This window comes from Trachypithecus francoisi, unplaced genomic scaffold (assembly GCF_009764315.1).
Source record: "Trachypithecus francoisi isolate TF-2019V2 unplaced genomic scaffold, Tfra_2.0 Lachesis_group9, whole genome shotgun sequence".
In the NCBI taxonomy this organism is placed as follows: domain Eukaryota; kingdom Metazoa; phylum Chordata; class Mammalia; order Primates; family Cercopithecidae; genus Trachypithecus; species Trachypithecus francoisi.
Window position 1 is genome coordinate 50918091 of NW_022681474.1, and position 121896 is coordinate 51039986.

Below are 121896 nucleotides of genomic sequence, written 5' to 3' on the forward strand. Positions count from 1 at the left end.
CAACACTTCAGGAGACTGAATGGAAGGATTACTTGAGGCCAGGAGTTCAAGACCAGCTTAGGCAACTTAATGAGACACTGTCTCTACAAAAAGAAAAAAGAAAAAAAAAAAAAATTATCAGGGCATGGTGGCTCATGTCTGTATCACCAGCTACTCAGGAAGCTGAGGTGACAGAATCACTTGAGCCTAGGGATTCAAGGCTGTAGTGAGCTATGATCACACTACTGCACTCCAGCTTGGATGACAGAGTGAGACTCTATCTCTAAGTAAATAAATAAATTAAGTACTCTGTGTGATTTTGGGGGCTTCTTGAATCTGTGGACTGATAATCTTTCATTACCATTTCTGCATCATGTCCTTGAATCATCAGTTCTGGAAGTCTCATTCACTATTCAAGTATTGCTTTTGCTCTATTTCTTCTTTCTTCTGGAATTCCAATTAAATGTGTATTGGTCTTTCTTACTGTGTCGTCTATGTCTCTAATCTTCTCTTCCATTCGTCATCCATTTATCTCTTTGTGCTCCATTCTGGATGAATTCTTCTAACTTGTCTTATGTATTTACTCTGTTTTTAGACTCATCCATTGAGTTTTTAATTTGTGTTATTATGTTTTTTAGTCCTGAATCTTCAATGTCTGTTTTTATAGTTTCCAACATTTTGCTGGAATTTTTGAGTTCAGTTTTTATCCTTATGATGATAGTAAGATAGTTTTTTTCCCCTCATCTCTGTCTAGTAATTCCACTATCTGGAGTATCTGTGAGCCTCTTTCTGTTTTCTATTGTTCGTGCTTACTTTTGTTCTTATTTTATTTCTTGTTATGCCTGGTCATCTTTGATTATGTGTTAGCAACTGTACTTGAAAAATTTTTTGGAGTAATTTTAATACTAGGATGTTGTCATCTTCCTTTAGAAATGATTTTCATTTACTTTTACAAATGTGTGGGGACATTAGCAATCCAGGACCACTGTAATCCATTTTAGTGCTGGAAATTTTTCTGAATCACCCAGATTTCTTGAAACTGAGCTACAGTAAAGGGGAAGGCTTTTTGTTTACTTTTACTTTCAGGGGTTTAGTCAATCAAAATTCCACTCCTAAAGTATGGGGTGGTTTTCCAGAGTTATCCCTCCTTTGGAAAGGCTGAGCCTCCTCAGTGTTTTAACCACCTTTTCTGATTGACAAAAGTGGCCCAAATGCTGAGCTCTTCTCTCTGGATTTCTACCAAGGGATATTGACCCTTGACAATAATTGTCAAGACAATTTCTTGCTACTTGTTAGCTTTTTGATGTTTTAGAAAGAAGCTTTTTGTTTGTTTCTGGTTTGTTTTGAGAGAGAGTCTTACTCTGTTGCCTGGGCTGGAGTGCAGTGTCACAATCTAGGCTCACTGCAGCTTCCATCTCCTGGGTTCAAGCAATTCTCATGCCTCAGCCTCCCGAGTAGCTGAGACTACAGGCATTTGCCACCATGCCTGGCTAATTTTTGTATTTTTAGTAGAGACAGGGTTTTGCCATGTTGGTTAGGCTGGTCTAGAACTCCCGGCCTCAAGTGATCCACCTGCCTCGGCCTCCCAAAGTGCTGGGATTATAGGCATGAGCCTCCACACCTGGCCAGAAGCTTTTTATATTCCATATGGATTGTTTCAGTTGTGTTTGGTGGGAGGGTAGTTCCAAATTATCTAGTTAACTATTTCTGCATGTGAAAGTTTTCTACTTGCTTTAACATTGAAGAGTACCTTGGTATCCCTTTAGGGGACTGATGAATGCAGGAAGACAAATACCACAGATGATCTGCAATCATATGTAATATTACAAAGCAGACTGATTTTGAGTATTCTTCTTGTAATTCAATACTGTGACCCTTAAAACTGTACATAATAATTTGCTCCAGAATTTCTGATCCCAGAAAGCTGCCTATGGAAATAATTAATTACAGATGTTTGAAATTATTCATTTATAAGGGAATTTTTAACACAATTGATAATTATAGAAGACTAGTTAAAATAAAATAGGCTTCTCTCATAGGATAAGATATTGCACAGCCATTAATACTGTAAGATAATAGTAATGGCATAGAGAAGTCATACCATAATGAGAATTGAAACCAGTCAATCATAATATGAACCCTTTTAATATATTTACATATACTGGAAATATCACTGAAAATATATTGACTAAAATGCTAAAAGTGGTTGTCTCAGGGTGGTGAGATAACTAGTGCTTTTATCTATTGCTTTTTGCTTTTTAATATTTTTATAATTTTGAAAATTATATATTTATAATTTTGAAAATTATATATTTATAATTTTCAAAAATGAACATTTATCACTTTTGTAATGGAAAGTGAATTACAAAATAAAATGCTACAAGTGAAACCAGATGTTTTCATTATGTTGTGCTGGAAAATTTATCAATGTAAATAGCCCATAATTTAGATTGGAGAAGTCTTTTTGAATATCTAATACATGTCAGCCTCTTTCATACATATATTTTCACTAATGCTTATAAGTGCTCAATTTTCAGTCACAATGTAGTAACTAGTAACTGAAACAATCTGGACTCTGTTCAAAAAGAAGTCAAGTGGACAGATTGATTGGTACAAGGTGAATGGTACGATTTTCATAGTCAGCAAATTCCTTCAACAAAGGCCAAATAATGGGCAAGGTGAGCTCTTCCAGACATTATAATTTACCCTAATAGGATAGATGTCGAGTTATAAAAATGGCATAAATACTGTAAAAATGAGAAATATGAGAATGGAAAAATAACAACAATATTCATACACTGTACTGCAGCAATAGTTAACATCTTGGAATATGCAGGTGATTGGATTATTGATTCCAACCATCTGCTTCCTTCCCTGTAAAAGGATTATACATGTGATCTGCAGTGGCTTTCCAAAGTCAGAGTATAGTTCTTTGACCTGCTTTGGCCAGTGGGATGTGAACAGCAGTAATATCCACCACAGATGAGCCAAACCTTTAAGAGCCATTAGGTGTTTCAGCTCTGTCCCCTGTTTGTTTCCCTTTGCCACAAGAATGACATGTGCTAAAAAGAGGCTGCTCTTTCAGGCTAGTCCTGGAATGAGATGATACATGCAGTAGAGCCACCACCACTGATTTGCAGACACCAACATGCAATGTGAAACAGAAATAAATGTATATTATAGTAAGCCATGAGATTAGGTGGTGGGGGGTGCTGTTTGTTATCACAGCAAAGCTGACTAATACATTGTTTCCTCAAAAATACAATAGCAGCTCTCTTAACCAAGCTCCCATTAACTGACTCTCCAGATTGACACATGTTCTCCTTTCCTTCCTTTTTTTTTCTAACTTTTCTTTTGAGACAAGAGTCTCACTCTGTTGCCCAGGCTGGAGTGCAGTGGTGTGATCATAACTCACTGCAGCCTCGACCTCCTGGGCTAAAGAAATCCTCCCACTTCAGCCTTCCAAGTAGCTGGGACTACAGGCATGTGTCACCACGCCCAGCTAATTTTTGTTTTTGAGATGGAATCTTGCTCTGTCACCCTGGCTGGAGTGTAGTAGTATGATCTCAGTTTACTGCAACCTCCTCCTCCTGGGTTCAAGCTATTCTCCTGCCTAAGCCTCCTGAGTAGCTGGGATTATAGGTGCAAGCCACCGTACCTGGCTAATTTTTGTATTTTTTAGTAGAGACGGGGTTTCACCATGTTGGCCAGGCTGGTCTCTATCCCCTGCCCTCAGATGATCCACCCACCTCGACCTCCCAAAGTGCAGGAATTACAGGTGTGAGCCACCACGCCTGGCCAGCTAATTTTTACATTTTTTGAAGAGATGGGGTCTCACTATGTGCCCAGGCTGGTCTTGAACTCCTGGGCTCATGTGATCCACCTGCCTCAGCCTTTCAAAGTGCTGGGATTACAGGCATGAGTCACTGTACCCAGCTCTCTTTTTTGTCTTTAGAGCATATTGACAATGTCCACGGCACACTGCATACTCAAAGCTGGTAGGCCACTCTCCAGGATAGGTGCTCACTGCTGCCTGATTAACTGACCAAGTGCAAGTCCTAATCCAGATCAAGACAGGTGAGAAGGTTGCACAATAAACCAGTTTGAGGTTCTGGAGTGGTTGGCTGTGACGCAGTATCACATAATTGTCAAGTGAGGGAGCTTGGGAATAAAGCTATGCAAGACCAGATCTCAATTATACCTTTAGTGGGTGTGTGCCTTTGGTCAAATTACTGAGAGACAGGACTAGCTGGATTTTCTAGGCCGGCTAAGAATCCCTAAGCTGGCCGGGCACGGTGGCTCAAGCCTGTAATCCCAGCACTTTGGGAGGCCGAGACGGGCGGATCACGAGGTCAGGAGATCGAGACCATCCTGGCTAACACGGTGAAACCCCGTCTCTACTAAAAATACAAAAAACTAGCTGGGCGAGGTGGCGGGCGCCTGTAATCCCAGCTACTCGGGAGGCTGAGGCAGGAGAATGGCATAAACCCGGGAGGCGGAGCTAGCAGTGAGCTGAGATCCGGCCACTGCACTCCAGCCTGGGCGACAGAGCGAGACTCCGTCTCAAAAAAAAAAATAAAAATAAAAATAAAAAAAAATAAGAATCCCTAAGCCTAGCTGGGAAGGTGACCACATCCACCTTTAAACAGGGGACTTGCAACTTAGCTCACACCCGACCAATCAGGTGGTAAAGAGAGCTCACTGAAAAGCTAATCAGGCAAAAACAGGAGGTAAAGAAATAGCCAATCATCTACCATCTGAGAGCACAGCAGGAGGGACAATGATCGGGATATAAACCAATCATTCCAGCCAGCAACCGCTACCCTCTTGGGGTCCCCTCCCTTTGTGTGGGAGCTCTGTTTTCACTCGATTAAATCTTGTAACTACACTCTCTTCCGGTCCGTGTTTGTTAGGGCTGGAGCTGAGCTTTCCCTTGCCATCTACCACTGCTGTTGGCCGCTGTGGCAGACCCCTGCTGACTTCCATCTCTCCGAATCCAGCAGGGTGTCCGCTGTGCTCCTGATCCAGCGAGATGCCCATTGCCACTCCTGATCAGGCTAAAGGCTTGCCATTGTTCCTGCATGGCTAAGTGCTTGAGTTCATCCTGATCAACCTGAACACTAGTCACTGGGTTCCACGGTTCTCTTCCGTGACCCACGGCTTTTAATAGAGCTATAACACTCACAGCATGGCCCAAGATTCCCTTCCTTGGAATCCATGACGCCAAGAACCCCAGGGCAGAGAACACGAGGCTTGCCACCATCTTGGAAGCAGCCCCCCACCATCTTGGAAGCTCTGAGAGCAAGGATCCCCCGGTAACATTACTAACACAGACACCAATGTTGAGAGTAATTAGTTTTCAAAGAATCTTTCAGCAAAGAGGAAATTGTTATCTAGTTTTTATAATGCTTCTCATACTACAATTACCGAAGTTTAAAAACCAAACTTTTGCAAATATTTTATTTTGTTTTATTTTTCACTATGGAAGACGTCATACTTAAAATTAGAGAAAATGACATAATCCTCCCCCAGGTACTCACAACCTAGCTTGACTAATCATCAGCTGTGGCCAATCTTGTTTCGTCTTCACTTGCCCCCCTATCCCAAAATACACACAGTCTTCCTCCCTGTATTGTCTTCAGTTCTTGCACTGGACTATTTAAAGAAAATTCTAGACATCGTAATTTTTTATTTTTGATTTTTTTGATACAGAGTCTCTCTCTGTTGCCCAGGCTGGAGTGCGGTGGCACGATCTCGGCTCACTGCAACCTCCACTTCCCAGGTTCAAGAGATTCTCCTGCCTCAGCCTCCCAAGTAGCTAGGACTATAGGCATGTGCCACCACGCCTGGCTAATTTTTTTGTATTCTTGTGGAGACAGGGTTTCACCATGTTGGTCAGGCTGGTCTTGAACTCCTGACCTCAGGTGATCCGCCCACCTTGGCCTCCCAAAGTGCTGGGATGACAAGTGTGAGCCACTGCGCCCAGCCTGTTGATACAACTCAAAACTTTTCTCAAAGTTTCCCTCTTTTATTTTTTTTTCTTTTAACATAAGCAACCCTTGTAAATCCTTTGTCCATGAGATAATCCGTTGTGACCATGTTGCAAATGTCAGGGTCCTTAGCTTTTCTCACCCTTTAGTAAACAGTGCTTTGGGTGTTCCCTTGGTGTTAGGCCAGCCTCACACCTCTGCTGAGTGGTCAAGCAGGCAACCATTTCCACCTGCGATAAGTGCACCATCTGAAAACTCATTTCCTTGAGACCTTTATGAGAGTAAATAGGGAATTGAACTCTTCAAGGCTTTTTGGTCTTGTTGGTCTCAAGAAAGGAGGTTTTCCAGAAACCTGTGGGATGACTCAACATGAGGCTCCAGGGATGACAAAGACCCTGAGGTCCCTGATCCATGTAGAAGTTTTAGAAATAAAATTGCTTCAGAAAATGTAGAATGGGAAATGCAGCATGTATAAATGGAAATATTACTTTCTGTGATATGTGGTTTAAAGTGTGACTAACTAAATCAATTAGGTATACATAGACATAACTACTTTTTCTTCTCTTTTTTTTTTTTGTGACAGAGTCTCACTCTGTCTCTCAGCCTGGATTGCAGTGGTGTGATCTTGGCTCACTGCAACCTTTGCCTCCCGGGTTCAAGCGATTGTCCTGCCTCAGCCCCCTGAGTATCTGGAACTACAGGTGTGCACTGCCATGCCCAGCTAAATTTTGCATTTTTGTAGAGATGGGGTTGGCTCGTCTTTACTTCATGTTGGCCAGGCTGTTCTCGAACTTCTGACCTCAGGTGATCCACCCACCTGGGCCTCCCAAAGTGCCGGGATTACAGGCTGAGCCACTGCGCCCAGCCAACATAACTATTTTTTCTACAACTCAGAAGTTTTGTGTACTTGTGATGAACTGAAGTTGGAAAAACTGAGCTTTGCATAAGGAGCAGTCTTGCCTGGGTTACGTAAGGTGCTGTTCCAGTTATAGGACAGACTCGTGCCCTGAGAGGGCCCCGCCTCCCCTTGTCCTGCTACATTTTGTCTTTGACTTTGTGAAGTCACTCCTTCTGCCACTGCCCTTGATCAGGTCTCTCACATGCATCACATAAAGAACACTGTGAAGATCCCCTGGATTTGGTCCCTGGTTATTGGCCATCCCCTGGTACCATCCAGTCTACCTGCTTTTATCTAAGTCTCTGCTGGCTTCTCCCTGACTCACTTCCCCTAGCTGCACACACCCTTCATGCTACATGAGAGCAATTGCTGACATGAAAATTCAAAAAGATGAGACAAACACTTCAATAACCTCAAGCCTCAAGAGTCAGAGAGTTAACTTCCTTTTCATTTCCTCCCATAGCCAGGAGCGGTGTTCCAGTGGCTTCTGCTTGGCTTTTCATTGCAATAGACTTATCCTCTAAGTCAGGGAGCAATTCCATGGCAGTGAGGCCATCTGCTCTATCTACACATCCAAAAACTGGGGAAGTGACCCTGAATGATTGCTGCTGCCTCATGCCATGGGGCTGTTGTTGACTCTGGTCAGTTTCATTTATCACCTGATACTGTGAGAACCCTGATTGGTGAACCAACCTGGTGGTCTGTGTATCAACGAATTGGTTTTATCACAGAGCCATGGTCAACTGTAATTGAAAATTTTGGGGATTACTCTTCACTTGGCACAGTTACCTGCCAAAATCATCACAGATTCCTTTGTGGAAGACTAACAGAAAGGTGCACACTATGTACTTGTTCGCCAGGGACCTCAAGTCTGGAAATGGAATGGATGAGGGGCTGCAACTCTCGTGAAACTGGGCCTCAAGTCACCAGACCTAGGTACATTCGATTATATGGTTCATATGCAATTGGAGTAATGCTGTTGACCAAATATTTCCCATGTTCCACCTTTGGGGCATGTGGTTAGTTGCACTTCCTGGTTCTGTTGTGGTTGAGTGGAACCATATGGCTAGTCCTGACCAATAAGTTGTAAGCAGATGATGTGTGTCACTTCAGGGCCAGAGCATCTAATTACCAATTTATCATCCTCTGGAGCTCTCTGTCTTTCCATTTTTGAGTTGGGCAATGTTCAAGATTATGACTGCTCCATCGGCCTAGATCCTAGCATGAAAAGATGGAAAGTGAAGAGGCCCCAGCAACAAATAAACATCCAGCATGAATGAAAAATAAATCTTTGTTATTCTATGTCATTATGATTTTGACATAGCTTAGCATATCTTGATTGATACAAAAATTGATGCCTAGAGATGAAGGGTCTTTACAAAAACCAGGTTTTTGTGGCATTGGCTTAGGGATCAAGTGATGGGGCAAGGAAACTAATTTTGGAACCTGTTTTCCATTGGTACATTTGACAAAACGATCACCCACAATAACTTGAAAGGTAGATAATAAACCTTGTATGCTTGTAGCTCCAGGAGAAGAGACTAGAAAACAAAATATTAATGTTGGCTGCATATGACATGCTAAATTAAGGAAGAGATGTACCAAGAAAATAATGAATTAATTTGTAGGGCAGGAATGGAAGGGAATAGAGAGTATAGAAACTCAGGAATTTGCAGGATTGAGAGTGGCAAATGTGGTTGTTTTTTGTTTGTTTGTTTGTTTGTTTGTTTTTGCGACAGAGTCTTGCTCTGTCACCCAGGCTGGAGTGCGGTGACGCGATCTTGGCTCACTGCAAACTCCACCTCCCGGGTTCACGCCATTCTCCTGCCTCAGCCTCCTGAGTAGCTGGGACTACAGGTGCCTGCCACCACGCCTGGCTAATTTTTTTGTATTTTTAGTAGAGACGGGGTTTCACCATGTTAGCCAATGTCTTTTATTTCCAATTAAAAAATATAGACTTTAGAGGAACTTTAAACAACAAGAAAGACTATTAGAACTCATAATTCAGGCAAGGATCCAACCAAGATTATTTCTGTCACATCCATCATTAAAATCTCTGAATAGATTTAGTTGTCACCCAGTAAATCCTCTCAACTGGATGTAATGGTTCAGGAGGAAAAGAACAAAAGTACTGCTCTCTGTATTAGTTTGCCAGGGTTGTCATAACAAAGTACCAGAAACTGGGTGATTTAAACAACAGAAATTTGTTTTCTCACAGTTCTGGAGACTAGAAGTGCAAGATCAAGGCATTGGCAGGGTTGGTTTTATTATGAGCCTCTCTCCCTTTCTTCTAGATGACCATCTTCTTCTTTTGTCTTCGTATTGTCTCTCCTTTATGTGTGTCTATGTCCTATTTTTTTTTTTTTTTTTGAGATGGAGTCTCACTCTGTCACCCAGGCTGGAGTGCAATGGCTCCATGTTGGCTCAATGGAAACTCCGCCTCCTGGATTCAAGCAATTTTCCTGCTTCAGCCTCCCAAGTAGCTGGAATTACAGGCACATGCCACCACACCCAGCCAATTTTTGTATTTTTAGTAGAGACGGGGTGTCACCATATTGGCCAGGCTTGCCTTGAACTCCTGATTTCACCATGCCTCGGCCTCCTGAAGTGCTGGGATTACAGGCATGAGCCACCACTCCCGGCCTTATCCTAATATTTTTTTATAAGGACACTGGTCATACTGGACTAGGGTCCACCCCATTTACCTGATTTAAACTTAATTATCTCTTTAAAGACCCCATCTCCAAATACAGTCACATTCAGAGTATTGGGAGTTAGGACTTCAACATATGAAATTCAGGAAGACATAATCCAGCCAATAACACTCGCTCACTGTATTAGTTCATTCTCACACTGCTATAAAGAACTACCTGGCCGGGCGCGGTGGCTCAAGCCTGTAATCCCAGCACTTTGGGAGGCCGAGACGGGCGGATCACGAGGTCAGAAGATCAAGACCATCCTGGCTAACATGGTGAAACCCCGTCTCTACTAAAAATACAAAAAAAAACTAGCCGGGCGACGTGGCGGGCGCCTGTAGTCCCAGCTACTCGGGAGGCTGAGGCAGGAGAATGGCGTGAACCGGGAGGCGGAGCTTGCAGTGAGCTGAGATCCGGCCACTGCACTCCAGCCTGGGCGGCAGAGCGAGACTCCGTCTCAAAAAAAAAAAAAAAAAAAAAAAAAAAAAAAAAAAAAAAAAAAAAAGAACTACCTGAGGCTGGGAAATTTATAAAGTAAAGAGGTTTAATTGACTCACAGTTCTGCAGGCTTAATAGGAAGCATGACTGGGAGGCCTCAGGAAACTTACAATCATGGCAGAAGATGAAAAGGAAGTAAGCACCTTCTTCCCATGGCATAGCAGGGCAGAGAGAGAGAGTGAAGGGGGAAGTGCCATATACTTTTAAACCATCAGATCTCATGAGAACTCATTCACTATCATGAGAACAGCAAGGGAGAAATCTGCTTGCATTATCCAACCAGGCCTCTCCTCCAATTTGACATGAGATTTGGGCAGGGACATAAATCCAAACCGTATTACTCACTAAGCATGACGGGCTCCTTGTTCCTGGTACTAAATAGATAGACAGGTGGAGCTGTGTCAAGAGAAGAATGGTGGGCCAGGCTTGGTGGCTCATGCTTGTAATCTCAACACTTTGGGAGGCTAAGGCAGACAGATTGCTTGAGCTCAGGAGTTCGAGACCAGCCTGGGCAACATGGTGAAATCCTGTCTCTACCAAAAATAATAATAATAATAATAATAATAATACAAAAATTAGCCAGGGATGGTGGCATGTGCCTATATTCTCAGCTACTTAGCCTGAGGTGGGAGGATTTCTTGAACCCAGGAAGCAGAGGTTGCAGTGAACTAAGTTGTGCCACTGCACTCCAGTCTAGGTGACAGAGACCCTGTCAAAAAAAAAAAAGGAAAAGAAAAGAAAAGAACCATGTACTGGGCGCAGTGGCTCATGCCTGTAATCCCAGCACTTTGGGAGGCTGAGGTGGGAGGATCACTTGAGGTCAGAAGTTCAAGACCAGCCTGGCCAACATGGTGAAATCCTGTCTGTACTACAAATACAAAAAATTAGTTGGATATGGTGGCACACACCTGTAATCACAGCTACTTGGGAGGCTGAGGCATGAGAATCACTTGAACCCAGGAGGCAGAGGTTGCAGTGAGCCAAGATTGCACTCCAGCCTGGTGACAGAGTGAGGTGAGGCTCAAAAAAAAAAAAAAGAACTGTGGATATGCTGTTGCAAATGAAGCTGATTAGAATTAGATAGTGCCAAATAAATAAAGAGCCTGGACATGACATTAAATGTTCCCTGAAAACCTCCAGCATTCTTTTTTTTTTTTTTTTTTTTTAGATAGGCTGGTATGCAGTGGCGTAATCTTGGCTCACTGCAACCTCCACCTCCCAGGATCAAGTGATTCTCCTGCCTCAGCCTCCTGAGTAGCTACGATTACAGGTGCATGCCACCACACCTGGCTAATTTTTGTATTTTTAGTAGAGATGGAGTTTTGTCATGTTGGCCAGGCTGGTCTTGAACTCCTGACCTCAGGTGATCCACCCACCTCGGCCTCTGAAAGTGCTGGGATTACAAGCATAAACAACTGTGCCTGGTCAAAAAAAAAACCCTCCAGACTTCTATAGACAAGAAAGAAGCTCAGAACACTGCTCAGCTTCCGAAGAGTGCATAGTCTCCAATGCCCACTTCAGAAAATGTCAAGCAGGATAATAGAAAGGGACGGACCCTTTCCCAGAAGCTAGTCAAGAGGTATAGAGAATAATGAATTGGGAACCCCTACTAAAGATCAGAATAAGTATCTAATTCAAGGAATATTTTCTACACACAGGGTAGCAGGACCTCACAGTATCTTGCCATGAACCAATGTTCATTCTGTATCTTCATTCATTCCTTCTTGATGGAATGTCTTTGTGGTAACCTGTCTCTGTTCCACCATTGTGTATTGGATTTGTAAGGAGCAGATAATTTGTCTTTTTAGTTCATAGAGTCTTTCATGTTGAAATGAAAAGTCACTAGACAGTAATTTTCAGTCATATGAAAATATAAAGGTCTCTAGTAAATGCATGGGCAAATATAAAAATCAGTATTATTGTAATTTTGGTTTGTAAGCCATTTTTTATCTTCCATGGGATTTAAAAGACAAATACATAAAAATTACAAATCTGTATTAATGAGTACACAATGTATGAAGATGTAATTTTGACATTAATACCATAAAGTAGGGGAGAGAAGAGCTTTATAGGAGTGTTTTATGGCACTGAAGTTAAGTTTGCATCAATTTAAATTAGATTGCTATAACTTTAGGATGTTATATGTAATCCCCAAGGTAATAAAAAATTATTCTATCAAAAAATATTGATAGAACTAATGCAGGAACAGAAAGCCAAACACTACATGTCTTCACTTATAAGTGGGAGCTGAACAATGAGAGCACATGGACACAGGGACCCCTGGGGCCTGTTGGGGGGTGGTGCATTGGGTGAGAGAGAGCATGAGGAAAAATAGCTAATGCATTCTGGGCTTAATACTTAGGTGATGGGCTGATAGGCATAGCAAACCACCATGGCACATGTTTACCTATGTAACAAACCTGCACATCCTGCACATGTACCCCAGAACTTAAAATAAAATAAAATAAATATTGATAGAATAAATACAAAAGGAAATGAGAAAGGAATCAAAATGTGGCACTGAAAAAATGTAACTAAACACAGCAGATGAGAGTAAAGGAGCAAGTAAGAGCCAACAAAGCTATAAGACATACAAAAACAAATAACAAAGCAGCAAAAGTAAATCTTTCCTCATCAGTAATTACTTTAAATGTAAATGGGTTAAAATCCCCAGTCGAAAGGAATAGATTGGTGGAATGGATTAAAAAGAAAACATGATTCAACTATATGCTGTCAACAAGAGACTCATTTTAGAGAGAAGGACACAAACAGATAGAAAATGACAGGATAGAAAATGATATTCCATGCAAATAGTAACTAAAAGATTGACTGGGGTGGCTATAATAAAATCAGACAAAATAGACTTCAAATTAAAAATGGTTACAAGAGACAAAGAAAGACATTATACATTGATAAAATGGTTAAAACAGCAAGAAGATATGACAATTACAAACATATGGACTAAACATCACATCTCCAAAATATATGAAGCAAACACTGACAGAATTGAAGGGAGAAACAGACAGTTCTACAATAATAATCAGACACTTGGCCAGGCGCAATGGCTCATGCCTGTAATCCCAGCACTTTGGGAGGCTAAGGCAGGCAGATCACCTGAGATTGGGAGTTTGAGATCAGCCTGACCAACATGGAGAAACCCCATCTATACTAAAAATACAAAAATAGCTGGGCGTGGTGGCACACGCCTATAATCCCAGCTATTCGGGAGGCTGAGGCAGGAGAATCACTTGAACCCAGGAGGCAGAGTTTGCAGTGAGCTGAGATCACACCATTGCTCTCCAGCTTGGGCAACAAGAGTGAAACTCCATCTCAAAAAAATTAAAATAAAAAATAAAAATAATTGGATGCTTAAATATTCCACTTTCAATGATGAATATCACAACCAGATCAAAGATCAATAAGGAAATAGAAGACTTGAGCAATACTGCAATGGACTGAATGTTTATGTTCTCCCAACATTCATATCTTGAAATCCAACACCAAACATAATGGTATTAGGAGGTGGGGATTTTGGAAGGTTAGGTTATGACAGCAGATTCCTCATGAATGAGAACAGTGCCCTTACAAAAGAGACCCCAGAGAGATCCCTCAGCCCTCCAACCACATGAGGTAACAGTGAAAAGATGGCTGTCTACAAGGAAGCAGTCCCTCACCAGATGTCAAATTTAGTGATGCCTTCATCTCGGACTTCCCAGGCTCCAGAACTGTGAGAAATAAGTTTGCATTGTTTATAAGCCACCCTGTTTATTATATTTTGTTATAACAGTCTAAATAGACTAAAACAAACAATATAAACCAACTGAACCTAACAGACATGTATAAGATAATATAACATTTTTCTCAAGAGCACATGGAGCATTCTCTAAGAGAGACCACATTATAGGTCACAAAACTAGTCAATAAATTTTAATAGATTGAAATCACACAAACTATATTTTTTATCACGATAGAATTAAACTAGAAATCAATAACAGAAGAAAAGCTGGAACAATCACAAATACATGGAAATTAAACAACATAATCTTACATAACCAATAGGTCAAAAAAGAAAACACAAAGGAAAATACAAAATATCTTGAGACAAATGAAAACAAAAATGCAGCATGCCAGGCTGGGTGTGGTGGCTCATGTCTATAATCCCAGCACTTTGGGAGGTTGAGGCAGGCAGATCACTTGAGTTCATGAGAGTTTGAAACCAGCCTGGGCAATATAGTGAAAATCCATCTCTACCAAAAACACAACAAATTAGCCAGGTGTGGTGGTGCATGCCTGCGGTCCTAGCCACTTGGCATGAATTGGTGGGAGGATGACTTGAGCCTGGGAGACAGAGGTTGTAGTAAACCAAGATCATGCCACTGCACTCCAGCCTGGGTGACAGGTAAGAATTTGTTTCAAAAAGAAAAAAAAAAGCAGCATGCCAAAACTTACAGGAGTTATAGGAGCACTCCTAAGAGGGGAAATTTTGTTTTGCTTTTGTTTTGTTTTGTTTCATCTTGTTTTGTTTTGTTTGAGACGGAGTCTAGCTCTGTCGCCCAGGCTGGAGTGCAGTGGTACGATCTCGGCTCACTGCAAGCTCCACCACCCACGTTCAAGTGATTCTCCTGCCTCAGCCTCCTGAGTAGCTGGGACTACAGGTGCCCGCCACCACACCCGGCTAATTTGTTGTATTTTAGTAGAGACGGGATTTCACCGTGTTCCCCAGGCTGGTCGCGAACTCCTGAGCTCAGGCAATCTGCCCGCCTCGGTCTCCCAAAGTGCTGAGATTACAGGTGTGAGGCACCGTGCCCAGCCTAAGAGGGAAATTTATAGCTATAAATGATTACTTTAAAAAGGAGAAAGATCTCAAATCAACAACCTAACTTTACACCTTAAGGGACTAGAAAAAGCACAAATTAAACCCAAAGCTGTCAGAAGGAAGGAAATAATAGTCAAACAGACAAATAATACAAGAAATAGAAAACCTATAGAAAAACAGTGAAGACAAAAGGCAAATATTGTATCATTTCACTTATATGAGGTACCTAGAATAGGCAGTCATAGATTCAGAAAGTAGAATGTGGTTACCAGTGGCTGTTGTGAAGGGAGAATAGGGAGTTATTGTTTAATGGGTGCAGAGTTTCAATTTTTAAAAATTCTAGAGGTGGTTAGTGGTGATAGTTGCACAACAGTGTTAATACACTTAATGCCACTGAGTTGTACACTTAAAACTGGTTAAAATGATACATTTTATGCCATGTATATTTTATCACAGTTTAAAAGATCATTCATCAGGATCAAACAATAGTCTTCAGCTTTGCTTCATGCTTTCAGATAAGAATTTAGGGAACTGATTTTGTCATTATGTTCTAAGTTATACATGTGGAAGAAGTGACCCTATGCTGGCTTGTTTATATTCCTCATACCCCTCATAATAGTCTATGGCAGATGATATGTGTTCTCCTAGAATCTTGGCCTCAACTGGACACTTAATTTTATTTGACTAGAAGCAAGACCTTAACTCTTTTTTATTTACTTTTAGCTTTTTCGCTGCTCTGAAGGTACATCAGGGAACTTAACTCTTTCATAACTAGATACAAAAGGCTACTAGAGTCCCACTCTGGAATATGAATGAGAATTTCACTGTCCTATTTTCATGGCTGCGTGTTTGCCAAACACCTTCTCTTCCCTTGGGTTTTAGCCCTCAGCCTATTCTTTTGTACCACTTTCTATGTCATTTGAGATTCTAGGATACAAAATAAACAAACAAACAAACAAAAAACCCCAGCCAATTCTGGATAACTGAAGCAAAGTATATTTATGAATTGGAGGAATAGTCTATTTTGAATATGCTTTCAAAATAGATGGGCTTGTAAATAGAAGTGACCAAAAGAGCTATAAAGAAGAAGGAAAGAGGAAATGTAGCAAATGTCCTCTGCTCATCAGCTACCCTGGCTGTGCTGAAAGGCTTCCTTTTTTTTTGAAACAGTCTCACTCTGTCCCCCAGGCTACAGTGCAGTGGCGCAATCTTGGCTCACTGCAACTTCCGCCTCCCGGGTTTAACCAGTTGAAGTGATTCTTGTACCTCAGTCTCCAGAGCTGCTGAGATTACAGGCACGTACCACCACACTCGGCTAACTTTTGTATTTTCAGTAGGGACAGGGTTTCACTATGTTGGCCAGGCTGGTCTTGAACTCCTTACCTCAGGTGATCCATTCACCTCAGCTTCCCCAAGAGCTGGGATTACAGGCATGAGCCACTGCGTCTGGCCATGTGCTGAAAGGCTTCTGACTTATCCTAGTGTTCTTGCAATATTAGCTCAATTTTCAAAGATTCAGAAAAAAAAAAAATCTGATTGATCAAGCTGAGGTCACGTGTCCAGCATCCTGGTTCTACCATAATCTATGTGCTACTTCTGTAATTGTTGACAGAAAATTGACAAAAAATTATATATATTTATCAGGTGTAACATGATATTTGGAATAAGTATACATCCTTTCCATAGGAGATTTTAAAAAAGAAATATGTATACATTGTGGAATGGCTAAATTGAGCTTATTAACATTTGTATTACCTCATACACTCATAAACAGAAAAGAAAAAAAAACAGATATATTTCCAACAGGCATCCAATAGCCTTTATGCCACTGTGCATTGTAACTCTCTGAGAGATGGAAATGGTATCTGGCATTTCCCACACTTCTGAAGCAGAGTCTCACAGAGAATAGTTTGGAAAAACCAAAGTGAAGAGGTAATTGAACTTTTCCTTCTACACCTAGATTATCTCCCTACATGGAGTAACCATTCTGTCCAGCATGCACTTGTGGAACTACCAGGAACTACCCATTTCTATGGGCAAAGGATGCTACTCAGGGACCTCTAGTTTTTGCAACTCTCCCACCTGGCATTGTGTAAAGGTGACTCCCATACCCTTGCTGAGGCCAGCATTCATCCTGGACCACCTGTCCTATCCCACCTCATACCAAATTATTCACTGATTCTGATACTGTGGCCTCCAACCTTGCCACGGATCTTCTTTACTTAGCCTCATCTCACCCCTTATAACTGAAGCTGAAATTGTACTTCTCACTTCCACTGAGGTACATTGAATAACTAGTCCCAACTCTTCACCCCTCTCTGCTTTCATATTCTTGAAAGAGCCTCATTGTTGGGAGTCAGAAATCTCCAACTCTGAGGATTTATTTATTTACTCTTTTATTTCTGTCCTATTTTTCTCAGTTAATGTGTTTTGAACCTTAAATTTTAAAAAAATTTTTTTCATGGAACAGCTAAATCCAATTTTTAAATTTTAATTAAAAAAATTCTTTTTCATAGAACATGAAGCTTTCTTATTATGTACATACACATTTAGGATTCTCATGTTTTCTTGATTAATTAACCCTTTTGTCCTTATGAAATGTCCCTCTTTATCTATGGTAATATATTTATCTTAAGATCTCTTTGATAATATTAATAGTACAGGCATGCCAGTTTTCTTTTTTATGTTTAGTGGTTTTAGGGTAGAGCTTATCCATTTTGTTTTCAACTTGTATCTTCTGTAAATAACAGATAGTAATGTTTTGCTCTATTATACAGTTTCACAATTTATTCCTTTTATTTAATTTGTTTTTCACTTAATGTAATTTTTATGTGGCTGGGTTTAAGAATACAATCTTGCTATTTGTTTATTTGTGCTACTTGTTCTTTGTATCATCTCTCTTGGTTTCTTTTGGGTCAATAGGGCATTATTTTTTTAGTACCGCATTTCATCTCCTTTATTGGTATTTTATCTACAGTTCTTTCTACTATATTTGTAGCAGTTTCTCTAAAGATTACAATATGTAAACTTAATTTATCAAGTCTACTTTTTCTTTTCTTTCTTTCCTTTTTTGAGACAGAGCCTCACTCTTTTGCCCAGGCTGGAGTGCAATAGTATGTGCAATCACCGCTCACTGCAACCTCCGCCTCCTGGGTTCAAGTGATTCTCGTGCCTCAGCCTCACGAGTAGCTGGGACTATAGTTGTACACCACCATACCCAGCTAATTTTTGTATTTTTAGTGGAGATGGGGTTTCTCCATGTTGGCCAGGTTTGTCTTGAACTCCTGACCTCAAGTGATCTGTCCAACTTGACCTTCCAAAATGCTGGGATTACAGGTGAGAGCCACTGTGACTGGCATGTCAAGTCTACTTTGATTTAGTATTATACCATTTCAATTTTAATGTTAGAATCTTATGACAGGATACTCCCACTTACCCTCTCTCATTCTTTTCCTTCAAATAATGAATAATTTCATGTTGAAATTATTCAAATAATTTTCTCCCCCTACCTCCTTGTCTAATCCTTTCCTTCTGGGGCTCCAATTATAGGTATATTAGATGGCTTTACAGTGTCCCACAAGTCATTGAGATTCCTTTCAATTTTCTTTTTTTCCTTTTTTGTTTTTTTTGAGGCAGAGTCCAGGCTGGAGTGCAGTGGCATGACCTCAGCTCACTGCAACCTCCATCTCCCGGGCTCAAGCAATTCTCCTGCCTCAGCCTCCTGAGTAGCTGGGATTATAGGCGTGTGCCACCATGGCCGGCTAATTATTGTATTTTCAGTAGAGGGGTTTCAGTATGTTGTCCAGGGTGGTCTCGAACTCCTGACCTCAGGTGATCCACCCACCTCAGCCTCCCAAAGCGCTGGGATTACAGGTGTGAGCCACCAACCCGGCGTCTGTTCAATTCTTTGTTCTTGATTCTTTATTGATCTCTATTCTTTGTTCTTCAGTTTAGATAATTTTTATTGACGGCCTTCAAGTTCATTCTTTCTTCTGCAGGTCCAATCTACTTTTAAGCTCTTTCAATACATTTTTGATTTCAGGTATTGTATATGTTTATTTTAGGATTTGGTTCCTTTTTTAGTTTCCATATCTCTCCTTAGTTTCCATATCTCTCCTGTAATTCCTGTCTTTTTCTTTTTTATATTTATCTTTTCCCATACATTCTTTAATATATTTATAATACTTCACAATTCTTGTGGGCCAGTTTCAACACTTGTGTCATTTGTTGGTCTGCTTCTAGTGACAATCTCCCTCTATATTGTAGGTCACATTTTTCTGCTTTTTATCATCGCTAGCAAGTTTTTATTGCCTTCTAAATATTGTGGTTGACACATTTTAGAGACTTTGAATTCTGCTATCTTCCACTTAAGAATTTTTTTTTTGTTCTTGGAGGAAGTTTAATCACAAGCACATCATTTTGATCCTATGGAAACTTGATTTTAGACTTTTCAGAGCAGATCTATTTCAATTTTGCCTTTAGTCCTCAGGCATAGTCCTCAGTCCTGGGAAGTAGCCGTTACTCTGAGGTGTGTCCTTTCTGGGGTTTTAATGGAAAGCCAGAGTGTTTACTAAGCTTTTCCTTTTTAAAAAGTAATTAAGTGTTTTGGCCAGGCACAGTGGCTCATGCCTGTAGTCCCAGCCCTTTCGGAAGCTGAGGTGGGTGGATTACTTGGAGCCAGGAGTTCGAGACCAGCCTGGGCAACATGATGAAACCTCATCTCTACAAAAAATATATAAAAATTAGCTGGGTATGGCCGGGTGTGGTAGCTCATGCCTGTAATCCCAGCACTTTGGGAGGCCAAGGCGGGTGGATCATGAGATCAGAAGTTCAAGACCAGCCTGGCCAATATAGTGAAACCCTGTCACTACTAAAAACACAAAAATTAACTGGGTGTGGTGGGGCACACCTGTAGTTCCAGCTGCTTGGGAGACTGAGGCATGAGAATTGCTTGAACCCAGGAGGTGAAGGTTGCAGTGAGCTGAGATCACGCCACTATACTCCAGCCTGGGCAACAGAGCAAGACACTGCCTTAAAATAAATAAATAAATATTAAAAATTGACAAAAATTATATGTATTTGTCACATATAACATGATATTTGGAATATGTACAGATCCTTTCCATAGGAGATTAAAGAAAAGAAATATGTATACATTGTAAAATGGCTAAATTGAGCTAATAAACATTTATATTACCTCATATACTTATCATCTTTGTGGTGAGAACACCTAGAATCTATTTCTTAGTGATTTTCAAGAATATAATACTGTACTTTGTGACTAACTATAGTCTCCATGTTGTAAACACATCTCTTGAACTGCTTCCACCTAACTGAAACTTTGCATCCTTTGACAACCATGTTCCTTACCCCCACGCCCACCTCCCAAGATCATCTAACATGAATTGATCATTCAATAAATGTTGTTAAACACTTAAAGAGCTGATTCTGATCTGTTTTTATAAGAGATATCACTTTCGTCAAAATTTCAGATATTAACTTAGAGCAAAGATTTAATAGTTTTTAAAAATCAGCCATAACAAAATAACAAAAACAATAATATAAACAAAACCAAACCTACCAATCAAGAAATTATAGAGTATATTTTCATAATTTTATAGACTGCCCAAGCATTTCAGCAAAACAAAGCCACACTGAAAAATATTGACAAGTTTGTGTGCATAAAACTGTCGATCTTGTTTATGGGAAAAAATGCAATAAGCAAAGTTAAAATTTAAATGACAAGCCAGGAAAAAATATTTTTGATTGTGTATGACAAACATGAAGTTAATATTACTTGATGGGATCTGAGCTCTGCACTGTTTCTCTAGCACAGGGCAGCTGTTGAAATCTCTGGTCAGTGCTTGCTTTCCTCTGGATTCCTTGGAATCTTGCCCTGTACAAGTGCAGCTTAGGAGTCAGCCAAGAACTTGAGAGGGGTTATATACAGATTTGGGGGTTCTGCCTCTGTTGGTCTCTTCTTTCTGGAATTCCTCCTCCCTCCTCAATTTCAGCTGCTCTGGAAGCCCTGATTCTGGCCTGATTCTTCATCCCAGCCTGTTGGCCTCTTTCTGCTGGAGTTGTAGCCACACCTCACCCCACTCCCACCTACATAATTCCAGACCCCCAGCACCACAGAGTCTGGGGAGTAACCTCAGTTACTGATGAAAATCAGTTCTTTAAATGTTTAACAACATTTATTGAATAATCAATCCTTTATTCACAGTTTAAAAGTGTAGCTCTGTCATATTTAGGTGACTAAATGTGCTGATTTGTTTCTGGTGTCCGTTCTGTTCCCTTAATCTGTTTATTTATCCTTCTGCTAGTCTCACAACGTTTTATTACAGTAAATTTCTTGAAGGAAAATTTGTATTATTTTAATTATTTTTGTGTACAGAAAACTCAACATGTACATTTAACTCAGTTTAGTGGCAAGTTCTTTAGCCTTTGCCTTTGTGAGCTTGGCGATACGAACCGCAGACTTGGGACCTAGGACATTGGCGCCCCAGTAACAGCAGATCTCATCATATCTGTCATTGTAATTGGTCCTGATACCTTCCACCAGCTTAGCCAAAGCGCCTTTGCCTTCCGAGTTCACCTGTGTGAAGGCGACAGTGGCTCAGGTCTTCCTGTGGACTAGATGACCCAGTCTTGCCTTCTCCTTGATAATGCAGTAAGGGACCCCCATTTTACGACACAGGGCAGGCAAGAAGACAACCAGCTCAATGGGATCCATGTCGTGTGCAATCACCATTGGCTGAGCTTTCTTGTTCTCCACCAAGGTGATGACGGTGTTAACTCCTGCTTGAAGGACAGATGGTCTCTTAATGGGGACTTCCCCTTTGCCAGCAGTTTTCTTCTGGGCTGAGGCCAATAGCCTCTGCTTCTTCTCTTCCTTTGTCTCTGGTCTGTACTTGTGAGTAGCTGTTTGTTGGTCCAGGGCCTGGGTGAACTGGTTAATCGCAGAAGGCACTTTCAGCTGCTTATAGAGGATGGCTCTCTGCCTCTGCAACCTGATATAGCGGGGCCATTGCACAAAGCGGGTGAGGTCTCTTTGGGGCTGGATGTCCTGTCCAATGCCAAAATTCTTAGGCCTTTTCTCAAATGGGGGATTCACCACTTTGTTGGCCTCCTGCTTCTTCATGACAGCAGAGGCGGAAGCCACCTTCTTCCCCTTGGCCTTCTTTCCTTTCGATATCTTGGGCAATGGGAGGAGAGACTATTACAGTAATTTTATGGTACTTATTTTATTTGTGTCTGGCAAGACATGGGCCTCTGCTTGTTCTTTTTTTCTTTCTTTGTTCCTAAAATTTCTCCAAGGTTTACATGTATTTAACCCTGCAGATGACATTTACAATTAATTTCTCAGTTAGTTGTTTATAAGGTTCTTGTGGCGTGTGGATCCTTTGAGTCCAGGAGTTCGAGACCAGCCTGGGCAACAAGGGGAAACCCCATCTCTACTAAAAATACAAAAATTAGCTGGGCATGGTAGCCCTTGTTTGTAGTGCCAGCTACTTGAGAGGCTGAGGTTGGAGGTTCGTTTGAACCCAGAAGGCAGAGGTTGCAGTAAGCTGAGATCATGTCACTGTTTGTGTTTGTGCTTATGTTCACACTGCATTAGATGAAGGGTTATTTTGAGAACTTGGATACAGTAGGGTGCTTTGGAACTTGTGGGAGAGTAGAGGGGACGGGATGGGTGCAGCGAGATTGCAGGAGGCTTCCATTGCTGTGGTTCCGGCAGCAAAGCCTCTCTGATGGGATCCACCACTTCTCTAAGGCACCTGCCCTCCTCGTTAGCCCGCAGCCGCAGACTCCAAGGCCCCGGGATAGGTGGGGTCAGAGAAATGCAGGGCTCTGGCCAGAGGGACCCTCGGCAGCGCCCTGAGGTTCCCGTGAGGCCCAGGCAGCGGTTCTGGCACTCCCGCTAGCATCGCTCTCAGACTGGAGGGCGCGGAGGATACACGTAGCCGTTTGCCTGGGTCCGCGCTCGGCTGTCCTAGCTCGCGGGGCGACATCGGGGACGCCCAGCGTCCGCCCTGTCCCCCTGCGCCGCGTCTGAGCAGCCAGCCCCAGCGGCCGGAGGGTCGCGTTGGTTGGGGCGTGGGGCAGCTGGAGGGCTGAAGGTCCCCAGCGCCGCCTCCCGGGCGAGGGGCGGAGGCGCGGATCGCCGAAGTCAGCTCGCCCCAGGTTCGGCACGCTGGAGCCCGAGTGCATCCCAGGGCCCGCCGCATCCGGCGCTGACTGGCGGCAAGTCCCCCAGCCTGTGGCTCCAGGATGCGCTTAACGCCGTGCCCCATACCCCAGAACCCTCCTTAGAAACAGGCGCACCCTGCCACCCATTCCCCATCCCCCCAACACACCCCTGCAGGGCCAGCCTCCTGTTTACACTGCACACAGTAAACATTAGCTCCCCAATCACCTTTTTAAAATTGTGTGCTCTTTAGGGAATAAGATTTCAGTTTAAATATTTTGGGAATTGATTTCAGAGCGTGTAATGGGGTAATCTTAGAGCAATAATTTTGATGTATTCAAATCAACATAAACATTTCTACAAATGGTGGAAAAGGAGAATCACCTCAATTAAAATCGGGAGCTACAGACAGACACCAACTGTCACCACCATTGCTTAATATTGTTTTAGAGATCCAAATAGATGAAATTTAAAAATGAAATTAAGTGGCATGAACATCTAGTAAAAACAAACAAGGCCATCTATTGTTCCTATAATTGGAAAACTAGAGACACAAGTTTTACAAAAAAGTCTGGAGTATGTGAATTTGGGAAGTTTGCTCAACCAACCTGAACATGCCCAAGGAGTGTTTGCCTACTCTAGGAACAAGAACCTTATAAATAAATTTCGTAAGAAAGCTACACAAATTTTATTTTAGACAAACTATAACATGGTAATGAAACAGAACAGTTCACAGTTAAGTTACGTAAACATCTGTTAAACTTAACAAAGTCACTCAATCCATATACGACGAATTAAAACTACTTTAAAAATAAATAAATAAAGGGTGTTGCTTAAGGTTTGGAAGGGGTTTTGAAGGATCTATTTGAACTTTGATAGGGGCAGCCAAGATGATTATTCCAATATCAGCAGAGGACTTTAACCATAATTGATCAGGTACTACCTTTAGCAGGTTTTGTAATTTTCATTACTCAATAATTCAGTGTCTTCTATGGCAATATAGACTGCAATTAAATTAGCTTTTGAAAAATTTGTTATGTCTAGTAACTCAGTTTTATCATCTAATTCTAAATACATTTTCCTTTTTTGGGGAGAAAGAAATGTATTATATAATTCTAAGTCTTTTTCTATAAGATGGATGGGAGCTGATTCAACCAAAAGGAAAACACAAGTCCCTTGTAAGTGAAATAGCTGAAAAGCTACAGGCTGAGATTTATAAGCCAATACAGGAGTATTTGTGACACCCACCATTTGAATTTTTTGTTTACTCCAAGGAATGAATCTTGTAATAAGGTTAGATGTATTATAGATAATGTGGCTCCAGTGTCAACAAAAGCTTATGTTCATTCTCCATTTAAAATAATTTTTTTTCCCAAAGTAGAGCCAGGGTCATAAGCACAAATATTTAATTTAAATTTCCTGAGAAAACCAATTTCCTGGTCCTGGTGAGAATCAGGAAATTCCTGAACTATGTCTTTAAGTTTTACCTTTGACCATGATTGAGAAACTAGGGTAGGTTCTCACCTACCAGACACTGGCTGTTTGAGAAATGGAGCAGAAGGAGGAGGAAGAGGAGGTATATCTGGGCAAGGTACTAAAGGATAAAGAGAAGGAGGAGATAATAAAGGGTAATAAAGAATAAAGAGACAGAGGAGCTGAGGGAGGAGAATAAATTTCAGCAGTCTTTAATTCAGAATTTTTTAAGACAACTTTTTGTTCTCTTGTAAAGAAATAACTTTATTATAACCTCTTTAGAAGCATCCAAGTATCATTGAAAATAACTCTCCCAATTATTTTGTTTTATCTTATAGCTGGCTTTTTCTAATTGAGCACACAATTAAATTAGTTTAGGCATTTCAAAGGTACTACATTTTGTCCATTGCAACTTAGGATTTTCTTAGGTCAAGTAAGACCATTTTTCCAAATATTGACAGGAGGTGGTGCCATAAGTATTGTACATAAATCCAGCTGGAGTTTCTAAAGATGGATCTTTCTTAAAGAGGACTCAGTTTTAGATGGAAGATGGACCATAATTTGGATTTTCTTTTTAAGTGACCAAAGACTCAAAGAGAAAGATGTTTTATTTTTTTAATTTTTAAATTTTATTTATATATTTATTTTGAGATGAAGTCTCTCTCTGTCACCCAGGCTGTAGTACAGTTGCACTATCTCAGCTCACTGAGACCTCTGCCTCCCAGGTTGAAACGATTCTCCTCCCTCAGCCTCTCAAGTAGCTGGGATTACAGGTGCCCACCACCATACCTGGCTAATTTTTGTATTTTTAGCAGAGACAGGGTTTCACCATGATGGCCAGGCTGGTCTCGAACTCTGCATGTTGGGCTCTACCCACCTTGGCTCCCAAAGTGCTGGAATTACAGGTGTGAGCCACCGTGCCCAGCTGGAAAAGATGTTTTGGATCTAGTACTCTGCTTAACAGGGATTACTCCTCGAGGTGTCACCCATGAGTCACTTCTACCCTCTTACGTGTTTCAGTGAAACCCAGACATTTCTGGGGGCTTAGGACCCTGGGATACCAACCCTTCATGTGTGCCCAACAGGTTAATCAGATTTCCCCATATGTTCTTCCTTGGGGTTTCCCTGTAGGGACCTTACACAGCAGAAGCTATGATCTGTGACATTCCTGTGTGGCCTCAGTTACCTAAGGTGCCTTTCAGGTGGGAGGAACAGTGGCTGTTATTTAGAACTGTCTCAGGTCAAGTAAATCACATCCTCAGACAAAGCCTTTTATGAACTTTTGGTCACTCGAAAAGAAAATCTAAATGTCAATTTTAACCAAGCTCCAAAACCTGGCCAGTTTAAAACCTCACATTTAGCTTAAGCCACAAGCATTCACTTTCTCTTTTTAAAAAGAAACTGCTTTCTATTTAACCAATTTTTTTTTGAGACAGAATCTTACTCTGTCACCCAGACTAGAGTGCAGTGGTGCAATGTCAGCTCACTGCAATCTCCACCTACTGGGTTCAAGCAATTCTCTTACCTCAGCCTCCCAAGTAGCAGGGACCACAGACATGCATCACCACGCTCAGCTAATGTTTTGTATTTTTAGTGGAGATTGGGTTTCACCATGTTGGCCAAGCTGGTCTTGAACTCCTGGCCACAAATGATCCAACCGCCTCAGCCTCCCAAAGTGCTGGGATTACAGGTGTGAGCCACTGCACCCAGCCCCAAAATTTGAATGAGAGAAAAGTTGCAAACTTTAGCAAGCGAAACAGACAAAATCTTAACCTCAAAGGAAAGTAAAACTACAAACTTGCAGAAGTTTGTAACAGAATCTCTGGAGAAATAACAATAAAGTGACTACCTCAAAGCCAAAAGTTGAGCTTCAATTCTAGCTCTATTGACTGCGGAATTGGGTTGCTTGAATGAAGTCTGACTCTCAGCCAGAATTAGGAAGATATGAAACCTGAGAGAAGTCTTACCAGAGACCCCCGCCAGCTCTGATGAGGTCAGACGAGTAAAAACCACTCATGCTGGTACCAAACCTTCGAGTGCCAGCAAAGCAACGAGGATCACAGGAGGCTTGCTTCAGGTCCTATCTGCAGTTGCCAAAATGTCAAGTTAAAATAATCAAAAGGATCAGAGTCTAATTTAAAGAGAGTTTATTCAAATACAAAGTTTGAGGATGGCCCACTCAGAAACATCAACTGCGAAGAGATGGAGGCAGTGTTCTGAAGTAGAGAAATTAGGGTTTCATTTATAGATGCAGAGACAGAGATGTTTTTAGCAGGATTACAACATTTTTCATATGAAGTTGGCACATACTTCCAGCAATTTGATTGATGATAGGCAATGCATCCTTTTTGGAAAGGGTACATTTAGCATTTTTAATATAATGGTTGTAACAGTCATGGGTTTTCTGTCATCTGGTTTAGGCAAAGCAGGACAACAAAGGGGAAGTTAATCTATAACAAGAGTCGTTAAATAAGAAGGCAGGAGGCTTTTGTCCCTGATATAATTTAATTCTCTCTAGTCATTGTACAGAACAAAAAATAAGAAAGCAAGTTAATCTATAATCTGAGAAACAGAAGTTGGAACCATATGTGACTAAGATCACATTCACATTTCTCTCAAGGTTTAAAGTGGGTTTTTTTTGGGTTCCAACAACTTTTAAATTATATTTATTTTCACACGAGAAAGCAGGAGGGATGGGACCGGAAACTGGCTTTCAGTGCTATTTCATTTTTAAAGAATGTGCTTGCATCAAGTAGATCACAAATGAAAACCACAACAAACCCAGAAACTCCCTTGTTCTGACAGGAGCTCTCACGCATCAATCTCATCATGTGGTGACTCGCCCCTGTCCCCTGCTGGGGACACAGAGTCCTTGGCGGGGACGCATGGGCAGGAGCAGCTGCTCTTCACACTGGTGTGAAATCGTAGGCTTCTGGTCCTCGGGGAGAAGCTGTTAAGTTTTTGCTACCAGAACTAGGATTCTAGGAGGCTTTTAGATGATCAGGAAGAGGCTGAGACTCCTGGTGGGGACTCCTGCTGGGGAGTTTCTGGACCGCAGCCCTCTTGGTGTGAAAAGAGCAGAGGACAGGGCCAGGCTAGAGGGTCTGCACTCTAGGGCTGGAATTGGGACCCAGCTCTGGGCCTCCACTCTCAGTGTCAAATGTAGGGGCAGCCCCAAGCGTTAGAAGTCGCCCTGCACCCTGGCAGCCACCTCTTGGTCTCTGTTTCCCATGCCGTGCTCTCTGCCCCACCCTCCTAGGAAGGCCCAGAAGCTTCCAGTCAGGCCTGCAGCAAAGGCTGCTTCTGTCCCTCCAGTGAAACGCTGCCCCAGACATCACTCGCCCACTCAGGCTGTGCTATGGGGGCAGCTGCCACACTCTGGGGTCCCCTGGTCTCCCAAGGAGTCCCCACCCTCACAGAGTGTTGGTCAGCTCTTCTAGCTCCTTCTAGCTCTGAGGAATTGCAGTATACCTAAGGAAATGGGAAGGCCAGAGTTGCAGCCAGGTGTCGGGGCTCAGGGGTCTGAATGGACAGTGAGGCCTCGAGGACCAGGTAGTTCTTTCAGACTCAGGCTGGCTTGGGGGACCCAGACAGAGCAAACAACCAGGCCTGCAGGGGGCCAGGGACTTGGTGGAGGGCAAAGCCTAGGAAGGAACAGCTCATAAGACCCCCAGGCAGTTCTTGGGGAGACCCAGAGAACTCCATCCCTCCCCGTCGCTGCCCTAATCATAGCTCTGAACACCCCTCATCTTCTTCACTGCTCTTAACTTTTTCTGTGCCAGGAACCCCTTTAGAGTCCTGTGTAGCCTATGGAGTCCTTTTCAGAGGTGCTCTTATTTTATTGTATTTTAACACCTTTTTGTTGAGACAAGGTCTTGCTCCATCACCCAGGCTGGGTACAGTGGCATGATCATAATTCACTGCAGCCTCAACCTCTCGGGCTTGAGTGATCCTCCCACCTTAGCCTCCCAAGTAGCTGGGACCACAGGCATGCGCTGCTACACCCAGATAATTTTCTGTAGAGATGGGGTCTCACTATGTTGCCGAGGTTGGTCTCGAACTCCTGGCCTCAAGTGATCTTCTCACCTCAGCCCCTGAAAGTGCTGGAATTGCAGGCGTGAGCCACTGTACCCAACCCCAGGAGTGATTTTTTTTTTTTTTTTTTTAACTAGAGTCTTGCTCTGTTGCCCAGGCTGGGGTACAATGGCACAATCTCGGCTCACTGCAACCTCTGCCTTCCAGGTTCCAGCGATTCTCCTGCCTTAGCCTCCCTGGTAGCTGGGATTATAGGCATGTGCTACCATGCCTGGCTAATTTTTGTATTTTTAGTAGAGACAGGGTTTCGCCATGTTGGCTAGGCTGGTTTTGAACTCCTGACCTTAGGTGATCTGCCCACCTTGGCCTCCCAAGTTGCTGGGATTACAAGACTGAGCCACTGCGCTGGGCCTAGGAGTGCTTTTAATGCGTAAGACAAAATACATAGGATTGCAGAGTAAGCCAGTGACATTAAACTGTTGTTACCAAAATATTAAACAATAAACTTGTAATCAGGTAAACTATGTGCTTCTTCATTTAATGAACCAACCACAGAATCTGGTGGCAGGTCTACGCAGGACTGTGATTTTGAGGTAGTGATGAACAAAACCAATATGGCAAGTTATCTGCAACAACTCTGCTGTCATATAGAAGAAGTGATGATTCCCATTGGTCACAAAGTCCCAGGAAGACTACTGCAGAGGTTTTGCCCTTGTTCATAATGGAGGGAGAACCTACATTTCAGCTAGAGGTTACTGCCCTGAATTCTACCCACAGACACCAGGCCTCCTGGCCCCTCCTACCTCATAGCTTCAGCTCCTGTGCCTGTCTGCCCTGGGCACTAGGTGCCTGGATCCTTCATCACCACTGCTTCCCCACACTCTTCAGAGGCTTAGGTCCTGGCAGAGGCCTGAATCCAGCTTGGGCCCCCAGGCTGTAGGTCATAGAAGAGGGGAGAGTTTGCTCCCTGGCCCAGCCAGAAAATAACAGCAACCTCCAGAGGTTGGAGCTGGGAGCCAGGGGAGCTGGAGCAAATGAGGAAGGGGAGTGGGAAACATGTTAGATCCATGTAGGTATGTGGCTGAAGGCTGGCTGTGACTTTGTGTTACACAGCATTTTAAAAAATCCCAGTGTTTAGGCTACACCCCAGGCCAACTAAATCGGAGTCTCTGGGGGTAGGCTATCATTAATAATCCAGGTGGCATAACTTTTTAAATTCCCGGGTAATCATCTTGGGGATGTGCTGTACAAACACGGAAGCCCCACGGGCACCAAGATGTTGCCTCTCCTGCTTCAGCAGCCCCTGTAAGATTGGAGCCTGGATTCTGGGTGAGGCATAAGCTGAGTACTCTCCATGCCTTCTTATGAGGCCACTCGGAAGCCCTGAGAGGCAGGTGTTAGTATCTCCATTCTATGGGTTAGGAAACGGAATCTCAGAGCTGTGTGGTTCCTTGTCACTTCCCAGTTCCCTGTAGCAAATATTGGCAAGGCTGGGATGCCCACCAAGGTTGACCTGATCGTGTTGGGCCTGATGGGAGATGGAATTTACCCTGTTTTTACAGCTTGGGGAGTTTGCCTGCAATGCTGACATGTCTAGTCACAAATTTGAATGCAGAGTGTTCTTTCTTTTCTTTCTTTCTTTCCTTCCTTCCTTCCTTCCTTCCTTCCTTCCTTCCTTCCTTCTTTCTTTCTTTCTTTCTTTCTTTCTTTCTTTCTTTTTTTCTCACTCTGTCACCCAGGCTGGAGTGCAGTGACTTGATCTTGGCTCACTGCAACCTCTGCCCAAGTTCAAGTAATTCTCCGGCCTCAGCCTCCCAAGTAGCTGGGACTAGAGGTGCCCACCACCACACCCGGCTAATTTTTGTATTTTTAGTAGAGACAGGATTTTGCCATGTTGGTCAGGCTGGTCTCGAATTCCTGACCTCAGGCAATCCACTCGCCTCAGCCTCCCAAAGTGCTGGGATTACAGGTGTGAACCACTGCATCTGGCCCGAATGCAGGGTTTTGATTCAGATTCTTGCAGTGCCACTCATGCACTGCTGAAATCAGCGAGGGGTTGCGGGGCAGTCACAGAACAGACCCAGAGACACATCTCTATGCCAGAATGGGTCTTCACTAAGAATATCTCTGATGTTTCCTGTAGATTTCCATCCTGCTTCATTTGTCTTTTACACCTCTCCTCTCTGCAAGGTCAGAAACTGCCCTGGGCTGTCATAAATCAAAGTGGGTGACTCTCTCCCTGAGACAAATGCCCCACTTTGTAGGGAATGACTCAGACACTTGATTGTGATCAGCTATAATATTTTGAGGAAGAAAAGTGCTGTTCCAACAAGTTACCAAAAGGACAGGAAAGTATATAATCCATAGGTCTCTGTTCCTCTCTCTGTGTACCCCAATTAGAGTGCTCCGTGTGCAAACAAGGAAATGTCAAAGGTGCTAAGGAAAGAATTTCTTTTTAAAAATCCTATAGCAAGCTCTTGATTTCTGCTGCGTGTGCCCAAAGCATGTGAAATACAGGACCACCCACTGGCTGGGGTTTTTTACATCCACATGACTCTCTCGGGAGTAGTAAATTTTCACATAAAAGTTTGTTCTTTTAGCTTTCCTCATGTTTTCCTCAGCCATTCTGTTTCCTAATTCCTCTCTCTCACCTGATCCTCTCAAAAGAAGCCTCCAGCAAAGGGAAGAACAGGCCACTCTGGGGCATGGCTGTGTCACCATTCTATACAGCCATGCCCCATGGTAGAATGATGTCCATTCTACATCAGGCTTGCCTGAGGTGGCCATGGTGTCTTAGGCAAACCGGAGTGTGGCTCTGTGCTGTAGGAGTTTAATGACTGCATGGCACTCAGATGGGTATGACGTTGGAGGCCCAGACTCACTGAGATGATACACGCAAACTTGGCAGGCTGGGCACTGGGGACAGCCCTGAGCATCCAGGGTCAGCACCCCATGCCAGGAGATGTGGGTGCCATCAGCAAAAAATCAGGTGGTACCACAGGTGCTCTAGTCAGGACAGGAAATGGCCTAACCATGCTCTGCAGACTCTGTCCATCATCAGCCCTCCTTGGAGCCGCGGCTCTGTCCTTGTCGGCTTCCTTTGGCCAGGATAGGCTGCACAGGGGGGAATGCAGTGGGAGCACTCCTGCGTGGGAGTGAGGGGAGGGAGGAGCCATGGAGAGCAGGGTGGGCCACGGGGACTGACAAGACCTCGGAACGTTATCGGGGCCACCAAGTCATTTGGCTGGCTCCCAGCGGGCAGGCCCACACTTAGGCAGCGGGGGTGATGTCCCCAGGCCAGGGGCAGGTAAAAGGGCAGAGCTGCACCTGGGGTTCTATGGTTTAAGGTGGCAGAAAACTGAGTTTCTGCGTTTTTTTTTTTTTTTTTTTGAGACAGAGTCTCGCTCTGTCGTCCAGGCTGGAGTGCCATGGTGCGATCTTGGCTCACTGCAAGCTCCGCCTCCCAGGTTCATGCCATTCTCCTGCCTCAGCCTCCCGAGTAGCTGGGACTACAGGTGCCCACCACCACACCCGGCTAATTTTTTGTATTTTTAGTAGAGACGGGGTTTCACCGTGTTAGCCAGGATGGTCTTGATCTCCTGATCTCGTGATCTGCCCACCTCGGCCTCCCAAAGTGCTGGGATTACAGGCATGAGCCACCACGACCGGCCGAGTTTCTGTGTTTCTAACTCCTCCCCTCAAGCCATAGGGAAGAAGGTCCCATCCTGAAAGGGTTTGCCAGCTTCCAGAGGAGGGAGGGAGGCCCCAGGTGAGCTGCTGGCCAGATGCCTACAAGACTGTGCTTGCTAAGACATTTAACATTCCCCTGGCAACAGCTCCTGGGTGTTTCCTAGTAGTCTCTGAATAACCAGATAGCCTCTTCCAGTCCCGGGATAAGGAAACCGATCCCCAGAAGTGGACAGGATGGGCATGGCATGGGAGGGGCATAGCAGTATTGCTTGCTGGGCTGGGCTGGGCTGGATGGCAGGGAGCCCCGTCTCCTCCGTGGACAGTCGGTACTGTGGCCAGAAATACAGAAACACAGGGGCCAGGAGCCTCCAGGGCTCCTAGCTTTTCTTTCAGCTCTTCTTGCAAGGGCTTTCAGAAAATATATACAGGGGACAGGAATAATGGGGCCCATAGGCCCATAAGCAAAGTCAGCATCCGTCGGGGGTTGCAGGCAGTGGCCAGGACGGCTGGTTGATTCCAGTCCCCCAGAGCGCGGTTATGCGTCTGCCGAGGGCCCGCTGCTGAGTCGTTTCTAAATAGCACACTTCCTGTTCCTGCTGCCCCGGCCTGGCCCTCGACCCTCTGTGCAGCCCCAGGGCAGCTCTCGGGCCTCCTGCCCTTGTGGCCCTGCTACTCCCCTGAGGATGAGGGGCTAGAAAGCTTTTCCCACCTCCAACCATGCCAGCGAGGTGCGAAGAGCAGGCAGCAGTCAGTGCGGAGCTGTGGGCCAGGGCTACATGTACTACTGCGCATACTCAGCCCTCTGCGTCTCCCTGGAGCAATGAGGACCAGAGCAGAGGTGATGGGCCATAGACTCCTAGGCCAGGCTGAGCAGAAGGTGGCTTAGGCTGATCCAGAGGCTGACCAGGCAGCGAGCCGCCAAATGCTGCCCACCCAAGAGCCCCTGTGGGTTACATGGGAGGGCTAACCTGCAGGCCATGGGTTGGGGACACACCATCTACTGGCTATGGCAGCGGGTGGGGGTGGGTGGAAGGAAGGACATCACGTCTGTAGTGACAGATGTTGTGTGTTCCATCACCCTTGCCCTGCTCTGCTCTTTGTTGCAGGAACCACATCTCCCCAGTTTCCTTCCCAGGTTTGTGGGTAGGCCTGACCATGGCGGGGCTCCTGTGGAAATGGTAGGCCAGAGTTGGCAGTGAGGGCCCCACGCCCCTGCTCTGCTCACCACGCACCTCTCCAGCAGCCAGCCGTGCCTCCTTGTGAGTGCCCTGCCTTGGTGGCACCCAGCTGGAGAGCCCCAGCCCCTGGAATCACAGCAGCCCCTTCCTTCTGTGGTCCAGCCTCGGCCATGGCAGTGCGCTCCATTGGTGCTAATCTCTGGGGTGCCTCAGTGTTCCCTCAGATCGGCTCTTCCACCACCTGCTACCAACCCCTGAAGTCCTCCCAAGCATCTATACCAGCACCTCTCCCATTTAATGTGAGGCCATCCTTGTGCATCCACACCTGATCACAGGTCTGGGAAGTCTGCACTTCTAACAAGCTGCACGAGGGGTGCACATCAGCAGCCAGTCCTCCAGCCACACTTTGAGAAGCAAGGACCAGGGAGATTTTGGGTTTCCTGATACTATGTGTCAGGTGCTCTGCTAGGCAGTGGGTCTCAAAGATGAACAAAACCAACCTGTTTGCATTCCAAGGAGGGAGACAGACACGATCAGACAACAATCACTGCAAATGCCACTATCACCATCCGTGGATGCTCTGAGGGATGGACAGGAGGAGGTGAACAGCTGGGCCCTTGGCAGTCTCGGGGAGGTGGTATTTGAGCTGAGACCCAGAGTAGGGGACAGGGGAAGGTTTCAGGAGCAGTGTGTGAGCAGAGGCTGGGTGACCAAAGGAGCTGTGTGCCTTCAGTGATCTGAGAGGAGGCCAACATGGTCTCCAGGCATGGAGCTAGGCAGGTTCAGTGGCTCCTCCTCTCTCAGCAAGAGAAGACTCACCTGAACTCAGCTCCCCAAGGGATCAGGCCTCCTCCTCCCGCAAGGCCTAATCCAGCTTTCAGCAAGGTCTCCAGGTGCTGGCAGTTGGAGCTCTCAGACACCTCCCCAATCAGCTGGCAGTCACACCCAGACTGCCTGGCGCCTGAGCTCGGCTGCTCGTCCTGCAAACAAGGCTACTCTGGAGCATGCATGGAAAAGGGGCAAGAGCAAGGGCAGGTCCCTGGGGACACTGAGCCCCATGCAGTGACAGCAGCCTGGCCCATGCACGCACAGAGGAAATGGCGTGCCTCTTGTTGCTGAGCCTCAGTGTTATGCACTTCCCCCTAAAGCCCACTTCTTATCCCCACATACCAGGTGATGTAGTACCTCCCTCCACCTGCCTTGCCACGTTTGGGCTCCGTCTCTGTCTTAAGAGCTATGGAAGCCACCAAAGGGTTAAGTGTGGGATTATCTGGAATATGTGTTTCCACCTGCCTTTAGGGCTGCAGCAGGAAGCAAGGGCTGGAAGGGAGGAACCAGAACAAAGGGGGCCACAGGAGGGGAAATGTCACTATCAGTGCACTGGGACCATCGGCAACCCTGGCACCAAGCACTGAGGTCAGCCTGCCCCTGGGAATGGCACCAGGGGAGGAGGAGATGCCCAGGATGGTCTCCAAGGGAGTGGGAGACCAGCCAGAGTGGGGACTGGGAAGAGTCTGAGGACCCCTTCTACACTTGTTCCTGCGTTGAGATTCTTGGATGGCACAGGCCCATGAGACCATCAATGATCCCAGGTCTCAAGAGGCTGGGCCCCACCCTGAGCCAAGCTTGCAAAGGAGGAGAAGTGCTGAGGGAAGGTGAGCACAGCCAGGCACCCAGGAAGACAGGAGGCACCTGGTCGGAGGGGAGTGATGGAAGGCCAGGGTTTCCACAGGTCAGACCATAGCTTCCAGCCAGGACAGCTTGGGCAGCAGTAGTCGTAGGAGACACCTGGAGGCTGAGGCTGCCCACATGGCCCTCCTGGCTCCATTGGATGGCAGGCTCCAGGCCGACGAGCTGCCAGGTTGGTGTGGGGTGCAAAGGTTGGGAGCATGAGGGCCATGGGGGGCCTCCCCAGTGGGACAGAAGCACAGGAGTGAGGGGATTGGGCCCTGAGGAGATCTCAGTGTCACCCGCAAGGGCTGCAGTGTGCAGGCCATGGAGAAAGGACATTGTCAGGTGAGACGTTGGCTTCCAAAGGCCCCAGGCAGGGGGCTCCGATTCCTCCGACCTTTCCCTGAGGTGTTCCTTTGAGGTCTGTGGCACCCTGGGTATGGCATGTGGATTCCCGCCTCCTGTGTCCACCTGACAAGCACGTCTCCCCTGGACTCCCATGCCTGCTCCATCACTTGCACCCTGTCTTAATTAGCAGGTTAGAGAGTGGGGTCCACATTGAATGGGACATTGTGTTGACTCAGAATTGCTCCCAGCTGCGAGGAATTGTTAAACCCTTACATTAAAAGGCAAACAGCTGGCATTGAGCCTAGGGCCAGAAAGCAAAGCCAGCCCTTCAGCCTCACAGGGTGGCCTCTGTGAGCCAAAGCCCTGAAGTGAAAGAGCCTCAGGAGGAGGGCAGTGTGAGCCATGGGCTGGCAGCTGCAGGAAGTGCAGCTCCCGCTCCCAGTGAGGCTGCTCCCACTTCTGCTTAAACCTGGGGCTCTGGGAGAACTGTAAAGACTGGGGGAGCTTTTGGAAGAGGAGTGATATCTCTGTCCACTCCAGGGCTCTGCCACTCCCAGCACTGTGCCAGGACATGGCACCCACATAGGATGACCGCTGCCCGGTCGGGCTCCCCTAAATGCAGCCTCTGTGGCAGGCCTAGCCTGAGCGGCCCTCCCTGGCAGCTGTGTATTCAGCTTCCCTTTTCTCCAGCTTCTGCTGCCTCCTCTAAGACAGGGCAAGGGGCAGGCCTGGGGTCCCCTCCACTTCTGACATCCAGTCAACTTGGATCAGGCCTGCAGGCCTGGGTGAGTTCCCGGGACTCTTCCAAAAATTAAAAAATCTTTATACTTTAAAAATTTCTGCCGGGCCCAGTGGCTCACGCCTGTAATTCCAGCACTTTGGGAAGCCGAGGTGGGCGGATCACCTGAGGTCAGGAATTCGACCTGACCAACATGGTGAAACCCTGTCTCTACTAAAAATACAAAAATTAGCTGGGTGTGGTGGCAGGTGCCTGTAATCCTAGTTACTCGGGAAGCTGAAGCAGGATAATCGCTTGAACCTGGGAGGCGGAGGTTGCAGTGAGCCGAGATGGCACCATTGCACTCCAGGCTGGGCGAGAGAGCAAGACTCTGTCTCAATCAATCAATCAATCAATCAATAAAACTTTCTTATCAAAAAACAATCAAAAGCCACCTCATGATCTGATCTCACCCTAATGCTACATCCTCTTACTGTCTCCATCTGTGAAGGGGTGACCAACCTTGGCTCTCTGCAGGGTGGCTGTGAAAACGCCATGGCTCATGGGAGCCACACATAGCGGTAGGGCCCACTGTGGAAAGGGTGAGGCTGAGCTGCACAGCCTCAGCTGCCCACAAACAGCTCTGGGGGCTCTTGGGGTAGCTGAGGCTGTTCTTGATGAGCTCAGGGAAGAAACACAACAGAGACTGGTGAAAGGAGAAGACAGAGCCTTCTGCCCAATGTCCAGGAGCCCGAGCCCAGGAATCTCCCTTGAAACACACACTGTCACACACAGTCACACACCCTCACACATACACACATTCACGACACCATCCCAGAAATCTCCCTTGAAAAACACACACACACTCACACATTCACGACATCATCCCAGAAGTCTCCTTTGAAACACACATTGTCACACACTCATACACACACTCACTCACATTCACGCCACCATCATCCAGAAGTCTCCCTTGAAACACACGCACACACACTCACACACACACATTCACGCCACCATCATCCAGAAATCTCCCTTGAAACACACGCACTCACACTCACATTCACGCCACCATCATCCAGAAGTCTCCCTTGAAACACATGCACTCACACTCACATTCACGCCACCATCATCAGACCTTCGTAGATAGACACCCAGGGACCTTGGTCGGAGTGAGCTGGAGGCATGGAGTGATTGAGCATGTGCAGCTCCCGCACCACTGTATAAAGATGGGGATGAACTCTGTGGCTTTGAGTCACCATAACTGCGACACTCACTCCTTTGCGCTTCACCAGACACAGAGCGACCGCCAGCCCCAAGAGCAGCTCCAGGCTGGATCTGCGCCAGACACAGGAGAAAGCAGCGGGCAGGCTGAGCAGGGGTGCTGAGGATGGAGGAAAGCTGGGAGGCTGAGCACAGCTGAAGTCCTGAGCTCCCTGTGCCGTTGACTTCTCTGTGGGCTCGAGCAAGGATCATCCCAACTCGGGATGAACCCTCCTTCGGGTCCAAGAGTCCCGCCGAGCCCAACCCAGGAGCCCAGCTGCATGGCCACCCCAGCCCCACCCAGCAAGTGGGACAGCTCCCAGAGCAGCATCTCCAGCCTGGGCCAGCTTCCGTCCATCAGTCCCACGGTAAGCCTGGGCGAGCATGTGCATGCACAGAGACTTCCCTATCCCCTTCCTGGTCCCCTCCTGGCTACACGCAGGGGCTTTGAGAGGGAGATAGAAAAGGTCTGAACTCTGCTGAGCCATTACTGGACCTCCCTGAGCCTGCCCCCGATAAACAGGCTGATAGAGGAGGGTGCAGGCAATGTCCTTCCTAATGGAGAGCATTCCAGGAATAGAAAGGCCAGCCCTGAGGACAAGGGGCTGGAATGGCCAGACCTGTCCTTGGCTGCACTCATTCCTTTTAGAGGTTGCTTGGATGTCCCATGGAGCCCTTCAGAGAGGAGGGCACACCCTGGGTCTCTGGATCTGCCCAGCCCACAGTGAGGCCTTGGGTGCCTTCTGCCACCTCCATCATCCTAGCCCAGGCCCAGGGCCATATTCCATCAACACCACTGCTAGCTGGGGAGGGCTGAGGGCACCCTCAGGACCTGGGGATGCTGGTCCAGGTGCTGGACAGGATGGGAAGGTTCCGGTAGCGATAGGGGCCACTGGGGTAGGACAGAGACCAAGCCACCCTCTCTTCTCCAGAAAGGGGTTAGGGTGGGAGGAGTCTTTAAATCCATTTGTCCTGACCTGATATGGTCATGATCTCCCTTCAGTGACCCTGGAGGCCTAAGCTTTCTTTCTTTTTTTTTTTTTTTGAGATGGAGTCTCGCTCTGCCGCCCAGGCTGGAGTGCAGTGGCCGGATCTCAGCTCACTGCAAGCTCTGCCTCCTGGGTTTAGGCCATTCTCCTGCCTCAGCCTCCTGAGTAGCTGGGACTACAGGTGCCCGCCACGTCGCCCAGCTAGTTTTTTGTATTTTTTAGTAGAGACGGGGTTTCACCGTGTTAGCCAGGATGGTCTCGATCTCCTGACCTCGTGATCCGCCCGTCTCAGCCTCCCAAAGTGCTGGGATTACAGGCTTGAGCCATCGCGCCCGGCCTAAGCTTTCTTTCTAAAGGGAATTCCCTTCATTCTCATGCCAGGCATCAAGGTCAGCTATACCCAGTTACGCTATGGGGCAATGCAACTTCTCCTCTAAGGCTCAGTAGGGGACAGGACTCCTGAGAGGGGCTCCACCCAACTCACAACCCCAGCATCTAGAGGCATCAAACACTGTCTTGGGCCCTTGGGCTGGAGTCCATACTGCAGGCAGGGATGCACCCAGGAGTTGGCTCTGCCTTCTCCCTAAGGAAAGATAGGGTGACCTGGGCCATGTCCCTGCTTGCCAGGTACATATCTGTCTGTCCTACCAGCCTCCAGCAGGTGATCTGAGCCTACTCCTAGAAGGCCCCTGTGCCATGGTCTAGGAGCTTGGGCTCGACTCTGGAAAGGACCTGCACTTCCATTCTTCTTGGCCACTTGCAAGCTGTGTGTGCAAGTGGCTTTGCCACTCTGAGCCTGTTTTCCTGCCCTGTTGAGAATCCTAACTCTTCCTTCTCAGGATTATTTGAAGGTGACAAGGGATAATGTGATTCCCTCGTTTCTCTGTCTCTTCGCAGGCAGCTGGGACTTGGGCTGCTGCCTGGGTCCCCTTCCCTACGGTTGATGTTCCAGACCATGCCCACTATACTCTGGGCACAGTGATCTTGCTGGTGGGACTCACGGGGATGCTGGGCAACCTGACAGTCATCTATACCTTCTGCAGGTGCCTGGTTGGTGGTGCTGGGCCCAGGGCACTGAGGGTGGCAGCCATGCAGACAGGAAGAACATGCGGGCAGGAATGTTGGCTGTAACTCTGGCCAGGGCAGTGTTGAGGCTAGGCAGGGAGGGCAGGGCCATGCCTTCGATGATCTCAGGCCCAGACCTTCCTCAAGGTCACCGAAAGAGCCAAAAATGGTCCAGGGAGGCCTGACTGACTGGCACTAATTGAGACCCAGGTGCATCCTCTGTGGAGGGTGTGTGTGCCCAGAATATGTGGGTCTCTGACCATTCTGCCCTGCTCTCAGTGCACCTCTGCCATCACCTGCCCCAGAGAGCATCCTCCCCCTGCCTTGAAGAGCCACTCTAGGCCGGGTGTGGTGGCTCCCACCTGTAATCCCAGCACTTTGGGAGGCCAAGGTGAGCAGATCACCTGAGGTCAGGAGTTAAGAGACCAGCCTGGCCAAAGTGGTGAAACCCTATCTCTACTAAAAATACAAAAATTAGCCAGGCGTGGTGGTGTGGGCCTGTAATCCCAGCTGCTCAGCAGGCTGAGGCAGGAGAATCACCTAAACCCAGAAGGCAGAGGTTGCAGCGAACCGAGATCATGCCACTGCACTCCAACCTGGGCAACGGAACAAGACTCCACCCCCAACCCCCAAAAAAGAGCATTCCTGGGGACCAGGATCCTCAAGTCCCTCAAACACCCCTGACACCCACCCCCAGTGTCCCTCTCCATCTGCCCCCTTGCCTGGCTCAGTGACTGAGACAGGCAAATGGAGAAGGAGACCCAGGCTCCAGGGCCACACAGCCCTCTGGCTCTCCCACCTACTAGCTAAAGGACTGGGCACCTAATTTCTCCTCCTTGAGCCCACTTTTCTTACCTGCGAAACAGAGCTGTGCTTCATGGAGTCACTGTGATGATGCAGTAAGTTCCTGGATGTGCATTGCCCCACAAATGAGCCACTTACTGAGTGCTATGCACCAGAGCAAGTCACTTCATGAGTGGGGGCATCTTGTCTGGAAAATGGGGACAATGACGCCTCCCTCAGGGTGGATGCAAAGATGGAAGATGACAGGAGCTGAGGCTGGTGAAAGTGCCTGGCCCGGTCGTGGTGCACAGCCATCAGCTCCTCTGCCCTTTGCCATCCCCAAGGGTGAGGACTACAGAGACAGTGTGTAGGGCAGGGCCTAGGCAGGATGTGACACTGGAGGGAGGGTGGAAGGGGGACCCGAGGACGAGGGAGGCATGAGAAGCCATGGGAAAGCACAGTCAGGGTACGCAGGAGGAGGAGCCTGGGGAGAAACCTCTAGGGAGATCTTGGCCTGGAGGGACTCAAGGAAACCAGTGAATTGGCCAAGGAGATGGTGTGAGTCGTGCAGAGGAATTTAGAGGGCGAGAAGAGGAAAGGGACATGACCCAAGAACCGGCCTGCGCTGGGCCACGCCTCAGATTTTGGAGAGAAACTGCCCCCTGCTTCACTCTGAGGGAGCTGTCTTGGGGTCCTCACTCAGCCCACACTGCTGGGTTCAACAGCTGCTCAGCTGGTCCCTGCTGGACAGTGGGATAGCTCTGTGGCCCGGCAGCTCATGCCTGTCTGCATGCCCGTGTGTGTGTGCATGTGTGAGTGTGTGGCACATGTGTGCACATGCGTACTTGAGGGGTGCGGGAAGCTCCCCATAGCTCTGGAGGCGTCAGGAAGTGCCTCCTAACAGCTTCTGATCCTTCCAGGAGCAGAGGCCTCCGGACACCTGCCAACATGTTCATTATCAACCTCGCAGTCAGCGACTTCCTCATGTCCTTCACCCAGGCCCCTGTCTTCTTCGCCAGCAGCCTCTATAAGCACTGGCTTTTTGGGGAGACAGGTAGATACTGGGGCTCCCTTTTGCTCGAGGGAGGAGGAGGGTTTTGACCTGGGGATGCCCACAATGGTGGGTGGCCTAAAGGAGGTGATTTGCTGCGCCTGGGCAGAGAGTGGGTAGCTGCCTGTGAGTAAGCAAGAACGGAAGCAGTGTTGGTCCTGAGGCCTCTGCCAGCCTTGGCCAGATGTGGCAGGTGGAGGGGGTGGAGTGTGCTCAGGCCTGCTCTTCCTGTGAGGCAAGGGCCAGAGCAGAGTCCACCCCATCCCCAGACCCTCCTCCCCAGGACTCAGAGCAGGGGCTGTGCCCACAGGCTGCGAGTTCTATGCCTTCTGTGGGGCTCTCTTTGGCATCTCCTCCATGATCACCCTGACGGCCATCGCCCTGGACCGCTACCTGGTAATCACACGCCCGCTGGCCACCATTGGTGTGGCGTCCAAGAGGCGCGCGGCATTTGTCCTGCTGGGCGTTTGGCTCTATGCCCTGGCCTGGAGTCTGCCACCCTTCTTTGGCTGGAGTAAGTGGGATGCTGGAACTGGAAGTGGGGCAGATGGGCTGGGAGGGGCACATTCAAGGGGAAGTAGGTGGACTTGGGTCAGCCAGCTGATGGGGGCAGGGGTGCCCAGGAGCTACCTGAGCCTCAGGTCAGATGGACATTCAGGGGGTGTGACCGGCAGCAAGGGAAACTGACACTGCCCCATCAGGGGCCAAAGGACCTCCTGGGCAGCTGATCCCAAAATACAGAGGCTTTCTGGGTGGGGCAAAGTGACAGGTACTTCTCATGCTGAGTCAGACTAGGCAGGGGGCTGGGGTGTGAGGCCTCTGCAGGTGGAAGGGTGGAGAGCAAGGTAGTAGCCCTCCTGGGGCAAGACTAGGCCTCTGGCTGAAGCCCTGGCAAGCACAATCTTGTAGTTATGGTAAGCTTTCTGCTCAAATCTAGCAGGAATGGGAGGCAGTGGGCTTTGCAGGCCATCCCAATTCCTTCCAGCTTCCTCACTGCACTAGACAGGGCCAGGTCAGGGGCCAGGGCTGTATGGGGACCCGAATGCCACTACAAAGCTCCTGCCAGATAAGGAGCCCTGGTCAGTGCCACCACAAAGCCTGAGCACCTGCCCTGGCTCCCAGGTGCCTACGTGCCCGAGGGGTTGCTGACATCCTGCTCCTGGGACTACATGAGCTTCACGCCGGCCGTGCGCGCCTACACCATGCTTCTCTGCTGCTTCGTGTTCTTCCTCCCTCTGCTTATCATCATCTACTGCTACATCTTCATCTTCAGGGCCATCCGAGAGACAGGACAGTAAGAGCCGAGCATGGAAGGGGGCTACAGGAGGGGGGCCGGCCCCTCTGCCAGGCGGCCCCTGCCCCACCACTCACACTTGCACCAGCCTACCAGAGCATGCCCAGTGGCTGAAGGCAGGCTGAGCATGTGCTTACGGGGCAGCGATGTCTAGGGTGAGCCTCAGGAGACATGGGCTTCTGGGGAGGGCTTTTAGGCATGGCCAAGGGAGCAGAGAAGGCACACCGAATCAAGGGGGAGTGGGGGGCAGCTAAGACCCTCATGTCACAGAAAACTTTCTGGAAGTCACGGCTGCCTGCACTGCTGGAAGGAATGACACTCTCCCAAGTGCCCCCCAAAGATAGTCCAGGGAGGCTCCCCGACAGCAGCCGTGACCCTGGTGCTCGCTGCCACCCGACTAGGGTCAGACCTGGACTATGCGTCCTTCCTAGGGCTCTCCAGACCTTCGGGGCCTGCAAGGGGAGTGGTGAGTCCCTGTGGCAGCGGCAGCGGCTGCAGAGCGAGTGCAAGATGGCCAAGATCATGCTGCTGGTCATCCTCCTCTTCGTGCTCTCCTGGGCTCCCTATTCTGCTGTGGCCCTGGTGGCCTTTGCTGGGTAAGCAGTGATAAAGAGTTGGGGAAGAAGCTGAAGGGGTGGGGGTTGGAGCAAGAAGCCTGGGCAGCTTCTTCCTCCCAGCCCAACCCCGGCCAGCCATCCTTGCCCCCTAAGACCAGCCTCACAGCTTATTCTCTCCCTGGGTGAGGTGCCCAGCCCCGGGGTGGGTGGGAGGCCACCTAGTTTCTGGAAGCACCAGGGCACATGCAGAGGAGCTCTGTGCCCCACAAAGCTTTGGGCGGCCGGCCTGCTAGCCCCCTTTGGAACACGCAGTTCCTCTTGAGGTCTCCTCTCTCTCTGCTTGGGCTGTGGTCACATGACCAGAGGTGCTGCCCATCTCCAGGAATGGGTCCCTGAGAGCTGCCCTTCTAGCCCTTTGTGGCTAGAGTCTGGGGATTGTGACATCTGCAGCGGCACGGATGCAGGCTCACCTTCAGAAGTGTTTTTGAGAAGTGAGGGCTATTTAACCTTGCAAGTGTTTAGATAGAAGACCTTCTTGTGGAGGAATGGCCTGGTCCCCCCAGGCCCCTACTGTGGGGTTTCTCTACAATAGCCAGGGCAAGAATGGGCATCACGGTTGGGGTGGGGTATGAGAAGAGCTAGGCAGAGGGTCCGAGGGCCAGAGTCAATGGGGGGAAGTGGGGTATCGCCAGCAGCACAGGCTCCAAGGGACAGTGGACCTGGGAACCTCCACCCCAAATTCGGCACATCTTCCTTCCAGAGCCACACACTCAACCACCCGCTGCTCCCTCCTTCTCACTCAGATCAGAATTCTTCTGGCATAGGCCTGGCATTGTGGCTCTCGCCTGTAATCCCAGCACTTTGGGATGCCAAGGCAAGGGATTACCTGAGGTCAGGAGTTCGAGATCAGCCTGGCCAACATGGTGAAACCCCATCTCTACTAAAAATACAAAAATTAGCCGGGTGTGGTGATGGGAGCCTGTAGTCCCAGCTACTCAGGAGGCTGAGGCAGAAGAATTGCTTGAACTCAGGAAGCAGAGGTTGCAGTGAGCTGAGATGACGCCGCTGCAACTCCAGCCTGGGTGATAGAGAAAAAAAAAAAAAAGAAAGAAAAAATTATCCTAGCACTGCCAATTCCTCCCTGTGGGGCTGACTTAGCGGTGCTGGTTTGGGCCGGATTAGGATTTGGGCTTTGGCAGGGCCTGGCCCAGAAGAGAAGGTGCGTCAGGAGGGCCAGCTAGCTTGGGGACCACACCTTCTCTGTCCTAGGTACGCACATGTCCTGACACCCTACATGAGCTCGGTGCCAGCCGTCATCGCCAAGGCCTCTGCAATCCACAACCCCATCATTTACGCCATCACCCACCCCAAGTACAGGTGTGGCTCTTTTCCAGAACCCCAACCTTGGCCTCCGAGGGCCTGGCCTGCAGATGGGGGCAGAGGCCACCACCTTTCCTGTCTCTTGTATGTGTGTTGGATGGGGGCCACCAGCAGCTGGGAGCGGCTAGTGACACTGAGTGGGATCTGGAGTTGGTGTGCCTCCCTCCCCCACCCCAGCTTCCCAGGGGGCACGATGTGCAGGGAAGTCAGGGCTCCCTGGGCAGTATCCAATCCTAACTATGGGACCTTTCAGACCTGGGGTGTAGGGCAGCCAGGACAGCCCTGTGAATTTAAGCCCTTCCCTCACCACCCTCCCTGATAGTGTCATCCTGAAGAGACCACAGCAGGGAGAGCTCAGCTCTGCTCCCAGGGCCTGGCAGGGGCCTGGAGTGGCTCTGGGCCAGTATGCGTGCTGATAGCAACCCGGCAAGGCTGCTTCTCCCTCAGTGCTTTTGCCTGGTGGTGTCAGTCACTCATCGCCTTCCCAAGGCCAGTGGCAGGCCTGAACCCATCCAGCACAGAGGCTGCTCAGGAGTGTCCCTGGTCTCCGTTACCAGAGATATGGCTTAAGCCAACCACTTGGGGGCTGGAACTGACATCCCCAGGCTCTCCCTGCATGCCTACCACCCAGAATCTCTCTGTTCCTCCCACCAGCCCTGTGAGCCTGTCAATCTCCCCACCCAGCGTCTGTCTTTCTGTCCTCATCACCAGCCATGGTTCCCAGGGTCTGAGCCTCCCCATTTCCCCAGAAGCTCTCGGTCACCACACATTAGGCCTGTACCACCCTGTGCATCCATCCCCTCCCCTGCATCTGTCTGCCCATCCCCTGGCCCTAATCAGATGGGTGGCCCCTGCAGGGTGGCTATTGCCCAGCACCTGCCCTGCCTGGGGGTGCTGCTGGGTGTATCACGCCGGCACAGTCACCCCTACCCCAGCTACCGCTCCACCCACCGCTCCACGCTGATCAGCCATACCTCCAACCTCAGCTGGATCTCTGGACGGAGGCGCCAGGAGTCCCTGGGCTCAGAGAGTGAGGTGGTAAGGACGCTGGGCCTTTGCCAGCTTGCACCTGGCCATCCCTTCCTCAGGCAGCCCTGGGGTTCTGGGGGAAACATGGGCCCTGGTGGGGCTACCTCTGAGACTCAGGGACCCTCAGGACACTGGCACCCTGACAGGAAGAGACCATCCCAACACCCCCATGGAGTTCATAATCCTCCCTGATAGGCAGGGGCACTAGGGCCAGAGAAGGGATGGTTTGGGGGTTCCCAAGAGCAGGGCCAGGATTAAACACAGGTCTTCCAACTCCAGGCCATCTCCTTTTCCACACTGACTCTCTCCCTAGAGCCACAGCCTGAAGAGATCAGCACATCTGGCCCTAGATAGGGCTCCGGAGAGTCAAGGCAGGAGTTAGCTTGGAGCTCCTTGCTCCTCCGCATTAAGCCCCCTCCTCCTGGGAGGCTTGAAGAGCTCACAGGATTGTCATGGGCCCTGGAGATAGGAGATGTGGCTTTGAGCCTCAGCTTACCACGTGCTCACTGTGGGAGCCTGGGCAGGTCACTTACCCTCTCTGAGGCTCCACATCCTCCTCTGAAAGGGAAAACAGGCATCTCACATCAGCGCTGGCAAGGTGTGCCCAGGGTGGGTGTCAGCCCTCCTTGGTGCCTGCAGTTCTGCTGCCCCTAGATGCCCCCAGGAAAGCTCCGTGCACCACCGGCTCCTATTCCCGCCACACTTGGGCTCTTCCTTAATTCTACCTACAGCGCCCTCTATGGGCCTCAACAAGAGCTGCCACCGACTGACCCCCCAGCGATCTCCTCCCACTGCCTGCATCCCCAGGGGTCTTGGTTGAGGGACTGAGAGAGGAGCTCTCAGGGGTCCCTCCTGTAAACCACTGTAGTGAACAACAAGGAGAAATCTAATCTGTTAATGGAGGCCTAGACCCTCGTGAAGACCACCCATCTATTCAAAAATATAAATAACCACTTGCTTAGGGAGGTCTGCAGGTGTGCAGATGGGGAGCAAACTTGCACATGCGCGCGCGCGCGCGCACACACACACACACACACACACACACACACACACACCCACACCCTAGCATAGGCATGCACAATTTACGGGGTTTATTTGGTGACCAGCAACCATGCAAATGGTGTCAGGGGCCTCCCACAATGAATACCTGTTGGGAGGATGGAGGAGGACCTGGTGGGGTAAGGGCCAGAGCAAAGCTACGGACTGTCCCTCTCACCTCACAGTCACTTTCTCACCTCCCCCAGGGCTGGACACACATGGAGGCAGCAGCTGTGTGGGGAGCCGCCCAGCAAGCGAATGGGCGGTCCCTCTACGGTCAGAGTCTGGAGGACTTGGAAGCCAAGGCGCCCCCCAGGCCCCAGGGACAGGAAGCAGAGACTCCAGGGAAGGTGACTGGGCCCGGTACCTGCCAATCCGTAAAGGGGCGGGGATTAGGGGCGAGTAGCCCAGGGAGAGGCCAGGAAAGGGAGACTTGTTCTTGTTCTTGTGGGCAGGGGCAATGCCCTCCAGGAATCACCTGTTCCCAGCACCTCTCAGCTTTTCCTTGTCTGCCTGGGGGTCTCTGTGACTCCGAGATGCTCTGAGCAAGGCCTGCATGTGGTTTGTGTGTGTGTGTGTGTGTGTGTGTGTGTGTGTGTGTGATCATGCAACTCTGACTCTGCACGGTGCTGTTGGCTGTGCTGTGCCATGATAAGTGCACGTGTGTGTTGATAAGAGTAGGAGGTCTACAGCCGGCAGAACATAGCTCGAGCATGTGTGTGGCCATGTGCCTGGCACATGCTCTGTCACTGTAACACCCATTGACACGTGACAGAGCATGCCCCAATGTGTCTGTTTCAAGCTGTGCATATGAGTGAGTGTGGGTGGTGTGTGCCTCTCTGTGTGACTGCAAGGTTGGACATACCTGGGGAGGAAGGGGCTGCAAGCTGTGGATGTGCTCACCATAAATGCCCTGAGATCAGGATGTCATCCAGAATACTTGTGGCTATTAAAAGAAGGCCAGCTGTCGGCCCAAGTGCCTATGGAACGGAATGTCGATGGCGATTAGAGAAGGCCATATTCTAGAATACTGGAAATGTCGTGTGCACAGGCTCCCAAGCAGCCCTTCGCCCCAGCTGACAGCTCCCCATCTGCCCCTCCTGTCATACCCACACAACACCCCCAGCTCAGCTCCTGGGCTCTCTCTGGCTTCCCTAGCTAGTCCAAGGCCAAAGGCACATTCCTGCCTGCCTTCCTTCCTGAGTGCTGTGTCCCTGTGCATCCAAGAACGAAAGTCCTGGGCTGTACCTGCAGTTGGGTAGCCTCAGCCTCTCTCAGCATTGCCCCTGGGGGCACCGCCCCCTGTCCTGGAGCCCAGGCACTGTGCATGCCATAAATGCCAGGACAAAGTCCTGGCAGTGACCCCCAGGCTGGCCAGGCACTGATGAAAGACACAGTGCCTGTCTTGGAGGGATAGGCTGGGTTGGGGTGCTGGGCAGCCATCAACAATCACCACACACATGTGATAAGCGCTGCCATCGAGGTGTGAGCACGCAGGGTACTGAAAGCAGAGGCAAGTCCCTGAGGCTCCCCAGGAAGGTAGAGGTGAAGCAGGGATCTGCAGGCAGCAGGGATGGGGAGTGGGGGGAGCACTGATCTGTCCAGGATGAGGATACAGCCTATGTGACTGTGCAAACACGGGGGCACGGGGGAGGGAGCTCAATATGTCCTGGAACAGGATGTCTCTCTGTGACCCTGAGAGCAGCCAGAGGGACCTTGGGGATTGGCAATGGGGGACATAGGAGAAGGGAAGACGGGCCGGAGGTGGTAGGAGCAGTGGGAAGGCAAGGCCCCATCAGGCACTGGCCTAGGTGTCTCTAGACCTGACCTAGGGACAGGAAGCCCTGGGAGGGGGTTGGTCAGCTTTGCAGGGTGAAGACTAGAGGAAGGAAGCACTGCAGGGCAGGCAAGGAGTGACCCATTTAAGGGCAGCAGGAGCCGGGGTGATGCCAGAGTCTCCACATGTGGAGGAGAGGAGAGGAGAGGATTAGATCGTGGGGGTGAGGATGAGTTCAGTTGTGACCCCGGGAGTCAAGAGCCCAGGGAGCATCCCAGGAGATGCTCTGCAGGCAGTGTTAGGCGTTACTGGCTCCTACTCTGGGCTGTGGACTCTGGGAAGACCCATCCCTGACCCAGCACACAACCTGGCCCTTCCTTGCAACCTCCCCACTGCTCGGTGACCCAGCGTGTGGCGGGTCATTGGGAGACTGCCCCCAGTGAACTGCTCCTTAGCTAAACAGATGTGTGCTGTTTGTTTGCAGACCAAGGGGCTGCTCCCCTGCAAGGATTCCAGGATGTAGGACACCCACTGGCTCTCCCTTTCTTCTGGGACACATCCAGCCCCCCCATGTCTCCCTCATGTACACAGACTCAGGATTATGCTGTGAGCCTGCAGGCTTTGGAAGTGGCCCTGTCACCCGTGCTGCACAGGATTCGCAGCCCTAGCCCCATGTTCCCTCTCCACACCTCAAAACTCCTGCCCCACAACATCCTCCACACCCACTTTCCAGCTCAGCAGCCGCATCCCAGGCTCAGCCTGAGGGGTGTGTGCCCAGGCTCTCCCGCTTCCCGAGTTGTCTGCCTCTCCTCAAATGCTGTGTGCTGCAATTGTCCAGGCGATGACAATGGTGATGGCTCCAGAGAACACACCAGCTATTTATGAGCCTCTGTCCCCAGGCTGGGCCTGTCACTGGCATAGGAAGGCCAGCTCCGCATCTCCCACTGCCAACAGCTGAAGCCGAGCACAGACCTCCCTTTGCACACTGGAACAGTTACTCACCTCTGGCTTCTTCCCCCAGCGCACCGTCCCACTGTGGCCTACATTCTTGTGCACACGGGCATTTGCAGGCACGCTCTCGCATAGTTACCTATTTGAATGCACACTAAGCACATGCGTGCACACTCTGCGTCTGTAATTCATTTCATGTAATGGAATGAATAATTTCATGTAAGCTCCTCCCAGGGCTGTGTGGATCTGACAGGGTATAGGAAAATAAAAGGTGGAGAAGGTGTCTTCAGACAAAATATGGCCTCTACCTGTTGGTGCTATTATGGGAGAGAACCAGGGCCTGGCTTGTGATGCCTCCAGCAACTTCACTTCCTCTCCTCCCTCTGTCCCCACTCTTGGGACTCTCACTCTGAGACCCACCTCAAACTGCAGGGAGCACAGCAGAGAAGGGACAAAGGCCAGGCTGGCCTCCGTCCCCACTCACTCCCCAGTGAGCCGTTGAACTCCGCCCAGCCCATGGGTACCAGCTGCTCTCTGACTGGCTTCACGTCTCCCGAGGGAGGCAGATGGAGGGAGGCCAGCCTTCGTCTTTAAGAGCGCTCTCCTGCCACCCCTGCCTTTCCCCAGAGGCGAGCTTCATCAGGCAGGAGCCAGAGGCCAGAGAAAGAGCGTGCAGCTCCAGGTACAGCCTCCCCCAGCTCCCTGGCCCTGGGGGTGGGCGCCTTCCTTCTCCCACACTGGTTATGCCCTGCTGCTGGGTTCTCTGCATCCTGGCAGGATGGACAGACACCCCTACGAAAGGGAATAAGGCTGGAGTTAGGGATGGATGACATGGGGCTTTGCAGAGAGGGACAGGGAATGGTACGGGGGAGGGACGCTGGCCATGGACTGCTGGCCTCCTGGGCTGGGCTGCGTGATATAGGATGAAGGAGGTGATTAAGCGGGGGAAAGGACAGTCTTCCTGGCTTCTTCCACTTGATAGTTTTGTGACTTTGGGCAAGTAACAAAACAACCCCGTAATATGGGTGATCCTACCTTACACCTTGCATGTGCCAGGCCCCAGGAGTGAGGCTGGAAGCTGAGAAATGACTCATACCTAGGCCTCTACTGACTCCTCAGGGTCCAAGCCAGAGCTCTCCAAGAGGGCCAGCAAGCAGCCAACCCAGTTGCCTCCCCTGAGCCTCAGTTTCTCCAACCAAGGAGCCAGGGTGGGCCTTGATCTATCTCCAGACCACATAGGGGCCTGAGGTGTTTCTTGGGGAAGGGGTTGGCCCAAAGACCACACTGGCAGAAGTCCCAAGGTACTGAGGCCCCCTCCCCGAACACCCTGTCTCTGGGGTACAGGCTGAACATGCCACACGTGCTTCCCCCTCCCTGCCCCTCCTGGCCCTGTGTCTAGCAGCTGAGCAAATGGCGTCTCCTCCCTTCTCCCTGCCCCCTGCCATTCCTGCGCAAAGGGCACGGGGCCTGGCGTGTGGCACTGGCAGCTGGAGCTTTCCATGCTGCCGTCAAGTTTTCCAGAGTACAAATAAGACAGGAGAGCCAGGAATAACTGGCTGGGCCCCCAGAGGGTCTGGAGGGGATGGGCCTACCTCAGACCTGCTTTCAGACCCTGTGCCAAGGGGTGCAGGCAGAGGGCCAGCTGCCCAGGACCAAGGCTTTGGGAGGCTTCTGTGGCCATTGGGAGCCCATTATCTGGCATGCATCCTGTAAGAATCAGCCCGGGCTCCAGTGTGGCCTGAGTCCACTCCTTGTGTGACCTTGGAGAAGTCATTTAACCTCCCTGAGCTTTGTCTCCTGCGGGTCCAGGTGGCAGCTTCTCAGGATCCCAGGGAGTGAAGGGCCCATGCTGAGGCTGGCTAAGCCCAGAGCTGCTACTATGACGATCGTTTTTATGGCTGGACAACCCTGGGCCAGTCACAGACCAGCGGCAGGCTCAGTTCAGGCCAAGCCACGTCCAGGACCCCACACTGGATAAAGCACAACCCCAGAATCCTGGGCAGGGACCACATGGCAGCAAAGCCTCTGCCCAAGGGATCTCAACCCCTGGTCTTCTGAGCAAGAGGATGGGTACCACTGAGCAGGAAAAGCGAGTGTCTCCGCTCTCCAAAGGACACAGGAGCAAGGAGACCAGAGCATTCTCACCAACCTGGCCAGTCCCCCTTCCTCCCCCCTTGGGGGCGCTGGGTGCCGGACACCCCTCCCCAGGGGCTATATTAGCCGTGTGAGTCACGGTGGACCGGCTGGGAGGCCGCGGGCGGGCGGGACAGTGTAGGGTTACAGTCCATGTATGGGCGCAGCCGAGGGCAGATATCAGTGTCGATGGCATTCGCTCCCAGCTATTCTTAGGAGCCTCTCAAGAGCTCCACGCAGCCCAGCTGGGCAGCAAGGGACAGAGCAGGCAAGGCCGGGGGGCAGGGGCAGGGGCAGGGGCAGAGGTGTGGACTGGGCAGGCGGAGTGCCTGAGTGCCCTCTCACTCAACCCTCTTTACCCTTTGTCTGCAGAGGCGGCCGCTGACAGCACCAGCATGTCTTACAGTGTGACCCTGACTGGGCCTGGGCCCTGGGGCTTCCGTCTGCAGGGGGGCAAGGACTTCAACATGCCCCTCACTATTTCCCGGGTGAGTGCACCCTGCCACAGCCTGGCACCCGACGGGGCGGGCACGCTCGGAGGAGGACGTGTGTGTCTGTCTGTCTGTCCTTTCTGAGCCTCTCAGAAAGCAGAGCATGCCCCATCCCCTGGGACTGGCCTGGTCCTCTGGTCTCAGCCACAGCTTTTTGCTCACAGGAGCCCGCCGGCCTGTTATGCATGTGAGACATCATGAGCAGGTGGTAGGTGTTTTTAGCAGAGAAGAAAATGCTGAGTTTTCAGGCAGGCAGGCAGGCAGGTAGCTGGACAGAGTAGAGCGCCTTCCTGATCCCTTCACTGTTAGAGTGGGCTTACGGTACCCCCAAGCCTTTAGCATTTCCCTAGATGTGGGCAGCTGCTTTGGGAAGGGAGCATTCCCAGCATGGAGAGGGCAGGTGATGGGCAGTTGGATAGATGGACAGACAGGCTGTTGACCTTGGCTGTCCGCTGTCAGAGTGTGGGGCTAGGCTGGACTGAGTACTGGGCACCCGCTCCATCCCAAACTTGAGACACCAGCACCCTGGCTCATGGGGCTGGGCGCTCCTCCCCATTCACCGTGGCTGTTTTGTCTGTCTCACGACTTGTTCCCCACAAGCTCTGGGGCCTGGTGAGATGGCCCCCTGTCCTGCGGTGTCTGTGATGAGGAGCAGCATGGCCTGATGCAGATGACACAGAACATCGGGTTGTCTGAGTAACTCTACTGCCTGGCTGGAGACAGCAACACCAGAGAGGCCGAAAACTAGCCATGCTCCCAAGGAAGCACTCCAGGAACAGGGACTGATGGGGGAACAGCATCTAGACCGTAGTAGGCACTCCGTCAGTATTCGTCAGACAAAGAGACTCCCCAGCAAGGCACTGGTAGACCCAGGGCTGAAGACCATAAGGCTCAGGATGAACTGTGAGGCATACAGGGCAGGGACAACCCTGCCTGGTGGCTGAGCCCCTGGCCGTGCTGTTCTGGTCACAAAGCAGGAGGGGGAGGCTCCCAGGCTGTCACCAGAGGGTAGTGGGTGGGCAGGGGTATCTGGGCTACTGCCCAGTAGGGGAACAAGGGGACAGTTTCTTCTCTGGGGCCTTTGGGACTTGCCTTGGGCCTGGGGGCTGGAGGAAGGGGTTGGAGGGGAAGCACTGAAGTGGGCAAGGCCTGAAGGTGCTTGGCAGAGGGGCCAGGGAGCCTGGGCAGAGGGTCAGGAGCCAACGCCACCAGTAGTCTCTGTTTTTGGTTCCATGGGTCTTGGGGGAACTCCAGAAGTAGAAGGCCCACCCAGGGATGCCGTGAGAGCCTTATAATAGCCATAGAGGCCACATGCCTCCAGGGTGGGTGCTGGCCTGGCTCTGGCGCAGGGAACAGGCCCTGCCCTCCATCCTTCAGTTGGAGATGTGGCTTGTTCTAACCTGGAGACTCCACCCCTCCAGATCTACTGCCCTGGCGACCACAGGGTCCTGGAAACTCACAGCTTTGCACACTTTGCATGAGGTGGCGACCTGTGGGCATGTGAGCCCCAGTGGATTTCCCACTGCCCTGCTCAGCTGCCTACCCCCATGCTTGCAGGACTCCTTCCTGTACAAGGTGGAGCCTCTGTGTGCTCTCTCATGGGCCCTGTGGCCTCCCCTGCCTGGGACTGAGCCCACATCTCCCCCAGCTCCACCATCTCCAGGCCTCCTGCTGGTACTCCCTGCCCTATCCCTATGGGTGCAAATTGGCACTGGGCTCACTGGCACTCAGGATAGCCAATGACTTCACCCAGGGTCTATGTGCCACCTGGCCCCAGCCAGCCAGGGGCTTAAATGGCAGCCCAGAGGCCTTAAGCTAGATAGCAGGAGGAATGTCCTTCCTCCAGGGAGGGGGTATACAGGGATGTGCTGGATCCAATGACTGGGGGGACTTTTAAAAATAGAACCCGAAGCTCAGGCAGGGCACTGGGGGATGGGCATGATGGCCTCTCAGCTTCCTTTAGGGGCATGCCCCAAATCACCTGAGCTGTGGAGCAGGCTGGACTGGGAACTAGAGCCCTTCCCAGGGCTTGGAACCTCTTGAGAAATTTTGGTGGTGGGCTGCTGATCACCTGGGCTTGTGTCCTGGTTCCGGGCCGCTGGCAGGGCAGGCCTTGTGGACACAGCCCTGCCATCCCACCAGGGCTGTAGGATTTACTGCTGGGGCTCACAGGGTCCTTCTGCACCAGGGACATCCCCCTACAAGGGAGGCATGGCCAGGGCTCTCTGGAGGAACTCCACTCCCACCCCAGCCAGGACCTGAGCCTGTGCCATAGGGCACTGTAGGCAAGAGTGTGTGACCCTGTGGGGTGGGCAGGCAGGCGAGGCTGGGATCGTTACCTCACTTCAGAGCCTGGCAAACTGAGGCTTGAGTTTGCTCACAGGACAGGGATGGCCATGGGTGGATCTCCTGTGTCCTCTCACCCCAACTCCCATGCTGGCCTGCTCACCCCTCTGACTGGGACTACTAGAAAGGCACTGGGGAGACCTGTCCCCTCTCAGCTGCAGGTGTGTGCTGCAGCTCCTCCTGGAGGGACACAGACCACCTGCAGGCTGGGTGGTGGCTCCCAGGGGTCCATGGCAGCAACCTTGGGGCAGCAGCAGCCCCTCAAGGCCTCCCTTCAGAGGGTCTCCTCTTGCGGACTCACAGAGAAGGGGATTCAAGAGGGAGACTGGGAGCGGAGGGTGGCGGGGAAATGCCTTTATTTATCCTGGACAGGTGTGGCTGGGCCTGCAACACGAGCTGCCCTTTCACCCCACCCCAGCCAGTTCTCCAGGAAGTGGGGAGGGGGCAGAAGCCCAGAGAGGGAGCAGCTCCAAAGGCCCAGCCCGGAATCTGCCCTGGCAGCTGACCAGAGGCTGGGACCATGGTCTGGGGTCTCGCCTCTTCACGCCTCTCATGCCCCCACCTTGGGGAAGTGGAGTATGCTTTGTTAGGCTCTGCTGCTCTCAGCTGTGTGGCCTCAGAAGTCTGTTTACCTGCTCAGCCTCAGTTTTTCTCACCCTTAAAATGGGGATAGCAGGCCGAGCGTGGTGGCTCGTGTCTGTAATCCTAGCACTTTGGGAGGCCAAGGGGGCAGACCACTTGAGGTCAAGAGTTGGAGACCAGCCTGGCCAACATGGTGAAACCCTGTCTCTACTAAAAATACAAAAATTAGCCAGGTGTGGTGGCGCATGCCTGTAATCCCAGCTACTCAGGAGGCTAAGGCAGGAGAATAGCTTGAACCCAGGAGGCAGAGGTTGCAGTGAGCTGAGATCGTGTCACTGCACTCCAGTCTGGGGAGTCAGGAAAACTCCCAATCCGGGGAGGCACAGCCAGTTGGAGCCACCCAGGCAGGCAGGGAGTGGCTTTTTGAACATTGAGGAGACTCCCGTTTATTTATCGGCCAGGGTGAAGTTGGGGAGTGGGACCATGGGAAGACAGAAGGTTCCAGTGAGAGGGTGAGCATGAGCAGAACCACAGAGGAGGCCAGTCTCACAGAGTGAGACTCCATCTCAAAAATACATCAATCAATAAATAATGCCTTCCACACCTGTGGGAGCTCTTTCTAACAGGCACTTATGAAAACTTTCCAGCTGTTGTCTACCGGGACAAGTTGTGAGACTGGTGGAGTTGGGGGGCTGAGCCTGGGCCCAGGAGGGGCCTGCCTCTCTACTGGAAGCCCTCTGTCCCTAGGGTCTCAGCCACCCCGCCTGCAGGCTCACCTGGAGCACCAGCCCAGAGGCCTCTCCTCCTCTGTGGGTTTCGGTTCCAGTTATTTATCAGACTCTCCCAGCTGTGGTGGGAACATGCTGAGGACAGAGGGTCTCTGGGGAGAGGAAGGGGGACAGGCTGAGACTATTCTGGGGTAGCTGTGCCAGCAATGCCTGGAATTTCGGGGCCGCTGGAGCACGCAGTGCTGTTTCTTGGGCAGCTCTTAGCAGTGCTGACAGGCCATGCTGTTTATAGCTGCACTGAAGGTCAGGCAAGCCTCCAAGGGCTTCTGTGGGGCTGGCAGGGGCCTCCCCGGCAACATCCATCTATCAGCAGGGGAAGATAAGCAGCCGAAGGCTGGGAGGCTCACAGCTGGGGAATGTATTCTTAGAGGTCTCCCAGGCCAGGTCCTCCCTGACGCTCGGAACTGCATCTAACTCTGTGAGGGATCCAAAAGGAGAGGACATGAGGCTGGCTGGGTTCTGGGGAATGAGTGGGACCCTTGGAGGCCTCCAGGCCAGGACACCGTGCAAGAGCAGCTGCATGAGCAGCCCCAGGGCTCCGGGGCTACAGGCATTGTGGGGTAGCCAGTGTCAGGACTTCAGGGCTATCTGAGAAAGACTGGGCCAGGCCCTGCTGGGGGATAGCTCCCCAATTCCCTGAGTCTCCTTCCCTTTCTACATCATCCCCTCTCATCCAGAGGCTGCCCCTGACTGCAAAGACCCTCCCCCACCCCGAGCCCTCCTGCCCTCAAACACAGCTTTGGCACCCCTTTGGGACCAGGCTCCACCTCTGCCCAGGAACCATCCTTGGAGGCAAGAATGGGCCTTGCTGGGAGCCCCTGAGAGCCAGTGCCCCTGAGGGCATTTTACTGGCCACACCCAAGCCACAAATGGAGCTGTGGACCTGGACAGGAGGAAGAGAGGCAGGAGAGACTCAAGAGACACTTGAGGAAAGCCAGGGGAGGTGTGGTCAGTTAGAGGGGGGCAGTGACCCCTGGCTTTGGACACAGAAGGTCATTGATATGCGTGGAATAGTGGGACCAAAGGCAGATGGCTGTGTGTGAGCAGGTAGGAGGCAGTGGCATTGGGGGCAGGATGTGTGGGTCACTTCCTGGAGGAGTCTGGAGGTGTAGAAAGGGGACATGACAGGAGCCAGTTGGAGTCACCCAGGCAGGCAGGGAGAGGCTTTTTGAGCATTGAGGAGACTCTCGCTTATTTATCAGCCAGGGTGGAGTTGGGGAGTGGGACCATGGGGAGACAGAAGGTTCCAGTGAGAGGGTGATCATGAGCAAAACCCCAGGGAGGCCAGATGGGAAGGCAGCAGAGCAGGGCAAGACAGTAATTTAATCATACATTGAAAATGCACTTTGCCCCACCCGCCCCAACCCACGCAGGCAGCCTGGGAGTGTGGGGAGGGGGAGCTGCTGAACCCTTCCTACTTATCTGCCGCCTGCCCCAGCCTCCACCCACCACATCTAAACTGGCAGATCTAGAAGGGGAGGAAGACAGGGGCCTGCCTGGTTTGAACACTGGGAGTGAATGATGGCCAGAAATGTCTGCAGAGTCCAGCTGCTCTCTCTGCTGCCAGAGAACTGGGGAAATAGGAGCCGATGACATGGGTGCGTCTGAAGCCTCACTGACGCCTTCTTTCCCCTGGACCCTGTACAGAACTTTCCTTCCCTCCCCCTGACACCCAGGCCCCTCTAGGGCCAGCAGGCTGGCTCAGAACTGGTCAGCCAGGGCTGGCCCCTCAAGCCCCACCCTCTGCCAGCTGTGGATCTTGTTTCCTGTGGAGCCCGGGGATGCAGCCAGCCAGCCTCGCACCTTCTGGGGGTAGCAGATGGGGTCAGCACTGTGCCTCCCTGGATTGGGAGTTTTCCTGAAACTCTCTTAGCTCTGCACCCTCCTTACATAACGACATATGTTTAACGACATAATCCTCACAAGAATCCCGAGAAAGGCATTGTCTCTCTCTTGACACTGGAGGGCTTGGAGGCTGGCACCGAAGACGGGGCCCGGCCCATACTGGCACCAGTGCTCCTCGTTTGCTGCCTCCCTGCCCCCAGCTCCCAGCACTCACAGGTGGCTCTGGCACCAGCTCTCCCTGGGCTGCCCTTGGGGGTGCCCTAAGACGTTGGCCCAGTAAGGCGGAAGGGCTCCTAGGGACAGGGTGCTGATCTTGGCCTCCAAATACCTGCAGCCTTTCCTGGGGGCTTTGGAGACAGGAGATTGGTGCTCCACCCTGAGGCCATTCTAGGCTGTGCCCAGGGTTGGATTTCCAGGGTTTAGAGGGGCCCACTGGCTGAAGAAGACTGAAATGTGAAGTGGGAATGAAACGCTCATTCAAAGGAGGCATTTAAATGCTCAAAGGCGGATAGAAAGATTAAAAAGAAAAAAACCGCAGCTCCAAGGATTTGGGTGCTTTGGGCCCTTTCTGAAACACAGAAAGGAAAGAGGAGGATGGAGTCAGACAAGAGTGATGCGGAAGCATCGTGAATGGAGTGCACTCTCCATAAGCCCTGGGCTCTGGGCAAGGGTCTGAGGGTGCCCCCCTCCAACCCACCCAGGCAGGCTGCTCCTGCGGTGGGGTGAAGCCATCCGATGGCTCTTGGTCATCCATAGGGTGCCTGCCTCCATCCTGCCTGCAGCACTTCCCTAGAGGAGGATATCAGCACCCCCAGCCCCCACCCTGAGGGATGTTGGACCCTGCTCGGGGCAGCCAAAGGCCAGGCCAGCTGAGCCCTGACAAGCAGACACAGCTGCACGGGAGAGGCGCCAGGCAGGGGATCCAGCTCAGCCACTCCCCTCTGGTCAGAGGCTTGGCTACTGACCAGACCCCAGGAGGCTGAGCTCTCCCTTGCTAGCCAGCATCCCCCGAGCCCATGCCTGAGGATGAGGGAGAGCCAGGCAGGTCCAGGTGAGGGGAAGTGAGGAGACCTGGTGGGGAAGGCTGGTGCCAGTTGGCCCACGCCTGTGGGAGAAAGATGTCTCTGAGGCACCTCCAGAGGGAGGACAGTCAGATGGCCCTGCGGAGGGCCCTGCTGATCTGGCCCCCGCCTCTCTTGGACGTCATTCTGGTGCCCTTGCTCATGCTGTCATCATGATCTTCTGGACACAACTCCCATCTTTCCTGTCAGTGTCTCCTCTGTGACCAAGGTCGTAGCCCTCCTGCGTGGGGTCTGCAGTGACCCAGCCCTGCAGGGGTACAACCCCTTCTCTGTACGTGAGCATTTGGGGGTGCCCTGCCGTGAGAGAGCCTTGCTGTGGGAGTGTCCTGCTGTGGGGGAGTCCCATGGGCAGTTCACTAGGACAGAACAGGCATTGCAAAATTTGCCCTGGACAGAAGTATGCTGGTGCCTGCAGCTTTCTTTGAAATGCCTGGCGAATGAGATGGACTGGTGGATGTGGAGGGATGGAGTGTGACAAAGCAAAAAGAGTGAAATGTTATGGTACAGCCATGGTAGTGGGTGTTCAGGTGTGCACTTTAGAATGTTTTCTACTTTTTCTGCCTAGAAATCTGTAAAAATGTCTATAATAAAATGTTGGGGATCACATAGAGGAGTAGGGAAAGTCGATTTTCTGCAGGACAGGCCTGGCTGGACAGCTCAACTTGCCCCCAGGAGTCCCCTCTCAGTCCAGAAAACTGTTTTGCTTTCTCGTGCTGATGTTGGTTTTTACCCTTTGTTCACCTCTACACTCAAGGCAGCAACACACTCCTGTCATTAACAGAAGCTATGGCAATGAGTTTGGGGGTAAGGGCTAAGTGTATTTTAAGAAATCTCAAGTAGCTCTAAGATGCCCCTGTGGAGCCTGGAGGGCAGGCTGGACTTTGCAAAGCAGCTGCTGTGGCTTCCTGGCAGTCCAGGCGTCTGTTTCTGTATTGTCCTTTCCTGTCTCTGCAGATTCCAGGGCTGGGGAAGGGGCGCTGTGGACACAAGGTGGCCAGTATTTTAAGAGGGCACCACAGGCTGGGTATGGTGGCTCATGTCTGTAATGCTAGCACTTTGGGAGACTGAGGCGGGAGAATCATTTGAGGTCAGGCGTTGAAGACCAGCCTGGCAAACATGGTAAAACTGCCTTTCTACTAAAAATACAAAAATTAGCCGGGCGTGGTGGCGTGTGCTTGTGGTCCCAGCTACTCGGGAGACTGAGGCAGGAGAATTGCTTGAACCCGGGAGGCAGAAGTTGCAGTGAGCCAAGATCACGCCATTGCACTCCAGCCTAGGCAACAGAGAGAGATCCTGTCTCAAAAAAAAAAAAGAAAAGAAAAGAAAAGAAAAAGAAAAAAAAAGGGCACCATAGCCCCTAGGGCTGAAATGGCAGGTTCACAGCCATTGGAGAGGGCTGTCCTGGTCTTGCTGTTATCACTATGTGGTGTAGGGCAGTGTTTCTGTGACCCATAATGTGGTCATGCAGAAACATCTCAGTTCCTGGGCTGCATCTGCAGAGCCCATCTGGGAATGGGCTGGACACTGGTGACTGGTGACTGCAGAGCATCCTGGTTTGGAAGGGGCTTCCCTGTGAGGGGACTGGCAGGAGCTTCCATCCATGTCTGTAAGCCCAGGGCCTGGCGAGAGGCCCACCCAGGCTTGGCACCTGGGGCAAGGGACTGTCCCCAGAGCCTCTCTGGGCTCCTTCTAGGATGGTTCTCAGGCCTTGGCCTGAATCTAGCTTCTGCCAACACTAGGAGCTGGCTTGGTCCTTGGGTTATAGCCAGGAAAGTGACTGGGATGTACCCAGAGAGGCCCAGAGGACGGGCTGGTGGGCATGTTTGGGAGGCGAAGCCAAGGAACACCTCCAGCCACAGCTTGGGGGGATGGGGTCCAGAGCCTCCTCTTTCCTGTGATGTCACTGAAGGCCAGGCCCGCGTGGCACTCCTCATGATGTCATGGGGGTTGGGGACTTCCAACATGGTGTGGTGGGAGTCAGGTCATAAAGTCATTCTATGTGATACTAGCAGGGGCCAGCGCATTCCATATGATGTCACAGGGGGACAGCCAGAGTCTCTGGCATTCCATGAGGTATCTGTAGGGGTGGGGCTGCTAAGATCACTAGGGGCCAGCCATCAAGCCATTTTAGGTGACATCATTAGACCCTCTGGAATTTTGCATCTCATGTGACATCACTGTGTGCAGGGCTGCCACAGCATTCAGTGTGCTATTACTGGAGGCCAGGCGTGCAGAATTTGGCATCGTGCATGATGTCACCAAGAGTGCAGCCTGAGCCATCATGACATCCCAAGTAATGTCCCAGGAGGTGTGGCCTTCCTGAGATCCCATGGGGAATTCCCAGGGTGGAGTTGCAGTGGCATTCTGTGTGGTTACACTGAAGATGGCACCTCCAGAATGTAACATTCTGTGATGTTACTGGGGTTCTGTGATGTTACTGGGGCTCAGGGTTTGGGAACTGGCCCCCAAACCTGCACCCCGCCTTCTGGAGGTATGACACCAACTACAGAACCCTAAGCCCTGCCCCATTTCCCAGCCAATTTTGCTCACCCAGGCAGGGTTGTCGGCTACCTCACCGTCTCCACATCTGCCAGGTAGCACAAAGCACCGTGCACTAAGATGCTTTTGAATCGATGCATTTATCCTGCCTTTCAGCCTGGCAGTGTCTCTGGGATGCTGCTGTATCTTAGCTCCTGCATCTCTCTTTTCTCCTGGATTCTGAAAAGTGCTCCATAGCTTTGCAGGGTGCAGGGGTTATAAGAGGCTAACCAAGGTTACAAATAGCCTGCATTTTTTTTTTTTTAAGACAGAGTCTCGTTCTGTCACCCAGGCTGGAGTACAGTGGCATGACCTTAGCTCACTGCAACCTCTACCTCCTGGGTTCAATCAAGGGCTCAAGTGATTCTCCTGCCTCAGCCTCCTGAGTAGCTGGGACTATGGGCACACGCCAGCATGTCCAGCTAATTCTTTTGTATTTTTGGTACAGACAGGGTTTCACCATGTTAGCCAGGCTGATCTTGAACTCCTGACCTCAGGTGATCTGCCTGCCTCAGCCTCCCAAAGTGCCAGGATTACAGGCATGAGCCACCACACCTGGCTGCCTGCAAATTTTTTTTTTCTTTTTTCTTTTTTTTTTTTTTGAGACAGAGTCTTGCTTAGTCGCGCAGGCTGGAGTGCGGTGGCGCGATCTCGTCTCACTGCAAGCTCCACCTCCCGGGTTCAAGCGATTCTCCTGCCCCAGCCTCCCAAGTAGCTGGGACTACAGGTGCCTACCACCACGCCTGGCTAATTTTTGTATTTTTAATAGGACGGGGTTTCACCATATTGGCCAGGCTGGTCTCGAACTCCTGACCTTGTGATCCGCCCACTTTGGCCTCCCAAAGTGCTGGGATTACAGGCATGAGCCACCATGCCTGGCGGCCGCCTGCAAACTTTTAAGAGACAGGGTCTCCCTCTGTCACCCATGCTGGAGTTCAGTGGTGAGCGATCATAGCTCATTGTAACCTCAAACTCCTAGGCTGGAGTGACCCTCTCACCTGCCTCCTGAGTAGCTAGAACTACAGCCATGCACCACCACACCCTGCCAGATATTTTTATTTTTGTAGAAACAAGGTCTGGGCTCTGTTACCTGGGCTGGCCTCAAACTCCTGGCCTCAAGCAATTCTCCTACCTCAGCCTCCCAAAATGTTGGGATTACAGGCATGAGCCACCATATCAGGCAGCCTCCAAACCTTAGTGGCTCAGCACGACAAAAGTTTCTCATTCATGCAATGTCCAACACAGTGTTCCTTAACCATCTCTCTTCCTCGCCATGCCCTGCATTCAGTCAGTCAACAAGCAGAGAGTGTGCAGGATCACAAGGATGGTTGCTAGGGACAGACCTGGAAGGGGCATACATTGCTTCCACCCTCATTCCACGGGCCAGAGCTAGTCCCAAGGCCTCAGTCAGACACAAAGCTCTAAGCAATGTGGTAGTCATGTGCCGGAAAGAGGAACTAGGCTTGGTGAGCAGCTGGTACTGGCCGTAGTGAATGAAAAGCAAAATGACGGCTTCTGCTGAATACTCCCGGGTGACTCTTCCCCCAAAGACTGGCCCTTCCTCAGGACCACCTTCCTTATGCTCACCCCTCACCTCTGCTATCCAATCAGATCACACCAGGCAGCAAGGCAGCCCAGTCCGAGCTCAGCCAGGGTGACCTTGTGGTGGCCATTGACGGCGTCAACACAGACACCATGACCCACCTGGAAGCCCAGAACAAGATCAAGTCTGCCAGCTACAACTTGAGCCTCACCCTGCAGAAGTAGGTGGGAGCTCTCCAGAGCAGGGGGTGGAGGCTGGGGTGTGGGCATGGGGCAGGGCCAAAAGAGGGATAGTCCCATAGCAATTGAGTGGGCCTAGCCCTGGGCTACAGAACTGTGCAGGAAGATAAGGACAGCCCTGGGCCAGAGGAACAACTGGACCCAAGTCGCTGTCAAGCACCTAGAGCCAGACATTACTGCCTCACTTTACAGATAAGGCTGAGAGGGTGGTCCTGGTGCTGCCCATATGTGGGCCATTGGTCCTGGAAGGCAGGTCTTCCCTGCTTCCACTTTGCCCAGGCAGCCCCCAGTGACATAGCAGGGACCCATGGATGCTGGCCAAAGTGCCCAGGGCCATGACTTCTCCATCCTTGTCGGGCCCAGGGCCTTCTTGGGGAGATCCAGCCCGTGGGGTGGACAGTGGATCTGGAGCCCTCTGACTCAGCTGTCTGTCTCTTTCTCCTCACCAGCCCTGCCCAGGCAGGAGCTTCTGGCCCCAGGGGCAACTTCCTCACTTGGTCTCATTTCTGGTTTCTACAGATCGAAGCGTCCCATTCCCATCTCCACGACAGCACCCCCAGTCCAGTCCCCTCTGCCAGTGATCCCCCACCAGAAGGTAGGTGCTGACTACGGCGGCGGGGTCCACTCAGCCCTGGTTCCCGGAGTGCTGGCCCTGGCCAGCCTGCCTGGTCTTTGGCTGGCCCAACTGGGAAGAGGCTGTGGGATCAGCCCTGCCCCATCCCTGTCGCTGCTGCAGCTGACCCTGGGGAAGTGAGGCAGCCCCTCGGGAGAGACTTTCAAGCCCCTCTTGAACACTGGATGTGGGAATGAATGCCTGCCTGGGTGCAAGTCACCTCTGCTATGCCTCCTGGCTGGGCCGATAGAAGCTAGCTTGGGCAGCAGTGCTCCCAGGAGAGGGGTCACCTTCCTGGCCAGGCAGGGGACGAGTGTCCAGGCTCTGATCCTCATTTGCCAAGGGGGCGGGGGCTGGGTGACTGCGGCTGAGGTCCAGCTTGAGGAGGACCTCCAGGTGTGGAGGGACGTGCTGGCTACAGGCTTTCCCCTACCCAGATCTCTCCCTCTGGTTTCCACTTACCCACCTGCCCCTCCCAAGTGCAGGCCCCTGTAGCCCTTAGGATGTGCTGGTGATGGCCTTCGAGGCAGGCACAGGGGAGAAGGGAGGCCAAGCCCTGGCTCCAGACCTCACCACTGCCTGGGCCCTTCCCAAGGCCCCACTAAGCAGCTCAACCCCCGAGGGCTCCCTGCTCAACTTCTCCCTCTATGTGAGCTGATAGTGACCCCAACTGTCCAGTGGGGCAGATTGGGCAGGGGAGTAGGGAGAGGGGAGAAAAAGAGGCTGACAGGGGTGCAGTAGGTCACAGACTGGGAAAGTGGGTGGAGAGCTGCTTGGGAGATGCTTACAGAGGTGGACTGAGGGGCCCAAATGTCAGCTACCCACTTCCTCGGCTTCCCTCCTCACCTCCCCACCACCTGCCCCACAGCCAGCCCAGGGACCCCATCTCACTGGCAGTGTGGGGTCAGTGGAGCAGGAGTCTGGGCTGTGCCCACTGGATAGCCACTCTCAGGGGCAGGGGTAACAGACACAGAATGGGCCATCCCCTGACCCCTATACCCACTTCCTCGGGCCCTGAGGGTAGGAAGCTTGGCTTGGCTTCCACGCAGGGCTTGGCGCTCTGCCTAGTTGGATGCCAGCCTCAGGCCAGGCCAGGAGCCATGTGCCTGCCTGCTCCTCCACCAGCGTCCTCCCCTCCAGGTGCTGCACCCAGATGCTCTGGGCTTCAGGCTGCGGGGCTCGCACTAACGTATCTGTTTCAGGTCCACGCAGGAGCGCTGGGACGCGTGTAGCCTCTAACTGCTCTCTTCTCTCTCCCCTGCATGGCCTGCCGTGTGCCAGGACCCCACTCTGGATACGAACGGCAGCCTGGTGGCACCCAGCCCCAGCCCTGAGGCGAGGGCCAGCCCAGGCACCCCAGGCACCCCGGAGCTCAGGCCTACCTTTAGCCCTGCCTTCTCCCTGCCCTCTGCCTTCTCCTCACTCGCCGAGGCCTCTGACCCTGGCCCTCCGCGGGTCAGACTGAGGGCCAAGACCAGCCCGGACGGGGCCCGGGACCTACTCGGCCCGAAAGCCCTGCCGGGCTCGAGCCAGCCGAGGCAATATAACAACCCCATTGGCCTGTACTCGGCAGAGACCCTGAGGGAGATGGCTCAGATGTACCAGATGAGCCTCCGAGGGAAGGCCTCGGGTGTCGGACTCCCAGGAGGGTAGGTAACGGGCGTGCAGCTCTCCACGGGTGGCCTGGGCCACCTGGGTCCTCGGTGCTCGGCAGAGACCTGGTCAGGTGGTCAGAGCAAGGCACTGGCCCCAATCCAGCCAGCCCCGAGCCCATGAGGCCAGCAATGATCCTGTGGCATTTGCCATGAGCCAGGCATGCCAGCAATTTATACGACCAACCACGCTGGGGTGACATGTCGGATTTTGCAGAGGAGGAAACTGAGGCTCAGAGAAGGTTAAGTCACAGTCCGTTTGTCCAGCTACTACGTGGCTGAGCGAGTCCTAAATGCAGGAGACTCTGACTTCCAAAACTTTTTCACTAGGCCGCCCCCCAGAACAGCACAGCACAGCCTGCTTCCTTCAAGAGCTATGCGCCGATCCCCACCCCTCTGCGGGGAAGGAGGCAGGAGCAGCGGGGAGCTGAGAGGTGGAAAAGCGAGTTCTCTGGGACTAGGAATAGTCTGGGAAGCTGCCTGGAGGAGGGAGCCCCTGAATTGTGTATGGAGAGACTCCTTGGCAGTGGCATGCAGGGAGCGGGTTTGCAGGAGTGACCTTGGCCAGGGTGGGGTGGCGAGGAAGCAGCATCCCAGGGAGAAAGGGGCTGTGCGGGAGAACAGCAGCCTCACCCCCAAGGTCTAGCTGGTGGGACTCTGGGAGCACAGCAGTTAAATGCACATGGGACTGGGACACTGTGGAAGGGACTAAGGGATCAGCGTCCCCATACTGGGCCTGTGTTAGCTCCAAGCCCTTCACGCTTGTTCTCTCACCCTAACTTCTTCTCCCACCCTGTGCAATTAGTGTAGCCCTCTCCAGGCAGGGCAGGCTGAGTCAAGGCAGTAGAGCCTAGTGGTTCAGTGTTCCTCCTCCGAATTGTGGAGGAGTCACACTGTCCGTGTCTCAGGGTTATTGGGAGGATAAAGGACCTAACACTTGTAAAGCTCTGAGCTTTGTCTGTCACCCACTCACTGCGTGACACCTGGTATCATCACTGCCTGGAGCCACCCAGAAGAGTCACAGTAGGAATCCAGTCAGTCTGGCCCAAGCCCATGCCCTTGCCTTTGCCCTTGCAGCAGAAGGTACCTGTGCCCCATCAGATCATTGCTCCCTGTGGCCCTCAGCTCCCCTAGCTCCCCAGCTGTTTCTGGAATCCTCAGTGAAGCTGACCTCTGGCACCGCATGGCTTGCTTCCCTTAGCCAAGGTGACAGAGTCATATATGCCCCCAAGGTTCCCCAGCAAAGGACTTTTGCCAGAAAACTCAGGGAATAGTAGAACAGATATGGCCTCCTTATCCCACCTTTGTTGGGCTGGTAGGTCTTCCTGGTCCTTTCCAGGGGCTGGCCTCAGGCAGGGAGGTCAGCCTCTGGTGGCCTGGGACTCCCAGGAGACCCACCTGCAATGATGATACTGTCTCCCCATAGTGATCCTACACTCTGGCTATGGACCAGCTAACAGTCCACATGCCTTATCTCTCAGCAACTCTCTCTAACACAACTCTCTCTCTAACTCCAGAGGTGGGCATGATTTTCGCCATCTTATAGCTGGAAAATAGATGCTCAGAGAGAGCAAGTAATTTGCTCAAGGTCACACAGCTAGTAAGTGGCAGACAGAACTGGCACCCAGGTCTGCCTGACTCTACTTTGCATTGAGACAGGGACTTGTCTACCTGCTTAGGGAAGTGAGGGGCCAGGCCCACCTCTGCTTCCCATAGTGCCTAAGGTACTCTGCTGTTGGTGCAGGGGCTGCCCAGACCCTGATGAATGTGTAAATTATTACTTGGTGCTCAGAGCAGCAGAGTCTGATGTTTCCTCCAAGGGATGGTGGGCTAGGGGAGGGTGTGCAGTGGGTGCTTCATCCAAAGTAAAAGCTGATGCTGCTGTCCTGGGCAATGCCGGCAGGAAGGGCTGGAGCCTCTGACCTGCGCTGGCCTCTGACCTAGGGCAACCTCTGCTGAGCTGAGGCCACCGCCTATGCTAAGTGGGTCAGCAACAGGGTCAGCAAAGGCTAATCCCTGTGCTTGTCCATGGCACACTGCTCCCATGCTAAGCACCTTAGACTCAGGACCTGCTCAGTCTGCACAACCCACCGGTGTGGTAGGCACTACCATCTCAAGAATTAGAATTAGGAAACAGGCTGGGACAGGTGGGTAATTTGCCCGGAGACACAGTGCTAGGAAGAGGCAGGGTCACGACTTGAACTCTGTCCTCTCTGGCTCCAAAAGGAAGCCCCTTCCACTGCTCTCTCCTCTGGGCGGCTTGGAGTGCAATTCCTTGGCAGCTCGTATCCTCTTGGAAAGAGGAGAGAGAAACAGATGTGGTGCAAGGGCAGACAGGCATGGGCATCCCAGCAGCCCCCTTCTTCTCCTCCCTTCTGGGGCTGGCACTGAAGGGCAGTGTCCCTCAGGCCACTCAGTGCAAGGGCCCCTGGGTAGGTCTTGCATCTTTGGCTCATCTGCCCCAAGACCCGGGCACTGGCTCCTCTCAGATGTGTCTGCTGCAGCCATCCCAGCCCCAGGTCCTGGGTGGGAGAAACTGAGCAGGAGGCAGAAAGCAATGCCAAAGAAGGAGCAGGCTGCCAAGGCAGGGCAGAGGCAGCCCCCACTTGCCAGGCAAACACTGCCCTCTGCAGGGGGCCCTGGCCTGGTCAGGGCAAGAAATGACCCTGCAGCTGTCAGCACTGGCCAAAAATGGAGAAGGAATGGGGCTCCTTGCTGGCCCTTTCCTAATATAGCTCCACTTGCAGCTATTTTAAGCCTGGGAGGACAGAAGGAATTTTATCAGTTCTGAGGCAGTGGCAGGCCCAGGGCAGAGCAGGGGCCACTGTGCCACTCCCTGGGACGGGGGACTACTGACTTGAGCCTGGCTCCCCAGGGTTTGGCTACAAATGACCAGGGTCAGGCCGGCTGGGGCCCAGGCTCCCCCAGCTAGAGCCCACACTGGGCAGATTTAAGAAGATGGCAGAGTTTGGGGACAGAGCCCCCCACCTTCCACACTGTCTCCCTCACAGGCCCCAGACAGGGACACTGGCCACAGGGTCTGCCACTGCAGGGAATCTGCATTTAAAGAAACACGGGACAGACACTGCTTTCCCTACAGAGACCATGCTCTGGGAGGCTCACTCTCAGGTCAGAGTGAGAGGAAGGGTCTCTCACTATGCTGTCCGAGCTGGGCTGCCTCAGCTGGGCTCTTTCCTTCAGAAAGCCTTGAGCTTGGCCAGGCGTGGTGGCTCACGCCTGTCATCCCAGCACTTTGGGAGGCCGAGGCAGGTGGATCACGAGGTCAGGAGATCGAGACCATCCTGGCTAATACAGTGAAATCTCGTCTCTACTAAAAATACAAAAAAAAAAAAAAATTAGCCAGGCATGGTGGTGGGCACCTGTAGTCCCAGCTACTTGGGAGGCTGAGGCAGGAGAATGGTGTGAACCTGGGAGGCAGAACTTGTAGTGAGCTGAGATCGAGCCACTGCATTCCAGCCTGGGCGAAAGAGCAAGACTCCATCTCAAAAAACAAAGCCTTGAGCTCACACTTCTCCCTGTGCCTCCTTGCTCCTCCATCCTGCCTCATTGCTGGCCCAAGGGGCCTTTAGGAATGGCCCCTGGGGATTGCGCACCCCACTCCCCTATACCCCAAGAGGAGCAGCCAGAGCTGCCTGTGTCTCTTCTGGGAGGGAGAGGAGGTCCAGGTTTGGGGGCATAGGTAACCCCGCACACACCCTGCCTCCTCACCACTGCAATGCCTGCTCAGGACAGAATTCCAGAGCTGCCCCCACAAAACAGACTCTTAGTCCAGAGATGCTGACAGGCAGGAAGGCCCCTGGGCCTCAGCCTTTTCCATAGCAGCCACAGCTGGTCCTGTCTCCACCTGCAGCTTCCTCTCTGGGATCTATAGCCAGGTTTGTATGTGGGGGATTCATGTATGTGGTATGAGTGTCCCTGAAGATGGACAAGAAAACACTTCTTCTGGCAAAGCAGAGGGCACTGGGGAATGCCCAAGAGGGAAATACTGCTGTGTCAGTCTCTGAACCAAACCGAGGGTCCCAGTCACTGCGACTCCCAGCTCTGAGCTCTCCCTCCTCGCTCCTTGCTCTCCTCACCCAGTATGGTTTGGGCTGGTTCTGCCTCCACAATGACCAGGCTGATGATGGCCCGGGCGCTCAAACTCCCCCTGGTGGAGCCTCCCTCTGACCACCCTGTCTTCTTTGCCCTTTTCCTCCCCAGGTGGTAGCCAACTCTCCAGCCAAGTTAGTATCAAAGGACAGCATGTGTGTGCGCTTGCGTGCCAGCCCCAGCATGTGTCTGCGTGTATCTGATGTGGATAGGGTGTGCTTGCTGGCATGTGTACATGTGTGTGCATATGTATGAGTGGGGTGCACTTGTGCCCCTGGGTGAGCCTGCATGTGTGTGAAGCTGGAGTAGAAGCATTTGGGGGTGGGAGTGGGGGCTCCATTTGATGGTTCTAATTTCATTCCCAATTTCCTGCTGCAGCAGCTGCTTAAGATGCGCCTGGGGTTGGTGACGGTGGTTGGGGGAAGGGGGCACAGGCTGTGCTGCTGCTGGGCCTGTGTGAGCCTGAAGACCTTTCTGTCCTGGCGACCCCTCAGAAGGGCTGCACTGGATCTTGTCTGCCCGGGGAGCACACCTATCCATTGGAGGGAAGAGCCTCCTGTGGGTAGAGGATGGCCAGCCACTCAGCAAACTGGACTTGAGGGGGCCTGGGCAGCCGGAGCCCTGCTCTGAGGAAGAAGCACATTCCCTGAAGCGTCTGGAAGAGCAGAGCCCTGGGCCACCAAGAGGGTGGCCTGCAGGAAGAGCCCCTTCATGGAGAAACCTTGCTCAGAATCCCTGTGGGTGCCAGTGGAGCCACTTTTCACCTTTGGGGCGTTCTGGACTCAGCTTGGGCTGCTGCTCCCATCCCCTACCCCCAGCCCCACACCCCGCTTCCCCTGCTGTGTGTGGTGGGAGATCTCTCTGTGCCTGGCAGCCCCTGCAGACCCTGGGAGTGAGCTCAGGCTCAGCCAGGCCCTGCAGGGGATCTGGGAATGCCAAGATGGGCAAGGAAACCCTTCTATGGCCAGGAGTGGTGGCTCATGCCTGTAATCCCAACACTGTGAGAGGCCAAGGCAGAAGGATCCACTTGAGGCCAGGAGTTCAAGACCAACCTGGGCAACATCGTGATACTCTGTCTTTACAAAAAAAACAAAAGTAGTGGCATATGCTTGCGGTCCTAGCTACCTCAGGAGGCTGAGGTGAGAGGATCGCTTGAGCCCGAGAGGTTGAGACTGCAGTGAGTGGAGATCACACCACTGCACTCCACCCTGAACAACAAAGTAAGACCCTGTATCAAAAAAAAAAAAAAAAGAAAGAAAGAAAGAAAAAAGAAAACCTTCTGCACTGGGCTTTGGGGGAGGGTACCAAGGATTTTCCTGAATAGATCCAGACCACCCACCACTGGGAGACTTATGCAGCCTACAGGGGTTCAGGGCCTCGGCTCTGGGAGATCTCTCTCGACACCCACTGCAGCCAGCCCTTGCCTTGACCACCCATGTAACCACCACCTGTTGCCCTTTTCTCCTCCCCATCCCTGCCTGTACTCCCCCACCCCTCCCCCAGCGCCGACTACCAGGAACGCTTCAACCCCAGTGCCCTGAAGGACTCGGCCCTGTCCACCCACAAGCCCATCGAGGTGAAGGGGCTGGGCGGCAAGGCCACCATCATCCATGCACAGTACAACACGCCCATCAGCATGTACTCCCAGGATGCCATCATGGACGCCATCGCTGGGCAGGCCCAGGCCCAGGGCAGTGACTTCAGTGGGTAAGCGCCTCCCTCCTCCTCCACCACTCAGCGCCTCCAGAGCCCGAGGGGTCTGGGCCATTGGGCGCCATCGGGACCAGCTTTCTTCCTTCACATTGGACCTCCTGGGGGCATGGCCCTTGGAGGGGAGCCAGCCTTCAGCAGGGTCTTCTGGAACGTGGGTATCCTCTCTTCAGACCCTCTCCATGGTCAGCTTTAGGAGAAGGGTGGAGAAATGCAGAAAATGGTGGCTTCTCAAAGTGCTGTTCACAGCCTCTGCATTTTCCCAGGCTCCTTGAGGAGGCTGGCTTAAGAAGAGACTTCTACAGTCCTCTTAACAAGGGGACCATCCTGGAGGCCCCCAGGCCTCTCACAGCGAAGCTGTCCTTTAAGGAGGGGGACGTTGCTAGGTTCTTCCGGCGCTGAGAATGGATTCAAACACACTGGCTGGGTTTCTGGTTTTGGAAGGGGTCTGCGAGCAGCTATTTACAGTGCTGCTGGCAATCAGTCCCACGAATGGGAGCAATCCCCTCCTCTTTGCCCGAGGAAGCCCGGCCTCAAGGCAGTGGCATTTAAGACATCCTTGGTTCCTGGAGTTCGCCCATTAGCTATGGTTGGGGAATTCGAGGGTTGGTAAAGAAAGAGTTGGCTGAAAATCATTTGTGAATGAAAAATGCTAGCAATGCAAACATTCATGCAGGCAGACCTCTCTCTGTGTGTCTCCGTGTCTCCCTCTCTGTGTCTCTGTTTCCCTTTCTGTGTCTCTGTGTCTCCCTTTCTCTGCGTGTCTCTGTATCTCCCTCTATCTGTATGTCTCTTTCTGTCTTCCTCCTTGTTGTTCTCTTTTTCTCTCTCTCCCTTTCCCTCTCTTTCTCTCTCTCTCTCTCTCGTGTGTGTGTGTGTGTGTCCGTCTATCTGTTGTTTCTTTCTTACACACACACACACACAGTTCCTCACTGTTTTCTACTTGAGAATACCACTGTGTTGGCTGATTCTCAATCTGGGCAACATCTTATCCCTGTGTCAGCATAAGAATTCCAGGATCCCCCAGCAATTCAAGGCAAAAAGTCTTGAAATGACAGCGATGTTTTTTTCCAAAGCCAGGAAAACAGATATAATAAGAGGGATGGAGGGATTAAAAAGTCCCAGAGAACCCAGTTTCACTTGGCCATTCCAGACCCCAGCCCTTGTGGCCGTGATATGCATGCAGGTTATAAAGGGCAGGCTCCCCAGCCCCAAGGGTGGAACAGTGTAGGCTCCCTAGGCTCTGCTGGAACTGAGGAGCCTGGGACCCTCTTGGAGATGCAGTACTTCCTCTAGGCCACCAGGGGGCAGAGGTCACCTGTCCTAGAGCTTCAAGTCAAACTCCCAAGGCTCAGAGCTGCTGCTCTTGCGTAATTCTGGGCAAGGTTGTATTCAAAGCAGAAAATATGACCATGCAAGTTTAAAAACACAAGCATTAGTTCATGGGTACCCAGAAAAACAAGGCTGTCTAAGCCCAAGAGCTAACAGGGATTTCCTGTTAACATTTCTTTGTCATGTGTGTCTTTGGTGTGCTCTTAAAAGTAGTAGCAATCGCCAAAGGGAAGTTCAATGGAAAATAATGGAAGAACTGCTCTTCACTAACTTTCCGTTTTCTGCACGTTGGGAAAACTGCTATCATTTGATCTCACCACCAGGGCATCCATCAGTTTTGGAACTGATGCACTGTTGATTAATCGAGGCTTCTTGAAGGACCTTTCCCATCTCCCTCCTGTCCCCTCCCATCCCCTCCCTGTTCTTCCCCAGTATGCCTGGAGAGGGTCCTCTTCTCCTCTTCCTTTTAATGCAGCCACGCTGAGCTGACCATGCCGTGGTGCCAGTGAGTAACCCTCTTGGCCATAACGTGCTCCCGTTTCTGCTGTTAATTTCCATGGTTCCTTCCTCACTGACCGTGTTTTTTCTCTTTTTCTTCCTCCTTCACCCACCCCATTCCAATAACTCATTTCTGACCCTAACCCGGCTCTCTTGTGTGCGCTGCCCCTCTGCTATCCCATGATGGACGCGCACTCACGGCTGGGTTTTCCTCTGCTTGGCAGGGCGTCACCGCTGGCGTAAGTAGACTCCGCAGTGTCTGTCCCGTCATCCGTCTGTCTGGTTGTGGGATGGTGTGTGGGTTTGGTGGGATGTGTCTGAGGACCAGTGGTCAGCCCACGTGCTCTGTCCACACTCCTCCTCACACCCACCTGTCAGCCAAACAACATCCCTTGCAGCCTTTCCAGGCAAGTACTTGTCTCTTGGGGTTTATCCAAATAATGTCACTGTGGTCACAGAAATCACAGAGTAATGACACTCATGCTGCAGGCCCAGGCTGGGGTACATACCTGTGTTCTCCTTGCCATGCTTTGGGGTGGCTCCCCACGCCTTTCCTATCTGCACTGGGACAGTGTAGACCTGGACGTTAGAATCCACACTGGGCCATTATTCAGGGCTAGAAGGTGACAAGGTAACTTCTTGGAGGCCACTCCCCAGAATCTGCATGGGAAGTGTATCTGCAGGAGCCAGTGCCTGCCATGACCACCCATGGGAGGGGAAAGATGAATCAGATTGGGGGCTGCACACAGTGAAGTAAATGCAGCGGTGACCTGATGCTGCGGTGACTGTGGAGTGTTTTCTGTGGCAAGAAGAAGAAGCTGAAAGTGGGTCCAGAGAGTGGACTCAGGCCAAGGGCCCAGGACTGCAGGACCTGTTCCATCTTCTCTGCATATATTCTCCCTGAGCCTTGGTGTCATGAAAGGCACAGCAGTTTCCTCATCTGATTTCAGTCTTGGTCACAGCAGCAACAAGAGTCCCTGGTCCTTGCACGAGATGATGGGAAATGAAGCCAGAAATGCTAAGTCCCAAGGGACTCACTCCCGGCAGCTTTCTTGAACCCTTGGAGCCAAGAAAGGCACAAGGGGAGCTCATCCTGGGCACATTCCAGGGAAACAGCAGCAAATACCTTCCATCCACTTTCTGGATTGCAAAGCTCCATAGAGAGGCTCAAGGGCCTTGCATCCACACCTTCCCTCACCCACTGCACAGTTCACACTCCCTCCTTCCCTCCCCTTCCAGTGGGTCAGGACCCAGGACCAAGGAGACCCGGTTGTGCCTTCCTGTTGCCCATTTCACCCAGACCTCAGGAACCCTTGGGACTCCTCCCTATACTAGAAATGGCCTGTCCCAGCAACAGGAAGATCCCACCCTCTCCTTTGCTCCCTGGGCAGCTGCAGGCTCCTCCCTGGCTGGACCCCAGAAGCCTCTGCTGGTCTTTCCCAACTGATTCCAACCACAGGCTGCCAGTACCTATAGCTCTCTGGGCCAGGGTAGGGCCTTCAGGGAAGCCAGGGCAGCTCCACCCAACCTTGATCACCTTTCCCCACCTCTGCTCTTGTAGCCCACCCTGAGCCAAACACAGGGACCAGTCCTGGGAGACTAGGTCAGTTCCCTGTCGCACTCCTTGTAGGGAGGGTATAAGACATGGACAATGGGGAGGTTCCTCTTCCAGCCAGCCAGCCCTCTGGGGGAAAGGGAGAGGCAGGCAGGAGAGTGCTGGACAGGGCATCTCTCCAGGCATAGGTCCAGGGCCTCCAACTGGGCAGAAGTAGCCTTCCTGAGCCCTATGACTACAGGGAGCCTAATGCAAAGGACACAGGGCTAGCAGCCAGGAAACCTAGGTTCTTGCCCAATGGGGCGCCTATCTGCTGTAACCTGGAGCTAGTTGGCTGGCCTTTCTGGACCTCAGCTTCAGCATCTGTAAGAGGAGAGGGCTGGACCAGCAGTCTGTTACTGTTGTGGGCTTCACCTGAGCCCTCCCACGCCTCTGAGAAGGTGGGCTGGGTGGCTCGGTCCTCTGGCCCCCTGGCCAGGGCGAGTGGGCTGTAAGGCTTTTGAACATGGCCTGCACTGCAGTCTGATTCAGGCTGGGAGGCACTGGACATGAGGGGCTCTAGGGCTCCTTCTGGCTCTGATCTAGGATTTGTTTGTTCAGCCAAGAGTTTTGTGCACCTATCATGTGCCAGACCCTGGGAGCCTAAGGGAAGATCATATGGTCCCCCACAGAGGGCTGCGCTTCTCTGGGACAGAGGACCAGTGGCTTCCGTGCAGCCCCACTTCCAACTTCCCCAGGCCAGAAATCCCCTGTCCCTGCAGGCCATGCCAGGGCCGTGCCTTGCTGTCTTGTTTCTTACCAGCTGCCAGCACAGTCAGCCTACTGGCACTGAGCCCAGGGCCCCCAGTCCTTTTCCAGGGCAGTGACAGCATTGGCAGCTCCTTGTTCAGATCCAAAAGTGTGAGGAGGGCAGCAGATGGATCCTGAGGAAGCCTCTGGGTCCCCCGAATGGCCTCTCCCCAGCCAGCCCCAAACTCATGGCCTGCTCAGGGAGGTCAAAGAAGACCTGTTCTGTTTCCTCCCTCTGTAGAGGGGATCTGGGGGTGGGGATGTCTCTGCTGATGTCTCTGATGGAAACTGTGGCTCCCCAGTTTCCATCGGAGGTAGCTGAAATAGTGCCTCCATCTCACAAGCTGAGCCTCTAATCTCAGAGTCCTTCTGACTTTGGAAAGGCATTCCAGGGCCCTGATCACCCAAAAGGTCAGATCCACATTGGGCAGCCGCATTAGGGATAGGGGTGGGGGCAAGGCCTAGGCTTGGAGTTAGCACGGGGGAAGGGCAGACCTGAGGGATCTGAGCCTCCTGTCTCTCATGAGGGAGGGGAGTCACTGCTTCACTGTGACCAACCTGAGCACCGAGGACCCAGGTCATGCCCATATCTCAGGTTCTCAGACAGCAATGGGTAAAGGCAAGGTGGGGACAGAACAATAGGGGCATGAAGCAAGGACCCAGCAGGGTGGGAACTGGGCTCCAGCCTAGCCCTCGCCCACGGCCTCTCTCTGCATTGCAGGAGCCTACCCATTAAGGACCTTGCCGTAGACAGCGCCTCTCCCGTCTACCAGGCTGTGATTAAGAACCAGAACAAGCCGGAAGACGAGGCTGACGAGTGGGCACGCCGCTCCTCCAACCTGCAGTCTCGCTCCTTCCGCATCCTGGCCCAGATGACAGGGACAGAATTCAGTGAGTGCAGGCTCTTGGGGTGGGTGCAGAGGAGGGAGATGCTGAGGGGCCACCGGGGGCCTGGGCCCAGCACTGCGGAAGCCAGGGAGTCCTGCTACCTGCCCTTGAAGGTGGGCCAGCCTTGACAGTTTGTCCAGGGCTGGCAGGGCTCCTTCTGGGCCCCTGGGGCAGGCTGTCTGGTGACAGCAGCCTTCTGCTCCAATGCCAACTCCAACAGTGAGCAGCAGGCTTGGTGTGCAACTTCCGGGTGAGATGACTGCCCAGGGCTGGGGGATGAGGCCCTCTCAGGCCACCCCCTGACTCTTTCCCAATGTCCTCTGGGGCCTCTGCCCAGCATACAGTGGACAGGCAAGGGGGCAGTCACCATGTTGGGCCTGGCTGAATCTTGGGGACTCAGTGCCCACAGAGCCCCAGCAACTTTCCTTGCTGTGTCTCCTGTGAGTGCCCTGACCAGCTCCTTTCTACCCACAGTGCAAGACCCTGATGAAGAAGCTCTACGAAGGTCAAGGTAAGTGCCTGGACTCAGGCTCTGTGGCCTTGCCCTCTAGCCCCGTCCCTTCCCGGGCAGCCCCCAGGTCACATCACTTATGGAAGGAACCTCTCAAGTTCATGGATTTGGAAAGCCTGGCCTGCAAAGGGCTCCAGCTGATACTAGCTTGAGGCGGCATCCTGGGTCAGTAAGGCGGGCACCTGGACCCGAGTCTCTGTCCTCCAGGCCCAGACTACAAGAGCGAAGGCTCTGGGCTCTCCCAACTTCATCCCTGGGCAGGGGGCAGGGCTGCTTTGGCCTTCGCTGGGCTGTTGAGAATGAGGGCATCTTTCCCTGTGAGGACACCCGGCTGGCCACCTTGCCCACCCACTTATCTCAGGGCCTGTCCCCCTGTGATTCTAAAGGCTGGGCACTGGGAAACAGGCGCTCAGGGGGCTGTGCTGGACACAAATGCCTGACCCCTGGACTCACCTGTCCAGACCCACATTGAGGTACCAGTTCTGTAAATTGCTCAAAGCAAAATAGCTGCTGAAAAAAAGAACAAGCCCTGGACATGAGGACGGGTTTGTGCCAAGCTGGGGGTCTTAGAGCAAGGTTTCCCCATCAGTTGCAGGTCTGAGGCCATAGCCACCAACCTACCATTGTGGCCCGTCAGGTGCTCATAGCATGAGGGAGCATGCCATCCTGGAACTCACTGGAACCCACTAGGGCCTTCCACAGTGAGGAGTAGGGCTCATTGTAACTGTATGGACCCTTCCGGTAGCAAATATGTCATCTGCATGTTCTTCCTGGCACTGTCTGCCTTGGGCCAGTGCATCCTGTGGCAGCCTCTGTGCAAGGGGCTGGGGCTCAGGGCACCCTCCCACCCTGGGCCAAGCTTTCTGTACTTGCTAACCAGCAGGCCCAACACTCAGTGGCCATGTGATCCGCGCAGAGTAAGACTCGAGCCAGCTTAGACTTGTGGATTTTATTTTTGAACCAACACTTTTGCCAACTCAAGTTGCTCTCACTTTTTGGCCAGGCATCCAAGTCTAAGGTGGGGTCCTGCCAGTCCTGCTAAGGATGGCATGCAGTCTCAATAACAGTTCTTAACCCTTCAGTGCCTGCAGGGCATCTAGAGAGTCCACGATGAAGTGATGTTTGATTTAGCACAGAAGTTAAGCTCCAGCTACTTTAAGTCCTAGAGCTCTCAGCTCTCCCCTCCTGCTGTGCTCCGCTGCCCCTGCGTGCTGCTCCCATGCTTGTCTTGCCCTCGTCTTAGAAGCCACCCATGTAGCTGCTTCAGTGAGCAATGCAGATGTTCCCAAATATTTGATAAAGGAGTCTTTAAATCACACACCCCAGAGCAAGTGGCTTCAAAATCCCCGGGGTTCCTTCCAGCAAGAGGCCAGCAGGGGGCCTCTTTTCCTCCCTCCCCTGGGACCCAGAGCCCCGCCCCCTCGGCTCCCTTCTGGTTCCTTAATGTTCTGCTTCCCTCTGGTATGCAAGGCAGTCACGCTCAGCTTGTGCCTCATTAGCCAGATGTCATTAGAACGGGAAAGAGTACTGTGGAAGTGCATTGAAGCAAACTTTTGTCTTTTCTTTCCCCTGGAATATTTGCAGGCTCTGCAAAGTTATTGAGTGAGGAGAGCACAAAGGCAGTGTTGAAGGTGGTCCCCAGGCCTCGTCCTTGGCCTTCCCCTTCCCTCCTTCAAGGAACATCTCTTGAAGTTTGTTCTGCCTGGTCTTGAGGGTAATTGAAGGGTGGGAGAGTAGTCCTTCCGCCAGCGGCCTAACGCCATGAAAGCTTGGTTCAGCCTCAGCAAAAGGCAGCCTTCGGAGCCTCTCCCCCAGCTACGGCAGGGTTTCATCCTAGGGAAATCTGGGAAGAGGGCCTGGGAAGTGGCTCTAGTTGACTTCCTCCCACAGTCACAGGCAGCTTCCCTCACCCCATTAGCACCTGTCTCTGGGGTCTCAGGCCCTGCAGTGGAGGCTCTGAGGCACCCAGCCAGCCAGCCTCTGCCCAGGTCTGGAGGGGGCTCCTCTCCGTTCTGACTTTAATTTCTGGAGAGTTGTCCTCATGGGCAGAGCCACCCATGTCACTGAATCCCAAGCAACTATCCCATGGACCCAGAGGCGGGTGCAGTGGGTGTAGCAGTTTTAATCTGTCTGTGATTGAAGCCTAAAGCAGTGTCTGTGATCACTGGTCATGGCTGGGTCCCCAGGCTCACCCACATCACTGTCTGAGCAGAAGGGAAATGCTTTGTCCCACCCTGGTCCAGGCCAGTCAGGAGTCTTGCTCCTCAGGGGCCTGAGCCTCACTTCTATCTGTCCCCACTCCCAAGTTCGGAGCTGCACCCCTAGACTCTCCTGACCCATCTTATTGGCTGAGAGCAGCCACATTCTTTTTCTCCTCCCAAATCCCAGTGGGGATTCTCAGGGTCTGTCTTGAAGGCTGAGTTTCCCCAGGGAGGCTTCACTGTAAACTGCTTCCAGGTGTCTCACTCCAGCAGAGCCTGAGTTTGCCAAGCCTCTGCATGGTGACACCTACACAGTCTTATACCCGTGCAAAGGTGCTTTCTCCTTCCTGGCGCTGTGTGGTTAGAAAGTTAGCGGGAATGTTGAGTGAGTAGGCAGGGGCTCTGGGACCTCGAGGTCAAGTGTGAATCCACATGTCCAGAAGACCTTGCAAACTTTCCCTTCACCTCCATCACTGCTCTGCCTCCAAGGTCCACCCCCAGAGTCCCAGGGCAGCTCACAGCCCTCTTCTCCTCTCAGGTCCTGGCTCCTAATGGTATCTCTGTGTCTGGTAGCATGTAGCTTCCATCTGAGGCTCCAGTGCCAACCTGCTGGCCAGCCCAAGATAGAGTATAATTTCCAGGGACTCTGTCTTTACGGGTGAGGTGGGGGAGGCCTGAACAACCCAGGCATCAGCTATGAATTTAGCTTCCCACCCTAGAAGGACCCAGGCACCTTAGGAAATTGTCCAGGCTGACTTGAACATCAGCCTCCTGCCTACTTCCACACGGGAGCTACTCTAGTAGGTACAGGTAATGCTGTGGCTCCCCAGTTTCCATCAGAGGTAGCTGAAATAGTGCCTCCTTCCCACAAGTTGAGCCTCTAATCTCAGAGTCCTTCTGACTTTGGAAAGGCATTCCAGGGCCCTGATCACCCAAAAGGTCAGATCCACATTGGACAGCCACATTAGGGATAGGGGTGGGGGCAAGGCAGGGCTTGGATCTGCAAGGCATCTGGATCCCACTGCTTGGGGGAACCATCCTAGATGTAGCCCAGCATGAAACCCAGACATCCCCCTGATCCCTTATAAGTGCAGCCTCTGCGTTTCCCTGATGCCCGCCTGGGTAAAGAGCTCTGCATCTCCCCATCCTTCCAAGCATTAGGAGCAAAGCTGATCTTAATGAAGAGTCCCTAGAGGAGCTGAAGGTGAGGGTTGCATCACACAGCCCTTTCCATCCCAGATCATGTAAAAATCCTTCCATGCCCCTTTTCCATCATGCAAACATTAAGCTTCTTCCAACAAAATGCCAGGGCTCACTGGCTCCGCTTCTTCCCTCCTGCAGCCTCTCAGATACCCCCTTCCCTCCCTCCTCTGGGCAGTCTCTCAGTTTTGCCCCCACTGCAGCCACCTTGCTTACTTGCCGCACAGCACAAGCCCCTCCTGCCAATGGGTGCCCCCACCAATGGGCCCCTTGTAAGAAAGCAATGAAAAAATTACCTCTCTTCTTTGGATTTTGAGTCCCTGGTGTTCTGCCACCCTAGTGAGTTTGAAAACCACAACAGGAGCACCAGGGATGTTGCCCCAGGTGCCGCTGCCTAAGCAGTCCCTGGGGAGTCTTCTTTCTTGCTCTTGCTCTCCTGTCTCTTTTCCTCTTTCCTGTGCCTTCCTCTCCTGGCTCCTTTCCTTGGCTAGCTGAGGATTTTTAAACAGCTTCAAGTAGAGCATGCTCACTAGATCGGACTCTCCAGGACTGTCCCTGTCCCTGTCCCTCTCACCAAGCACTGATGACAAACTATTACCCAGCCTCCACAGGCCTTGCTAGGACTTGACAATTTACAGGTTAACTGCCTGTGTCTGCTCTTGTGCCCCTGTGTTCTGGGTAGTGTCTATGGGATGGCAGGACTGTTTGTAGTGCTGTCAGTAGGACTCAACGAGCCCCGCCACACCACCTTTGCTCGTGCCGTCTCCACCCCTTCACCCCAACCTCAGACAGGCAGGTATGTGGCAAGGGAAGAAGACGCTGGCACTTAGATTGTGATTCTGCCGCTGCGTTTCTGTGTGGCTTTAGGTCATTTATGTGACCTCTCTAGGCTTCAGCTTCCTCTTAGTATAAGGAAAGTTCAGACTAGACTGGTGGTTTTCAAATATGTTATATGTTAGCAGTGGGTCCCTTTTGTCAAACAGTCTTAGACAGAGACCCAGTATGCAGGATTCAAGGAGAGAGAGAGAGACTGCCAGGTAAAGCACGTGCAGAACTGAGGACCTCTGTGAGTGTGCGGACGTGGGGGCCAGACCCGATGACTGTTACTGTGTAGAAATAGAAGGCCAGCACTGCCACATCTTCTTTTCAAAGACTTAAAGTTGCTCTTCCTGATTTTTATATGCTAGCAATTCACTTTTTTATTTTTATTTTTATTTTTTTGAGATGGATTCTCGCTTTTTTTTTGAGATGGATTCTCGCTCTGTCTCCAAGGCTGGAGTGCAGTGGCGTGATCTCGGCTTACTACAACCTCCACCACCCACGCTCAAGCGATTCTCCTGCCTCAGTCTCCTGAGTAGCTGGGATTACAGGCATGTGACACTATGCCTGGCTAATTTTGTATTGTTAGTAGAGACGGGGTTTCACCATATTGGCCAGGCTGGTCTTGAACTCCTGACCTCAAGTGATCCACCAGCCTCTGCCTCCCAAAGTCCTGGGATTACAGGCGTAAACCACCGTGCCCGGCCAACTTCTTTTTTTTTTTTTTTCTTTTTCTTTTTCTTTTCTTTCTTTCTTTCTTTTTTTTTTTTTTGAGACAGAGTCTCACTCTGTCACCCAGGCTGGAGTGCAGTGGTACAGTCTCAGCTCACTGCAACCTCCACCTCCCAGGTTCAAGTGATTCTCCTGCCTCAGTCTCCTGAGTAGCTGAGACTACAGGTGCGTGCCATCACACCGGGCTAATTTTTGTATTTTTAGTAGAGACGGGGTTTTACCATATTGGCCAGGCTAGTCTCAAACTCCTGACCTTGTGATCTGCCTACCTCGGCCTCCCAAAGTTCTGGTATTACAGGCATGAGCCACCACACCCGGCCAACTTCTTAATTAAACTTTTTACTTTGAGATAATTGCAAATTCAGTGCAGTTATAAGAAATAATAGAGATCCCATGTTCCCTTTACCCAGCATCTCCCAATGGTAGCATCTTGCAAAATGAAAGCACAATAACACAACGAGGATGCTGACACTGATACAGGCAAAACGCAGAACTTCCCATAACCCAGGATGCTCCATGCTGCCTTTTTATAGCCATACCCACTCCCCTCCAGCACCCACCCACCTCCTTAACCTCTGGTAGCCACTCATCTGTGATCTGTCCTCCATCTCTATAATTTTGTCCTTTTCAAGAATGTTATAGAAATGGAATCATACAGCATGGGACCATTTAAGATTGGCCATTTTTAAATCAGCATAATTCCCAGGGGTCACCCAAGTGGTTGAGTGCTCCAATTGTTCATCTATTCCCTTTTATTGCTAAGAAGCATCTCATGGTATGGACTCAGAAATTAATTTTTAAATTGAGTTGGAAGCACAGTACAGGTTAAACATACTGTGTTTGTGGCTGGATGTGGCCCTTTGGCCACCAGTGGACACCTCTGGTCTGGAGGATGTGATTGGCCCTTCTAGCCTGGAAGGCCTGCATTCTGATGCCTGTGGCACTGGCCTTTCTCAGGTGCTCTCTTCCTCCATTCATTCCCACATTTCTGGCTGCTACTTGCCTGCTCTGTACTGTGCCCTCAGCTGAGCAGGTGTGGGTTGAGCCCCAAGAGGCCTCACTGGTGGGAAGTGGCTGGAAGTCCTGGCCCTCTATCTGTGACAGTGACCTTGTGAGTATGTGTGGGTGTGCACGTATGTGCCCAGGCTGTGCTCAGGCCTGATAGGCAGGCATGGGCAGGAGCTGTGTGCAAAGGCTTCTCTCTGGGGACAGTGAAGGCTTTTCGAGGCCAAGGCAGCACAGGGAGGGGGCAGGTCTGCCCACCAAGCCTCATCACGAGGGATAGGTGCTCCTCCTTCTTGATGCCCAGCTAGGGGACAGAGATCATGCGAGGTGCACCTGTCTGTTTGGTTCAATCCTGAGAGCTCACAGCCAAAGCAGCCCTGCCCAGCCCTCACTACATGGACCAGGGAGGCCCCCTTTGCTCAGTCTGCCCTCAGAGCCATTAGCCAGGTTCCTTCTCTATGGTTCCCAACTCACTCAAGGCAGGAACTTCAGTCCCTCCATCCTGGTCCCCAAGACTCTGGGTCTTACCCTAACCCAGGCCTGACCACTTACAAGGTACCCCATGGATTGCATAGCTTCTCCAAGCCCATTCCCTCCCTCCCATGCCCTCTGCCCCACCTGTTAGACAGGGGAATGGTGAACACATTCCCTAACCCCTTTCATTCTTCCTCTCTTCTCTCTCTCCTTCTGTCTCTGTCTCTCTCTCTCTCTCTCTCTCCTCTCTCTCTCTCTCTGTGCCACAGGGAAAGGTTTGAAACGGAACGTAACAGCCCACGTTTTGCCAAATTGCGCAACTGGCACCATGGCCTTTCAGCCCAAATCCTTAATGTTAAAAGCTAAAAGGCTGCCTGGAATCCCCTCACCCCGACAGGCTGGACCCCCTCCCTCCTTACCCCCACACAGATCTGGCATGTGAGCCCCACGGTGATGCTTGACAATGTATAACTGTGCTGGGGGCACCTCTGATGGCCAACTGCAGCATTTCTGTCCTCTGCCCTCCCCAGAGCTGATGCTGGGGCCCAGCCCCCTGCAGCTCTGTACCCACCAATCCTCCCAATTCCTCTGTACCCACCAACCTGCCCCATTCGGGGCAACCCTCGCCACCCCCCGAATAGCCTGTAGCCCAAGCCTCTGCCCTCTGCACAGGGCCTTAGCTGTAGACCAGAGAGGGCATGAGGGGTTTGCTGGCATAACACCCCAGAACCAAGGGAAATGGATGGGCCACTACTCAGTATCCTACCATCCTCAGTTCCTGGCCTCATCCCCTCCTAGAATGAGTCACCTACAGATCAGGGTCTGGAGAAGAGGCTGATCCCTGGCCCTGCCCAGCTCCCTCACTGTCCTCTGGAGCTCAGGGCAGCCCGGAATAGGGCTCTTTGAAGAGGAAGTGGAAACCCCAGGGTAGATGAGGCAGAGACCCCTCCTGGCAGTGGTGAGGTGGGGGCACGCACCCTCCTTTTTGTACCATGTGTGCTGGCTCCATAGTTCTCTCTTCTGTACATATAAGCATGCTTGTTCTGAAATAAAGAAGATTTGAAGTGAACCACACCAAGCCCCAGTCATGCTGTGCCTGTGTGTGTCCCACCCGAGAGGGGCTGTGAGGCCATGATCTGGGACAGAGAGAGGAGAGACACCACCAGAAGAGGGGCAGGGGCAGTGCCCACCGGTCCCAGGACCCAGCACAGCTCTGGTCCTGCTGCTCTCCTACCCCACAAGTCCCGAGCCCAGCTGCAACCCAGGGTGGGAGGATGGCTGGTGGGGATCTGTGCTGAGGCCCATTGGGCAACCTTAGTCACCCCCAGGGCAGTGTGTATGGGAATACTTGAATGCCCCCTGCCTCTCCTCCCATACCCTGCTGCAACCAGCAGACTGAGCCATTGTCCTGCCCCGCCCCATCAGAAGGCACTTATGCTCGATCCTGGTCCAGAGGCAAGAAAAGGGTTCCAGTGGGCACACCTGGGCTGAGAAGCAGTTCACAAGGGAACTCAGGGGGCCAGGTCTGGGGCTCAGGGGAGAAGAGATGGAAGGCAGCCCTGGCAGATTATTGCTCAAGTGTCAGGAGGCAAGAGGGCTGGGAAGGCTTCCACCTGGGTCTTGCTCCTGGCTCCCACCCACCTGTGGCCTTTTCTTAGTCCTGAGCATTTAGGAAGGGGTAGGAAGGGCAGCAGCAGTCAAAAAGATCCCAGCCAGGCCTCAGGCTCATGTTTTGCTGAGCTGTGACCCACTAGCTAGCACCCCACTCACCTGACCCAGGCCCGACCGCTTAGAAAGTACCCCATGATGGTAAAGCTTCTCCAGGCCAATTCCATGTCCCTGATTGTGTGAAATCACAGGCTGAGAACATGAGAGCGGTGGCACTTACATTAGAAGCAGATGCTGAGACTCAGCCCTCAAGGCTGTCCTGCCTCCTCTGTGGCTGGGCTGGCCAGAGCCCTGCGCCCATTCCTGCTGCCTGGGCAGAGGCTTTCCCTCTGCCTCCAGGAACCTTAGCAATCCCACCAGGAAGGGTTGGTGTTTGAGGCCACTCTCTCCTGCCCATCCACTCTGAGATGCTCCCTAAAGCCCCCTGCCAACCTATTTTGGCTTCCCACCTCATCCTGCCTCCAGCAGTCTGATGCCTGGGCCAGGCAGGCTTCATCCTGCTGCCTTCATCTAGGCCTCGCGGAGCACACCCATGTCTGGCTGATGTTTTATAGAGAACTTGCAAGGCCCAAGGGTGGGTTGGTGGCAGGGGTCTGCCAGATAGAGAGAGGTCCTGGGCAGTGGGTATCCTGAGGCTGGCAAAGGACCTCAGCCAACCACTAAGAGTTGGCGGGCTCTTGGACCCCTGCTCCCAGACCCCAGCCTGTAGGAGCCCTCTTGGAGCCACCTAGTTGAAGCTCTGCCTTCCCACCTACCCCAGACCCCTTCACGTAGTGCCCTGGGGGGCCCCAGGCTGGGTTCCACGTAAACCCCTCGGTATAAGCAGGAGAGATGTCTTCATTCAGCATCCAGTGTCTGTGGGCATTTGTGGAGATGCCTGACTACTGTGAGTGCTAAAGGAATCAGAAAGGGCCAATATAGCTGTGTTCCCAATGCAAGGATGATCATGTATGGTCCAGAGACAGGGAGCATCCCTCCATGTGATGGATCAAAGAAGGCTTCCTGGAAGAAGAGGTCAGTGTATTTTATCTTCAGGAATGGTTAGAATTAGGGTGGAAGCAGATACAAAAGGCTGGACAGATACTCTAAGCAGAGCAAGCAGAGATGCTGATGAGAAGTGGTGTCCCAAAACCCCAAGTTAATCATTTTGGTTGGAATGGAGAGAATGCAGAGGATGTCATGGTTAGCAGTGGTCTGCATCTAGACTCCCAGGTCATGGGATTTTGAATGCATTCTGAAGGCAAAGTGGAACTAGCAAAGGCTGCAGGGCACCTTTCACACTATAGCTGATGAGGTGTTCTTCACCTAGACCACAATGGCAGTGTGGGCCCTGCAGTTGCAGTGGAGCATTCCTGGGGCAAAGTGATGCAGCTCAGGGTTCCCCTGAGCCACAGTCACCAGGCAGCAAGGTGGAATGTCGACTAGGTGGGTGGCAGCATGAATAATTTCAAGATCAACCACCTGACTGGTATTCTATCATCAACCCAATCAACAGAGATTTTCATGCTCCACCATCTTATCTAACACAAGTAGCATCATCACCCCCATAGTGGCAACCACCCCTTTAGCACTGTCAATATCAATCACAAGGTCCCCACCATCACCAACAGTTCTGACCCAAGCCCAGTGACAACAATCCCAAGACCCAGCATCACCACCACCACCATCCCCATCCTTTCCAGACATAGTATCATAGTTATCAATAACAGCATCAACCAAACCCCACCATTCCCACCACCAACAGCCACCATGGAAGAGCGGGGGCACACAGTCAACATGCTCCACCTTGATGCTGACCAGACTGAGGGAAGAGATAAGCTGAAAAGGGGACGATAGCCAGGCTGTGTTTCTCCTGGCCTCGCCATCCCCTCAAGGAGCCATGAGCATTTGGGTCTAGTTTGGTTTGATTTGGTTTTTGCTTAGATGTTTAAACTGAATTATGACCAAGGCAGGAGGCAACTGTAGATCTTAGATCAGGCTGGGGTGATCTCACCAGCACTGCCTTTAGGAATGAAGCCAGGGCCAAGTAAGTTCTCCACAGTGCTTGCTCTATGATGCGCCCTTCAGGATGCTTCTGGGGGCTTGTGGAACTTTAGGCAGGAACTGACATGGAATAAGAGCCCAAGATCCTTCAAGACACCCTCTGATGCCTCATCTGCCTTCCCTAGGCCCTGGCTTCTTGGTGTCTTTAGACAGTGGTGCCAGAGAGGATGCCACTCAGCAAGAACCCCAAGCAGCAGGCTCCCTTACGTGCATACCCAGGTATACCTGGTGGTGATCACTGTCCTGGTGCTGCGGACAATGATGAATTTTCCTAGGGCCCACATCCAGCTCCAACTTCATGCCCTGGAATCCAGGGTTTATTTGGAGCTCTGGCTGGGGAGAGCGGCAGGTAAGCTGGCTTAACAGTGAATTGGAGCCAAGGAGACAGGCAAAGCCAACTTCCTATTCATTCTGCAGAATACTGTCCCCAGCCTGGACACTGTCATTGCCCTTGTCCTATGCAGTGTCCTCATTTCCCAGCAGCCTACTGGAAGTGTGGTGTAGGGCCATGGAGAGCAGATCAAAGAGATCAGTGTTCTGTGTCAGCCTGAGCCATCCCAGGCCATACCTGCCCACACTGACAGGAGGGTCTGAGCAGCCAGCTCAATGGTGTGGCTTCAGAGACTGCATCTACTTCTCTGAGGCAGTCACATCACCGACATGGCTTCCAGAAGCAAGGTTCTTTCACAAACGGGCTCATGGAAGGGCCAGAGCCAGGCACGGCTACAGGCCTGCAAGCTGGGCTGTCCAAGACTGCCTCCCTGAGCATTAAGTCAGGGAAGACCTGGGCAAGATGTAGCCACTGCTCTTGCCCATCCCAAAACTTCCCACGCAGTTATGGAGAAGGATGGCACTCTCTCCCATGGGGGCAGTCAACCTCAACCTTGCCACTTCTCCCGCTCTATTCTTCCATGACCCTCTCACAGTATTTCATGCTTTTTTTTACCATACACCTCACCAGATGGAGGAAAGCAATTCAGTGATGCTTTTGCAAATAGCTCAGGGCCTGCTTGCATTCCTATCTAGGACAGACCCCTTTAGTGCCAGCTACTCCAAGTGTGGCCCACAGACCAGCAGCATCAGCATCACCTGGAAGCCTGTTAGAAAAGTGAACTCTCGGCTGGGTGCGGTGGCTCACGCCTATAATCTCAGCACTTTGGGAGGCCGAAGCAGGTGGATTACCTGAGGTCAGGAGTTCAAGACCAGTCTGGCCAACATGGTGAAACCCCATCTCTACTAAAAATACAAAAATTAGCCGGGCGTGGTGGTGCATGCCTGTAATCACAGCTACTTGGGAGGCTGAGACAGGAGAATTATATGAACCTGGGAGGTGGAGGCTGCAGGGAGCCGAGATCGCGACATTGCACTCAAGCCTGGGCAAAAGAGTGGGACTCCGTCTCAGTTTAAAAAAAAAAGAAAAAAAAAAAAAGAAATGTGGACTGTCAGCTCTGCCCCAGACCTACTCAACTAGGAATTTGTTTTAAGAGGATCCCCAGGGGCTTCAAGCACACATGGAAGTTTGCAAAGTGTTACAGTGGTGAGGCCCCAAGCCCTTTTCTGCCACTTTGCAGCTTTGTGATGTTTTACTAGAGACACAATCTCTCTGGACCTCAGACTTCTCATCTACAAAATGAGGGTCACAATCCCAATGGCTCAGGGAGGTTGAAATGATAACATGGAGTAATAGGGTAATTTCTTTTTTTTTTTTTTTTTGAGATGGAGTTTCACTCTTGTTGCCCAGGCTGAAGTGCAATGGCACGATCTCGGCTCACCGCAACCTCTGCCTCCTGGGTTCAAGGGTTCAGCCTTCCCAGTAGCTGGGATTACAAGCATGTGCCACCACACCCGGCAAAATTTTTTTTTTTTTTTTTTTTTTGAGACGGAGTCTCACTCTGTCACCCAGGCTGGATGCAGTGGCGTGATTTCGACTCATTGCAAGCTCCACCTCCCAGGTTCACGCCATTCTCCCGCCTCAGCCTCCCGAGTAGCTGGGACTACAGGCACCATTTACTAATGGAAAGTATTGTTATTCTAATTATTTCAAATAAGAATACTGCCTTTTATTGAGGAAAGATTCTACTTGGCTGATCACAACACAACAAGAGGTTTATTTCTTCCTCCATGAGGTACCGATTAAGGATTCAAATCACAACATCCCTCAATCAGATCCTGCTATTCTTACTGATAAGTTGTAGGACTCTGAGCAACTGAATTATCTTTGTTACCATTTCCTCATCTATTAAATAGAGTCCATGATACCCACATCAGAGGGCTGCTGTGAGGAAGGAAAGACATCATCGTGCCTGGCACATAGCATGAGGTCAATAAATAAACGGCATAAAATAGCGGGGAGTCATTCCCACTCACAGGAGCTGCATTTATCCAGTTGCTGTTGTTGCAAATACAAATCAAAGAGTAAAGAATGTGCATTTCTTTGCTTTCCTATCATTTAATTTTTATTCTCTGCCCACCCCATTTTACAGTTAGCCACTTAGCTCTGACTGCTCTTGTCTTCCTGGAGTGGTTCTAGGGAAGAGGTGCTTACAGAATGCCAAGGCACTCAGGGTGGGGGCGTATGGGCATACCTGGTCCTCTGTCAGGTTCTGCCTGCACTGGCATCTGCTGAGACATCCCCAATCCATCTGGTCCACACTGGCAGAGTGATTGCCTTTCCCTTTCCCAGTTACAAGGTCTTTCAGATCTGCAGGTGCTCAGGACCATGTTCTTGTCACTCTTGGGTGCTTCGCAAATCCTCTATGGCACCCAGGCCACACAGAGGTATGGGAATCTTTGAGCTATTTCACGTCTGTCTGGCTCCTCACCATGGGCATGGGGAACCCTGGGGTCCTGCTGCTTCCCCAGGTTTGACCTTGAAAAGGAGCACAGGGGCTTCTATTCTTGAATCCCCTTGCCACAATGCCCACTTTTGTCCAGGTAACCTTGCTTTGTCTGGCATGGTAGCTTTCAGCCATCTGTATTGTTGGTGCCAAGTCCTTCCAAGCCCAAAGCCTAGGTTCTCACAACTCCAGAGCCTAAGCCCTTGACACTCAAATATCTTCACTCTGCTTTTTTTGCTGTATCATTCCTTCCCAAGGTAGCACATGCCCTTGACTGAATGGGGAAGTGTGAAAACAGGATCAGGGAGGAACCCGGGTGGATAATTCCCTCAGCTTTTCTACCACACTGTTTTGCTGAAAAAGAAAAATTAGGAAGTACAGAAAAATTTGAGAGGTGGGAGTGGGAAATGCCTCCAGGATTGAAAAAGTTTTTGATGTTATTGGGACCCTTCTGCGGTCTGAGCCTCTGCTCCTGGGATCCTGGAGGAGCTCCTTCCCTGAGCTGGAAGACATACCCTCTGAGGATCTTACTCTGTTTGCAAGGCGGGTGGTGCTTTCTGCCCAGCCTGCCTCTGCTGCATCCACCTGGCCCCATGCACAGGGGCCTCATGGGGTCTCCAGGCTCTCTTGACCTGTTGTCTTTTTGGTCCCACCTCATCAGCACCCCTATTGAGCATGCGCCAGTGTGCACCAGCCAGGCCACCACCCCACTGCTGCCCGCTTCTGCCCAGCCGCCTGCTGCTGCCTCTCCCAGTGCGGCTTCGCCACCCCTGGCCACAGCTGCTGCCCACACTGCCATCACCTCCACTGCTGCCACAGCCCCTGCTTCAAGTCCTGCCGACAGCCCAAGGTAACTGGCCCACAGGTGCTGGGCCTGACCCTGGGGAAGGGAGGCAGGAAACGCCCCACTCTGGGTCCACCTATGGCCAGCTGTGTCCAAGTTAGTTAGGGCCCACGGGCCTGGAGGAAGCCAAGGCCAGTGCTGCTTGGTGCAGAGTGTGAAGGGGAAACCGAGGGTGAATTTCAGGGGTGTGCACCACTGTGGCAGGGACTGTCACTCTGCCCCCCAGGGACACATACACCAGGGAGAGAGGTAACAGTCTCTCTCACAAACATATACACACACTCATACATACATAATTAGATAACAAAAGGGGACTGTGTGAAAAGTCTTTGTTCCTGGAACTCAGATTAGGTAGAATGAAAGTCGTCCCTGTGGGCTGGAGAAATCAAGGAAGGCTCCATGGAGGAGGGAGCATTGGAGGTGGGCAGGGAAGGCAGGTCAGATTTCGTCAGAGAGAGTTTAGCCATGAACTTCCCACTTCCCCTCCCCTCTCTTCGGAGAAGCATGTTAACGCCAGAGGCACCCCGTATAGTGGGATTTATATCTGCTCCACAGCTTACTGTGTGTAACCTTGAAAAGTTGACTGAAGCTCTCTGAACCGCAGTTTCCTCGTCTGTTAAGATGTTTACCAAACACCTATTATATAAGATTATGATAGAAAAAATGTCTGTAAAACACCTAATACATACAAAGGACACAAATATTGTGAGTTTCTCATCTGCCTTCCTAGACACCCAGCAAGGCAGAGACCAAAGGCCAGGGAAGAAGAGGGGAGGCAGAGGGGCCAGGCTGACAGGTCACTCTGCAGTGGCCATGTGGCACATCGGGCTGGATGGGGCCCACTCTCTGTCTGGGCTTCTAAGAGTCGGCCAGTTAGTGTTTGGGGTCGGAGCCCAGGTGTCCCAGCCTCCCACCCTGGTCCCCAGGGTTTGCTGGGGAGGACATGCCTCTTGGATCAGAATGGGAAGGTCCATGGTGCAGCCTGAGGTGGGATTGATATGAGCAAACTGGCTCGCAGGCCTGTCTGCTGCCCCCATCCCAGGCTTCATATTAACTGCATGGTGCCCAAGACCAGCCTTTCCCCAGCCCAACTGAAGCCTGAAGGAGGAGCCTGGCCCTCCAGGGATGGTTTCATCCCAGTTTTCTGGGGGGATTTAGGACACTGCTTCCCTTCTTTATACCAGAATCTCTTCATATAAAAGCCTTGCTACCTGCACAAAGAAGAGATTTTGAGGAGGGCAAGAATGTCTCTTGTAGAGTGGGAAGAAGCCTCCCAATTTGAATGGTGAGGGGCTATAGATGCTGGAGCCCTGCAGTCAGTCCAGCCTCATCACTGGGGCCCCAACCCTGCTCAAAGGCAGGCACCAGCACCAGGCTCAGGTCTCAGTGTCCTGGGCGTGCCCACGGCTGAGCTCTTGGAGCCCTCGGGATGCCCCCGACAGGGGGAGTCCTCCCTTCCTTCCCTTTGCCTTGCCAGGAGAGCTGGGGCCTGGGTGGAGCTTGGAGAGGGGCACAGAGGGCTGCCCAGCGGGGAGTGGGGCTGGAGCAGAAGGGGTCACGGGGTTGTACTCTGAGCAAATCTACCTCCCCTCTTCACACATGCGCTGGGATGGAGCTGGAACTGGGGGAGCCCATGGGAGGCAAATGGACCCCCCACCCTTTCATGGGAGCATGGCTTCAGAATTTTCAATGGATGCCATAAGCCTCTGCTCCCTTTCCCAGAGCCAGTCCCTGACTCAGGACCTGTAGCTCCTGGGCTGCGGGCAAAGTGTCCTCCACTGATGGAGTCCACCTAAGACCACTGCCCCTTGGCCCACCCCCATCACTATGGAAGCCTGGCAACCCTTGGACACTGTCTCTTCCTCTTCCATGGAGACCCCTACTCTGCTGATCTCAGCATAGAAATCTATTCAGAGAAGGGCAGGTGGGCCTGGGGAGGGGAGACAATGACTTCACTCAGCCAGAAACTAGGCAGCTTGACAGGGCAAGTGTGCACAGCCTCCAGGTCTGGGATGCCAGCTACCTGAGGCTCATTTTATCTCCATCTTGTCTGGGACAGACCCTCAGACCTCTCTGGATCCACTCAGAAGCTTGGTGGTGGCTTCTCATCCCAGGGCCACCCCCTTCTCAGAGCCCCAGAGAGGAAGGCACTCCTCATCCTACAGCTCTGCGCAGCAGGGCCCGGGCCCTTGAGGAACAGACATAAGGAAGGCAGGAAGCCATGGGGCGGTGGGTGGGGGTGGCAGGCAGGCAGGGCTCACTTCTCCAGAACCTCCAGCAATAACCCATTTGCCCTGGGTGTGGGCATGTGGTCCCCTTTGAGATCTGAAAGACCAGGGATGTGTTTTGCAAGGTGTTCATTAGTTTTAAATGAAGAAAAGCGTTTTACAAACAAATATAACTGGGGAACGCTGATCAGACAAGGCTCAACAGGCCGCTGGATTCCAGGAGTTCTTGGAGCCTTCAGCTCTCCGGGAGGAGAGGCCAAGCACATACTCTGCTGAGGGTAATGAACTAGGACACTTTTTAAAAAAAATCTCTTTGACCCCATTGTCCCAGGGCCACACATGGGGAAAGGTGATTCTAGGCCCCTTGACAACTAACCCAGTTAGAGGAGGACAACAGGAACTCTATACAGAAGAGGTGTGTGTTGCTGGGGAGGGTCCTTGAGTGGCGGAGACGGGGTTGGGGGAGTGGTGTGGGTGTCTCCTGACTTCCCCTGAGCTCTCCCTGGAGTATCTGTGCCCAGAAACCTGAGACTTTGCTGCTCCTTCCAGCAACAATAGAAAAGAGTAGGCAGAAGAGGCCAGGTGGTCAGGGGCTGAGGTGCCCCACGAGGTCATGGGAGTAGGTAGTTCTGACCAGCGCCATCTCTCTCCTCTCCCCTGCCTCTGCGCTCTTCCACAGTCCCACCTGGGCAGTCTCTCCCCATGACAGTCTTCCCGGTGTCCTCCTGTCTGGCTGGTGGCTTTTCTCCCTCTCTCCAAAGGCAGTGGCACTAGCCACCCAAGGAACACCCTCCTCCCCTCTGAGACCCTTATGGTCCTTCCTTCACAGTTTCTGGCAGCTCCCAAGAAATGTCTCTGTCAGGTGTCCTCACAGAGGCTTCTGAAGACCTGGGAGGCAGCCTGCCTTGGCTGCAGGCCCCAGTGGGGGTGTCCTTCTGGGTGTAACCCTTCCCCCCTTGGTTCCAGGCCCCAGGCCTCTTCCTACAGCCCAGCAATGGCCGCCTCTTCAGCACCTGCCACTCACACCAGCTACAGCGAGGGCCCTGCCGCCCCTGCACCCAAGCCCCGGGTTGTCACCACTGCCAGCATCCGGCCTTCTGTCTACCAGCCAGGTAAGAGGCAGAGCAGGAGGGGAGGCTGTCTAAAGCCATAGGTGGGTTGCAGGAGTTGCAAGAGCCAAGAGATGGCTCTGGGGTCACATCCCCAGAAGAATGGGAAGCAAAGTCTTGCTATTGAGGTTCCACCCTCCATCCTCCAGTTGTGGGTCAGAATCCTATGGTGCCTGCATCTGGCCTCAGGGAGACAGGTGAGCAAGAAAGTAGTGGATGATTCTAAGGGAAAGCAAAGGAGAACAGAGAAGTCTTCTCTGGACCAGGCATGGTGGCTTACACTTGGAATCCCAGCACTTTGGGAGGTCAGGGCAGGCGGATCACCTGAGGTCGGGAGTTCAAGACCAGCCTGGCCAACATGGTAAAACCCCAACTCTACTAAAGATATAAAAAGTAGCCGGTCGTGGTGGCACACACCTGTAATCCCAGCTACTCGGGAGGCCGAGGTTGCAGTCAGCCCAGATCGCGCCATTGCACTCCAGCCTGGACGACAGAATGAGACTCCCTCTTCTCCGTTTCATGCCAGTGTATGAGAGCTGGCCGAAGCCATGGGGATACAGAACAGCACAGATGGAGCCTGGACTCGGGAGCAGGTCCTATCCAGGCGCAGGGAGAGACCCCAGGGAAGTTTTCTCTGCTGCTGGAGGCAAGGGAAATGAGACAGGCACTGAGTCAGGGCGGGCCTTGCTCTGGGGGTTTGGTTCATGAAGCTCGCTGACAGCAGGGCTGAGTGTGAGCGGTCGAAGCGGCTTTTGCCCCAGACAGAGGCCGGTGCCAGGGCCTGCTCTGCTGTCGAAGGCAAAGCGCCTCATCACTCCAGGCTGTGATGTTCATGGACACCTCGTGTTCTGGGAATGGAATGAAGCACCCAGCACAGCGTCTGTCACACGGGAGGTGCCCTTCTCTGTCCCTACAGAGAAGGAGCAAGAACAGACGGTTCTGAGGTGAAAACTCCGCAGGGCGAGGTGGCATTTTGCAGTAGTGAAAAGCCTTAGATGGAGCGGTGGGAAGCGGCTGCCCCTGCGGAGACTGAGAACACAGGGAGGGGAGGCTGGAGAGGAGTTTGGAGGAGAAGCAGCGGGTGGAGGCGAGGCCTTGCCGGGGCGCAAGGAGGACATTTCCGTCTCTTCCTGGGGAGGCGCTTCTGGCACCTTCCGGGCGGCCGCCGGCTGTCTTCGCCCAGCCCGCCAGGCGGCGTCAGGGCTCCGGGGGCGCGCTGCCGGCCCGCCCTGCGTCTCCTTCCTCCTCCTCCCCGGGCTGGAGCCCAGGAGAGCGAGACCGGCCGGAGCCGCGGGCCCCCGCGCCGTTCCCAGGCCGCGCAGACATTAACTCATTCCTGCCTAGGGGGAAGGAGGCGGCCGGGCGGGCGCGCGCTGGAGCCGGCCTGCCTCCACCTCCCTCTCCGGGAGGCCCCGCTGCCAAGTGGAGTCCGGGGGCGGCTGGCAGGCGCCCCGGACGAAGTGGGGCCTGTGGGCCCAAGCCCTCCTCCGCTCCCCAGCCCTCCAGGCTCTTCGGACCCGGGCGTCGGAGAGGGCGGGGAGCCCGCGCGAGACCCGGAGTGCCCCGGACCGCCGCGGCCGCAGCCACAGCTCCCCCCGGGGCCTCCTCCGGGCCGAGGGCGGTGTTCGCAGGCCGGATCTTATCGCTGGCGCCCGAGGTGGGCGGCCGCTCCCCAGAACACCTGGGGCCCGGGAGGGGGCGGGCGGCAGCGTCACGGGGACCCTGCGCGCGGGCCGGGGACGGCCACGTTGGCCCGCGGGCCGGGCGGCGGCCATGCGCTCGCGGAGAGCCAGGCCCGGCCCGGAGTGAGTCAGAAATCACCTTGTTTAATTACACATCCCCGAGCCCGCCGAGTGCGATAGGGGCCTTTTGAACTTGCCAATTAGAGATGAAATATCACCTTCTAATTTAGACTGGCTTAATTCCGTCACGCAGAAATAGCAACAGCCCCGGGGCTGCGAGATGGGATATCAGGTCTTTCCTGGCAAGACGGCGAGCCAGGCTGAAGGGTGCAGAAGCCGAGGGCGGCGAAGCGCCGCTGCCTGCTCGCCACCGGTCGGGAGTGGGGATTGCGACGGGGAAAAGGAGCTGCCGGGCCGGGCCACCCAGGCCGGGGAGGTTCCTTCTCTGGGTGGGTGTAGCCCCCGGCAAGGAAGCCGTCAAATCGGGATCCAGATTCTAGCCTGCCTCTGTGAGACCTCTGGGTTGTGGGGGCTTAGAAAAGGAGGTGGATCCGGGAGTCTGGAAGGCCTTCCAATAGAGGGAAGCGACTGCCAGGCAGGGGGAATAGGGTTAGTATTGCTGGAGGGAGGCAGGAAAGGTGGGCCAGGGCCCGATTTACTTGAAAGGGGGCGTACTAAAGCCTGTTTTGCTGCCTGGGGAGTTTCTAAACGGGCATGTGCTGTTGAGTCTGGCAGCCTGAGCTTGTTTCAGCTAAGTAGTTCACCAGCTGGATGACTTGGAAGCAGCCATTTAAGCCCTGCAAGTCTCAATTCCTCATCTGTAAAATGGACTTGCAAATATTATCTGCCTCCTTGAATTGCAGCGAGTAATTACTTGAAATAATGCACGTAAAGGGCCTGGCACGTGGAAACAAGTCATTTTGATGAGGACAGCACTACCCAATAGAAAGAAATTTCCTAGTAGCCACATTTTTAAAAAGTAAAATAAAGCAAGTGAAATTCATTTTAATATATTTTCTTTGACTACATATATTTAAAACATCAGGCCGGACGCGGTGGCTCACGCCAGTAATCCCAGCACTTTGGGAGGCGGAGGCAGGCGGATCACGAGGTCAGGAGATAGAGACCATCCTGGCTAACACGGAGAAACCTCGTCTCTACTAAAAAAAAATACAAAAAATGAGCCGGGCATGGTGGTGGGCGCCTGTAGTCCCAGCTATGCGGGAGGCTGAGGCAGGAGGATGGCGTGAACCCGGGAGGCGGAGCTTGCAGTGAGCCGAAATCACACCACTGTACTCCAGCCTGGGCGACAGAGCGAGACTCCATCTCAAAAAAAAAAAAAATTAGCCGAGTGTGGTGGCGGGTGCCTCTAATCCCAGCTACTTGGGAGGCAATGGAAGGAGAATCGCTTGAACCCAGGAGGCAGAGGTGGCTGTGAAGCCAAGATTGTGCCACTTCACTCCAACTTGGGCGACAGAGCAAGGCTCCATCTCAAAAAAAAAAAGCATATATATATAATTTCAACATATCAACATAAAATAATTATTAATGTGTCTTCAATATCCGGTGTGTGTGTTACACTACTTCTTAGTCAGACTAGCCACATTTCAGCTGCTCATTGGCCATTTAGCACTATGTATTGGACAGCGTAGGATTAGGGCTTGTGGTCTTAAATCTTTTTTTTTTTTTTTGAGATGGAGTTTCGCTTTTATAGCCCAGGCTGGAGTAAAATGGTGCGACCTCGGCTCACTGCAACCTCCGCCTCCCGGGTTCAAGAGATTCTCCTCCCTTAGCCTCCCGAGTAGCTGGGTTTACAAAGTGCCCACCACCATGCCCGGCTAATTTTTTTGAATTTTTAGTAGAGATGGGGGTTTCACCATGTTGGCCAGGCTGATCTCGAACTCCTAACCTCTGGTGATCCACTGGCCTCAGCCTTCCAAAGTGCTGGGATTACAGGAGTGAGCCACCGTGCCCAGCCAATCTTAATCTTTTTTTTTTTTTTTTTTTTTTTTTTTTTTTTTGAGACGGAGTCTTGCTCTGCCGCCCAGGCTGGAGTGCAGTGGCCGGCTTCTCAGCTCACTGCAAGCTCCGCCTCCCGGGTTCACGCCATTCTCCTGTCTCAGCCTCCCGAGTAGCTGGGACTACAGGCGCCCGCCTCGTCGCCCGGCTAGTTTTTTGTATTTTTCTTAGTAGAGACGGGGTTTCACCGTATTAGCCAGGATGGTCTCGATCTCCTGACCTCGTGATCCGCCCGTCTCGGCCTCCCAAAGTGCTGGGATTACAGGCTTGAGCCACCGCGCCCGGCCCAATCTTAATCTTTTTTAGCAGAGAATTGAACTTTAGAAAGAAAGGAAATGTTGCACAGAACCCCGTTATGTATAACAGAGGGATGAAGCTGCTCTGAAGTTGTGCTAGATCACCTCTCCCTGCTCTCTGTTCCTGGAATCACTTCTTCCCCCAACATTTTGAGATTCTCTGCAAAGTTGTTAGGGAGGGTGATAATACCTCAAATTTGGGCTGTACACATTTACAAAATCCATGCACTATGTCACTCCAGCAGGTCCCCAGCATGCCCTGTGGGGCAGGCAGGGCGTCAGGCATTCCACCACCACTGAATAGACCTCAGTCTCAGATTATCTGACTTCAAGATGTTCCATTTTCCTTCCCTCCTCTCCCACAACCCCCGGCCCTACCAGTCTAACGGGGCTGGGCTTCCCTAGGTGAGCAGCAGGCCATGAGACAGGCTGATAGTACATCTGACCCTGACACCCATGTTGCCCCTATCCTTGCCATCCTTACTCACATTTAGTGACACACTATGCCAGGTACCAGGCTAAGCTCTCTATATTTCTTACCTTCCCTTAATCCTCATAATGACCTTGTGAGATGGTAAGAATTAGTATTGCCAGTTTCAGATGAAGAAATTGAGGCCCAGAGAGGTTAAGGAACTTGCCCAAGGACACACAACCGGGAAGTAGTAGAGCTGGGTCCTGCAGCCAGGGCTCTTGGCTATGCTATCAAGACTCCACAGCATGGGGTCTCCTCCATGTTGAAAATGACTCCTCCCTGACATGTTGCACTGAGATTTTCTAGAAATTGGACTCATGATCTTTACAGAGGCAGCTTGGGATGATATAATGAATGGTTTTGTAGATGTATTCCCACTTACTAGCTCTGTCTGAGCCTCAGTGACCTCAAGTGTAAAGGGGGAATAATGTGAAGACCAATTCAGATGACAGATGCTATGTGCCTCATTATCCCTAAAGGAGAGGAAGATTCCTTATGGAGAAGGTATTATCTTTTTTTTTTTTTTTTTGAGACAGAGTCTTGCTCTGTTGCCCAGGCTGGAGTGCAGTGGCGTGATCTTGGTTCACTGCAAGCCCCGCCTCCTGGGTTCACGCCATTCTCCTGCCTCAGCCTCCTGAGTAGCTGGGACTACAGGCGCTCGCCACAATGCCTGGCTAATTTTGTGTATTTTTAGTAGAGACAGAGTTTCATGGTGTTAGCCTGGATGGTCTTGATTTCCTGACCTTGTGATCCGCCCGCCTCAGCCTCCCAAAGTGCTGGGATTACATGCATGAATCGCCATGCCTGACCGGTATTATCTTTTGAAGGCCTCACTGGCAGGATGGCTCCGGGGCAGGGCTGTGGAGGGTTTTATCTCTTCTTCCTTCAACATGGGTGGATCCTATCTGCCTGGTCCCTACTCACCCCCAGCACAGGGATTTCCAGGTCATCCAGCTCTGAAGGGTGGGTCACCTGGGAGTGGAAGGTACAGAGTGGGAGCCACAGGCTGCCCCAGGTGGCCCAGGGGAACCAGGTGGGAAAGAGAGACTGGCGGTGGGGCCAGGGTCTTGGGCCCTAAGAAAAACCTTCCTCTCCAGGTTGAGGCTGGAGTGTGGGGTGGGAGGCAGAGGCAGGGTGTGGGTATGGGTGTGGGGACTGCCTCAGTGCAGTCCATCCTGCCCAGGCTGAGTTCAGGAATGGTGAGGGAGGCTGTGCCAACATGCTTCCTAGGGTTGAGGGAATGAGGCCCCTTTCCCGAGGAGCAGACTGAAATGAGGTGAGGCTTCTGGAACCTCACTTGCTGGAAGAGGAGGCCAGCTGGATCTTGCGTGCAGGGTACAGCTTGGGTCTGCCCTGGCTAGGTGTTGAGAGCCCAGGCTGAAGAGGGCTGGGGGTAAGCAGTTGCAATGCTTTTTCTGTGCTGTGAGCCCAAAACGGTTTTCTGCTCTCAGGGAGCTGGAGGAGGGTGTGGTAGAAGTGAGGCAGTGCATTCTCTTCCCTGTGCTCTGACTGCCTGGACAATCTTTAGACAGTCACTCAGACACACTCTCAGCTTCCACTAAAGTGATGTGGAGGTACAGGGGTCCCCCAGGGCAGCCACGGGCCAAGTGAGCAGCTACTTCTGGGCTGTGTCACCCTAGAGTCTCTGCCCAGCACCCTCTGAATGCCTCCTTCAAGATCCCCCACCCTAATCAAACCAAGATGGAATTTCCCCCAGTACAAATCAAGCTGAGCTGTTTTTCAAGAAAGTAATTGTAGCTAAACCTGAAACGTGAACCTGAAAACCCAGGTCACCTGCTTTGTCCTGAGGGCTGACCTAGGTCCAGGTTCAGCAAACTCATGCTAAGGGAGGTATTTCAGATGTCAAATCACTGGTCAGAGTGCAACTGAAAGCATCTTGCAGTCAAGGGCGAGCTGACCCACTCCCTCCCCTTCCTGCCCAGGTACCCCCACCCCCACTCCCTGTCTTCTGCAGGCGTTGGGCAGTCAAGGCCTGGCGGAGCCCCACCCTGCACAGCTGCAGATATTTATAGCCATGTCCCTTTTCCAGCCCATGTCCAGGGCTCTGCTGTGCTTGCTCTCTAGCTCTCTGGAAGCCCTGCGGAGAATTCAAATCTGGGCCATCAAGAAGTTCAGGAACAAGTCTCCCGAAAAAACTGAAATTGTACTGCTGTAATGTTAAAGCCGCCTTTTCCTTTTCTCTGGCTGGGAGTGAGGGGAACTGGGAAGAATGAATTCCTGACACACCTTTCTTTGGGTTTTTTTTTTTTTTGGCTTTTGCAGTGCCTGCATCTACCTACAGCCCGTCCCCAGGGGCCAACTACAGTCCCACTCCCTACACTCCCTCGCCTACCCCTGCCTACACCCCCTCGCCTGCCCCTGCCTACACCCCCTCGCCTGCCCCCACCTACACTCCATCCCCAGCACTAGCCTATACCCCTTCGCCTGCTCCCAACTATAACCCCGCACCCTCGGCGGCCTATAGTGGAGGCCCTGCGGAGCCTGCTAGCCGTCCCCCCTGGGTGACAGATGACAGCTTCTCCCAGAAGTTTGCCCCAGGCAAGAGCACCACTTCCATCAGCAAGCAGACCCTGCCCCGGGGGGGGCCAGCCTACACCCCAGCGGGTCCCCAGGTGCCACCACTTGCCAGGGGGACTGTCCAGAGGGCTGAGCGCTTCCCAGCCAGCAGCCGGACTCCACTCTGCGGCCACTGCAACAACGTCATCCGGTATGGTCCAGCTGTGCCCCTGCACTGGGGCACTGGAAGAGCGTGTGTGCGGGGTTCCTGTCCACAGTCTGAGCCCTGGTAGGGAGAGATGGGGGTAGGAGGCAGGTGTAGGGAGAAAGGCTCAGGTCCTTCTGGCTCGCCCTCTGGTCTGACCTCTCTGAGCCTTAGCTGCCATACCTGTGTGACACCCACTCCCCCAGGGAGCTGGGAGGTTGGCATGAGGTATGTGGGTGAAGCTCCAGCAGGGTGTCTGGTGCCAGGAATTCCCCCTTGGGCTAAGGTTGAGTTCTGGGAATCACCGGGCTTGTCAGTAGGTTTACAGGGCATGTTGTAAGACAGTGTTGGTTTTGACCCAGTTTTCCTTTAGGGTTGCTTCTGGGTCTTTCCACAGATAGGCCTGGGCTGCTCAGGGAGTTGGTGGGCATCTGCCAGACTAAAATGAAAACAAGTGATTTCACACTTAGAAGCCATGGACCATGGGTGCTGTTGTTTGAATACAGTATGTTTGTATGCATGTGTGGTGTGAGCTTATATGCATGAAAAATACACTTTTATTTAAAACTAAAATACTACATACTCATTAGTGAAGAATTAGAAAACACAGAAAAATAAAAATTAGAGTATAAAAAAATGTCCTTGTAGTCCCACTGTTCTGACTGCTAACCTGGAACTAGACAATACAGGTTCGTATCCTGGGTCTACCACTTACTAGCCCTACAGTCTTAAACAAGTTGTTCAAACTCTGTGTGCCTCAGTTTCCCTATCTAAAAATGGGTATTATAATAGTACCTACTGTGTAGGATTGTTGTGAGAATTAAGCAAGTTAATAAATGCAAAAGTCTTCTTGAATAGAGCCTGCCACACAGTATTCACTTAATGTTAGTCATCAGCATCATCATTATTGGATTTCTTACTATCATTATCAGTGGTCAACTGAATTCTATGATATGTTTACCCAGTCCCCTATTGGTAGATGTTTGAGTTGCTTCCCAGTTTTCTTTATTGTAAGTGAGGCAACAATGAACACCTTTCTGCATGGAGCTTTCTCTGAATTTCACATTACTTCATCAGAACAGTCACAAAAGTCAGAGTTACTGGGTAAAAGTGTAAACAGTGTTGGGGTTCTTGAAATACCTACTTCCAAGTTCTGGGGGCTGCCTTACTGGGTGCCATTCTCTGCTTCCCCAGGGGCCCATTTCTGGTAGCCATGGGCCGTTCTTGGCACCCTGAGGAGTTCAACTGTGCTTACTGCAAGACTTCCCTGGCAGATGTGTGCTTTGTGGAAGAGCAGAACAACGTTTACTGTGAGCGATGTTATGAGCAATTCTTTGCCCCACTCTGTGCCAAGTGCAACACCAAAATTATGGGGGTAAGTGGACAGCCTCCCTTTCCTCTGACCCATGTCTCTTCCCCAGCCCTTCCCCAAGATCATGGGGTCCCATTAGGAAGCCAAGAAGTTGCTGGTAACAGAGGGAAAGCAACTCCATTTTTATCCTGAAAGGGAATTGGTTTGCCACCAATAAACTTGGGGATAAATGAACTTGATGCAAGAGATGATTGTGCGCCTGTACCACACAGCTTGAAGTGGTGGTGGAACTTCTGCAAAGCAAGTGGTTGCTTCATAACCTGACTTTACCACTCACCAGAATGTGGCCTTGACCCTCAATGCCTCTTTGGTAAATGACAGTAATAAGCAGTACCTCCTCCCAGGTTTAATGGGAGGATTAAGCATCACAGTTTATGTAAGAATGCACAAAACCTGGCACCCAGTTGAAGAGTGACAACCCTTTCTCTGCCACCCCTGGGTCTTTCTTCAGAGTGACCAAGGCCTGCATCCTGAGCTCTCCTCCCCTGTTCCCCAGTAGGATGCTCGGGCAGTGGCCGGAGCCTGGTGGGGTAGTCAAGCCCGCTCCCTTTCTCCTTTCTGTCCTGAACTCAGGCTCTTTCCCCCAGGAAGTGATGCATGCCTTGAGACAGACATGGCACACCACCTGCTTCGTCTGTGCAGCCTGCAAGAAGCCTTTCGGGAACAGCCTCTTCCACATGGAAGATGGGGAGCCCTACTGCGAGAAAGGTAGGAACACTTTGATGGCATGCGGGGAGGCCCTGCAGAGTGGGTGAAAGGGGCAGGCACAGGGAACTAACTCCTGCCTAATCCATTCACATCCAGCCACACAGAGGCCTTTGTTTCTGGAAGAAACCTTTGTTTTTGTTTTTAATGGCAGAATCATGCTAATATCACACAAAGGAAGTTAACTATCTCCCCTGCCCATATGGTTGTAGCTTTGGGGAGAGTGAGGTACAGAGTCTATAGCTTATTCTATGCATCAAATATGTGGATCTGGTTGGGTGGGTGGCTCACACCTTAATCCCAGCACTTTGGGAGGCCGAGGCAGAAGAATTGCTTGAGCCCAGGAGTTTGAAACCAGCAACATAGCAAGACCCAGTCTCTGCAAAAAATATAAACATTAGCCAGGTGTGGTGGTGCATGCTTGTAGTCCCAGCTACTCAGGAGGCTGAAGTGGGAGGATCATTTGAGTCCAGGAGTTCAAGGCTGCAGTAACCTGTGATAGTACCATTGTATTCAGCCTAGGCAACAGAGTAAGATCCTGTATCTCAAAAAAAAAAAAAATGTAGCTCACAGGTTGCCATCTTATGACCACTTGGGAAACCTTTCAGGTTAATTTGATTTGGAGACCACAAGGTCTATTCTGAAAAGGCCTTGGCTATGGACTTTGTCCTTCATTCTATTCCTGGTTCCACTTTGGGCTGCTTTGTAATCCTGAGCAAGTTAGTAACCTTCTCTGAGCCTTACTTTCCTAATCTGTAAACACCTGCCTTAGAGAGCTGTGGTGAGGATTAAACCAGAGAAGGCATATAGAGCATCAAATATGCGAGACCCCTTCCTCTGGCCCTGTGATATTTATCAGACTTTGATGTTCCTTCAGATTCCTGTAATCTCACTGAGTGAATTCAGAGTTTCTCTGTACCCCCAAAATGCTATATGTTATGTTAAAATGCCGAGTAAATTATTGTAAAATCAGGAGACAGAGCACTTCATTAGATAGGTGGGAGTCAGTCACTTATTTATTCAGAGACTTCCCCCTTCAGAAAGGATTTGAAGCAGATTCCAGAAAAGATAACACAGACATGAAGGCTAAGACAGTAGAACCAGAAAATCAGAGGTGGTAAAAGCAGGCATGCTGATTATGAAGAATAACAGAGCTGCAGGGACTAACCGGGTAGCAAATTTGAGGGCAAAAAGAGAAACACAGTAAGTTAGTTTACTTTAAAACCAGAAAGGAGAAAACATTCAGTTTCTCAAGGGAAAAAAGCAAAACAAAATAAAACTTCTTTCCCTGACTGTAAATTAGAAAATAAAAGTCTTGGCCTGACGTGGTGGCTCACGCCTGTAATCCCAGCACTTTGAGAGACCAAGGCGGGCGAATCACCTGAGGTCAGGAGTTCAAGACCAGCCTGACCAACATGATGAAACCCCGTCTCTACAAAAATAGCCGGGCATGATGGTGGGCGTCTGTAATCCCAACTACTTGGGAGGCCGAGATGGGAGAATCGCTTGAACCCGGGAAGCAGAGGTTGCAATGAGCTGAGATACTGCCATTTCACTCCAGCCTGGGCGACACAGTGAGACTCCATCTGAAAAAAAAAAAAAGAAAGAAAGAAAGAAAAGAAACGTCTTGGGTTCTTATACTAGTGAATGCCCTTCCCAGCTCTGAAGTTAACTGAATGACCTGAAACAAGTCACTTAGTTACTCCGTGCCTCAATTTCTGTAAAAGGGAGAAGATAACACCAGTCCTTTCCTTTCTTATGAGCATATGATATTGATTGGTAGTTAAAGAAAGTGCTGTTGGCCGGGCGCGGTGGCTCAAGCCTGTAATCCCAGCACTTTGGGAGGCCGAGACGGGTGGATCACGAGGTCAGGAGATCGAGACCATCCTGGCTAACACGGTGAAACCCCGTCTCTACTAAAAAATACAAAAAACTAGCCGGGCGAGGTGGCGGGCGCCTGTGGTCCCAGCTACTCGGGAGGCTGAGGCAGGAGAATGGCGTAAACCGGGAGGCGGAGCTTGCAGTGAGCTGAGATCCGGCCACTGCACTCCAGCCTGGGCGACTGAGCGAGACTCTGTCTCAAAAAAAAAAAAAAAAAAAAGAAAGTGCTGTTATGCTTATACAGATTGCTGGTATTCTTCTACTAAAAGCATTATAACGGCCGGGCGCGGTGGCTCAAGCCTGTAATCCTAGCACTTTGGGAGGCTGAGACAGGCGGATCACGAGGTCAGGAGATCGAGACCATCCTGGCTAACACGGTGAAACCCCGTCTCTACTAAAAAAAATACAAAAAACTAGCCGGCGGAGGTGGCAGGCACCTGTAGTCCCAGCTACTCGGGAGGCTGAGGCAGGAGAATGGTGTAAACCCGGGAGGTGGAGCTTGCAGTGAGCTGAGATCTGGCCACTGCACTCCAGCCCGGGCAACAGAGCGAGACTCTGTCCCAAAAAAAAAAAAAAAAAGCATTATAACTTCTATTATTTGAGATAGCCTCAATTTGTGTCTGAGGCTTTTGAACGAATGATAGATTTCCATTATCACTGCTGCCCCTCGTCATAGCAACTCCCCCAAAAAGATTCTCGAAAATGATGTTTTGAGTAAGAAGATCCAGGAAGAAGATGGTCTAGTGTTAAGAGAAGACAGTGAGGAAGTAGACTTACCTTCAGACCTAGGTACCAGGAGAGACCCAGACTCGAATCCCGCATGGGCCACTTTAGGCTGAATGGCCATGGACAAATTATTTACCCCTTCTGAGTCTCCATTTCCTCCTCCGTTGTCCAGGCTGGAGTGCAGTGGCACAATCATGGCTTACTGCAACCTTGTCCTCCTGGGCTCAGTTGATCTTCCCACCTAATCCTGTAGCTGGGACTTCAGACATCCGCCACCATGCCTAGCCAATTTTCATAATTTTTTGCAGAGATGAGGTCTTGCTATATTGCCCAGGCTGGTCTTGAAATCCAGGGCTCAAGCAATCCTCCTGCCGTGGCCTCCCGATGTGCTGGGATTACAGGCATGAGCCACCATGCCTATTTACGATTTTGTAAGGAACCTCTTACTGTTTTCCATAATGGCTGCACTGTGTTACAAACTCATTAACAGAGGACAAAGGTTCCAGTTTCTCTGGTAGCCTGGCAAACACTTGTTAGTTTCTGTTTTTTAAAAAATAGTAGTTATCCTGATGGGTATGAGGTGAAACTTCATTTTTATGTCTCGTCATTTTAATCAACAATTTGGAAGAAGACACAGAAGGGAGTCCTGTCAAATCTGCATATTGAGCCAGAATGATAGGGTCTAGGCTGAAAAATGCTTCAGCTGGCTGCAAAGATAAGCTGACAACTGCATATAAGGAAGAGAGGTAGGAGGGTCAGCCCTTCACAGATGAACCTGCACCTGAGCAGTTCCCAAACCTGGCATCACGGTCACCTAGGGAACTTAACAAACTAGAGAGAAAATAGATTTTTCAGACCTACCTCAGACCCACAGAAGCAGCATTTCATAGGGTGCCCCACCCTACCCAGGTGTTTCAGTTAGGTGTGGGAATCAGAAATGTTTCTCGAAGTGTGGTCCCAGCACCAGCAGCAACATCACCTGAGAACTTGTTAGAAATGCAGATCTTCAGGCCCCACCCCAGATCTGGTGAATCAGAAACTCTAGAGGGGAGCCTGGCACCCTGTGTTTCAACAAACCCTCCATGTGCTTCTGACGTTTGGGAATCATTGCTCTAGAAGAGTGCTAAGCCCCTTTTCAACACAGAGCACCCGCAATTTGATGGATGGAAATCCTTTTACAATAGCAATAAAACCCATTAAATGCGAGGGTAGTTAATTCAGCTTGGGACAAGAGAGTCAAAGAAAATTAGAAAGACTTAGAGAAATAAAGGAAGGAATAAATAAATGAGGAGCTAGATTATGCTCCTTGTGGAAAATGCCCATGCACAGACTTTGTTCAGTACCAGCAATGTTCTCCTTTTGTAGAAACAAGTGAAGAAAAATATCATCTTAAAAAATATATATATTAGGATCAGACCCGTGCTACCAAATTTTAAAACAAAGTGACAATTCTCCAAATCATACGGAATCAAATTTAAAACAGAAAAATTAATCAGTGGGCAAGACAAGGCATTCCAGAAGTAAATTCGAGCCTTTTTTTTTTTTTTTTTTTGAGACAGAGTCTCGCTCTGTTGCTCAGGCTGGAGTATAGTGGCATGATCTTGACTCACTGCCACCTCCGCCTTCCGGATTCAAGCAATTCTCTGCCTCAGCCTCCCGAATAGCTGGCATTACAGGTTCCTGCCACCAAGCCTGGCCAATTTTTGTATTATTAGTAGAGACAGGGTTTCACCATCTTGACCAGGCTGGTCTTGAGCTCCTGACCTCGTGATCTACCTGCCTCGGCCTCCCATAGTGCTGGATTACAGGCATGAGCCACTGCACCTGGCCAATTCAAGCCATTTTAGTAGCTTAATCTGTGAAAAGCCAGTAAGAGAAGGAATCACTATTTAATTAGGTTGTTTGAACCATTAATTTAATTTTTATATTTATTTAAATATGGAACACAGCCCGGCTGGGTGGCTCACGCTTGTAATCATAGTACTTTAGGAGGCCAAGGCAGGAGGACCCCTTGAGCCCAGGAGTTTAAGACCAGCTTGGACAATATAGGGAAACCCCGTTTCTGGAAGAAAAAAAAAAATTAAAGTAGCTAACCGTGGTGGTGCACAACTGTGGTCCCAGCTGCTCAGGAACCTGAGGTGGGAGCATAGTCTGAGCCCAGGGAGTTGAGGTCACAGTGAACTGTGACCACATCATTGCATTCCATCCTGGATGACAGAGCAAGACTTTATCTTAAAAAAAAAAAAAAAAGGAGATGATGAATGAATGGATAGGATAGGATACATGGATAAATGGAGGAGGGAAGCCCAGAGAAAGCCTTTAGCAAGGCCATCTCATCACTCTTGGTTGGGGTAGGTAGGGGATGAAGACTTCCCTGAAGTACAGCCTAGCACAAAAGATTGCAGAGGTTCTCTCAGGTACAGAAAGTGGGGATGGTTTTCTAAGCCCAGGGCCTGGTTTACACAGAGACCTGGAGGTGTAAGAGAAAGTCCAGGGCACCATGAGACCACCTGGGAGTGATAAGAAAGAAGTCGTAAGTGGGATGAAGGACTAGTTCTCAGGTGGAGACGAGTCAGCTCATACCACATAGTAGTAAGTTCCTGCAGAGCACAGAGTGAACCGCAACCTGTGCTGTTAACTTTCTAAAGGAAGCAGAACGATGTTTTCTTTTTTTTTTTGAGACGGAGTCTTGCTCTGTTGCCCAGGCTGGAGTGCAGTGGCTGGATCTCGACTCACTGCAAGCTCTGCCTCCTGGGTTCACGCCATTCTCCTGCCTCAGCCTCCCGAGTAGCTGGGACTACAGACGCCCGCCACCACGCCTGGCTAATTTTTGTATTTTTAGTAGAGACAGGGTTTCACCGTGTTAGCCAGGATGGTCTCGATCTCCTGACCTCATGATCCGCCCGCCTCAGCCTCCCAAAGTGCTGGGATTACAGGCGTGAGCCACCGTGCCCGGCCGTACGATGTTTTCTTAGCTCCAGCAAGCCAATGCATTTCTGCCTACTAAAGAAATTAAGTGTTCCATCAGAGAGAATTGATGGACTGGGATAAATAAGAGCATTTGCATGACAAGCTACAATTAGGTACAAAAGGGGAAGCTGTATATTGGAAAACATATGCAAGAGATAAGTGTAACTGATCAAAGCTCAATGGCAGGCCGATAAGGAGCTGGAGACAGCGTAAAGCCACGGAAATAGGATGAACATTGGAGTCCATCAGGACTGGGGCTGCTCCTTATGACTTATGGGATGGAACCTCTTCAGTCAGTTTCCTCACCTTTAAAATGGGAATACTAGGCCAGGCGTGGTGGCTCATGCCTGTAATCCCAGCACTTTGGGAGGCCAAGGTGGGTGGATCACTTGAGGTCAGGAGTTCAAGACCAGGCTGGCCAATATGGTGAAACCCCGTCTCTACTGAAAATACAAAAATTAGCCAGGCGTGGTGGCACGTGCCTGTAATCCCAGCTACTTGGGAGGCTGAGGCGGGAGAATTGCTTGAACCTGGGAGGCAGAGGTTGCAGCGAGCTGAGACTGTGCCACTGTACTCCAGCCTGGGTGACAGAGTGAGAGTCTGCTTTCAAAAAATAAAGAAACAGGCTGGGCACGGTGGCTCACACCTGTAATCCCAGCACTTTGGGAGGCCGAGGCAGGCGGATCACAAGGTCAAGAGATCGAGACCATCCTGGCCAACATGGTGAAGCCCCGTTTCTACTAAAAATACAGAAAAAAATTAGCTGGGTGTGGTGGCACATGCCTGTCCTCCCAGCTACTTGGGAGGCTGAGGCAGGAGAATTGCTTGAACCCGGGTGGCGGAGGTTGCAATGAGCCAAGATCGTGCCACTGCACTCCAACCTGGTGACAGAGTGAGACTCCATCGCAAAAAAATAAATAAATAAATAGGGAATATTATCTCTTCACAGAGATGTCATGAGGATTAAACAAGAGGCACAATGGCACTCAAATCATGGTTCCCTTCCCTCCTTGCTTCAGTTATGAAGACTTTCAAAATAAGAGCCAACATTTTTGAGTGCTTGTGCCAAATACTTCACTTACATTATCTTGTTTAATCCACTCAAAACCCCAAGAGTTCAGTACAATAGTTATTCCCATTATATAGATAAATAAGTTGAGACTTGAGAAGTTAGGTGACTTACCCCAGGTTTGAACGTTTCTTAGTAGAGTTGGGATTTGAACTTAGCTCTTTCTTTATTCAGAGTCCAATTTTGTAACCCCCATGGCACCCTGGCACTCAGTAAGACGTGGTCTAAGACAATGAATGGACATACTGTCCACAAGAAGAACAGGAAATCACTTAAGAAGAAGCCAACTATAGAAGAGTTGTGGAGGAATGCGTACACCTCTCAGGAGGGATGAAGGCTTTGTAAATGGGATGGAGCTTTTCTAGAATAATCTAGAGATGTTCTACAGCCAGTGTGGTAGAACTGTAGCCCCTTTGGGCCAGAGAGGACAGCTGCCCTGGTGAAGGAGCACAGAACCTGACCCACTGTGCCTCAGCTGTGGGATGCTGGCTGGGCCCTTCACCTCTTTGAGTCTCAATTTTCTCATACACAAAACAAAACAAAAAAATAATAGTTCAATCTCTGAGGGATTTTGTGATGATCAGGCTCATTCACTGATTAACTGATTAATTGGTTAATGCGTTCATTCCCTATGTATGTTTTGGATATTGACTGTGTGTCAGTCATTGTGCTGGGAGTGCAAAGAAAGCTAAGATGTAGTCCCTGACATTGAGATACTTGTAAATAACATCATCCATGTGAAAATGCTTGGTAAATTGCAAAGCGTCATATAAATAATACTTAATAGCATTATCTCCTTGGTTGGGGGTAGGGAAGGAGGAGGAGGAGGACATGCCCCAATAAAATAGTTAAAATACTCTTTATAGTAGTAAAAACTTGTTGTCAACACAAATGCCCCATGACAGAAGAATGGCCAAGCAAAGAACATTCCAAAACTCTTAAATATGTTGGACCCTCATTCTTCCAAAGTAAGCATAGCTGTTTGGAAACATGGATTGTTTTCTCTTTGGGGCTTGATCTGTTTGGTCTATTAGAGATGACAGAAGCAGAGGAGACAATCTCCCTGCAGAATGTTGATGACAGTTCCAGAAAGTGTTTGCAAATCAAACTAGCATGAGATGGTGTCTAAGCCTGGGTCTGAACATCAGTGCAATGATTGGAAAATGGAAAACTATCAGTCATGTAACTGAGTATTTCATCTGTGAGATTACAACCAACCAATTAGATTTCACCTCCTGCCCCTGCCCACTGATTTGGGGGTTGTCTTGTCTTTGGGTCCCCACTGCCCTACTGGGTGCGTGGTCTTCACTCTGCTTTTCATTTCAGACTACATCAATCTGTTCAGCACCAAGTGTCACGGCTGCGATTTCCCCGTGGAGGCCGGCGACAAGTTTATTGAAGCCCTGGGCCACACCTGGCATGACACTTGCTTCATTTGCGCGGTATGTCTCTAGCTTAGGGCTCTGGCTTTCTGAGAAGAGGCAGGAGGGAGGAAGTGGGAACCAGATGACCACCCTCTACATCCCTTGCCATGCTAGCTTTCTGACATCCTGATCATTTTTAAAAGCTGGCAGACACCATGATGCCTCGATACATCACAGTCGAACAAAGTTTCATTCCTAATAATTATTTATAAGCCAGTGTGGCTTTGTTACTTTCCATTTCGTTAAAGACAACAGAGTGTCCCAGGGTTTGGCAAACCAGCGGCTTGTCTCGCCAGCAGTGTTGTCAGTGGGCAAGAGCAGCAGATGATGCTTGGCTTTGAGAGGGGCAGTTGACTTCCCATGGTTATATGTCACTTCAGATATGATGGAGTGACTTGAGGGTTTTCCTCTCCAAATTGTTACCCCAAACACTAGATTGGAGCTGACTAATCCTATGAAAAGCTGAGACAGGGTTTCTCTTGGTAGAACCTTTGGAAAGCAAGACTGAGTATCATTTTATTTTCCTAAGTGGTCCTTTCTTGATACATAGCTGCCAGGAGATAAGCCCTGGATTAACTATTAATTGTGTGCTACTTATTTCTGCTGAACAGCCGGGTCACTTTTAGTATGAGATTGGCATTTTCCTTCTGAAGGTTTTGGCTTGGGGTGGGCACATGACGGTGTGCCTACAGGCATTTAGACTCTGAGGGAGAGGTAGGAAACAGTCATCCCTGAGAAAGCCCCCTAATGTCAATCTGTCATTGACTAATCTTGATTTCAGAATTTTTTTTTTTTTTTTTTTTTTGCGATGGAGTTTCTGCTCTTGTTGCCCAGGCTGGAGTGCAGTGGAGCGATCTCGGCTTACTGCAACCTCCGCCTCCTGGGTTCAAGCAATTCTTCTGCCTCAGCCTCCTGAGTAGCTGGGATTACAGACACATACCACCATGCCTGGCTAATTTTGTGTATTTTTAGTAGAGAGGGGATTTCACCATGTTGGCCAGGCTGGTCTCAAACTCCTGACCTCAGGTGATCTACCCGCCTCAGCCTCCCAAAGTTGTGGGAATACAGGCGTGAGCCACCGCACCTGGCTGATTTGGGAAAATTAAGACACCCCTACTATTTTTTTTAACCAGAGTTTCTCAAGGTAAATTTTAGAAATGTATGAAATATCTGTACAGTTTTTACTTGAATAATTTTTATAGACTTATGACATAGGATGACCCTAGTCATAAAGTTTACGGCCATATGCTTTCGGTTCTACACTTTGCTTCCATACCCTGCCATCTGTGGGATGCACTGTATTCACTCTGTGTGTTGGTTTGCTAGGGCTGCCTTGACAAATTACTGCAAACTGATGGCTCAAACAACAGAAATGAACGCTTTCACAGTTCAGGAGGCCAGAAGTCCTAAATTAAGGTGCTGACAGGAGGCCATACTCTCTCTCCGAGCTTCTACTGGTTGCCAGCAATCCTTGGCATTTCTTGGCTTGCAGCTGTGTAACTCCAATTCCTGCCTCCATTATCACAAGGCTGTCTCCCCTGTGTGTGTGTCTTCACATGACATTCTCCTCTGAGTGTGTCTGTCTCTGTGTGGTTCTCCTCTTTTTTTTTTTTTTTTTGTTTTGTGAGGGAGTCTCGCTCTGTCGCCCGAGCTGGAGTGCAGTGGCCGGATCTCAGCTCACTGCAAGCTCCGCCTCCCGGGTTTACCGCCATTCTCCTGCCTCAGCCTCCGAGTAGCTGGGACTACAGGCGCCCGCCACCTCGCCCGGCTAGTTTTTTGTATTTTTTAGTAGAGACGGGGTTTCACAGTGTTAGCCAGGATGGTCTCGATCTCCTGACCTCGTGATCCGCCCGTCTCGGCCTCCCAAAGTGCTGGGATTACAGGCTTGAGCCACCGCGCCCGGCCTTTTTTTTTTTTTTTGAGACAGAGTTTCACCGTTGTTGCCCAGGCTGGGGTACAATGGCACGATCTTGGCTCACTGCAAACTCTGCCTTCTGGCATGTGAATTTTGTGGAATACAGTTCAACCCCTTAACACTCTGATTTTCCAGCTCTTTGAACAGATTCTCTAGTGATCTTTTAGGGTGTTTTAAATACATCCCCTCCAAAAAGAGACAATGGTGTAAATATACTGGCTTTGGGGTCGTCCCCTGCGGAGTTATAGCTCCCCTGTGTCAGGCACAGTACAGGGCTCTCTGAACCTTACATTCAAGCCATGGCTTGTCTAGTCCTGAGGCACTGCCTGCACATCTGGTTACCCAACTTCTGGAAGGATCCAAGAGACTTGGGGAACATCCAGGAAGACAGTGGCACAGAAGGCCTGTTTTCCACAGGCAGGCTGATGAGAGGTCTGTGTCACATGCAGAGGGAATCATGGCAAAGGTGAGTGTGGGTCTGCTCCTGCAAGCCTCGCAATTTCAGCTGAGTCACAACAGCAAAAGTCCAAGAGAGAGACCAAAAGAAGCCGTAAAGCTTGGGGTGGCTCAGGCTGATATTACAAATAAGTTCCAGAGAGTGAAGTCCAGCCTGTGAGAGGCCCATAGCACTGCCCTTTGGAGGATCAGCATGGAGATCATTAGGTCTCCCTCCAAACCAGCCTGCATGGTACTCACTGCCCTGTCAACATATAGCGAAGTGGAACCTGGTTCTTTTTTTTTTTTTTTTTGTGAGACAGAGTCTTGCTCTGTGGCTCAGGCTAGAGTGCAGTGGCACGATCTCAGCTCACTGCTACCTCTGCCCCCCAGGTTCAAGCAATTCTCTGCCTCAACCTCCTGAGTAGCTGGGATTACAGGCGCCTGCCACCAGGCCCGACTAACTTTTGTATTTTTAGTAGAGACGGGGTTTCACCATCTTGGCCAGGCTGGTTTTATGAGCCACCCACCTCGGCCTCCCAAAGTGCTGGGATTACAGGCGTGAGCCACCGCACCCAGCTGGAATGTAGTTTTAACATTGGGAAGAAATCTTTTGATTGGAAAACTTTGAGGGACTTGAGGGATTTTTTTTGTTTTTTTTGTTTTTTTTTTGGTCCTCTTTCTATCACTTCATATTTCCAAATCACTTTTGATGAGCATGTATTTTCCTGTAACTTCCAAAAACTTAGTAAGAGAAAGATCTGGAGTAGCTCTCCCAGCTGATGTGCTGTTTTCTCACCAGTGAGATCTCAGACAGCACATTTTTAGACTAACTCAGTTTACCAAATATTCCTGGCATTTGGGGAGTACAAGAGTGTCCCAGAACAAGTCTCTACCTTGACGGAATCTAGAATCTTGAAAGGCGAGCAAAGCAACAGATGTGAGCAATTCAAAAGTAGAACAGGACAGTACCCCTCAAGTCCAAAGCATATAAAGTGAAGGCTGGGAGCCTGAGAAGTGCAGTGTGAGTCAAGGTGAAAGTTAAGCTTCTGTCTGGCATTGACACTTGAGTTCCAATGGAAAGGGTCTGATCTTAGTGGAGGAAAAATGTCTTACCAATCCCTCTTTTGCTCTAAGTCTTGCCCTTCCCTACTGGTGTGGGTATCAGGAGGGGATAGGCACTGGTATAACTTTTGTAGGCAGTCCTAGGGGCTGCTGCAGCTGGCCTAGTTTATTACCCTAACTCCACTGGGACCTGCGGTCAGCACTGTTCATGGTCGCCACCCCTTTATAGCCAGGCCCTGATGTCACCCAGCCACAGAGCCTGGGGGTTGGACCATCCCTGTTGTCCCCTATGCTGGGTGGGCAGGAGGCCTCCTCCACCATGAAGCACCTTCCATCAAGAAGAGAGTGGGCACAACTCCCTATGATGGTTCCCACCCTCAGCCCCATCTCACCTATGAGCCATATTTGAGGTTCTGTCCCTTTCTCATTTATTGGTCTTCAGTCCCTGGACACCTTCTCTCCCCAGCCTGACTCATCCCAAAGTTCTCACAAGCAACCAGCACTGTCCCAGACCAGGCAGGGTCTCCCAGCCACAGCTGCAGTCATTGGCAGGCTGACTCACTCCAGAGCTGCCTTTCTGTCTTCCCTAAAGCCCATTCTCACCAGTTAGATCTTGGGTGTCCATCTTTTTGCATTAGTCTTTAACACGAGCCTGGTTATACTCAGCATCACTGCATCCACCTGGGATGTTTTCAAACACTTTTGCAGCTCATTGGCTCCCAGGACCCACTGGAAGCCCTGTGTAATCCTAGGTATGAGGTCCCCAACTGGACCATCAGAGCCTTGCACATGGGGCCGGTGTGGTGCCCTTTTCCTTTCCAACTCTCTTGGACTGGATACATGCACATTGCCCCAAGCTCAACTCTGGAGGGTGATTTCTATTTCCTTGGGGGATACCTGTATGTGGGGACTCTACCTGCAGTCCTCCTGATGTCAGTGTCCTGGAGATGGCTCCCAATTCTGCCCCCCAACAGGGATCTTCACTGCCCTCTCCTAGGCTGGGACCCATGCCAGCAAATATGACTTCCTGGCAGACTCTGACATACTGGCTTATTGCCAACCCAGGGCCTAGCTTACATACTAGTAGTCTGACAAACTCAGAGGGCTACCTCTGTACAAACCCATGAACCCAGAACAATTTCAAGTAAACACAGCCCCTTTCTGCTATGGGGTAGGGGAAAAATTAACATAGAACTGGAGTCTTACAGACCTGGACAGAGATTCTCAGCCCTACAACTTACTAGGTCTGCGACTTAAGAAAGATATAGGCGCCCTCTGAGCTCCAGTTTTTTCATTTGTGAAATGGGAGAAAGGCATACCTACCTTGTAAGGTTTTCATGAGAATTAAATGAGCTGCTGTATATAGAGTGTTTGGCATCCTGCTTGGTCCGTGGTAGCCCCCACAAATATTAGTTCTCTTCCTCAGACTATACTCTATGTTGTCATCATGGGGATATAGAATTTCATCTCTTGGGCTGGGCACGGTGGCTTACGCCTGTAATCCCAGCACTTTGGGAGGCCGAGGCAGGTGGATTGCTTGAGGTCAGGAGCTTGAGACCAGCCTGGCCAACATGGTGAAACCCTATCTCTACTAAACTACAAAAAAAAAAAAAAATTAGCTGGATGTGGTGGTGGGTGCCTGTAATCCCAGCTACTAGGGAGGCTGAGGCAGGAGAATTGCTTGAACCTGGGAGGTGGAGGTTGCAGTGAGCCAAGATCACACCATTGTACTCCAGCCTGGGTAACAGAGTAAGACTCCATCTCAAAAAAAAAAAAAAAAAAAAGAAAACAAAAAAGAATTTCATCTCTTTTGTTTTTTGTATATTTCTCTGCATACTTTTCCATATCTTCTTTTTTTTTTTTTGAGACAGAGTCTCACTCTGTCGTCCAGACTGGGGTACGGTGGTGCAATCTTGGCTCACTGCAACCTCGGACTCCCAGGTTCAAGCGATTCTCCTGCCTCAGCCTCCTGAGTAGCTGGGATTACCAGCGTGCACCACCACACCTGGCTAATTTTGTATTTTTAGTAGAGATGAGGTTTCACCATGTTGGTTACGCTGATCACAAACTCCTGATCTTGTGGTCCTCCTGCCTCGGTCTCCCAAAGTGCTGGGATTACAGGCATGAGCCACCGTGCCTGGCCCATATCTATCTTTTTAAATGATGGCATTCCATTGGAAAAATACACCTTGAAAATTTACTGAATCATCTCCCTATTGAGAGAAATTTTAGTACTTTTCAGTTTCTAGTTAAGCACAGGTTGCTTTCTTGTTCTGCAGAGTTGGTTCCGCAGGATAAATTCTCTAGCGTGGCATTACTGGGTTATAGGGTAGACACATCTCAGTGGTTCTTGTTCAACATGGCCAGATTCCCTATGGAGCACTGAGCTCACTCATGTATCTCTAGCAGTGCACCAGTAGGCCTTGTTCCTTTTTGGCATTGCTGATTTTTGATGGAATGCTTTGTGTGTTTTTTTTTAAGCTTTTTGGCTAGAGGCATGTTAGGTTAAAGGTGACAAGCCATTGAAGTTTTTTTGTTTTATTTGTCTTGCTAGATTAATAGGTGTCTAGTGGTATCTCAGGGCAGTTTTTCTTATATTTTTTTTAACTAATCTTCTTCTTTTTTTTTTTTTTTGGTAGAGACAGAGGCTCACTATGTTGCCCAGGCTGGTCTCAAACACCTGGCCTCAAAAAATCCTCCTGCCTCAGCCTCCCAAAGCATAGGGATTATAGGCATGAGCTACTGCGCCTGGCATCAGGGCAGTTTTAATTTGCTTTTTCTTTAATTATTAGTGAGTACAATCTTCTCTGATGTGTTTGTTAGTTTACTATTTTCTTTAGATGTGAATCCTCTCTGTGGTATATTGACTTGTGAACTTGTATTGACTCTTTATACATTTTGGATAGCATGAATTGGTCAGCTTCATAGTGTATATTTTCTCTATTCCATTAAATTTAATTAATTTCATTTGATTTTATTCTGTGTTCTTCAGGAATCTTAGTTTTTATATAGTCCAACTCATGTACTCTGCTTCTGTCGTTAAGAATTCATAGTGGGAGAAATAGGCTGTTGCCTTTTCTCTGCAATGCATGGGGCAAGGCTTTTTCTTTGTTTGTTTGTTTGTTTGTTTTAGACAGAGTCTTACTCTGTTGGCCAGGCTGGAGTGCAGTGGCACAATCACAGCTCACTGCAACCTCTCTCTCCCAGGTTCAAGAGATTCTTCTGCCTCAACCTCCCGAGTAGCTGGGATTACAGGCGCATGCCAACGTGCCCCTGGCTAATTTTTATATTTTGTATTTAGTAGAGATGGAGTTTCGCCATGTTGGCCAGGCTGGTCTTGGACTCCTGACCTCAAGTGATCTGCCTGCCTTGGCCTCCCAAAGTGCTAGGATTACAGGACTGAGCCACCGCACCTGGCCAGGGCTTTTTCTTAAAAGAGTGATTGAAATCTGCTCATGTCCCCCGCCCCATGGGTCTCATGCAGGTCTGTTCTCTGTTCCAGGTCTGCCATGTGAATCTGGAGGGGCAGCCGTTCTACTCCAAGAAGGATAGACCCCTGTGCAAGAAGCACGCACACACCATCAACTTGTAGGCGACTGAGGCCGCCTGTGCTGATGAGGCCCGGAGCTGCTCCTGCTGCTGGCAACAAAGGATTAGGGAGGCTGATGTTTCTTCTGAGGGGAACGGGGAGAGAGAGGAAGCAACTGAGCCCTTTGGAAGTATAATTTTAGGTTTTTTCTTCTGTACACAAATTGTGTATTTGCATAGTTCAGACTAGGAGCCAAATGAAGACTCAGAACCAAGCTAGTTATTAATCTAAGACTGGAATTGTACTTCAGACATTTAGAGCAGAATTCCAAGAACTCAAAAGTGAAAAGCAACAAACAGCTTTTCCAAAGCGATACACTTCCTGCGGTCACCAGAGGAGGACAGAGCTCAGAGCAGCTGTGGAGAATCTGAAGCATTCTGTGGAGTTCTTAAGCGCTCCCCTGGCAAACAAATTGAAGTGCCAAACAGCACTCGCTGCAGGGTATTTTTAGAGTCATAGCTGAGAGCTTGTTAGCTAAGACCCATTGGGCTTTCCTCACCAAAAAAGGAAGTGTTATTCCATTACTAGCGTCATGGAGCTACCTCTGCACATCAGACTTCAGACCTTGAACAAACTTGAAACATTCTAATGGGAGCCCGGACGTCCAAAGAGATGTCTTCTGGGAGCCACTGGGCAATTGCCAGGGCTCCAGGAAGGGCTCTGGCTCAGGTTGCAGACAGCTGAGAAAAGATGGCCCTGTCAGCCACCCTCTCTCAGTCTGAAACATCCAGTGTCCCCAGAAGGCTTAGCTCCTTTTTGAATTGTGATGGGAAAGTAGAATTGGGTCTTTCCAGTTTTGCTCTGTGGTGTGTGAGAGATTTTTTAAAGGCTCTGGGTTGTCTTTGGCCTTTGTTTAGCTTTAAGGGTTCGTTAGCATGAGTGTCCAGTCATGTGCATGAATTTCACCCCAACCTGTGACTGCTCACTTACGATGTCTCCCCCAGTACCCTCCATCTCAAATAGGCTTGGTGGCCTGTGGAAAAGAAGAGAGACAGAGAGACAGTGTCTGAAACAGGATGGCAGAATAGGCTCACATGCCCAAACTCTGGGTGAGGAAGAGGAAACTTACTTTCTGCCACCCTCAGTAAGAACACACGAGGAGGCAGGACCTCCCACCTTCAGGTCTGCACCATCCATTTCAAATGTTCCTTAAAATGCAGCACACTGAGTTTGTACAATTGTGTTAGCTGCTGGAAGGAACAGATGCACTGATATATATGCATTTGCTGTTTTGGCCAATATTTTGAAAATGTATGAGCTGAGTTGATCTAGCTATTATTTAAGTATTTATTGAAGTAGAGGGGTCTTCAAACTACTTTATGATACTAGTGATAGTTTGAGTTAGGTAAGCATCTTAAAGCTGTTTGGTGATAAATAAGGCAGTTTAGATTCTGTGGTTGGAAATAGTGTAGTCACTTTCCTCTTTAGGAAGCCCTGTTAATATACTCATCGAAAACATGGCATTGAAGCAGGCAGTTTGCGTGAATGTTTCTCACTGGAGCACGCTATTTAGGCTCTCTTCCAACTCACTCTATTCTGCTCTTACTCCTGTTTTGGATTTTTCTCTTTGCACGTTTGAAATATTTTATGGGAATGTATTAGAACTCTTTTCTTCTAAGGACTGAGACTTCCAGGGGACGGCCATCTTACTTGAGTGTCTCCTCTCCATTAGGGAGAAGGAAGCAGCTAGCTGTGTCCCTAGCTGCAGGAAGCCCCTGTTTTTTTCCAAGCACGAAGCCACCAATCTCCCCCAGGGAGCACCAGGGAGGGACATGGATGTGCTCCTGCCACAGGGCCCTTCCTACCTTTGGATCTGCGAGAAGGTGAATACAAAGCAGCAGGCAGAGTAAAATCTGCTGGGACTGCCTTGAGATTTGTCAGGAGTTGCAGACAAATACCTTGGAGCATTCTGTTATTTTTGGAAAGTTCAAATATGTCGGGACAGAGAGGTTGCTGACTGTACTGACAGGCTCTAAGTCGTTTTCTCCAAAAACTACCTATTCAATTGTCAGGGACTGGTCTTGAGGAAAGAAAGAAAGAAAAAAAACGTTCCCTAGAATTCAGTTTCCAAAATCTCTTTTTAAAGGTTTTACACACACACGCACACACACACATACACGATCATTAAAAAGTATATGATCGTTAAGAAGAAAAGTGAAATATCTCAAAGGACGGTTTCACCACAGTCCTTTATTGAATCAATTTTTCTACATTTCAGAGCAAGTATAGATTCTGAGGGACTCTTATTTGCCAAAAAAAACAAAACTAGCAAAAAAAAAAAAAAAAAGAAAAAAACAACACTTAAAATGTAGCAGGAAAAGAAGGTAGTTTTGAGTGTGGTTCACTCAGCGTCTGTGAGTCTGGTGTAGTGTCAGGCTGTGTCTAGCTCGAGTTTACATTGTGGATGTCCTACAACACCAAACAAAATTTTTCATAATCCATAGTGGGGAGCACACTTTGGAGCTACAGTTCTTGTCTCCTCATTGTTGACATTAATTTAACATGTATAGGCCAGGCGCAGTGGCTCACGCCTGTTATCCCAGCACTTTAAAGGAGGCTGAGGCAGGTGGATCACCTGAGGTCAGGAGTTTGAAACCAGTCTGGCCAATATGGTGAAACCCCATCTCTACTAAACATACACAAAATTAGCTGGGTGTGGTGGCGGGCGCCTGTAGTCCCAGCTACTTGGGAGGCTGAGGCAGGAGAATCTCCTGAATCCTGGAGGCGGAGGTTGCAGTGAGCTGAGATCATGCCATTGCATTCTAGCCTGGGCAACAAGAGTGAAACTCCGTCTCAAAAAAAAAAAAAAAAAGATAAACACAACTTTTTGCAATGGAGTGACATATCTGCAGCTTATATCTGCAGTGTTTGTGTTAGGAACCTAGCTTTTATAATGGTAACTTTTTAACTCAGTATTCTGGCTTTGGGATTTTTTGTTTTGTTTTGGGTAAGATTTCAGAAGTGGAATGTAGCCTGTTAAAGGTGTGCACAAAAATATTTTGCATGTTTTCTTTTTCTCCTGTGTGAATTCTACTTTTTAGCAAAAATAAAAGCCCCCCAAAGGATGTGCAAATACAGATTTTTCTGTGTAAAGTTTTTCATGTCACATCAGAAGTAGCTTACTTCTATATGGCCACAAATAAAAGTTGGAGACAAAACAAAACATTCTATGGGAAGAAACACAACTTACTTGCCCTGATGCTTAATAGCAGTGTAATTACCGTGTTTAAACCGACAAGGATATGTGAATAACATGAATGTTCTGCATAAAGAGGGAATTACCAGGCAAATAAACTAAAAACCTCGTCTCCCATTAGATTTTCATAAAGGTTTGTTTGCTTAGCTACTTGGTGGTCAAATATTTCCAAATAATTTATTTCTATTCTACTCTAAATGGCTTCATTTCTAGAAAAGTTGCCGTATTTCCTCTTACATCATTTGCTTTCAAATAAGTTCAGAGTAAAATCCTCTCATAGCATTTTTTTTTTCTTTTTAATAATGAAGACCCTTCTGAGGGTACTATGTTTAACAAAATCAAACCCTTTCTTTTTCAAGGTATTCTGTTTCTAGGAATTACTGAAAAGTAAAGGGAAGTTGTACATACCGTATTTGATTTTTAGCACCTGAATCAGACTTTGAAAGAGCTGTGCAATTACAAACAGAAATCGCATCTCATCATTTTAGTACTTCTTAAAGCTATAAGAATTTTAAAAATAGATGATGGAGAAGAAAAGGCTGCTAGACTCATAGAATTTAAAGGAATCTAGGAGATCACCTAGGCATTTTTCCAG

General features: G+C 50.8%; 2 protein-coding genes and 1 pseudogene across 9 annotated transcripts; 2 read left to right on the forward strand and 1 right to left on the reverse strand.

The window, feature by feature from the left end:
• Nucleotides 1-21292: 21292 nt before the first annotated feature.
• On the reverse strand, nucleotides 21293-23174 carry LOC117082244 (annotated as a pseudogene).
• Nucleotides 23175-37432: 14258 nt separating this feature from the next.
• OPN4 (opsin 4) lies at nucleotides 37433-49654 on the forward strand. 2 transcript variants are annotated; one of them, XM_033209009.1, is made up of 11 exons: nucleotides 37440-37812; nucleotides 39331-39476; nucleotides 40365-40397; nucleotides 41202-41335; nucleotides 41643-41846; nucleotides 42455-42626; nucleotides 43058-43222; nucleotides 44453-44560; nucleotides 45421-45601; nucleotides 46837-46980; nucleotides 48892-49654. In XM_033209009.1, the coding sequence occupies exons 1-11, from the start codon at nucleotides 37669-37671 to the stop codon at nucleotides 48928-48930; spliced, it is 1470 nt and encodes a 489-aa protein (XP_033064900.1). In that variant the 5' UTR covers nucleotides 37440-37668; the 3' UTR covers nucleotides 48931-49654. The 2 variants fall into 2 exon arrangements, with proteins under 2 accessions (XP_033064901.1, XP_033064900.1); XM_033209010.1 differs by lacking the exon at nucleotides 40365-40397 and having other exon boundaries at nucleotides 37433-37812; nucleotides 48892-49653.
• Nucleotides 49655-51614: 1960 nt separating this feature from the next.
• On the forward strand, nucleotides 51615-121180 carry LDB3 (LIM domain binding 3). Of its 7 annotated transcripts, XM_033209002.1 has the most exons (15): nucleotides 51616-51759; nucleotides 51864-51979; nucleotides 62775-62926; nucleotides 63465-63540; nucleotides 69432-69454; nucleotides 70824-71027; nucleotides 75926-76095; nucleotides 76567-76603; nucleotides 90244-90432; nucleotides 93621-93766; nucleotides 100516-100960; nucleotides 102149-102329; nucleotides 102914-103034; nucleotides 111004-111119; nucleotides 118019-121180. In XM_033209002.1, the coding sequence occupies exons 2-15, from the start codon at nucleotides 51887-51889 to the stop codon at nucleotides 118106-118108; spliced, it is 2043 nt and encodes a 680-aa protein (XP_033064893.1). In that variant the 5' UTR covers nucleotides 51616-51759; nucleotides 51864-51886; the 3' UTR covers nucleotides 118109-121180. The 7 variants fall into 7 exon arrangements, with proteins under 7 accessions (XP_033064892.1, XP_033064896.1, XP_033064893.1 ...); XM_033209001.1 differs by lacking the exons at nucleotides 69432-69454; nucleotides 70824-71027 and adding an exon at nucleotides 64840-65207 and having other exon boundaries at nucleotides 51615-51759; XM_033209006.1 differs by lacking the exon at nucleotides 90244-90432 and having other exon boundaries at nucleotides 51617-51759.
• Nucleotides 121181-121896: the final 716 nt, after the last annotated feature.

Coding starts and splice junctions, on each gene's coding strand:
- OPN4 (XM_033209009.1), top strand. CDS start 37,669: ATGAACCCTCCTTCGGGTCCAAGAGTCCCGCCGAGCCCAACCCAGGAG. Junction 39,477..40,364: donor GTCATCTATACCTTCTGCAG/GTGCCTGGTTGG, acceptor CCTGCGAAACAG/AGCTGTGCTTCATGGAGTCA. Junction 46,981..48,891: donor AAGCAGAGACTCCAGGGAAG/GTGACTGGGCCC, acceptor GTTTGTTTGCAG/ACCAAGGGGCTGCTCCCCTG.
- LDB3 (XM_033209001.1), top strand. CDS start 51,887: ATGTCTTACAGTGTGACCCTGACTGGGCCTGGGCCCTGGGGCTTCCGT. Junction 93,767..100,515: donor GCCTTCTGTCTACCAGCCAG/GTAAGAGGCAGA, acceptor TGGCTTTTGCAG/TGCCTGCATCTACCTACAGC. Junction 111,120..118,018: donor ACACTTGCTTCATTTGCGCG/GTATGTCTCTAG, acceptor TCTCTGTTCCAG/GTCTGCCATGTGAATCTGGA.